Raw genomic sequence first — 143,136 nt, forward strand, 5'->3', positions numbered from 1 at the left:
TATTCAGATGTTTTTCAAATGGTGCAAGAAATCAACTTTCAACCGTCCAGATAATGACATAGGGGGACAATAGCAAAAAATAAAAATATTCACACATATGCAAATGCATATCCCTACATATACAATGTATCCAAGATAAGGATGGCAAGTATATTCAATGTTGTTTTGAATTTCACCGATTGTCAGTGAAATTGTCGCCAAAAGGTTGATTCACACCATTATGGTTTTCAGGAGACGAAACGTCGGATTGAAAATCTGAGAACGTCATCTTATTGAGTTTGAAAATCGTTTTACAAGTATTTTTTTCAATATATTCTCGAACAATACCAGAAAAATGAAACAGAATTGGTGAATTTCATTATTTTCGAATATCTTCGGAACATAATTATAAATGTGAAAGTTTGTGAGATTGGATGTATGTATGTATTTTTGTGGCTCTCTCACGCCTAAACGACTGAACAGACTTAGATAAAACTCCACATTGATACAGCTTATACATCAGAATAACATATAGGTTGCAATTCACAGAGGTTTTGTGTAATTTTTGTCATAATATAACTATGAGTATTAAGTAAGTCGGAAAAAGTTTTGTTCCCTGTTGTTTTGTTCTTATCGTGCGCTGCCTATATCGTTGGAGTTACATGCAGATAATGTACAGTAATATTGTTAATATTCAATAGTTTTGAATGAAAGTCCTCGATAGCATATATCTACCTCTGTGGTAGCCACTAAATGAAAAATACCGAGCCATGAATACAATTAAATTGGATTTTTTTTACAGTACACATTTTAGAATATCTGTCAAATTATTATGAAAATTGATACAATTGTCGTTTTGAGTATTCAATATAGATAACATTTGTTTTCTGCACTAAGTAACTCGGACGAATCGTTTAAAAGTTATCACGATAAAATTAACTTGACGCAACTCAGTAAGCAATCACGCATCGAGTCTACTGTGGGACGACGGGAGACGATGCGCGGGATTAGAGGGGCGGCCTGGGCAATGAAGTTCCATCACCGAGAATGCGACCCGAACGCGAGCAGACGCGTGTGGGCAGACATAGTTGACGGTTCTGTTAGTTTTGAGGATTTCTTTATAGGTAACAAATTCGATTCTCGAAGCTATTCATTACTTAGTGCAGTTGGCAAAATTACTAGCTGTTGCCCAATCTTATATTAACGTACAGCCATTTGACTGATCCCATATCCCTCTTATACTCGTTAAAATATAAGAAGTAAACAATTCTTCATCGAGAATGTGACTGATGATATATATTCATCAATTCTGATATTTATTCAAAATTAAAAACAGTATTTTTGAACGTTTTATCACCTCAGTTAAGATAATTAAGGGCGGAAGCACGTGTTCCTAATTAAAAAGAAAAACCTTATCTTATTTTCTAGAAATAATCTTTATTTCGTATAATGTTATATATGTACATAGATAAAAAAGTCATTACCTCTAAATTGGAGAAGTAATTACAAAGTTCACTTATAAATTATACAAGTGCGCGTGCAAAATATTCATAATATGTCACTAATAAAGTAAGAAGCATTCTGCAGGTGGAAAAAGGATGATGGTTTCATTTGATGCAATTGACTCTCACGTATCGACTTCAATCAGTCGACGAGAGAACAGATTGAGTTAGATATTCGAAACCATCGGTGACGTGGTAGCAGGTTCAAATCTTGCCCGATTCTGAAGAATCCGGCTTGACTTGGGAACTTGACTGATGATTTCATTTCCAAATTTTTTTGTACTAAAATATTGAAGGCGCCACCAAAAGTCACACTTGGTAGATAATTTGTATTTTTTGTCCATCGCTTGATTAAGGCAGTGACAAAACTATTATTCTGTTACCGAAGCTTTGAAATTTATAATTTAGTCATTAAAAATTTCAAATAAATCAACTTGAGAAAAATAATTGTTTTTTTGAAAGAATGGTTTGTGTATTTTATTACATTGAAAGGTAAAAACAGTCATGATGGTGGTGAAAAATACAAAGCGAGAGGCGGCCTACATTCATAGAGAGTGGGTTCTAGTTTCGTGTGTCTTGTCCGATAAACTGGTATCTTTTCAAAGTTCGAAAGAAAAAGATCCATTATTTTACCCAAGACTCCTATAATAAGAACATCCATTTAAGCAGAATGATCTGAATATAGTCTGCAGAGTTGGAATAATAAATCTATTTATTCCTCTCGCTTTCTATTTTGAACGATATTCGCTTCACCCCCAGCAAAAAATTCTACGACGAATATCATTTCCCTTGGATGATCGACGGAAACTACATCTGGCTTATCAAATTGTATTTGCCTGGAGATGGGTGATGAGTATTTGTGGTGAAATTTTTTCCCTACGATTTCAATGTAGTTAGAAAAAAGTCAGGTTCCCAAATGAGTCAATATGTAAAATATCATTAAAGAAGTCCCATACATTGAACATACGTAATCGCAGGAGTTCATTGATTTTCATGTGGGCTTTTTACTGAATGGATCGTCTTGGTGACAGATTTCTGGTCACCGAACTACCTTATACATAAACGCTTCAGTCTCTTATAGGAATGTAGGCTTTCACGGCTGGCGTCAATGAACCAGATCTTTGGTGATAATGTTCACTCTCTTTTCTGTTGAAGTTCTCTTGGTGTTCGTGTATTTCTATGGATTCTGAATACACTCTTGTTGAATAATGATTCGACGTTGCTAGCCTCTCGGTATTTTCAAGGATCTTGTGTTTCTCGTCAAACATTGCATATTCAGCGACTGCAAAGTTCTCGTTCGGTCCCAATCGGCAACTCCGCTTGGGCTCCACTAGGCGGGTATCAATGCTTCGTTTCGTTTGACCGAACTCTGTAGAAATACATGAACCCCAAGAGAACTTCAACAGAGAGGAAGAGAGACTATATCTATCGAAGACCTGGCACATAGCTTTGAAAGGCGCCAAAACGTGCGGGAAGTACGTGCGACCCACCATTACAGAAAGTGCGTGGAAAAACAGCACTATAAATGACATGGCAGACATAAGAGCAGTTGATACGTCAAGAAGAGTACTTTGACCACACCACTGAAGATGACTGCCGCAGTTGCAGTTGAAATGTTTGGAGATTATTACTCAAGAAGGTGCCTCGACAAAACCGAGGCACCAACAAAAACAGTCTCTGCTCTTTTAGAGCAAGGGTGGTCAACCTTTTCGACACTTGGGCCAAAATTCGGAAGTAGAATTTTACCCTGGGCCGCACTACCAAATTTTATGTATAGTGCGCGCCAAATAAGTCTGGGCACAGTCAAAATCGGATACTAATAATTATTGTGCATGCCGCACGCCGGCAGCCGCATCCTCCCCGCAAAAAGTTGGTAAGTTTGCGCGGCTAGCGGGCGATCAGAACGTTATTTTAAAGTCAGCTCCATTTTATGTAGATAACGCATGTGTTGATTTTAAACGTGAAAGAGAAGAAGTGTTTGTTTGCTTCTTATAGGTAAGGTAATTTTAGTAATAATTTTTCTACTTTAAAAAAATGTGTTCGGCTCCGCGGGCCACATGGTAACAGACGGCGGGCCGTGGGTTGGCCACCCTTGATGTAGAGAATGAAATACGAACTCCTACTGACTTCACAGCCTCCAGTTAGAATCATTCTGTTATGTAGATACTTCAAATCCAAAAGTTAACAGCCTACCAGTTATAGGAGAATGTAAAATCGTGGGACTGAAAGTTTAGGATGTAAATTTCTATAATATATTTGTTCAACTTTTTTCGTATCCATTCAACTTCTCCAAAGCAGTGGAACACTTTCGTAGCACAAGAATATTTGAAGCAGTAATTTTGTTTTCCTTCGACAATTTTAATAAGCAGGTATATAGGAGTTTGTGCTGATACTTGCCGTGAAGAGAGTTCTCTACTCTTTACCTCTTTGGAATAACATTGATCCACCTGAAGTTAAGTATACGTCTCTCCGGCATCCAGATGGTGTAGGATGCTTCCCTCCTTTTTTGAGATGGACCGTTGCACATTTTTCTATTTCAAATTTTATACTGATAGCATGCGTTAGGCACTCTTTCATCACCCTAAGGATTATTTTTCAAAGATATGAAGTTCAAGATCATCGATATAAAGTGAATGGGTGACCTTATGTCTCTGCTCTCCGGAGAAACTACAGCTGTATCCATGAATATTTTCAAGTGCAAAGGATAATGGCAATAGTGATATGCTGGAAAGGAGAGCGTTGAAAGTATCACACTGAAACACACTTCATCTGAAAGCAACTTGCTCTGTTTATACTTTAGTTTGGCTAGATGTGATGGTGAAGTAAGTTATTCTTCCGGAATGATAAAATCAATATGTTTACAAACTTTGGCAAGAGAATAATAGTTTTAGGACGATGAAACCAAGCATTCTACATGAAATAAATTGCATCAATTAAGCAGTTGTATTACTATTTTACCTTATTTTTATTGTATTATGTTGAAGATTTTGAACACGAAAGCATCTTATGTCATAGTTTGATCATTTCAGTTCAACGGCAGTGAAGAAATATTGCAATTTGTCGAAAACGACTAGAAATGAATAAAGTAATTGAATATATAAGTATTGATAATAATTATAAGAAAAGTCATTAATGAAATTATCAAATCTTCATATGAAATATCACTTTACACAATGAATCTCAATGTTTTCAACCGATAATATTCCTGAATGGAGTTTTATTTGGATCGCCCTAAGTGAAATTAAATATCCAGATCGATATTAACTACAACATACCTATGGTTGCATGTTGGAAAAAATTTAAAATGAATAAGTGCTATAATAATATACAGGAACTTCGTGGAAATATGTTGTAACGGTATATATTTTCGTGAATTTTCAATACATCTACTTTTACTTTCAACTGTCATTAGGAGAAACTTTCATTACCTTATCAAACAAAAACAGTTGTATGATGGGGATCTGATAACCTACTATGTGATCAGTTTTGAAAAGATTCATTCAAACGGTTTCAATTTTTATTTTCTGGTTCAATTTTTATTTGTATTCACATTTTCACACATTTCTCAATAAAAATAATTTAGGTTTCGTCAAACAAAATTTATCCAAAAGATAAAAATGAATCAGAAAAAAGTGACGATATAGAAGACATTTTCTAATGCAGACTTGAACGCGATTTTTGGTTTTGAATATATGAAAAAATCGCCCTATTTTGTCGATAGTCATCCCTAATTTTTTTATTACGTTGAATCATTGAAAGGACTTAACTTGAGTATTTCAATAAATCAATAAATAAAAACTTTCTTTTGTAATTTTCAGAAATGATTATCATCATTCTCTTTTCGATAGGTCCTATTTATGCATCATAAAAATGGTATATTTTTATTATATATGGAATATGGTCTTTTCAAATAATTTTCAAAAATATGTTTTGGAAAATCGAATATATCTTTTTTAGTAATTTTAGGAAAACAAATGAACTTCCTATTGATTATACGGATAAAAAATGAAATGAGATTTCAAAGGAAATGATAGTGGCGTAAAGCATTTTTTTTTCTTCAAGAACTAAATCCACTCAAATTCACCATTTTGTTGATGAAGAACTCGATTCTCTATTAGGATATTTCATCATATCAATATCCAATTTGAAATTTCGAGAGTGGGTACCTACATTCGCCGCTGAAAATAAATGTTGAATATTCAGTTGCATTGATTCTATGGTGACATAAGTGCAATATTTCAACTCAAAAAGTTCATAGGTACTAAGAGTTCATTAATATCGATTTTGGTAACCTGATCACTGTTTGTGGTCACAATTTGCGGAACAATTCAATTAACCACCCTTTTATACATAAATATGGATGAAAAACAACTTTTAACCTATTTTTTCACAACGGTTTATTATTGAGAAACTGCATGTGTGTATCACATCGAGTTTTGACTAAAATTTCGAGGTGGAGAAGCGAATTTATCAAAAAACGTTTCATATAAAAATTGTACTTATAATTGTATTGGGCTGTATCAAATCATTTATCAATGTACAAGGTACAAATAAGGAACTTGGCTCATCAAAGTTGGGTTTTTCTCAAATAAAATGCCATACAATGCTTTCCATAAACGGATTACGTAGGTCCATTCAACTTCAAAAATATCAATTCAATCATCTTCATTTCCAATAGAAAGTAAGTTGGAATGTCATCAAATGAAAATTAGTTCGAAATCTTTTGTATAATTATGAGTGAGTCAAAATCAAACCATTTTTTTTTCTTAAATTTCTGCAAACATAAAACTGTATGAGTATATACCTAACAGTTATTCAATACTGAAAAAATACTTTTTTATTATCAAATAATAACTCGACAGAGGCAGAGAGTTTGCAATTTTTCGGAACTATTGATGCCGAACGAACCTCATAAGATGGACTCACCCGAATAAATTGTCATCAAGAAAATGTATTCTTTTCATATTCACAGGATAAAACAGGATAGGTCAAATTATCACTCAATATTGGAAAAGCTACATTTTTGAACTACTAACTATTTTTTAATAATTTCACTTCTTTGCCTCTAATCGATATATTCGATGTGTCACACGCTTCAGGTAACACAATGAACCAGAAAGGTCATACTTTTTTCTGAAAAAATTGAGTATATTTTCATTTCCAATATCGGCACTTCTCTCATCTCTTTCAACGTAAACAACGGGGCGATCCAAAATTGAAATGAACTACCTTTGCCTAAATTTAGGAAGTACCTAATCATGCGCGACCGATTTCCTTCTCTTCGGCGATACAGCTATGCTCCTCAAACTCCTAGACCTTTCGAATAGCGATGGATCCGTATAAATCGGTTCGCTGGGATCCTCGAATGGTCCTCCAGGAGCCGACAACGGGCAATCCAAGTCGGTTTTGGGAAAGCTCGCAATATTCGGAGTCCTTCCGAAACCTGCAAACTGTTTCTGAAGGCCCGCTCCGAAAGTAGAGATGCTGGAAATCCCACTACTGCGTGTGTTCGGGTACGACGTAGATAGGTGCGAACTCGACCGATCCGCTACCAAGTTTTTTCTCATGACCAGCCAGTACTTGCGATAGGCCAGTCCGGCTAACAGAGAGCCTGTGAGGAGGAGGGCGATGAGGATCATGACAGCGCTTACCAGGCCGTGGTATTCGCCAGGACTGAGGCAGACTGTTTCTGGCAAATATTCGGCATGTCTGGCTTCTTGTTGTAGTTCCTCTCTCGAATCGAACACCTGGAACAATAAAAGAGTTCATTAGAGTAATGGAAAACGTGAAGCGTTTTCTGTTTAGGAAGTGGTTATCATTCACTGTTCAAGAACTCTTTCATTTGGAGAACTGTGAAATCAACATTCTGAGAACGTTTTCCCAAATGGATTATATCTCCGCCCCCGCACTTAGAGCGCCTTAAGGATTTTCCTGTGATGCTCGTGTTTTGTCCTTGAAAAAATGACTGAGCAGTTCTTCAGTGAGGAATAGGGGTCAAGTTGAACCTTGTTCGAAAGATTTTTAATTGCAACAATTCAGTTGCAAAAAGTTTCGTTTCAACAAATTTTTATTTTACACAAAAAATGTGTAGGTACCCTTTTATTGTCACAGATCAGCTTCATGTGAAATTGTATCACAAAATAATATTTCTTATTGATCTGAAGAAATTTGAGTTCTATATGCTCAATTTGAAAATACTCTGATGAAATAACTTCATTTTTACACACTAATTAATAAGCCCAATAACCCAGCTTATTTTTGCCGTTATTCAATCTTCCAAGTATTATACTTATGTTTGTGAGTTTTATTTGGTAGATCTTGTTTCTGAGATGACCCAATAAAAAATGTAAAAGGGCAAGGTCAAATCGTTTCGCGGGTTATTTCAACGACCTTTTCGAATTATTCATCTATTTGGGAATACGAGTACTGAATTCAAATATTATCTTACACTCAAGTGCTCAAATTCGTTTCTGTACATGGGGATCTCGTAAACGATAAGAGATAGAGTATCGGTTAAATTATGGCAAAGTTGCGTATTTCAGAGACCTATTCAATGATGTAAAGAAATCGAATATAGCTCTATAGATATATAGGAAAAACAAAAAAATACCAAATTATTTTTTTGACTATATCTTCTTTATTCGCAGACATATTGAAAATCTATCCACATTTTGCTATTGACACTTGATGTGGGCTCTCAGGATATATCCATGAATCTTTTATACAGGGTGTCATCTGACTAGGGCCACCTCCATCTTCGAATTTTTAAATACGGACCTGTATTTTTTGTTGTAGTTTTTTGATCGTAGACGGCCACTTCATGATGAGAAATCAAATTCAATTTTATATTTCGGGATTTTTCAGTAATATTCGATTATAAATGTTTGAATTATTCTGTTTTAAATTACGGCCCTGGAAATTGGTTGACTGAGTTGATTAAAGACACAATAACAATTTTCACGTCTCCCTATGTACCGTAGAGTTTTTCGAGAGTTTTTTTCATTTTTAGGTATCTATTCATATTTTTTCCATTGCTCTGAGCGTTTTCTACAATGAACTTCGAATATGAAAACCTTTTATGATTATCTGAAACATATCTACAACAAATAGTGTATTACCTAAGGTGAGAAGTGAGCTATTATTTATATTTATATAATGTGCGAGGTAAATAATAGCTTCCTCAGCCGAGGTATATATAGAATTTTTTTCACTACTAACATTGATATATTGACAATTTTAATTTTGGTATTAGTAATTTTCTAACAATTTGTTGAATATATCGGAATATCAAGTGGAGTGGAGCGTGTTTCTAATCAGACTGGCTTTATTTATGTAGATATGAATCTAGGAAATATCTCATTGTATTTTTGACATATTTCAATGTTCCACTTCTTTCATCGCTTCTGTATGTTCAGAACTTAGAATTTCTCAATTCTGCATTATAGTGAGAAAAAAATTTCCTTGGTTATATGATAATCCAAGGCAGCTATGAATTGTTGCACGTCAAATTGAAACGGTACAGTTTCCATGTTGAATACGCGATGTCGATGATAAGGGCGCATTATCTACTTAGGCCATGAAAACGTTTGCCGGCGTTTCCATGACAACCAAACACTGTACAATGATTATTATTAGTGTCAGTTTGCCAAATGCGGGTTTAATTCAAATTTAGGTGTCATTTTGAAGAAGTTAGAAGATGTATATAAGTAAAACGTCAATATAATTAATTGAAAAATGGGTGAAAATTCAAGTGACGATGATTTAGAGATGATGTGTACCCCGCCTGAAGTTAGAGTGGTGGCAGCTAGTACAAGTAGTGATTTTTTGCCAGAAAAATCAAAGAGACTGTACATGAATGCATATAACCAACTGAAAACATGGTGTGAAGAAAGTAAAGTTGCTAAAGTAACAGTAAATGTTTTATTAGCGTATTTCAAAGAGAAATCTGAAGGCAAAAAGGTATTGACATTGTGGGCAAATTATTCCATGCTAAAATCGACACTTGCAATAAAAGAAAAAATTGACATTTCAAAGTTTTTCAAGCTTGTAGCATTTTTGAATCGAAAAAACAGTAATTATAAACCTAAGAAATCAAAAGTATTTACAAAGGAAGAAATTGACAAATTTATAGTTGAAGCTACTGATGACGAATATTTATCAAAAAATGTATACTTTTTTATTATTAGATTGTGTTTAATTTTTTAATGGAATGATATTTAGGCTGTTATGGTAATTGGTGTTGCCGGTGCCTGCAGAACAGATGAATTATGCAATATGCTCCTAGACGATTTAGATGTTTGCGATGATATTATCGTAATAAATATTCTTAATTCAAAGAACAGAACATCAAAAAATTTTGTTGTTGTTGAGCTATAATGGGTTAATGTTATTAAAAAATACTTAGCTAGTGGACAACAACTGACATTACAAAACTATTTATTTTATACCGTAAAGGTAAACATATTGAACAAAATATTGGGCACAATACTATTAGAAAAGTACCATATGTCGTGGCTAATTATCTCAAATTAGAAAATTCTGAGTGTTATTCTGGTCATTCTCTAAGACGTAGCTCGGCAACACTTCTCGCAGAAAACGGAGGAGACTTACTAAGCCTGAAACGGCACGGTGGGTGAAAATCGGCTGCAGTGGCTGAAGGATATATTGAGGAATCAATAGCTGATAAGAAGAGAATCGCCAAATTAGTGCAAAATGTAATTTACCTAATGAAGCTTCAAATATAACTTCTTCTGCAAGTCAAGATGCTGTCTTAGAAAACGTCCATGTTGAAGATAATTCGGTGGAAAGAGGTAATGAATGCGTTCAAAATACGAGGATTGTTTGTAACACAGAAGTGAATTTACCTGGTCCAAATGTTAGTTCCATTAATACAGGAAATGCTGGAATACACATGATTTCTCACAATTGTACAATTCATTATAATTTCAAATAATTTTCAAGCGTATTTCCAATGTTCAATTTCTTACTTCTAGTTGATAATTAAGTTAACAAACGTTTCTGTGAATATCTTTAAAATTATAGAATTGTTGTCATTATTTACCTATAAAGTTTTTTTATTATCATTATTTACCAAGGGTGAGAAATATTAATTCTAGTTGGAGGAATGGAGTAAATAATAGCAATTTCTCAGGTTAGTAGTAAAAAAAATATATTATATGTGTTTTGATGAGCAGAAAAAAATGGTAGCAGTAATAACATCCGAAACGAACATTATAATTATAATGAAAATTGAAATGAAGTAAGTAATTTATATACACAAAAAAATTAATTGTGCAATAAATGTTCGAATTGGAGTCCTTCGAGATAAATAATGGGAAAATAAGATGGTCTGCAAGATCACCAGATCTTACTATTTTGGACTATTTTCTATGGGAGACATTGAAAAATAGGATTTACGCTGGCAGAGAAATAGAAAATGTGGAAGACTCGAGATTGAGGATTTTGAATGATTTCGCAACAATGCAGCAAATAAGTGTATTGAGGGCAATAAATAATATGAAAAACCGAGTTTAAAAATGTCTCGAAATGGAAGGACTCCAATTCTAACATTTATTGTGCCAATAATTTTTTTGGGTACCTATATAAATTACTTCATTTCAATTTTCATTACAATTATAGTGTTCGTTTCGGATGTTATTATTGCTATCATTTCTTTTTCTGCTTATTAAAACACATATAATATATTTTCGATGTAGATATGTTTGAAATAATCATTAAAGATTTCCTTATTCGAAGTTCATTGTAGAAAACGCTCAGTGCAATGGAAAAAATATGAATAGGTACCTTAAAATGAAAAAAAAACTCTCGAAAAACTCTACTATACATAGGGACACGTGAAAGTTGCTATTATGTTTTTATTCAAATCAGTCAACCAATTTCCCACATCAAGTGTCAATACCAAAATGTGAACAGATTTTCAATATGTCTGCGAATAAAGAAGATATAAGCAAAAAATAATTTGGGATTTTTTGGTTTTTCCTGTATATCTCTTATCATTCACGAGATCCCCATGTACAGAAACGAATTTGTATAGCCCTATATATATATATATATATATATATATATATATATATATATATATATATATATATATATATATGGTATTGAAGAATGTTGCTCAATAGATGTGAATTTCAAAAATGGCCGAAATGACACTTATTTTTTTCTAGTCTCTGAGTATGTATCTTTTGATTTCATTGAGTATTTACTCGAGGTCAGTATATACAATTCTGACTAATTATATGTCGATAAAGGTAAAGATGAATTTATCAGAAAACAATGCACCAAAATATTTCATAAATAATTTCACTAATTATTCCTTTTTTCAATATACATTCCAGATACCGCATTCAAGTTTTCAGGCAAAAATGGATAATTTTATCATATGGTTTCCTTAACGACGGCTCCAATCACCACTAGACGCTCATTTATTATGATTTTTATAAGATACGGTGCACCCTATACATATTTATAGACAAATTTGCAATTATTTGAAAGTATTGTAAAACCAGTGTTATAAGTATTCGTATTCCAATGATCTTATATAATTATTTATGGAAAGTAATAATGTGAAATGATGCGATTCTTGAAATTGGATGTTCAAAAGAGGACTTTTATGTTTCAATATGTTATCAGTGAAAACTGATAACAAGTGAAGGAATAATTTGGCACGCTATTTGAACACGTTCTCATTTATATTTATAATCAGTGAAGTTGAATTATTTGATCCAATTCGAAGATATTCTCATAAAAAAATCAGAAATTTCTCCATTGAAAATGATATTTTTTATTGTTTCAAATAATAAGTAACTCAGTGATATCTCCATTTAAGTTTCATAATAAATCATTTGGTACCAATGAAATCCGAATGAAAACGATTTCCTTTCGATACGACCTTTCGTTATGCTTCAAATAATAGAAGTGAAGAAAATATTATATCATGTTCATTATTTCGAAATCAGTCACTCATCTAGCTCAATTCATTTCAAATTTCATAAGAACATTTTATTTGATGAGCATGATCCTCCTGGAACGAACATCCCAACACCGTTTTTTTCTGTTTTTTGATTAGCGAAAGGCGCGTCGAGAGACGTGTCAATAGAAAAACAAAAAGACACAACCGAACTTATGGGTGCGGCTAACAAAGTGCTCAAACAATATTTAAGGATTTCGTTATTATCTGCCATATATAAACCACCACCATATAAAATAATCGGCTTCGTTAAGAACCTGGGTTTGTTTGGCCAAGTGAGAATAGGTGAGAGCCACAATAAACCCTTACGGGTTGCGGTGGAGAGTCGAATAGACCCACTCACTTTGGACCTAAGCTAACCTATCTGCCACAGCTGGTATAGGCAGGTTTATGATACTTTATCAGGTTTATCAAATTTTTGTACCGCAAACACTCCCAAACAAAAATGTTTATGAGCTTTCGGGTGGTTTTATACCTGCAGTGGCTATTTAATAAATAAAAATAATGATTGTTTTTATTGGTAGCTAATACAAAATATTCTTCAAACACATCGACGTTAATGTCTTCATGGTATATTCGCCAGAATAGTTCGACTCAAACACCAATAAATTACCCTCAATAAAACCATCAACACTTCCAACATAAGTTGAAATCAGTCGCGTTCCTTTTGCAGAAGGCGACTTTAATACGGTAGACCAGCCTTCTACACATGTTTGTGAACTTGTGATATTTTTGTCTTCTCACATATTTAGAACGGTATTTTCTTCGTTAAGTTGATTTTCGCCAAGATGATAAATTCTTCTATTCTCACGTCAAAACTATCTTATCTGCCTTGGGTAATGTCTATTTCAGCAGATGATTTCATCATTTCCGATGAAGCACAATTTTATGTTCTGTTTTCCAACTGAAATGCATTCCTTCAAAGTTTTTCACGATTTCTTTCTCCCTACCATCGAAGACATACTTTGGTTCTTTTTCACGGCTGCCATTATTTTATCGTGGGTCGGTATTTCTTTCCTAAAATGAATTGAATGTACTGTTCTTCCAATTTCAAGTTCGTAATTTTCACCAACAGATAGTCCTAGGGATTTCACAGCATCATTTTCTTTCTCATTTTTGAATTTACACATCGATGATTTCGAAAGTTCCGCTATTTGCGAACATATTTTCATATTAACGATATTCTAAGGATTTTGGTGCTTATAAAGCATGTTTGCTCATTCATTTTACTGGATAGGAAATATTGTAATGCACACACTAAGTATAATTTACTGATAACAATACTGATTAAGACGCAAGGGCTTCATCATTAATTAATATTCTACATGTAATAAAGTAACTGATTATCTACTATTAGATCTAATAAAATCATGATGTCTTCTTTTTTATACATACAACTATGAAGAGTCTTTTACTTTCTAGCCAACTCCACTATGTACGCCTATGGAACAGCTACCTGAAAATGATTCATTTATTCGCTGCTTGAGGAAATAGACTAAAACCGTTTTCTTTTTCTGTAACTATTTCAAAACATATCCTCCGTACACCAAGCTCAATGGATTTTATTATACGTACATTATACACTCGGGATGTAATTCTTCAATGAAATATGGATTTATTATTTATGCTCAAACTATTTTCATTTGTTTTGCCTTTTTATTTATACCTTTGTTTTCAGTTGTAAAATTGAAATTTTTACTTTATTTGGATACGTTTTCAACTACCTGACAAAACACAGAAATTCAATTGGAATCGAAGAACAAATCTGTGTTTGTCTTTTTACAATCAACCTTTACCTGGAAGAACAGAAAATTTTCAGTTCAATGTGAAAGGCATATATTTTTCACAATATATATATTCCATAATACTGCTGGTCGGTGGGTTCTATGAATGAATGGCTTACTTACTGAATCAAAGACTTCATTCAATAACACAAAAATACAACTTTCACTTGATAACATTTCGAGAATTCAAATAGTGAAATAACTTCATCTAGACCGCTTTTTTTTGTCCGACTCCAAATTCCTGATCAGCGTGATCTTTATTCGCAGAGGATTTGGAAATCTGCTTTGCAACAGAAACTTTTAATGAGCTATCAGAATATTATTCTCATGAAGTGAAAGGGAAATATCTTCAGAAGAGATTAGTTTTTTCAGAAAAAAAAAACTTTTTGACTTCATACTTCTCATTAAACTGCTGTGCATTTAGTATATAGCTATAATATTTCTTGGAAGTTGGTCTCTTTATTATTTTTATGGAAGTTTCCCATATTTTGTTTATTGATGGAGATGAAGAGAGCCAGTAGCATTGAGGCTCTATAATTTTTGTACAGAATGTCGTGGTTTCAAATTATGGTGGCAGAATGGAAGAGTTTCAATAATAGAAACAGATTTTGAAAATGCAATAGTTATCAATAATGAACCAGATATCCATTGTTGAGATCATTTTATATAGTTTATTTTCATAAAATATTCTTGTTCTTATGGATTCTTATATTGAAGAATTGGAAACGAATATGAATAATACATAGTTACCAGTAAAGAGGAATATAAATATATGTTTCAAGAATCCAGATACATTCACTATTTTACATAAAAATCTAAGGTAATTTAAACTTTTGATCTGATTATGTTTTCGGAAACTTGGAATAATTCCTAATTTGAATCAATTCAAAATCAAAGAATATAAAATAATATTTGATGATATTGATATCGACCTAAATGATGGAATTGTTTTATATGTGGAATTTTTTTACAATAATTATTGGAGAATTAAATTATTCATGTAAAAATATTTCGGGATATGTCCAAATCATTCAATATAATTGCAGTACATAAACCTCCATCCTAGTCTGCCAAAATCTTCATAATTTTACACTTAATACTTTTCTCTTTATTTTTACCCAAAAAATTTTCATTATTCGTTATATGAATCTCAACATCCCCTTCAATGCTTCTCCCAGTCGTGGTACTGCAATTTTGTGAACGAGAAAAGTATCATATCGATCAAAATAAACTAACACGAATATTTGCCAATGACAAATATTTCTCAGATTATATTTTTTCAGGAAGCCCAAGAAATGATCATTTTGAGCTCTGTAACTATGAAATCACAGGACATTCGCCAATAAATCAGTGAGTTACTTAAAATAAAGTAAAAATAACAATGAAGTGAATTATGAAACATTTCTATATTGTAGATATAGTGATTCTTCGACAGTTAATGAGTTTATTCATTTTTCATGAAAGGGATATTAGTAAAAGGTCATATATTGTAAGAGTTTAAATTTATAAACGCAAAAGACAAGATTGAATACCTGAACTAATAATTTCTACTAGAAAGAAACATAATCTGTATAGAAGAACAAAAAAATTTGTTTACTGTTGACGGAAATTATCATTGAGATTAATGAACAAAAAATTTCATTGTCGACAAAAATGGAATCACACTCCGCCACTGGGTGGATGAGTGCGGGGCGGGAAGATGATAATTATACATAAATTGAAATTGCTTAAATTTTTTCTATCAAATATTGAGAGCTTACCATTATTACCATAAGTAACATTGACAACAAACTGTAAGAAATACGCTGGAATTTTGAAAAACTAGTAAAGCTGTTTTCGGATACATTTTCACTTGAAAAGGTTTACAGTAGCACGTGAATTTTTTATGAATAAACGATCAGGCATATGTTGAATTATTCATAGATAGAACTTTATTTATTTCAAGATACCCCCTTCTAATTTGAGAGATAAAGTTGACAGCGCCACAACATTGTTTTTTTGCATGAAAAATGGTTTTTTTGTAAATTTTGTATGACTTTGACATCTAGTCCTGTTGAAAAATCTTCGAAGGGGGCTCTTTATGCCAGCACTGTATACAAAAGGTGTATTTACCTCTATCATTTCCCTGACAAATTCTTTCTCTTCTTCATCCTTCTCCGCACTAGATCCATCACTGCTGATCACTTTGATCGTTGTGTCCTCAGATTTTACTGGAGAGAACGATACCGATGTTTCGTTTGAATCGTTAGAAGTGTCTTCTATATCAGTAACCGTATCATTCGATTCCAGTTCCAATTCTGGAGTGGCGTTGACATCTCTTCTACGCCTTCCGAAAGATGGTTCTGAACGGCCAGGACCCATTGGACAGTAAGCTGGTTGACATCCATCTCTGCAAGTTCTTACGGTTGCTTCGAAAACAAGGAAGTTGGACTCCGGTATTTTGAAAGCATTAAATCTGGCCTCTAAGCTGTCACCATTTCTTCCTTTGTCCAGCTCCGGAAAAACGAAACTGTCCACAGGACATCTGGAATAGAAAAAATTGCATTGAAATTTTGAACAGATATAATTCCAATTGAAATTATATTGAAAACAAACGAACCGTCCCGGCCTCGCACTGATGATAACTGCAGTAGCGTGTCAAAGTTATTTTCCGAGTTTGTTGTCCATGGTCTACAGGTTTTTGTACCTAATATTTTTTTTGCTGAAGTAGACGTTATCAAAGGCAATCAGCCAACGGATGAAAATTTCGGGCTGTTAAAGATATGTTGGAACATCCCAAGCACTTCGTTTGTTACTACATTGCCACCAATGTTTACAGCAGTAGTAGAAGGAACTTCAGGCATGAAAACCTTCAGGTGATGACCGTCAAACCCGGAAAATATCTTTGATAGAGTTAGCTCCAGCTGTGAAAGTTTTCACTTTTTGATCAAGTGCAGCAATGTTGATATTTTCTGATTGTGACAACTAAGAATACGTAAATTCATAAAATCTGTGAGTCATTGACTTGAACTGTTTCACGATTATTGTATCCATCGAAATTGCATCCGTGCGAGGCCTGAGTAAGTCTCTAGTAAAAATATTGAAATTGCAATGGTTACTATTTTACATATAAAACGTGTATTGTCAGGATTTTTATATTTAAGAAAAATAAATGTTACGAAATGAAATCTAGAAATATTCAGCTCCTCGGAAGTAGCTACACCGAAGGTTCTAGTGAATGTCTGCTGAAAAACACCTACTTCCTTGGCTAATACCACGCTGTATATTGAATTATATCTGACAGACAGATATACCTCACAGAAATGACTCTTGCAGATATATTCTCATTCATTCAGCAGCAGGACAATGCTGAAATCACCCACAGATCAGTTTCGAAATATTATCTCCTATCAGTGCAGGAAAGATCTGACTCAAACTGTAGTGTGTTTGGAACTCAATCAATTCAACAGGGCTCTACACCCCGCCTCAAGCGGGAAAGAAAAATCCTATGTTTCAATCCCATGCCAGAAATCAAAAATAAGTTTTAAGTCTGTATCGAAAAGTCTGTATTTCGAAACATTCATCTCTCCCAAAGTACCTACACCGTAGGCGTTGGTAAATACCTGCCACAAAACAACTATTTCCCAGTTAAAACCACGCTGGACATTGTTCTTTGTTCACGAGGTGTAGCTTTTACTACTTTCTTTCTCCAAGACGAAGATTACATACATGGGGTTTTTCATTTTGTTCGAATATTTCAAGAACTGAATTTGTTTCAAATTTGTGATACGCTTGTGATATTATGCTGTTAGGTATGCTATACCAGGTGTCCCAAATGTGCCAATGTGCTCAATGTGTCCCAATGTGCCATAGCTAAGTGATACATTTTTTTCTGTAACTGAATTGTTTCGTCGAAGATCTCTCGTGACGTAGAGAATATCAAAATAGCAGGTAATGCTCTGCTTCATTTCTATTCAGTCTGCTCCAAAAGTTACTTTTATTTCAGCGACTTCGATTAGAGTATGATATTTTTTCAAACGAACAGCCTGTATATTGGTTAATTGCATTTTATTTGAAATCACCTATCAGGCCACCATCATGTTAAATGTTGTTCCTAATATTTCATCATTTTACAACTGTCTACCTACCCATGTCTATCGATGAGCTGAACAGATCTACCAGAATACGGATCTCTCGCAACGACGTTTGTAGCAAATATGTCGGTAGCATAGTTGTAACCATCCTGCGCCTCCAGTCTGAAAGTAAGAGGATCTCCTACCGCTATCGTGGTTGTTGGTCGTCCTTGATAGAGGATCATCAATCGGACCTTTGAACTCAATGTGTTCTCTGCAGGAAGGTACTCTATGGGAATCGGACTGCCAGAACTGAAAAATATAGAAATAACTCACTCAGTCAATCATTATTTAGGTATTTGGTGAGACTGGTATGATGAAATAATTGATTAAATTAGATTTTCTTCTAGAAGTAAACATCAATCATATGATATGTTCAGCGACATCTTTGTTTAATATTGTTTGATTATTGTTCGGTTCAGAAATGAGAAAAAACTAATTATTCGAAAGTTTCAATGTTCATTGTATCAGAAATTTGAATCTGTTTTGAAATGTTTTTTTATTTATAATGCTTTGCTGGAAATTGAATTGAAAACTCAAGAAAATGAAAAACTGAATTATAGGAAAGTCGGTACTGTTTCTTCTATTTCGCCTTGAATCGTAAATATTTTTCATGTTATTTACTTGGTGTTAATTGCTTATGAAAACATGAGGTAAAACTAATTCTAAGATTACATGAAGTTTAAAAATCTGCTGAAATACAAATGTTTCCTTTTACAATAGCTTCGTCAGTGAATTTCATACTGGAGGATGAAAACGCTTGATGAGGATATTGTATAGCAAAATACATGTTGCTGTTTCGTGAACTGGTTAGTGGAAATCTTACTAGGAATATTTACTGAATAAGTTATAGATTTTCACCAAGTATCATCACATGAATAAATGCGTATGTAGAGCTGAAACATAGATCTGAAACTCAACGCACCCAATCAGTAAAGGAACTTGCAAATAACTACTGATAACTATCATAATAATGATCCTGAAAATAATAAGTTATCTATTTCCAAGTAACTATAATCGTTCACATAAATATTAATATAACTTCAAACCTTTTTGGGAATTGGTCTCACAACAAATTTTTCAATGGCAATTTTTCTTTGTCGGAAAAACGTACAATTTCATTGTGTTGGTCATTATAGGCGTTAGGAATCACACGTTAAAAGGTGGGACCTCGTTAGTCCTTAGCTCGCACAAGTTTCTCAACTTCTGAGAGTTGTCGTTCGTATGGGGGCGACAGCTAATTAACGAAAAAACATATTTTTTAAATTATTCCTTTCAAAATATATACTTTCTGGAAACAGTATATTCGGGATTCCTTGTCAAGAGAATATTGAGCTACCTTATTTGATGTTCTATAAATTTGTAGAGAAATGTCTTTCATTTCTTACAATACTTCATTATTTTATAAAGTATATTGATGTCGAGTAATTGCTTTATTTGTATGTATGTATGTTTGAATAGATTTGTAGTTGATTTTAAGAGAAATAGATATTTATTTCATGATCTCATTTTTAATGGTTTCGGAGTTGTATTTGAAGCAGTATCCCATGTAATTGAATAAGGAATAAGTTAATCACTTTGATGATTAAAAAAATGTCCCATTATAGTGTCCCGATGTTTGTTATCAAGACAAGTACCAAAAAACTTTCAATTTATAACAGTTTCGATATTTTAGTTGAACTTTTAATTCACTTGTGGTGTCCTAACACGAATAGTTTGCAAGATCATGATTCAGTTTTGGAATTCAAAGTTGATAGTTCATACCGGAACCTCTGGAGTGAAAAATTTCTTCTGAGAACACTTTCCCAACGCCAGAACAAAAAATTACGGTCTCTCAACGCGCGTTTCGCTAACCAAGTTAGCGTCCTCAGGAGACGCTATGTAATATAGTTTTAATATGGATCTTCATCAAGTATTGGCCAGTTCTATTCAATTAAAACTATAATGAGTAAATATTTGTGTTTGACCAGTTTTATAAACTTCAATCTAGAAGATTTATTACGAAAATTTGTAATATGAATTTTTTCAATTCTTTTTTGAACAATGATTAATGATATATATTTCTTATCGCTTCCGGTATTGTATTCCCGCCTCGTCCAGATATTTTTCTCGAGATAATTTATCTGGTTGAAGCTGGGATGATTCTGCAACCGTGTTAGGAATCACACGTTAAAAAGGTAAGACCTCGTTAGTTCTTAGCTCGCACAGGTTTCTCAACTTCTGAGAGTTGTTGTTCGTATGAGGGCGTCAATCGATTAACGGAAAAACAGATTTCAAACAGATTATCTAATACAATACAATATGGTATTATATTATCTGATACAATACCATATAAATTAGTTCTCATTGAATCATCAGTATTGTGAATGTGAAATGAATCGTTGCTTTGGGACGATGAGTGTTCACTGGGTATTGCCTAATCCTTGTTAGACATAGTACGTTGAAAGGTTACACCTCGATATTCTTCAGCTCACACTTCGACTTTCGAGACCTGTTCAACGAAAATACAATTTTTTAACAATTTTCCAACAAATCTCAAAGATATTGCAGATCTTTAATATCACAATAAAAAAAATCTCAAAGCATTGTTTTTTTTAATATTTTTTCAATTTTGTGAATTTAGGAACTCAGAAACAAAAAATTCTTTGGTACCACAATTGTTAACTATTTTTGAATGGTTTTCACAATGCAGAGTAGTAAACTGTTTCCATCTACCCAGCATTTTTCGTATGTATAATCAGTAATCTATTTTTCTAAACTTTGGGATATTTACTTTATATATTCTACAGATTTTTCAACTCAAAAACACAAACAATTTATTCTTGTCTTCAAAAAATTATTGAAAAAATAACTTCAATTACTGTATCAAGGAGAGACTGAATGTTTTGTACTGATTTCCAAAATTCACCTCTCTCAAAGTTCCTACAAAGTAGGATCTCGTAAATGTTTCTCGGAAAGTCACTACTTCCTTGGCTGATACTACGAAGGACATTGCATTATATACGACAAACAATAATGCAAGTTACCTTAAAGTCAGTGTAAGGAGGATCTTACCCATACAGCAGTATGCTGGGAGTCGAATGACTTCGAACGTGGATCGAATTTTTTCCTTTGTTCACGAAATGGAGCTGTTACTAGTTAACAAATCTATTTTACAGATGACTATCCTTTCACAAATGTCTGTCGAATATAATTCAATGTGCATCATAGTATCAGCCCAGGAAGTAGTTGTTTTCCGGCTAGCATTCACCAGATCTTTTTGTGTAAGAACGTTGGAATAATAAAGAATGTCAACGTATCGCTTAGTTCAGATTTCGTTCAAATTAACTTTCCAAAGTAGATGTAGGTAAGTATTGAAAATGATCTCTCCAAAACTATCGATAGTACAATAAAATTCGTTAACTTTGTCTAACTCATTTTAAAATTATGTACAATGAACGCAATGAATAATCAGCATTCGAATGATAATAATGATACGTTGAGAAATTGAAATATTTCGCCGAACTACTATCACGAAATAACCTATTGCCTTCATTATTTATTATGAAACTCTCTAGAAAATTGTTTCGAATTTATTTATGTAGTCATTATTTAAAAAAAAATCGTCACTCGATGCATATCTAAGACGTATTCGTCTGTAACTTGATCATTGTAAATTCATGACAGTGGCCAAGATGCAGAACAGGTTGAGGAACTAGTCTGTAATCCAGAAAAATACGTGGAAATCACTCTAAAACAAGTATTTTCTTTTGGAATCATCTGAGTTGGGACTAGGTATTAGATAAAACACATGAGAACGCTCTCAGTACCAAATTCACCGTTTCATGAAATTTTTTTGATTTTATATACCCAGATTTGCTAATAGATTATAAGGACAAAAGTATCTCAGTCATGGAATAGTACCATTGCTTTCGATTTATTTGTGATGATTTATTCGACTTTCGTAATTGTCAATTTTTACTCAAACCTTTCAAATGATATGTTTTTATGACTTTTATCAATGTACCTACACCAAAATTGATGAAGGTTGCTTATCGAATTCAAAAACTTTGAATCAATTTTCTTCAACAGGTACACTTGAATTACTTTTTCCATTAAGTAGATGGTTTCATCTAGAATTTAGTCTTGATAATGGAAGGTTTTCCGAAGTTTGAAAGAATAAATTTTTCCTTGATAAATATACGTTGAAAAACTGAAGGAAAAGAAACATTATTACTAATAATATTTTTGAAATAGAAAAAAATTTGTTTTCTATTATCAATAGAAAAATGTGGGAAACTTCCGAGATGGAAATAAATTTCAAAATGAATCGATGTCGTAGGAACGCTTCACAAAGTAATACAACATGGGCTGAGAAATATCGGCCCTAACACATAGATGACGCTAGTCTATTTGCATTCACCGCTTTTTCAGTTAATACTAACTTTCAAAAGAAAGCTGTTAAAATTTTTCTACATTTGTTATTTTTGAGATAATGGATTGAAAACAATTTCGTGTTTTAATTTGACACTGTCTCTTGATGGAAAAAAATACCGTTCAAGCAAAGCAATGGCTTGTAAAGTAATAGTGTAAAGGATAGTGTTCCATGTAGGTGAAATTTTATGTCAGTAATCTTTTGCTTCATAGGCTGAAAAGTCCCGGGTCTAAAAAAGAAAACGCGTTTTTTTGTTCAACGTTGTCATCATCAAGTACCACACCAACATTCTAGCGCCACTCTAACATTTCAATACCACTTTTGTAGAAGGATCTATCTTTTGCCTCATAAATATCATCAGTTTCAGCAATAACCTATTCAGTCGAGCGAAATTTCTTGAGGTTCTTTCGTGTAATTCAATGTTCATGCGAAAGTAGTTTCTAAAAGGCTTTTTCTTCCAGTTTGTATTCGAAAAAAATGTGTGTGCATCTATGCATGTTTACGTAGAGTTCATTTTAAAGTTAATTTTTTTCTTTTTTCAGATTCCTACAATGGATATTTATAACGCCAAAATGATTCTTTTCTTCTCAATTTAATATGAGAGTTGGTGAGCTACTTCGACTGATACAGGCATTAATCTCGTGTTCTGCGTAAGTCTGATAACTCCCTGAGCCACTTGTGGAGTATCATGTCTATTCGCAAATATTTCGATGAAATGTTCTAAAAAACAAATTATGCATTTAATTTCCAACTCAATTACTCAACAATGCAAGTATTTTCTCAATTAGAAATATACAGTCTTTTATTTTTAGGCAATATTTGGTACGAAATAAAAAGGTAACAATAAACAAAGTTACCATTGCTATGAGCGGTTAAACAAACATCCAACAATGGACTGATCCTCACCAGTACAGGGAACAAGATTGTTGTTCAGATGTAAAGGACTTGAGGAATCGAATAATTCACTGTTGCAATGTCATGAGGAATACTTTAGATCTTTTTGAACATTTAGGAAAATCAATGACAAATCGAAAGTGGACTTCTTGCTCGTCTATATCATGAATGAAATTATTTATTTTTCATTTGATGTTATCCATGGATAGTGTTTAGAATGAGTTGAAGAGACTTTTTGTCCCAAAACCCATGCTAGACATTAGGAAAACAAAAGAAACCAAAAAGTTGTATTACCAGTCGCCTGATCTATGTAAAATGAAAAACTATGAAGAGCAAGGCAACATATGTTCATAAACGGTTTGTTCTACTTTACGGTAAAAAAATATTCTGTACATAAATTATCAATATTGATTTTTTTCATTGTGTACACTATATCCATTCAATCACAGCTCAATTCATTTCACGGCCAGTCAGTCGAATATTACGGTCCCTGATAATACAATGTACCTAACAATGAAGTTTCAGTTTCGATTTCAGACCAGTTTTTACTCAAAAATGATAATTAAAAATTTTACTAAAATATGTACAAAATGTACGAGCTATATACACCATTTCTGTCATAATGACGATAACTGAGAGCATAATAAAGATCATATACAATTATTACGAAAGTAGGTACTGTGCGCACTCTCTAATATTCATTAGGAAAAAATATCCACTGCTATAAATATATTCAACTACTCTTCAACCAATCCTAATAAACAAATAATGTCATGTTAATATGAAACAGTCTACAAATTACGTTTTTTATACTATTTAGACTTACTGAAACTAGTAATTTTTATTTCATTTGAATCTATATCTATTAACACCGTTCAGGCACTCATGAAATACATTTTTCTATCAAATTTATTGAATGAAAAATATCTTATCCAACCTTATATCTATTGATACCTATTGATAATCCTCAGGTTTATCAATTTGTGAAACTGAAATTAGTACTATCATTTGATTTATTCATAATTTTGAAAAAGACAGAATGAAATGAAATATACAATACATGTCTGCTATAGGTGTTACTATAGTACTCCTTTGTATTCAGACAACTCGTACTGTAATAAATCAGTTACCGGATTTATAAGATAAAATACTATTTCGAGATTCAGGCCTCGTCTGTAATGTTTTATTTTCAATTAATTTCTGAATTTCTTTATCTAACAATTGAGAGCATTTGCTTACCCGGCGCCAATGAAACCTGAGGATACTACAGCTTCTCCTGGTCCTCGGAATAGGCAAGTGAGATTGAAACGTTTATCTTTTCCTGTTTGAACGTAATCGCTGAACTGGACTACAACAATATTAGTCATAGTGTCGGCATATCTTTGCGTGCCACATTCGGGATATCCTTGAGCTCCGCTGATGCGAAGGACATTTATGGTGCCACCATTTCCGCGGAAGAAACATCTATCATAGAACCCGTAGGTGTAAATTCTTCCATAAAATCCTTCTGGAGTTCGTAGGGTGAATTCCATTCCATCTTCGTTACAAATTTGGCTCACTGGGAAAAGTAATGACACACGTTTTAGTAATGACAACGGATTTATTCAAAACGTAATAACAAATTGAATCAGTAACATGTATTACCATCCAAGCAGTCTCCATCTATACCCTGTCGACTGAGAGATCGTTCGTAAAAATCATAGTTTCCGGTACTATCAAAGTACTGTGGATTGTTCATTTCCAGGTCCCTGGAGTCTCTGTCCGCTAATTCACAATTTTCTCTTTCTCCCTCGTATCCTCCTGGTTGAGGGTCTCTGTAATATATGAATGAATAAAAATACTCACCACTACAAGTGGTAAATCATACGGTGGTAGGTATTTTGAAATGTATACTTTTTCTAGTACTCGTAAGACTTACCTATAATTGAAAGCTCTGCATATAAAATCTCTTGACTCTACGCATTCCTTTTCGCATGCTCTCAATGACGGAGCGTAAAGAGTTCGTTTAACAAATTCCTTGCGCATTCTCATATGCAATCCCAATTGTTTAAAATTGTCTCCTTCATCACATCTTGAACTATAAGGTCGATTTGGTCCTATTCCGCCAAAACTATCATATATTGGTCCATCGGGTCCAGGTGATATTGGTCTATATGGACCTCCTACTGGCCTCCTTCCAGGTACTCGATCATTGTATGGGCGGTCAACGTATGGTCTGTCATTATATGGTGGTCGATCATAGTGTGGTCTTTCAGGTCTAGGGTCAACAGGACGACCAGAGGGTCTTCGATCGGGTTTGAAGAACCATTTGCTTCCCCCATTCTTATCATCACCATAGTAATCGTAGCGATTGCCATTATATTTATCACCATATCTGTCACCGTATCTGTCACCATATTTATCGCCATATCTATCTCCATATCTATCTTCATACCTTCCTCCATAACCATCTCCATATCTGTTTCCATATCTGTTTCCATATCGAATTCCATAAAGTTCATCACTATCACCATATCTCCCTCCATATCCTCCATATTTTTCACCATTTCTGTCCCCATATCTATCATTGTTTCCTCCATATCGTCCACCGAACCTGTCTCCGTACCTATCTCCATATCTATCCCCATACCTATCCCCATACCTATCCCCATATCGGTTCCCGTATCTATCTCCAAATCTGTTTCCGTATCGATCGCTATTTCTATCTGCCGGCGGATACTTCTCCGGTTTTGCATTAGATGAAGGCGGATAATAAGGATATCTGTCGTAGGGTTTGCCGATTGGTTTGCTACCAGAAGATGGGGGATATGACGGTGGAATGGGATATTTCCCGCCACCACTAGATGAAGGGGGATAGGCTGGTCCAATTGGATATTTCCCACCACCACTAGAAGACGGTGGATACGCTGGACCAACTGGATATCTACCGTTTCCCCTGTCAGGAAATTTGTTATCAGGATATCTCTCTGGATATCTGTCTGGAAATCTGTCATCATATTCTGGATATCTATCGAATGGGGGTCGACCACCAGGGGGATGTCTATCGTCATAGCCGCCGATGCTGGGAGGGAATTTTTCAGGATATTTGGGAGGATATCTTTCGCCGGTACTACCTCCACTTCCTGGTGGATATCTACTTCCTGGTCTGTATCGATCACCTCCTGGATATCTGTCTTCTCCTGGTCGATAGCCGGGGCTGCTATTATCTTCAGGTCTCTGTCCTGAACCTTCTCCTTCACCACCAACTGAAAACGTAAATTATGGAGAATGTGATTCTATCCTGATGTTTAAAGTTTTATTTTCTAAAGAATTATATTGAGCACTAATTCAAGAACATGTTATTTTATTATCGAGTAAATTACGTAATGAATTATCTTCAGAATTGGCTGATTCTCATTTTTTTGAACTGAAATTTATTGAATTCCTGGTTATGGGTACATTTTTTCTGATATTTTGGAGCGGTACCTAATCAGCTAGTTGAACTTTTTCGAAAAATTTATATTAGTTCATGTCATCATAATGCAATTCACAAATGAGCAACGTTATTTATTCATCGAACAATTGAATTAGTTAAGAATCGCTAAGGGCACTTGGAAGGTAACCTTCCAAATACTTTTGAGTGAACAAGATTGGAATATTCAGTTTTAAGTCATCTCTTGATAATGTTAAATTGGTTAGCAAAATGCCCGCCGAGAGACAGTATTCTTGTTCTAGCAAGAAGAAAGTTTTCTCAATAGTAAATTGGGATATGTTTAGGCTGAATTGCTCATTGAAATGGATTCTAGTCGGGGATAAAATATGGAACTCGTTTATAATTCAGTGTCACTATTTTTCGGGTCGAAGGTCGTGGATTTTTTAAAATTTTTTCCTGACGTTTCGCTGACCTGAGTGGCTAGCTTCTTCAGAGAATATCAATACATCTTGTATTGATATAAACTTCTGAAGAAGCTAGCCACTCGTGCCAGCGAAACGTCAGGAAGAAATTACAAAGATTCACGGCCTTCGAACTCGAAAAATAGTTACACTGAAAACCTCAGCCGGAAAAGACTTAACCATTTCATTTATATTCAACATTGAAGTAAGGATATGTTTGTGATTGGTTTTCTATTGGGGAAGTTTTTGGTTTTCGTATAGCACATTTTATATTTTTATGAATTTTGCTGAGAAATTTAGTGATATCTAAGTGTATTTAATCACTGAAGAATACGTATACGAATATAGAAAGAATATGAGTACATTCAGGTATATTCCTGACAGCTTCTATCATTCTCACAACGAAAAATGTAAGGTATGAGATTGAGAAAAAAATTGATAGGGAGGTGGCTGAAAGCAACGGGTATCCATCAAACATAGTGAATGAATTGATAAGAAAACAAAAATTTAGGGAGTATCTTCGTAATGCCTCGACTTTTCGAGAAGAAAAAGATTCAAAATTTATAGTGCTTTCACATGAACCCAAATACACCTATTGCTTAGTCCTGAAATTTAAAAAAATGGAATATAACAGTGGCTTTCAAAACTACACGTACACTTCAAGAAGTGTTGGGCAATCCCAAAGACAAGACAGTGGAAAAGAAAAGTCTAGGATTTACGAAATAAGCTTCGAGGATTGTGATAAAAAATATGTTGGCCAAACCAAACGGACTATATTATCTCGCTACAAGTAACATGTTTCTCATATTCGGTTTCATTGACCGGAGAAATCTAGTGTCGCTCAACATGCCATAAATAACGACCACATAAAAGCGAGAAATGTTCAAAATTGTTGAGACCGGTACATGACAACAGGTTTCTAGATGCTTTCGAAAGCTTGGAAATCGAAAAGGGTTCTATGAATACCGACAACGGTCCTATTTCGAACAGCCCTTATCTTATACGTAATAATTCCTAGTAAAAAAACAAAAAATATTAGAGAAAACGTGTAGGGGAAAGTCACTAATATAGAGGAAATTCATAACAAATTTAAGATATTATAAAAATAGGTAGTTTATAGAAACTATAACAGGTAGAGGTGAAACTGACAGAGAGTAGTTAGGCCACTAGTATATAAAAACACTAACATGGTAGTGAATTTTCGATTTTGAAACGGTTTTATTTAGCTTGCCCTGTTTGTTTTTTGTTTGGACTAGTTGAATAGTAGTACATTTTGAGAAAGACGCACATTCAAGATAGGGGCAGCTACAGAATGGCGGATTACATATTACCTTGTAATAATGAGGCACTAAATGAACTGACCAGAAAAATTGAGTTAAAAAATCAGAAACTAAAAACTTGAAAATGAAATAAGTAAAGGAAATATGTTGATATATGTTGAAAAAAAGAAAATAATGATGTTGATAATGTACTATAAACTGAAAAATAATTCGGAAGGTCCTAGACAGCAGTCATTACACCACTCACCTCAGCAATCTACGGTATTGATCAGATTTAGTCAGGTTTCGCTACGTCCATCGATTTTATTATTTTTTATCTGTGCAATACCGTGGATTGCTGAGGCGAGTGGTGTGATGACTGTTACTTAGGACCTTGTAAATTATTTTTCAGTTCTTAGTACTTTATCTACATCATTACATATTTTCTTTTTTTCAATAAAACCGTTTGACATACATTTTTTTACTTATTTTTCATTACTGTAGATGGGCCAAAAGTGAATATGGTAAAAATGGGACAAGGACATTACTTTGAGAAACCTCAGAGGATGCCTTATTTTGATCCAGAGTAATAAGAATTGTGCAATGTGATTTTTCCCAGGCCGAGGCTTTGTCATTCGCTACTGTCAATAGGGCACTGTTTGGTACTATATTTCTACCTAAATCTTGATTGAATTTTATAGCACTTTATTTACATCCATATATTCAATCACATGTGATTGAATGACTTATGGAAAGTTGTTTAATGAATTAGATATTTCAGGTAATGGTAATGCATCTGTTGATTTTCAGACTTTAACAGATACCTTTTTCCAGAGTTTGAGATTCTCTAACTTATTTATGCCACTGTATTGTGAAAAGTAGATAAATGAAAAAAAAAACAGCACCAGCAACTACAGATGATGTATATTAAGGCGAATAAGAAAAAATAATTTGTGAGAGTTACAATGACAAATTGAATTTTTGAAAATATTGTTGTGAACTAGCATGATATTTTATTATCCAGAAAAATTTTTACTATAAATATTTCTCATGATTTTAATGTTTCTAGATGGTGGATTTCGAGTTATTGGAAATATTGGCAACAGTGATATTACGCAAATCAAGTCGTGCATTCCCGGAACAGGATATTTCGACCCCAGCGGTTCAACTTCGGCGATTCGACCTCAGTTATTAAACTACGGGACCATTTGTACCACAGCTATTAGAGCTGGGATATTTCTAGTACAAAGTTCGATTAATATACTGTGGAAAAATACACATATTTTCATTATTTGGTTAGGGGCCGTCCACTAATCACGTGATGTTTTTTTTGCATTTATTAACCCCCCTTCCTCTTGGTGATACGTGGTGAGGTTTAGGAGTAACCCCTGTGTCACACCCAAAATCACGTGTATTTTTGAGTACCTACAAAGAATTTTAAAATGTTTCCTTTCTTTTACTCTGCAAATAGGTCTTTTATACAGATTACCTAGTTTGGACATTGTTTTAATGAAAAACGTACGAGGTAACAGTGTTTGCATGTATTCGGCGCCGAAATAACAAAATATAACTGGCAAGCCGATCCGGGCGGTCATCGTGGTGCGCGGTGATTTCATTCATTGCCTGGCAACGTCGAGTCAATGTCACAATACCGCTTTTTGAATCAGAAATCGCGCGTTTCATGAAAAAATGAATGTATGTGATATCTTACTACACCCCCCCATTGTGATATGTCGTGATTTTTGCTAAAACCCCTCCCCCCGCTTTCAAAACTCACGTGATTAATGGGCGGCCCCTCCTGACATAATTATTTGATTATTGAGAAAGATTTATGTCCAAAAATTCAGTCTGAAAAAAAAACACATATTTGGTATTTGGAATATTGTTAACAAAAGGTATAAAATCCAGGATTGAAACGGCCAGAGAATATGTTACTTTGTGTCGAAATAGTTAAGTTCAAAACGGCGAGGTCGAATTAGTTTAGTCAAAACATGTACCCATGTATCCATATACATATATCCATTGATTGAATCAGATACTCACGCATTAAATTCTCGTAGTAGTCATAATCAGCATCATAGATTATTCTCATACCATCTCTTTGATTATATCTAGTTAGTCTGCAAGTTCGGTATCTTTCACTATACTCTGCTGATCGACATTGGAAACTGGGTTGTCTCAAACACTCGTCGAGACATTCGCTCAAAGATCTGCCAGATATTTCGGAATGATGCTCTCCTCCCAGTCTGCTATTTCTGTACCTCTGGAACGCCGTATCCGGTTTTTTCCCGCTGAACAAGTGAGAGGTGACGGAGTTATCGGGATATTCGGAGCCTCTTGCTGAAAATAATATGTTTCCTGATTTGGTGAAGATGCTGATTTGAACTTCAACGATGGATTCTTGGAGTCCAGAACACTGAGAATCAATTGTGCAACAACGTTTAAACCACAAAATACCTTTTATGGATTCTGAGGTGATGAGGAACTACTTCAAGAAACCATAAAAATTGAAATCTGAACGACAATTGAGTTTTCTGTTGGTCAGCCAGTGGACACTGAACGGGGTAGACATTATCAGGGATTCAACAAGCTCACAAGAAAACTTAAAGTATATGATGATTGATGGATGTAACTAGATATCTTCCATCACCCCAACTGGGTTACGCATTGTCGTTTCTGAATTTCAAAAAATAATAACAAGAGAGAATAAATCTTTTTCCTCACTATCATCTATGAGTATTTACACGATAAATGAATGCAGTATGTTACAAGGAATATTTTCATAACTTCCTCGTTTTGATCCAATCATTGGAGCGGACCGATCCATGTCATAGAGAAGCATGGGTGTAATAACTGAACTCTATACTTGGTACATCTGTGTAGTAGACTGGAAACTCTCGGAGAAGATCCTGTTGATATACACGATCAAATGCTTTGAATATATTCAAAGCTACTGCCGGGATTGTCCCTGTCTGTTGATCTGTGCCATGTTTGTATGACATAAACTAAAAGATCTTTTTTTATTTATTGGCTCTTAATGCTATGACGTTAAACAACCTCAGTGTTGATAGCTTTTTCCATCCCTTTTGGAAAATGAAATGATCAGTCCATTATTTTCGAAAAGTGGTTTTACAAGTGGAAGAGGCCAAAGGAAGCTACCAATCACTTCAAGAAAACGACAGCTTTGGGATAGACAGAAAACCCAAAACACGTTTATACAAGGTGAACTAAGGTCTCATCGGCGGTATGTTGAAAAGATCAGCTCACATATTGATCGTCGAATGAGAAATCACTTTCAGTCTTTTTGTAAATAGGAAACTAGATGATACCAGAGTCATGAAACGTTATAATACCAAACAGAGTTGTTTTTTTTTCTGATTGTATCGGCCGTTACTTGATGAAGATCCATAGTAATTTCAAAAGAAGTAGTAGTAGTTTTGGATCCAGACAGAGCTGTTCGGATTTGCCATCTATCATAATAGTGATACTGAATCGGGTTTTGAAAACAACGAGAAGTAGAAAGGGGACATGACAATTTGTCTAACGAAAAAACATATGTATGGTCGAAAGGAAACTCAAAGACAAACGACCTTGAGAGGGATTCGTTGAACTTCTTTCGTGCGGGTTTTCATTTCTGGATTGAGTTATGAATGGGTATGTATTCATTCAATTAGATCAATAACATGTATAATCTATGTCGTTATAATAATAATTTGATAATTCAATTTTCAGATGTGAAATACAATATATCTTGGGAAAAGAAAGTTTTTGGCTTTCTACTACTTCATCTTGATGAAGAAAAAAAATTAGTCACTCCTAAAAATATAACCCTTTCAATTTAAACGATATATAATATTTTGAACTTATCGTTATATTTGACTTGTTCGATTGATGACCTATTTATTTGTAGAAATTCATATTGAATATAGAATAAAGAAAATAACTTTTCTAAACAAATGAACTTTAAACGTTCAAGGCAGTCCCGAATATACCTACAAAGTAGGTTGAATGGACTGACACCTATCAGAAAACAACTACTCCCCTGGCTAATACCACGAAGGGCGTTGGATTATATCCGACAGGCATCAGTGCAGGAATCTTCACAGAAAATTTCCTGCATATTATGCAATTGGCAATGCAACTGAAAGTGTCGACCTTCAATTTTGGAACGGACACACTTGCATTCAACCTACTCTGTAGGTATATTCGAAACTGGCTTGAACATTTAAAGTTCATTTCTTTAGATTTGTTTACTGCCAGTATTCAAGCATAGCCCACTGACTAATAATAAAATAACTTCTGCCTAATTTCTACTAAATTAATAAACTCAGTAAAAATTAGACAAAAGTAATTTTCTTTATTCTATATTATCATTATATAATCTTACTACCCCAGTTGATGAAATTGTATTGAATTTTATCCATTTGTCTGTATGCTCAGAAGAGGATTGATATAGACGACAAATGATTGAAGCAACACCCAGACAAACGTACTTATGGAAAGACATGGTGGCCTCAACCAGATATTATGTAGTGGTTATACTCAGCGGTGGTTGAATTCCTCAAAATATATATGTTTCTATGGTATTCAAACATGAAACAATCTATTGTTATTAATAATAATGGAAGGAACCCAAATATGTGGAGGAACCCAATAATGATCACGGACCACAAGTCACCAGGCACCGGTGTGCCTGGTGACTTGTGGTGTTTATGCAATCTTACAATGCAGAGGTAATTATGATTCAATGCCTTAAAGAGATGAGCGAATCAATATTTTTACAGGGAGCCAAGCTGTACTTAGGGCATTGATGATCCCAAGAATGACAATGAGGTTGACATGTAAATACTGTTTAAAACTATGCGGACCGGATTAAATTGATACTGCACTGGATGTAATGGACACAATGAAAAATTTCATTAGTATCTCAGACACTGATCAACACTTCATTTATTGGAGATGTGATCAGCGTGCTAGTATCATAATCTGTGGTACGGGATAGGATCAGAGAAAATACACCTGAATATGAAAACGAGAACCTATCATGAAGGAATAATCAGAAAAAAATGCAGCAAGCAATGCAATACAAACTAGTATAAGATTGATGGAATTTCATGTAAAGATGGTGGAAAAACACAAATATCAAATAACAAATAGTACAAAATACTATTTGATAATACTCCCTATCAGACTGGTTTCGACGAGCTACTAGATTGAAAAAATGAAAATTGTATTTAAGTATTTTATTTTATTACCGCATGTTCCCGTACATTTATATTCCAGAACCCGGAGCAACATATTTTCAATGGGTTCTGAACTGTTCTTATACACATCTTACATTTATCGAAAACCTTTTTGAAATCTTCATAAATGGACGTGAGTCTGAGAGTCCATTCCAATATATTTTTAGGAGCGAACCCAACACTCCTTTCTCTTTTGATGACTTATCTAATGGTTACCGTAGTGAAATTGATTCTCACAAGGTATGCTCTGGACTGTTCATAGATCCCTTGATACTCACGACTATCCAGACAAGCAAAATCATAAAAATGGTGACTGGGGCTGCTCGCCACGCCAATGTCATCTTTTTGCGATATTGAATCTTCCTCCGACAATGTGCACTGTTTCGTCATCTCGTCATATTCGATGGACCTACAGAAATATTTTTCAGCTCGTACGCACATTGCTTGGCAGTCATCTAAAGTAAGGTTAGTGAACATGTCCACTTCGAAAGGACCACCTAGTCTTTTGTTTTCTTCTTTTATGAATACTGCTAAACCGTCGCACCTTCTTTCAGCTGAAAAATTTCAAAATTTTCTTCTGTTATGTCCTAACAACCATAGTGAAATTGATACTCGAAACTATGATCCGACTAGTGATGTATTAAAAATATTCCTTTATTCAAATTAATTCACAAATGATTATGAATAAACAAAAGATTGAACTTCTGTTCTATGTGTAATTGCAAACAAATATGTATATGTGAACAAGGTAAGAAACAAAAATGTACCAAATGGTATCAACTACGCAAAGTTGCTGGCACGTAATGCAGGCTTCTGATGGGATAATGATAATGCACTAATAACTTGAATAATATAGAGGATATCGAAATAAAGGACAGTTCATTGTTGTCACTGACTATTCTGGCAATATCTTGAACTTATTGGAGCCTCTGGAGACATCCTACATTTTTTCCTATAAAAGAGAGGACATTGACACATTAAGATCTTCAGATTATTTGGTACTGCAGGTTTTTCCGGGTTTTCCCGCAGCTGAAAAAGCAAATGCGCCACTGGAACCAATCAAGTCGCCCCCGAGTGCCAAATAATTTCAGTTGATTAATATTTTCATAATTTGTATTACTTAATTTTTTTATATATTGTTGAAAATATACATTTTCTCACATGTTATACCCTTTTTTTCGAAACAATTGTTAAGTAGATTATTTGAGAGTTCACAATCTTCATTAGCATAATTTTGTCTGACTTGGATTAAATGTTTATGAAATTTCAAAACATTCATTTGTCCCAAAGTTCCTACATTGTAGAACCTGGCAGATGAGTGCCGGAAAACAGATATTCATCCAAGTTACCACACAGAGTATTCTTGCAGATGTTTATTGTTCGATCACGCTGAAATCAATTGAGTAGATCACCTACATACTGGATTTGGGGAATTGCTCCCCGCTTGCAGAACGCTTTCGAATCAGCCTCCTCTTCCTGGAGATCCGTTTGGGAAGCTATTCTACCTCCGGTTAATTTTGGGCAGAAGTTTCTTTTTTCAATACTGATTCTGGCCACGACACGTTTTGTTAAGTTTTTGCAACAAATTTTGTGAATTGTAGTTATGCAATTTGTATATTTATTCAGTACTCAATATTGTGTGGAGTCCTTTTGAAAGAAGTTCCATTGAAGATCATCATTCATTGCATAGATTGAGAATAATGTTCATAAGAATTTGAAAAATGAATGAGTATTGCAAGAAAATTTCAACTGTCAGGACAAGATGATTCATTCAACCCATCACTTGAAAAATGAAACAAAAAAAATTTGGGTACGTTGAAGTGATTAAGAATATTTGATGGTATAGTTTCTTGATAGAATGGATGGAATTCAGAAACGTGAATGGGTCCTTTTCCACCCTTTTCATTTTTTTTTATTTGTACTCAGTATGTGTGTATTTTTATAAACACTCAAGTAAAATAATTTTCACACGTTCATGTATTTTACCTATTGTGAACATTCGAAGATGAATATCATAGGAAACTATCTATATTACAAGAAAGTAAAAACTTTTTTTATGAAAATTATTACATTTTTGTAAATTATTGTTTCCAGAATATTCAGAATCAACACTATGACCTTACCATTGAGACAAGTGTTTTCCAAGTAATCAGAATCAGGATTGTCAACGAGAAGCTCCGGATGTGTCCTTCGAGTGAACCTGCTCAAAGTGCAAGTCCGCATGTTAGAGTCAAAAGTGGCAGACCGGCAAACAAAGCTGAATTCATTGAGACATTTATCTTCACACTCCGTTCTATTGGATGCAGTCATTTCTTTTATGTCGGGTGCGGGCAGTTTCAGTTTCTTGCGGGGATGTCTTTCAAAAATGTATCTCCTGTTTGGGCATTCCCTTTCGGGTCTATTCGCTAAAGAAAATATTGTTTTTCAGTTAGGTTAAATTATCAAATGTAAATGAAATTCAGTATGAATACGAAATATACTCAAGGGCGAAAACTAGACGAAATCATATTTAAAAAATGATTTAATGTCAGTGTTGGCAAGTTGACTTGGGTGTCACACCAATAGGTGGTTCCACTTATGTTTCGCTTGCGTTTACGCAGCTATATATATATATATATATATATATATATATATATATATATATATATATATATATATATATATATATATAAATGTATATAAAAGTCATGTATAAGTCACAATACACGGTTTGGAATGTCTATTAGACACAATCCATATGTGATGGAATTGGCCGATACTCGATGAAAATCTATAACCTCACTAGACAGTTTACAAAATTGCAATACATATTTCGTTATACAACAAACAGCTTTATCGAACGTTTATGTACGTTAGTATAAAATCTCACACTAAAGTGTAAGTTGAAAGAACAAATAGACCCAATCCCTTCGAATCTAGCCAGTTACCCACCAATTTTCCTTCAATGTTCTAAACAATCTAAACTATCTATCGATGTCAATGGAATCTAGCAATCTCAGGGTTATGGTTAGGAAAAGCTTAGAGTTAGTTGTTGGTGCTCAAAATAATGTTGAAGGCACCCATCTTACAACAATGGACTGAATAAACTGAGGAAACTGACCAGCGATGACTGAAGAATGAATAATGAATTATTAGTGGAAAAACATTTTTGAGTACAGACTTTTATTAACAAACACTGAAAAGAAGGAATTGAACTTTAGATTAAATCAAACCATCAATATACAAAATTCATTAGGAAAGGCGTAGGAACAATAATATATTAAGTAACTTGAATATTTCTTGAAATAATTATGTTTTTATGAAGTAGAAAAATCACGCTGTGAGTTTCTTTATTATATAAAATATGTAATATAATAAGTTGATTTGATTTAATTTGAAGTTTATTATCTTCTTTTCAGTGTTCGACATTGGAAACTCCAAAATGTTATTGTTATTGCAGAGCTTACGTGTGCTGAATGGAACATTATATTTTTGAATCAATAACAACATAATGTACTTGTGATGTACTGTTTGAAATCTTTGGTGTAGTAATGAATATTAGGTACTGGAGTTTTATCCCAACACCAAACCGTTATTTTAACACTTCGATAACCAAGTGATCATCTTCAAGAGGAAGATCAAACTGAATAAACATACAACGTTATCCTTATTTATACCATAGACACCTCTGCTAGGTTCCTGCATCTCAATTGTCTTAAAATAATTTAATAATGTGGCCCTATGTAATAGTCAGGTGAATCTGATAATTAAAATATTATTTCAACAAGCCATGTTGTTAGGTTAGGTTAGGTCTAAAGTGAGTGGGTCTATATCGTATAGGTATTGGTTCACCATCGTTATTCATAATATTATTATGTTTACTTATGTATACACTCTCTGTTGTTGTTAAATTCTCTAACTAATCATAATGAACTAAAGTCTATGGACTGGTTTTGTTGCAAATTTGATGGATTACTGCTGATTTTTCTGGTCTTTCATAATTTGGGTGTGCTAAGTGTTCCTAATGTCTCATTTTGAAAAATCTTTTAGTCTGTCCATAATATGCATCGGAGTCCTTACATGTAATTTCCTTAATTCCGGGTTATTCCAAATTCTTGACTGTCCTTTGGATTTCTAGAAGCTCTGTAGATTTTGATTAAGAAAGAGTAACAACCAAACACTGTGGGTTAAATGGGTAGGATGAAAACAATATTTCACAATTTACACAACGCTAACATTTAATACTAACAGTTTATTGGTAAATTTGATTGTTTTAGTTTATTGATTTCTAGGGATTTTAGCAAGGATCTCTGCTGAGGAAGAAATTCAGAATCAAGAATTATTCTTCTTCAACTACTTATTGAATACATTTTGCTTACAATTAATATTTTATGGTATTTACTTCGTGTTAAAATATATCTTTTAACTAAGAATTACCAATATTGTTCAATTATGTTTTGTAGCTACTGTTATTATAAAATAAATTGTGAAATAGTTTGATACACCAGTTCGACTGAAGAAGCTACTGTGTAGCGATACGCATGTTCAGTGAAGTTATGAGTGGAAAAATTGTTTTGGTTACCATGTTGATAATTTTCATCAAGTAACGGGTCAGTTAATAATATTGTATTCTTGTTTATCTACTTGGGTTGATCTATTATTGTGGTTACAGCAAAGTTTGATAATGCAAAATATGAGTTCAATGAAAATCACACTTCGGAGAGAGATATGAGAAATCGAGCCAATGGATAACTGGTACCGACCTAACTTGATGAATGAGCTTATCGTCACTTCGCTCAATTTACTCATTCATTTATATTCAATGGCACTGTAAACTCTGTTAAAATGTACCATTCCATAACGATACTTTCATCATATTTTGAGTCATTCACTTTGCAAGTTATTTATTTTATCATGTTTCATGTTATCAATCATATTAAAGAATTGGTTCCGGTTACGATTTTTTTCATATCATCACGTATCACTTCTACTTTTTCGAATTGAATCTTTTCCCAAAATTGAAAATTGGAGTAATTTATTTTTATTATTTTCTGTATGTAATTCGAAACAATTCAAACGAATCATAACTTCATGAATTGCTCATTATTTCACGTTTTCGAATTAAATTGTGATAGTATTGACTGATTCATAAACAATAATAATAATTGATGTTATTATTTTCTTTTACTATATCAATATATCTCACAATGGAGGTAATGAAAGAATAGTGGTATTACTATTATCTAAACTTCTTCTGATTTACTGAGTGGGATCTTTTTAGATAAGAATATACTTGATAACAAGCAATACAAAATTGTTGAAATATTTCAAGGTTTCGACCTAAGACTAAATTTCATTTCATAAAATAGAATACAATGACTTCAATATTTCCATATAAAGAAGTTCATATCAAGTAATTTTCTGAGACTCGTTTCAGTGTTGACTTAGAAAATTGCTTGGAAAATTCGGAGACGGCTGGTAAAGGCTTTTTTCCTATCAAACAAAAAGTCTCCCCAAGTGATATTGAATACGATTTACTGAAGAAAACGTAACCAATACCGAACATACTATGTGAATCAAACATGGAATATCATAAAACTGACTACTGAAACTCGAAAGAAGTTAAAACAAAAACAAATTTCTCAGCTCCAGTAGGCAATATTATTTTTGAGTGAGATAATACAACTTTCAATAAAGTGTACGATAGAGATTTTTTTTGAATGCCCGAATAACCATTAGTTAGCTTTTTTATAGTGAGTCCCATTTGATATGGAAGAAGCCATATAAGACATATATTTTTTAACCGATTGATTTTTCTGGTCATCAGCTAGAACACGAGTTTTCGTTTACAAAGTCAACTTCTATTGATTTTCAATATCGAAAATCGAAAAACAAAGCTCTGTTACGCCAGCGACGCAAAGTATGGAAATCGCATTTACAAAATGCCAAAATTAGGTACTTTTAGGTGCTTTCTAGGTACCGAAATCAAAAATTGGGTGCTCTGTAACTTACACCGCAACTCAATACTCAAAGTTGCGTTACTAGCATTATTTAATGCTGATTAATAAACAAAAGCTTCAATTTCGCTAAACAACAGATCTAAGAATCAGGTCTCTCGAAAACCAGGACGAATGCTCAATCAGGTATAAACTAAGCGTGGTAATAAAGTGCTAATTAGGTGCTTGCAAGAAATTAAGATGAAAACAACCGTGAATAAGCGAAAAAAAATCTGGAAAAAAGCTAACAATATGCAATAAAGTCTTGAAATCCTCGTAAACTTATACATAGACGATTAAAATAAAGTGCTAATAAAGTGCTCACTAGATATTCATAGTAAACCTAAATTCTATAATGCCTATGGGGCTCAAGGACCTGAAAACCACCATGACAGATGTACTGAGTTCTTATAGTACGTTCCTCAATGAATGAGATCAAGAAAAAAACTTATTAATACAGCATGGTTTTCACTATGAAGGGTTTTACAAAAACCGCGACACGTGTTTCGTTATACAATAGATTCCTCAAGCAGTTAGTTTGTGCTCCTCAATTTTAATAATTTAATATGATGTGAAGAATCCTACGTCATCATATATGTCAGAGAAGTTGGTGAAACTTTTTTATCAGTGGTAGTTCATTTTGTGTACGAACGAACATTTGAAGTTGAATAAAATGCTACAATAGTCCAGTTGATTAATCCAATATAAATTTGTACCCAAGATTTAAAATTATTTGATAACAAGCAATTGAATTTTCGAAAATAATAAGTCGTCGAGAAAGTATTAAATAATTAACGAATAATTAACGAATTATTTCCTACGAAAGTACGAAATAATTAACAATACAGAAATTACTTGAATTATTTATCATATTGTACTATTGTACATCGCGTTTCTAAAGTCATAAGGGCGTATCTCAAACTATACCCCCATTTGGCCTTGCAGTACCAATTTTCATCAATTATAATCTAAAAATAGTTCTATCACACTAATTGATTGGAAAAAATTGAATTAAAATTTTTGTGCACCATATGCACCATATGCAGAAAATCAATGAGTTTGTTCCTAAATACCTATTTTATTTTGATGTTTTGTTATTTGATGTTGAAGAATACTGAGTTTTTGTTACAATACAGTATAATTCTGAGTAATTCTCGGTGTTAACATAAAATAAAAATAACTTAGCACCAAAAACTTCGAAATTTATTTTACTCTTCAAAAAAAATTATCGTTTTAGCAATATTTCTTTCGTAGTCCCCATTTAAAAAAAATGGGTAAAAAAATAAAACTTCGCTTGGATGGCCATGACTTCAAATCTAGACGTATTTTTCAATGCTGAACAACTTTTTGAAAAACATATCCCAACATATCCCAAAACATATCAAAAGAAGCGTACTTTACTCCAGTATCAAAATCAAATTTTTGAAGGCTCCCCTATATTACGTGTGTTTTACTGTATTTTGTTGGTACGTGTTTAGTTTTAGGGGATGCACAAACTTTTATCAGGAATAACATTTTATCGGAAAACTCTTAATAAATAAGTTTCCCATAAGGTGCATACTTTGGGAATGACTCTGTATATTAAAACTGAAGTATCAATTTTTTTCAATTTTTTCAATTCCTTTTGCAAAACTCAAAATTCAATTACATTTTTCTCAATCAATTTGTGCAATAGAACTTTTTTAAAATTATAATTAGTGAAAAAAACTTAAAAATACCGATCCCTTGCAGCAGTAATGAGATGTTCATTTTGACATATTGTTGATTCAGTTATTGCAACTTGCTCAACTGACAATATTTTCTCATTTTTCTCAATTTATGAAATTGATAATTTTGTATTGAATTTATCTAAAGTAAATTCGAATCAGTCATGGTAGTTTTCAGGTCCATGAGCCCCATATTGTAAACCTAGATTATGAAATCTAGGTTTACAATAAATATCTAGTAAGCACTTGATTATCACTTTATTTTGATTGTATATGTATGAGTTTACGAACATTTCAAGACTTCATTGTATATTGTTAAATTTTTTTCTCAAATCAGGTATCCCGAATTTTTTCCGCTTATCCACGGTCGTTTTCATCTCAATTTCTTGCAAGCCCTAATTAGCACTTTATTACCACGCTTAGTTTATACCTGATTGAGCATTCGCCCTGGTTTTCGAGACACCTGATTCTTAGATCTGTTGGAAGCTTTTGTTTATTAATTAGCATTACATAATGCTAGCAACGCATCTTTGAGTATTGAGTTGTGGTGTAAGTTACAGAGCACCTAATTTTTGACTTCGGTACCTAAAAAGCACCTACAAAGTACCTAATTTTGGCAGTTTGTAAATGCGATTTTCGTACTTTGCGTCGCTGGCGTAACAGAGCTGGAAAAATAGCGTTTTTTTCAATATGGCCGTACTGGCTTCACATGGTTTTCAAATGGCCTCTGTCATAATTACGTCAAAAATAATTTTGCGGAAATGACTCTCAAAACATATGCCTTATGAGTTCTTGTGCATAGTCCCACTCGATTCATTTTGTTTGAGACAGTGTCATGAAAAATCGAGTGGAATTAGGTCAGGTGATTTAGGTGGCCTTCCCATTGATCTACTACTCCATCCTATCCTAAACTCTGCAAGGCAGATCAAGGTACTTTCGATTTTTTGTACTTTGCAAGGTCTATTTCATGTACTCAACAATCATTCAACTGCAAATATTAATTTTTTGTTCCTGCACGGAATAGTTCATCGATAGAGTCCGATAATGCATTCATTCAAAATTGTGGGAAATTTGCGGACATGATGTTGCCGCCAAAAAGTAAAGGTTCTTTTATTGTCTCATTCAGAATTGCACTGAGTTGAAATTTTCAGTGGCCCAATACTGATTATTTTTTATGAAACCACTCTAGTTATTATGAAACTAGCTTCATCTCCAAAAAAAATCTTCAAAAAGTATCCGTAATTGAGTCTTTGTGTCTATAAACTAAATATCAAAGGTTTTTTCCAGAGAATGAATAAATTCTGGTTTGAATGGCTTCATATTGTTTTCTTTAGACATCGCCTAATATTCTGTCTAGGTGAGTTCAAATATGAGCAACCTACTATTATTTGGATTATTTATATAGTTATCTAATATAGTATGATGTTTTTGAATCCATGCATATCTTTGAATGTCAAATTAGGTTTTGTGTACTTCTTTTTCAAAACATTTCCTTAGTATCGAACAGTTAGAATACATACAGTCAGGCCCACATGTTTCAAATAGTTGTAGAGAATTTCCTTATAGTACCTTGAAGACAAATCGAATATATTTCGAAACGTGTTAAATAAATTAATAGTAATTCTTCCCAAACCAAAATGATAATGTCAAATACTCTTACATGTAATGCAAACTTCAGTGAAATGAACGCTATTTGGCACAAGCATAAGGCTGCCGATACCCTCCGGTCTTGCGGATTCCGCTGTGAGATAACAAGTGCTTTCTTCGTAATCCGTTCCTCCACCGTACGTGGCTATTCGACTTCCTGGTTGAAAATCGAAAGAAGAGCAAGCTCTGACTATATTGTTTGAAGATCTATCACGCAAACACAAATCTTGACATTTTTCCAAAACCATAAACGGTGGAGCACTGTCTCTCACGATATCGTCATCAAAACCTTGCAGTTGGATGTTTGGTAGCCTTTCGTACATTACTTTTCCATTCATTGATCCAGAGCCGCATGATGTTTGGGCTGAAACATTAAATGGAATCATTTCAAATAACTTGCTATTCCAATTCTCTTCTGATTCATATAACTATTTAGGGAGATTTTTTTTTATTTAAATGATAATATATTGTAATTTCTCCAATAAGAATCATGAAATACAAATCAATCAACAGAATTTAAACTAAATGAATGGAAAGAGAAAAAGGAAGAAAACACCTCGAAAGTGCTGCTTCGTTCCCGCCTGTTCATAAAAGTGGACATATGCCTCCCCACTCAAACCGATTTTGGTGAAATTGTGGACACGTGTGAATCGTTGTATTCATGCCACGTGTCACTATAAGGGTGTCTGCAATATGCTGTATAATGCCCGTTGTAAGTAGTCCCACTGTAATTTGAAAGAGCATATAGATTATAACGACAAGGAGCCACATTGTCTGCTGCATAATTGCTCATATGTAATCCTTCTAAAGAAAAGTCAATGGCAACATTCACTTTCCATTGGAGATAATCTTTTTAAATGAATTACTAAAATACAGTTGATAGGGTCTTTGTGCATTTTCTTCTTTTCTTGCACCTCAAACACGTTGGTTTTTCATCTTCATCCAGAGTTTTCTCTCTTGTGAAGAACTCCAAGCATTGTGACAAACTCAATTGGCCAGTTTTTTGTGTTATGGGGAGAGACAAATCCCAGAAAGGATCGAAGGTTACTGATGAGTGTCCACAATGTGTGCACATCATAGTGGATTTTAATTGACCAATAATGTCTACAATCTTAAAGTTGTTCATGGTCAAATATCTCAGCCAGGACTCTTGCGTTTTTTCGCTGTCGCTTAATTTTTCGTCAATCTCCGTTAAGATCGATTTAGGTTTCTCAGTAATTCTATTGAGGTCATGACGTAAACCTTTTGGAAGATGTATAAAAAAATTAAGGAGAAATATATATTTCAGTGATGAATAATTGCCCCCAAATCTTCATTTACAAAATTGAAAGATTTAATCAAGGCTTTTTCCTGAAATCTCAACTTTTCGCAATTTCTATAAAAATGATTTCTATAAAATATGATTTTCTGTTTAGTTTCAGAAGACGCTTCAGTTGATACGGCACATGATATTGTCAAAAGAATCGCATAAAAAATTTACAGGCAGAACCACAATAGGCGGATACCGTATCAAATTCCCCCTAAGTGAAGTTGTATTCCCACTCATGTGAGAAAGTAACTTGGAACAACCGTCTCTAAAAAACTTCCAAATGCCACACACTGGGGCCAAATATTCCAATTGTTGGCAGGAACTCCATGAAGGAAAAGAAGCAATCGAAGTCAAATAACACACGATTGTAAAGTTGAATGTCTGCAGGCAATACGTGTTGGAGCTCAGATCTAGCAGGCGTTCTGTTCAACTTGATTTGACGATAGCTATTTTTGCAGCTGTGTAAGTTGTCAAACCATTGCATCGTAAATTTGTGTTGTTAGAACTCTGAGCATTAATAAAAATTTGATTTTGACATAGAGTGTTTATACACAGGTTAGTCTATTGACTCATAATTATAATTTGTTTGATATGCAAGCAATTTTGAAAATATTACCAAAATCACTAGGAGGATCAATTTTTTCCAATAATTCAAAGTTCAATTATGATTTTAGTTGTAATTAGAGCAAATCATGTTTCCAATTATCATTCTCGAATGATCTTTGTAGCATGTAATCACATAATAACAAAAAAAATGTTGCACTTATTTGCTCTGGTTGAAGACAATATAATTTGAAATTAACAATACCAATTGTCAGTTTGAGAAATATCGTTTTTTGTTGTTTCTAGGAGCGGGTTCTTCAGAAATATGTATAACTAGAAGGGAATTATTCAATAAAATGAATGGTTCTGGTTATTCAAAATCAGAAGAGCGAGTGAACGCCTTGAAAAATTTCGTCGAAATGCGTACAAAGTGTCCAAAACAAGGTTTACCGGCACTTCATAAAAAATTTCGTTCTTTGCCCTGGATTTCAAGAAAAGATGGTAGAGATCTAATCGAATTCATGACAGATTTGTTATGAAAAACGAAAACTGGCTGAATACTCCAATAAGTTTTCCAAATTTTATCATTTCATCTAAGAAAGCAGGTAGACCTCAAATTACTTTCAGCGCATCTTCAGAGAAAACAAAATGCCAAAAAACCGAGTGCCTGAGAAAAACCTTTCTCGCCTGAAGAATTATCTTTCGCCTCTCATATGAGTTTGCGATGTTCTGGTCAAGTTGCAGCAGCAAGTGTGGTGAAGGATGTCACTCAAACAACTCCGACGCGGGGAAAGAAGATTAAAACGGCTTTCAAGTCTAATAGTGTACCCAAAAAGCTACAACTCACAGAAGCAGAGGCCCTGGCTATGTATGTTGAAGCTCAACTGACAAGACACCATATAATATAATAAGAGAGCAAGATAAGGAGAGATTTCCATCCTATAAGAAGATCCAAGCGGCGAAAAAGGAATGTTATCCTAATAAGGACAGCATTATGGTAACAGAGACTTCTGCTGAAGTACAACTGCAAGCTCTTCTCAATCATACCGCTTCACGCCTCCTTGATGCTCAGCACGCAGTTTTGAGTAGCAAGACACCCAAGACCTTTCACAAATTGATTTTGATTTGTAAGTAGGGTTTTGATGGGTCAGGACAAGCAGAATATAAACAAAATTTCGACAGTGATCTAAATACCAGAGATGCAAATATTTTCATTTCCTCTCTTGTACGTATTAGACTGATATCGAAAAACCTCAGAACAACAGGACATTATTGTTTGGCAGAACACAAGAAGTTCCTCTACACGGTATTGTAAACCAATAAGATTTTAGTTCCAACAACCCAAGAATTATCCAGACGGGAAAGAGAATATTGTTGAGTCTCATCTCAATTATTATATTGATAGTACAATTTTTATTAAATTCACATTTTATTATTTTTATCATATTGCGCCTTTTAACGGGATTGAGTTATAAAATACCAAGCCGTAAGATTAGTACTTCGAAATTCTTAAGCATTTGAATTTTAATTAGATTTTATACCTAAGATTGTATCCCTCAAAATCCTTAAAAGCTTATAAATGGCCAGCTTATCTATTGCTCCGTAATCCATCACAAATCTAGAGAAATATTTGAAATTAGTAGAATTATGAAAGGACCCTATTGTATTTGCTCTCTTGGGTTTTTCTAATATTACACAAAGGATTAAGTCTGGTTCTGTAATATTTCTTTCATGAATATTTCCATCTAGCTGTAGCAACTGAAAAGGTTGGCATCTGTGAATCTTTTCATCTGTGGGGTGGGCCTTTTCAAATGTCTACCCAATGAGGTGCCTTCACCCCTGAATTATTCTCCTACCATAGTAAGTTGCTCAAATCTCAGTTCGATATTGTAAATTTAAAATTAAGTTAGTATAAGTTGAACCTTTGTAGAGAACAGTTGAAATAAACACTTGTCTGTGCTATCTTCGCATTCCTTTTATTTGACACAAGACTTAGTGCAAGCCTTGTGTGTAACTTAAATACGGACGATACGTCAAAACATTGGTCCTTCGAGCCGGATAGTGTAAAAATAATCAGTGTTGTTTCTATAATCTGGAAAGCAGTAAGCTTTAGTCATCGCAACTTCGCTGTAATTGCACAGTGATCATCCATATTCATTTGTGAGTCATTCATCGAAAGCCGCAGGTTCGCGCAACATATCAGAGTCGAAAAAACCATCCAGTGTTCATCGACAACTTGAAGAAAATTATTGCAATTTTCATCAATCATCATTCATTTGCTGACACTCCGACGAGTTCCGACCAGTTCCCGGTTCCAATAGTCAATCATAATCTTGCCGAGTCAAGTTCAATTACAATTGGACAACAACAGTATCAGGAGATACATATTCAGCGTGCAGGTAAGTCAGTTGGTACCACCTGAAATATACTTTTTCCATAACTCCTTTTTACTTTATCGCATCTACTTCGTACCGTATTGTTATATACCATAATAAGATTCCAGTAATTGTATTAAAATGGCAGCGGAACAAATCAAAGCCTTGAAAAACAAACGCGCAGGTGCTAAACGATCGTTAACCAGGTATTCAAATTTTCTTAAAGCATTTGATCCATCTAGGGATTTTCCCGCTCTGGAAAAGAGATACAAGGAAATTGAAACAACTCGCGAAAAATTTGAAAGCGCTCAATCAGAGCTCGAATCGCTCTGTGAGCTTAGCGATGAGCATCACGAGTATGGAGATGAATTCGAAGATCTATATTTTGAAACCTATTCAATTGCTACGAACCTTTTATCTAACCGATTGCTTGAAACTACTGTCACAGCAACTCCTATAGATAGTCAAACTAACAATATTGCCAACCCTGACACTCAGGTTAATGTCGATTCAGCACTCACTAGTACCGTTTCATTACCATCCAATGTCAACCCTGCGTCAGTAAGCGCAGATCAGCCTCAGCAATCAATTACACAGCAACAACAGTTTGCTTCTGTTATTCCAAGCTCGCAACTTAGCGCAAACCTACCAACCATTGGTCTTCCTACATTTGATGGATCCATTAATACATGGTTGGATTTCCGTAACTTGTTTACTTCTTTAATCCATGAAGAGCCTAGTATCCCGCCTGTTCATAAGTTATTTTATCTTAAAGGCTGTTTACGCAAAGATGCCGCGCGAGCGATATCATCTATGGACTTGTCGGCTCAAAACTATCTCATAGCTTGGAATTTACTTAAAGAGCAATACGATGATCCAAAATTCATTCGCGATAGCCATATAAGTACACTACTAGACTTACCTAGTATATCGAAAGAATTTTCAATGCGAGAATTCGTAGATGGCATCCAAACAAATATTCGGGTTCTTCAGACGTTGGGAGAACCCATCGATCAGTGGAATTCAATTTTAGTTTTAGTATTTCGAAGAAAGCTTGGCGAGCGTCTCCAAGAGCGTTGGCAAGATTACAGCATTGACATTCCTAACCCAACACTTTCGCAGATGCTCACATTTCTCAACCGGCACGCTCGTCTGGAGGGTACTAAATCTCATAATCAAGCACCGTTAGTCAAACCGCATATATCTCGAGAAAGGGGTAAGATTGCTTACCAAAAGGCGGACTCACGCCCTCAGAAGGTCTACATGGCTGCTACTTCGCCAAATAGATGCCTTCATTGTGAAGGTGATCATTGGATATACTATTGCCCTGAATTCCTTACACTTACGCCAAAACAGCGTCATGAAATTGCCAAAACGAGTAATTGGTGCAATAACTGTCTTCGCAAAGGTCATCGATCAACTCAATGTTCCTCTAGTAATTGCCGCACTTGCAATCGGAAACATCACACTCTATTGCATTTCGACAGCAACAAGCCAGCAGCTCCTGAAACTTCACCGTCGACAGCGGCTGCATCTTCCACTTTAACTTTACACACTCGCGTTGCTTCGGAAGCTGTTCTAGCCACAGCGCTTATTGATATAGTTAACATGCATGGTAAAACTAAAACATGCAGAGTCTTTCTTGACGCAGGCTCTCAGGCTCACTTCATTACTGAGAGCGTCGCAATGTTCTTGAATTTAGATTGCAAACCAGTAACAATCGCAGTCTCAGGTCTTGATAATACATTAACTACCGTGAACCAGGCTACTACAGCAATTATAAAATCTCGTCACAACAAATTTCAAAAGACAATCGAATTTCTTATTGTGCCTCAAATCAGCGCTGCTATGCCATCTATCACTATTGATCCTTCTTCCATAGAAATTCCAAAAAACATTCATCTGGCAGATCCCGAGTTCTACAAGGTGTCGCCAGTAGACGCTTTGATCGGAGTGAAGCTTTTCTATAAGCTTCTGAGCATAGGTCAGATATCTCTGAAAAATCACCCAAACGCTGTGCTACAAAAAACACAGCTGGGGTGGATTATAGCAGGGGAATTGAGAAATCAACCCTCATCTCGAAGCATCGTTTGCCATCTCGGCCATCATTCACCATCGTCTCAGCAAAAACTTACTCGGTTCTGGGAAATTGAAGAACTGCCCTCGTCTAAGGCCCTTTCTCCAGAAGAAGAAGCTTGCGAGGAGCATTACAAACTTCACACTTCGCGGAATGATTCCGGAAGATATGTAGTAAAATTACCTTTCAACGACCAAATTAAAAATTTGGGTACATCTTATTCAGCGGCCCTCAGGCGTCTCCATATATTAGAAAACAAGTTTTCTAGGAACCCTGAGCTGCAGCGTGACTATTCAGCGTTTTTAGCTGAATACAAGGATCTCAATCATATGTCGATAATCCCGGAGCACGAGAACAATAGTGTCGGTTTTTACCTTCCCCATCACGCCGTGTTTAAGCAAGATAATGTCACCACCAAGATTCGTGTCGTGTTCGATGGATCAGCAAAGTCTTCAACCGGTATCTCACTAAATGATACCTTAATGGTTGGTCCCAAGCTGCAGGATGACTTGTTTGTTATCTTGACTCGGTTTCGGTCTCACATATATGCATTTACCGCTGACATCGAAAAGATGTATAGGCAAATTCTCGTCGACCCAATTGACGCTCGTTATCAAAAAATTGTCCATCGGGACCATCCACGGGCTGTCATTAACACCTTTGTCCTCAATACTCTTACTTACGGTACAGCTTGTGCATCTCATTTGGCTGTTCGATCCTTGTACCAGCTAGCACAGGACGAAGGTCATCTATACCCTTTAGCGGCTGTAGTTCTGACTAGGGACTTCTATGTTGATGACGTCCTCACTGGTGCCAACACCCATGAGGAGGCGTCCTGCTTGCGAGATCAGCTCGTCGAGCTTTTGGGGAAGGGAGGTTTTAACTTGCGCAAATGGGCCTCAAATGAACCCTCTCTTATTGTCAATGGTGCCGAGCATCCCACTTCTACGCATATGTCTCTAGACCCCGAAGCTTCCATCAAAACTCTCGGTATACGGTGGAATGCTCGGAAAGATACGCTATTTTACAGCGTAAACATAGTAGCGCAAGGATCACACACCAAGCGAAGTATCCTTTCCCAAATTGCTAAATTATTTGATCCACTGGGTTTGCTAGGCCCAGTGATAGTATATGCCAAAATAATTATCCAACTTTGCTGGAAGTCTGGGGTTACCTGGGATGAATCAGTCCCTCAAAACATACATGATATGTGGATCGCATATCAGAAACAACTTCCACTCCTGGAAAAATTACTCTTTCCTCGTTGCCTCGTTAGCCCGAACGTTGTAAGTATTCAAATGCATGGATTCTGTGACGCGAGTGAAAAGGCCTACGGGGCTTGTATTTATTTGCGCACCACAAACAGCGAAGGTATTGTGCGAATTACTCTCGTATGTTCTAAATCTCGCGTAGCGCCCGTCAGCACGGTAAGTCTACCTCGCTTAGAGCTGTGCGCTGCAGCTTTGTTGGCAAATCTTTATTGTACTGTGCAAGAGTCACTTTTGATGCCTATTAACGAGGTTCATCTGTGGTCAGATTCCACAATTACCCTACATTGGCTGCAAACAGCCCCTCATCGACTCAAAACTTTCGTAGCCAACCGCGTGGCAGACGTTCAGCGGAAAACTTCAAGCTGTCGTTGGCGCCACCTTTTTTCTCATGACAATCCCACCGATTACATATCTCGTGGCCAGCTGCCTAGCGAATTCATTCGAAATGGTTTATGGTCACAAGGCCCTTCTTGGCTGCCTCTAGAGTCAAGTGCGTGGCCCGAAGGAGCTTTACAATTAGTCGAGATTCCCGAGTTAAAAACAAGCTCTGAAAAAATAACTGCTTATATCGCTTTAAATTCAACGGGGGCAAGCATTCTGGAACGATATAGCTCATTCGGTAAATTACAGCGCGTAGTGGCATATATTCTACGATTTATCTTCAACACGCGTAATAAAAACCAGCCTCGTCGCGAAAACTTATCATTGAAGGATATTTCGGAGGCTCATACGCTAATTATTAAGCTTATTCAGTGCTCGACATTCTCAAAAGAAATTAATTGCCTCAAGAGAAACGAAAGTATTTCCACGAATAGCCGGCTAATCCCGCTCAACCCCTATCTCGATGATGTCGGCTTACTCAGGGTTGGTGGGCGACTTCAACTCTCGGAGCTACCAGAAAAAACTCGGCACCCTATATTGCTGCCCAGCTCTCATCACGTAACAGATATACTTATACGCGAAGAACATCAACGTCTCGAGCACGCAGGTACCCAAGCTACCCTCTATTCTCTCCGTCAAACCTATTGGATTGTTAACGGTCGTAATACCGTGCGCAAGGTACTTCATCGTTGTATACGATGCTTTCGTGCTAAACCCCGCTTGGCTGATCACGGCTCCGGCATTCTTCCTCAAGCTCGGGTATTAGCTTCACGACCGTTCCTGAAAACAGGAATTGATTACTGTGGCCCTCTATTTATAAAAGAGAAGCGATACCGCAATCGAAACAAGATAAAGGTTTATGTAGCTATATATGTATGCATGGTCACCAAGGCCGTACATTTAGAATTGGTGTGCGACCTCACCACCGAGGCTTTTTTAGCTAGCCTTAGGCGTCTTTTTGCCCGACGGGGAAAATCCATAGAGATTCACTCTGATAACGCGGCTAATTTCGTAGGAGCTAATCGTGAGCTTCAAGAGTTATTCGAATCCACAGATCATAAAACTGATATGCAAAAAATTATTGAGCATGAACGTATAGTTTGGCATTTTATACCACCCAGAGCACCTCATTTCGGAGGGCTTTGGGAGGCCGCCGTGAAATCTTTCAAGTTACATTTGATTCGATCTGTTGGCGACACACTATTAACTTACGATCAATTGGAGACATACGTTGTCGAAATAGAAGCGATATTAAATTCCCGACCACTTTCCGCCATGTCTTCCGACCCTAACGATCTCCTTCCTTTGACCGCTGGTCATTTCCTCATTGGTGGTCCACTGACTTCCTTTCCACAGGAAAATTTGGCGGACCTTCCTGCAAACCGCCTCTCAGCTTGGCAGCACGCTCAGAAGCTGAAACAGCACTTCTGGAATCGATGGCATCATGAATATCTCAACAATATCATCAGTCTTCACCGTCAAACCAAAGGACCTAAACTTCAAGTTGGCGATCTAGTTATCATGCATGAAGACAATCTGCCACCATTGGCCTGGGCCGTTGGCCGCATCATAGCTGCACATCCGGGTCCGGATGGCGTCATACGAGTTGCAACCGTGAGGACCAAGAACGGCGAATATAAGCGGTGTAGCAAGAAACTATGCCCACTGCCGATAGACTAGCGGTTCCCTAATGCTCTCATTTCTTTGAACTCAGTAGTTCAAGGGGGGCGGCAATGTTGAGTCTCATCTCAATTATTATATTGATAGTACAATTTTTATTAAATTCACATTTTATTATTTTTATCATATTGCGCCTTTTAACGGGATTGAGTTATAAAATACCAAGCCGTAAGATTAGTACTTCGAAATTCTTAAGCATTTGAATTTTAATTAGATTTTATACCTAAGATTGTATCCCTCAAAATCCTTAAAAGCTTATAAATGGCCAGCTTATCTATTGCTCCGTAATCCATCACAAATCTAGAGAAATATTTGAAATTAGTAGAATTATGAAAGGACGCTATTGTATTTGCTCTCTTGGGTTTTTCTAATATTACACAAAGGATTAAGTCTGGTTCTGTAATATTTCTTTCATGAATATTTCCATCTAGCTGTAGCAACTGAAAAGGTTGGCATCTGTGAATCTTTTCATCTGTGGGGTGGGCCTTTTCAAATGTCTACCCAATGAGGTGCCTTCACCCCTGAATTATTCTCCTACCATAGTAAGTTGCTCAAATCTCAGTTCGATATTGTAAATTTAAAATTAAGTTAGTATAAGTTGAACCTTTGTAGAGAACAGTTGAAATAAACACTTGTCTGTGCTATCTTCGCATTCCTTTTATTTGACACAAGACTTAGTGCAAGCCTTGTGTGTAACTTAAATACGGACGATAAAACAATCGTACGTCAAAATAAATATATAGATGCACAAATACAGCAATTGCGGCCACTAACATATGAATTCAATAACACACATATTGAGGTGAATTTCAAATTGCTACTCACAATGGTTGACGGCAAGGTGTGTAATGCGCTTACGGAAACTACATCAACACAAAGATGTTTTATCTGTGGTCTCACATGCAAAGATTTCAATAATATTGAAAAAATCTCCTTTGCAACCGAACTGGACACAACTAGATTGGAATTTGGCCTATCTGTGCTTCATGCATGGATACGGTTTTTTGAATGTCTACTACACCTTGCATATAAACATATAAACTGAAGATATGGCAAGCCCGTGGAGAGAACAAGCAAATTGTAGCGACTACAAAAAAAATACTGCAAGACGCTTTTTCAATAATCCAGATATATCAGCAAAAATAACTGGGGTTAATATTGATATTATAAAACGCTTCAAAATAATTCTACAAACCATATCAAGTGAATATGAAATAAATGTGGAGAGCTATCAAATGTATACTCTAGAAATGACAAAACAGTTTATTGAAGAGTATCCATGGTACCCGATGCCACCAAGTGTACATAAAGTCTTAATACACGGCTCCAGTATTATAGAACATGCTATACTTCCAATAGGCCAACTGAGCGAAGAAGCCCAAGGAGTCCGCAACAAAGATTTCAAGAGGTATCGCGGGTATTAACGAACGAAGATGTCCTTCACTTGCTCCTCATAACATCTGATCCTTTCATCACCAGCATGAGAAAAATACCCAAGAAGGAAGCAATATCGCTCGAAAAAGATGTATTGTCTTCAGTGAAGGAACTAGACGTGATTATCTCACAAGATAATGACAGCAGCGAATCATTGATGAGTAATAATTTCGAGGAATCGCTATGAAAATGAATATTTGTGTGAAATGAATAATTTGACCCTTCACTGACAACATGCAAATAACAAATACCAATCTAGCACCACTTTTCAATGTGACATTCTTCCCGAAAAACATGAAAAAACAATAGATAATTTCTGTCAACAATTCGTATATTTGGCCCCACTGTGTGCCGTGAAGTCTTTGAAAAGAAAAAGGTGTTAATAAGAAAATCATCTATTGGTTCTGATAATGATGACAGCGGGTCATCAGGTTATATTACTACGAACAAAAATCTCATGATTATTAACTAGAACATACAAGGTGGTCTTGCAGAACAAGCGGATAATCTCAACATGTCATGCAAACCTATGAAGCAAAGGTTTTAAGCATCAGCGAGTATTGGCTCAAAAGTGAGGAATTGAAAGTGACACCAATGAAAAATATGAAGCTTATATCATATTTCACCAGGAAGATTATGCAACGGGGAAGTGTGTGCCTATTTGCAGACAATATGGAACTTGTTGTTTGCAGACCCCTAAATCATAAAAATTTCAATATCTTCCAATGTCAAACACCGACATTGAACAAATAATTGTGAATAGTAATGGAACTTTCAGTTAGCTTTATAAATATTGTACTCTGCAATTAAATGTGACCAAAACAAATTTTATGCGGCTTCAACCAAGAAATGTTACACCTGACCAAAAACTTTACCTGCATATCAATAGAACACTTGAAGCTACAGAAACAATAAACTTTCTGGGCGTTCAAAAATCAACATAGAAGGCCCATATAAAAACTGTATGTTTCAGACTAAGCACATGTTGTTACATGACAAGGCAGCTCAGAGACTCTGAACCTTTTAATGTACTTAAATAATTATATTACAAACTTGTTCAGTTAGTTCTATAATATGGATTGTATTCTGGGGTTCCTCGCCACATGCTGATAAGGCATTCACAGAAAAAAATATTAAGATCTATGTTCAATGTCCATCCACTGCTAACATGAAAAACAACAGAAAATGAAAACATGTTCAAGAAAAATGAGGACTAGCACTCGCATGACACACGAATGAAAGGAAGTCTGAATAAAATGAATGAAAGTAACCAGGGTTACTGACAATTACAAATCCGCCAGAACTCGTCTGACTACATAGGAGTTAGGTTACTTAATAAATTTAAATGTATTTGTGAGCTTGAATTAAGCATTTAACTCAAACGTTTTCTGACAGAACGAATATTTTATAGTATTGAAGAGTTTCTCAACTTTTAAAACGTGTTTAATTTTTCAATATTAATCCTTAAAATTTTGACTTACTACTATAAAATCTTAAAATTTTGACACACTAATTTTATTCATAACTTTGATTTCACTTGTATTTCAACCGTATGTTAATTATCTGAATTGCAGATTTACATTCCATTTTTCTGACTAGTACGATAAAGCTGCATCTGCCTTTGATATTTGTCCTACAAGTGACTTTTGCTCTTGCAAAATTCACTTGTAGTACATTTCCACTGGCAAGAATCTTTATTATGATGTGACTTTTCTTGCAGAATTAGTGTAGCTACTTGGACCTGGTTGAATTTTTCCCGTAACCACATTTGAACCGAATACTACATTTGTCATATCTATAAATCTCAAGGGTGAAACTCCTTTGTTGATCCTCTCACTTCATCCGACATTTTCGATGTATGATGATTCATCTGCTTCATTATATTGTTCCTTAGCGGTTCAATAATAATTACTCGAAGGACCAATGTAAAATACTCAAGCATATTGAACACGCATTAAAATTGGTTGGATGGAAGAGCATTTTGATTGGATGGAAGAGCAAGGTCTGCTCATGTTGCGATTTCTCTGTAGCATGGTCGGACATTGAATCCTGTCATTTGATTGAAGGTTATATTTTTGTTCATATTTATATATTTCTCTTTGTATTTTGTTTCCTATCAATAAAAGCAATTATTATTATCATCATTAAATAATTTGGAATTTTATCTAGATGAATCATTTCCTTCTTTAGCGATATTGTTTCATGAATGCAGAAGATCCTGATGCACCCGGTTGAATAATTTGATTGCAGGAAGACATTTTATAGCCGGTGGATTGGCAATAAAGGACCTACTGAACAGCCAGCAAGATCACTGGATTTGATAACGTTTGACTTTTTTCCATGGGTTATTTGAAGAGGTGAATTTATTTCAATAAATCTGCGTTTTGCAATAATGGACAGCTATTCGAACATTTAATTCAATCTAAGGGTGGGAGATACGAACAAATGGCAATTTTTGTCACCGATTTCATATGATTCGATCATCATTTCTGAGAAGCAATGCGACAGCGAAAGCTATCGGTAGAAAGGAAGTATATCATCCGCAATATATATGTTTATATATCAGTTTTTCAGTGATGACAGCTCCAATAAATATATTGGCATAAGATTGACTTAGAAATATGAAAATTATTCCAAACTGAAGTTTGAATATTTCAAATATTTTCAATGAGCTTCAACATTTATTTAGTTGTTTTTCAAAAATTGAAAAAGAAGCTGATCTACCGGGAATAATTATTCACTCAACTGTAGAGAATAAGCCCAACATAAATAACTGAATACCACGCATACGTGTTGTTCATGATTACTTTCTTGAGAAGGTGTATAGAACTGTGGAACGAGACATTCTACGAAAAGTTTCTTACCCTTGGTCATCATCTTCAGTACCGTGAGAACAGTGATAGCTTGCACCATGCTGGGGATGTAAGGATAACTTCTCATTTTGGTCTCGTCAAATTTCTTCCTGTATTATCTGGACATACTTTCACCTCTGCAGAAAAACAACAAATGACAGTTATTCACAGTTTATGCATGATTGGAGTAAATATTGTGGACAATACAAATTTATCGCTAGGAAATCAATCGATACAATGTCGATACAATAACGTCGTCGAACTGTAAATTCGACAAAACAAAAATTTTGGGAATTTGCTTCCGGCTTCCCACGCACGGAGGAAACTGGGTCATGTGAGATCGATTATATTTTATAACAATAGGTAAGTTAATGTTCATCAAACACATTTTTGTTCCGGTAAATATTACAGGGAGTACCTTGAAATATGTGAATCTCAAAATATTGGCTTATCTCACTAAAAAAAAACAAATCAAAAATATGTGAAAATATTGTTGAAAACTTTTTGTTGAAATAAATCCCTTGTCTTTTTTTATACACCAAATATTGAAACAGATGTCATTTATAGGAAATATTATGTGACTTCAAGATGTATTTCATTTTTTTGTGATATTGCTTGTCTTTTCAAATAAAGTGTCACTCGAGTATCATTACTTGTATTTGTTATTGTGAGGAGAATATCTCAAAGAATATATCAATTACTTACATATTTTTCCGAGAATTTATTTGAAATTTTCTGGTTCTGCTTGTTCAAAACATCACATAAATTTGCCATATTTTTCAGTTTCCTATAATCGGTAACAAACAGAAGTTTAATTCGAATTCGAAAAAATTGAAGACTTTCTTTTTTTGCATGAAAAAAATGTGCTAGGAGTCGTACTTTGATGAGTGAAACCTCGTTAATCTTCAGCTCGAACAAGTTTCGATAGATTCGATAAAGTGATCATATACTCATACTTCATCTATCGAGGAGAATTCGAAACCAAACCTTTGCTTTTTCAATTGTGCTGGTAACTTTTTCAGGACTTTTTGTTTGGTCCTGGAATTGATATGCAGAAAAACGAAAGAACTCAAACTTTTTTTTGTATCCGGCCAGCTTCCGAAACAGCAACAAAAGCTAAGAGAAGTCGAGGCCAACCTTAAGGAAAACGCAAAGGTTTTTCTCGAGGAATACAATGTATTTTTCCAAGGCGTTGTCAGCCTCTATTTTTGAGTTAGAGGCGACATTTCTGTAATGTGTTATAAAATAATAAGTTGGAATTGAATGTTTATTGTTTATCATGAATCCAGTGAAAATAGTCCACTGACACGGAATTTCAATTTTTGACATTTATCAATCTTATTTATTTTTGGCGGGTTACAGTTTCTCTAAAGTATTTTGAGGAAAGACAAAATGTCAATAGTAATTTGTTTTTCACAAATAACTAACTTCCCTTAATTAATTTCCCAGTGGTTTCGAAACCTATTTTCAACGAATAATGGCCTGATAAGTACTACTTTTTTGTGTTATTATGGAATCTTGGGGTTTTTCAAATTTTTTGAAATAATCAAGAACCTATAACATATCATTTGAGACTACTCAAGTTGAAAATTGACCTCTGCCTAGCTCGAACGTGAATTTTTCACTTCTGAACTAAGTTTTTGCAACTGGCAGTAATATTAAAAAGCTGCTTTTTTTACGTGGAAGTACAATTCATATGAATTATGTTTTAAATGAAAATTCTTGAAAAATCTACCAAAACAATTAGGAAAAAAATTTAACCTGATCAGATCAAAAACTTTCAACGAGAACATAAAAAATCAGAACTAAAAAATTATAAATAGAATAACATAAATAAGGTATATTTGTCTATCCTTTGATGGAAGGAATCTAATTTGTATTTTTCGACGGCATGATTTGGACCATACTGTTATAGCAATGATATCCGAAGCAGTAGTAGGAATCATAACTATAGTATGAAATAAAAAAGTTTATATATAAATATCAAAATACTTGCAGAATAAAAACAACGGGTCATTTAGGACTTGAATTCTGGAATGAGTTTTATATGAATTTTGGAAATGCTCTAAAAAACTGATTCATTTTGATTTTCAATATTAGTTCGTAAATGTCACCTCCAAAGTGGTTTATCTATTTATTCCACGCATATATTAAAAAATATCATAATTCATTGTTTAAATTCAACATATTTTAGCATACTTTGAAATATTTAATGGTTCATTTAACTGGTTAATGAATTTATCTTCATGCCTTATTTGGATCGAATTTTCAATATGAATTGGGTGTGGTTTTATTAGATAAGAGTTTTTGAATGGTGTAAACCATGTATATTTTTTATAGGTACTTGGAAGAAACGTTCAATTTAGAAGGACAATATCATAATGATGTGAATACGCTGCAGTTGAGGTGATAGGTTGTTTAAACGTTAAGTAACCTGGATTATACGATACTGAATGTAATTAGATCACATAATCTCACTCATTTATGAAATATTATCCATAAAATTGCAACGTAAAATGAATAAATAGCAAAAAATAAATCCCATTGACATTGGAACTTGGGACGACCGTGATGGGAAAGGAAGCCCAACACTGTATCATTGAGCATGAGACCCGGCAAATGTGTAGTTTTTTGAATATAAAAAAATATCGAGTATCCTCAGTCAAAACCAAGAAATAATCCTTCATAAGAGCCTAGTCGATTCCAATCTGAACTATGGATGATGTAGTTTGCAAAACTCACCAATACGTCATAAAAAATATCAACATACCACAAATGCATGTCGACCAAATTACTATCATTTAGGTCCAAAGGTATATAGTTCTCCACCCGAAGATCTGGGAAATGATATAATTCCATAAAAAATACTAACATTGTATTTCAAAAGTATACTTCGAATAGAAATACGTGAGTAATAAAAATTCAATTACCACAACGGCTTACCACTTACCACTGGTTTGCGGTTAAATTTCTCATTTAATGATTTAATATCATATACTTCGTTTCCTGATGTTTTTATGACATATTTTATTTATATCATTCAAACTATTGATAAGTCTTTAACTCAATTCACTCTGACGCCCCAGAACGTTTAACTCAAAATTATGTCGCTGTACCCACTCCATTTAGGGGTAATTAATACGTTGGTTGAGAAAGTACCACGTATGTGTGAACCTGAGAGTCTTCCTGAGAAACTAAATCACCTAAAAAAATGCCTCTTAAAGGGAATGGGTATAGTGAACGAGAATTCGAGTAGCCAAATAAGCCAGGAAATAGAACGCCAAAGTAATCATAGCTAGGCTCGTCAAGGGAAAAGCTTTCTTTCCCTTTGTTAAAAATGTTAAAGATCGGATTGGGAGAATCTTAGAGAAACACTAACCAATGTTTAGGCTGTGTCCAGACTTTCGAAAGCATCCAAAAGTATAATGGCATGTACTGACCTCAACAATTCAAGGCAGTGTTCATTTATTTTATGGCTGTGTTGCGTCTTTTTTGAAATGAGTTTTATTAGCTGGCTTAGTCTGGCCCATATTTTTTGTCACAGTTTATTTCATATACCTAACATTTGTTGAAGTGAGCAAGCAGTTTCGAATGAAACTATAATATAATTCCAAAATAGTAGGCATTGAATTCTCAGAAATTACTGTGGCGTTTTTGCCTCAATATATTTCTTGCAGTGGCGTACGAAATTGTACTGAACAGATTTCTAGTGTATTGCTAATATTTGAAAACTATATTTACAAATAAAATTCAAATTATATCGATTATATAAAAAACTATACACTTTGTCCATAGATGGAGTTGCTAAGAGGAGAACAATCTTTATTATTGATTTCATAAAAAAAAGTCATTCCAATAAAAAATTTGCATCTTTTGGGAAAAAAATTGACAAAAAAATCTAAGATCAGAGCGTAGAGGGTGTTAGTAAAGTAATAAAACCTGAAAATGTTTCATGTGGAAAGTATGTACTATTATTATTTTACACAAAGTTTTGTTAAATGATGAATAATATTTATAATTTGAAATAAGGCATCAATTCAAATTTTTAGATCAAAATTCCAATTTTACATTTAGATCAATCAAATGGTTTTCACGATTATTTGCAGCATTTCATAAAAAATCAAGAAAATCGTTTCAGCATGAGTTTGCATCTAATTTATGTAAAATTCTCTCTCGAATATTATGGAATTTTTTGGCTGATTGCATCAACTGTTTGCTACATAAACCCCAGAAAGCGATACCAAACCTCATATGAGACCCGACTAATGAAAAGTAAGATGTTTTTCCTGCTACTAATCCCAACTCCTTGGTGATGCCCCTGATAGCGTAGCAGCCAGATGCAAGTTTTTTGTTGAGATGTTTTACGTGTTCATCAAACTTCAGGTTATTATCAATCCATAATCCCAAGAATTTGGTGCACGTCTTATTTTTGATGACATGCTTCTGGAGGCTTAAGTTTCCCGAAACAAACTTAAACGAAATTATGTTAGTTTTATTCACATTGAAACATAAAGAATTGGAATCACACCAAGATTTGACTTTCTCTAAATCAGTTTCAATTATATTCCTCAGAGAGTTCCATGTCATATTAAAGTTGTATCGTCTGCAAACATTGTGAACTCTCCTTGTATCTCGATATTAGGTCATTCACATAGATAAGGAACAAAAGGGGCCCGAGCACTGATCCTTGGGGGACTCCACAGGTGATTTTTGGAATACTAGAATTTTTGTTCTGCAATTTTACCATTTAAATTATACCTGAAAGATAAGATCGGAACCAATTAAGGGTTGTTTCTTTGATCCCATGAAGGAACAATTTTTCCAACAGCACTCTGTGATCAACGCAATCACCTTTATTGAGCCCTACATATAACTCTTCTATGAAGACAAAGATAGCATCATTTGTACTTTGGATCTTTGAAAACCAAACTATGAGCTACTCAGTATATTGTGCGTCTCCAGAAATTTTGGCAACCTTTTTTTTACAATCTTCTCTATCACTTTTGACAAAGTAGATATTAGTGAACAAGAACGAAAATTGGATGGCTCATTCAGTCCACCACCCTTGTGAATTGGAATCACTAGAGCAGTTTTCAGTACATCCGGAAATACACCAATTGAAAATGATACATTAATTGATTCTGCCAGGGCAAAAAGGGCATGATCTGGCAGTTTTTCTAATAAATTGATTGATACTTCATCGATTCGATTCGAGCGTTGTGGAATTGGCCGCGGTGGTAGTGCGCCCGACTCACGATCGGAAGACCGTGGGTTCGATTCCCGCCTCGACCAGATATTTTTCTCGAGATAATTTATCTGGTTGAAGTTGGAATGATTCTGCAACCGTGTTAGGAAACACACGTTAAAAGGTAAGACCTCGTTAGTCCTTAGCTCGCACAAGTTTCTCAACTTCTGAGAGTTGTCGTTCGTATGGGGGCGACAGCTGATTAACGGAAAAACAGATTTTTAAAACAGACAGATTCCATACTTTTTCTTTATTTTTCAATTCCCTAAATGTTTCCCCAAGTTCTTCAATATTTGTATGATATAAAATTAATTCTTCTGAAATTATTACGTTACTCAGGTAGTCTAAAGGGTTTTTTGTATAGATATGTTGAGTTTAAGTTTTTCTGCAGTGTACAGTAATACACATTGAGGCTATCAGGGTTGATGTCAATTTGAACTGGAAGCTTGTTTGTTTTGCCTCTCAGCTCATTGAAAATAGCCCAGTTCTCTTTAGGTTAATTGGACGTTTTGGAAAGTCTCTCATTATAATATTCCTCTTTTGCACATCTTATAATTCTTCTATAGATCTTTCGGCACTCATTGAAAAAGCTGTGGAAGAAATCACTTGTAGTGTATTTCCTAATCATGTGTAGGGCCCTCATATTACTTGAAGAGGTTCTGACTCCTTTGGTTATTCGAAGTTTTTTTAATTTACTTTTGATGTTTTGCATAGGAAAACACTTTACGACGACCTCAGTCAAAATATCATGAATTTCACTTAGGGGTTCAACAGAGTTCAAAACACCAAGCCGGTTAACTCCATTGGCATTAAGTTGGAACTTGGAGAAGTTTTTTGTATAAAGCCTGCCATACCTCTGCCTCTCACCATTCCCCCTTTTTTATATCCTAGTGAAACATGTATGACAACAGCTTCATGATCCGAGAGTGACACAGGGATAACGTTAGATTGAATACCCTCTTCATTAAAATAAAGGCAAACAAAATCTATAGTAGTAGCAGAGGATTTTGATATTCGAGTCGATTGTCTTACCTGCATTGTCAGATTGGAAGAACTCAATAAGAGTTTCAAAGATTGAGTGGTTGTATCTTCCTCTGTAAAGTTTATATCAAAGTCGCCCGCTACTACTATTTTAGAATTTACAGATAAATTTATGAGAATAATCTCCAGATTTCTGAGGAAAATATTGAAGTTAGAATTTGGAGATCTGTATAAGCAAAGGATGTAAAAATTACATTCTTTATTGTGTACCAAAGAGAATTCAAATTCTTGCTCTGTAAGAAGAGTATCATATTTCGAAACACCTTCTATAAAAAACGCATCTGCAAAATTTTTATTTATTATGATCATAGTGCCTCCATAATTTGATTTGCTTCTGTAGAATTTTGCAGCTATAATGTAATCATCCAAATTACAGTTTTCTTGATAGTTGAGCCAATGCTCTGTAAATAAAATAAAATTGAGATATTTCACACTTTCTGCCAATAACAATAACTCATCAGTCTTATTTCTGAGTGATTTGATATTCAATAAAATCATAGATAGCTTGTTTTCATCATGAATTAGTTCAATATGCTTTGTGTTAAGTTGCTCTCCAAAAAGATCGCTCTTTTTCAGAATAAACATTTTTTTTGGAGCCAGTTTCTCTGCCAAGCAATTTGCTTGTTAGTCAATGTCAATATTAGTGATGGTCTTAAGAACGATAATGTCTTTTGTGTTTTGACATAAAGTTATTCACCATTTCCAATATGCTGAATTTACTACCCTTTTTTCTTCCATCTATTAAAAATTCAAGAGACCTATTGTAGTTGATTTTTTTGAAGAATTTTATTTTATTTTTCAATTCAATAATCAGTTTTTGATCCAGGAGTTGGTTCTTTTCAGATATGATTAGAAGATTTGTTAATTTGCTCACTGGTAATATTTGGTGCAGTGCATTTTTCAAGTATTTATCATTACTAATCCTGCATTCCATATTGCAAGGTGTCTGAGAAAATATTTTCTGTCAAATCAGATAGCTCTAAGTCTGCTTCCATAATTTCATTTATCTGATCGTTGTTGTTAGCAATTGTTTTATTCAATGTATTTGAAAATTCCTTTGCGTAATAATAATAATAATATGATAATAAATAATATTTATTTTCCATTAGACACAGATACCATGTATTGGAATCGTCAAAGTACACATAAAACAATGTCACAAAATTCACAGTGTGAGCGACACCGTTGTTATTAAAACAACAACAAAATTGAAATAAAATAAAATACAGCACAGATACACTTACATATTACGAATTGTAAAATTCTTGCAAATAATTCTTCAACGAGTTACTAAATTTATTAAGGTTTGTTAAATCTTTTTTTCACTACTAACCTGAGAAATTGCTATTATTTACTCCATTCCCCTAATGAGAAATGATATTTCTCACCCTTGGTAAATAATGAGAACAATTCTATAAGTTTAAAGATATTCACAGAAACTTTTGTTAACTCAATTATCAACTAGAAGTGGGAAATTGAACATTGGGAATCCGCTTGGAAATTATTTGAAATTATAATTAATTGTACAATTGTGACAAATCAGGCGGGGTACACATCATCTCTAAATCATCGTTATTTGAATTTTCACCCATTTTTCAATTATATTGACGTTTTACTTATATAGATCTTTTAACTTCTTCAAAATGACATCTAAATTTGAATTAAAACCGCATTTGGCAAACTGACAGCAATAATAATCGCCGGCAAACGTTTTCATGGCCTAAGTAGATGTTGCGCGCTTATCATCGACATCGCGTATTCAACATGGAAACTGTACCGTTTCAATTTGACATGCAACAATTCATAGCTGCCTTGGGTTATCATATAACCAAGAAAATTTTTTTCTCACTATAATGCAGAATTGGGAAATTCTAAGTTCTGAACATAGGTACAGAAGCGATGAGAGAAGTGGAACATTGAAATATATCAAAAATGCAATGAGATATTTCCTAGATTCATATCAAAATTTGACACATGTCAAATTTTAACATGAATAAAGCCAGTCTGATTAGAAACACGCTCCACTCTACTTGATATTTCGAAATATTCAACAAATTGTGTTAGAAAATTACTAATGCCAAAATTAAAATTGTTAATATATCAATGTTAGTGGTGAAAAAAATTCTATATATACCTCGGCTGAGAAAGCTATTTTTTACCTCGCACATTATTATAAAAATGCTCGGTAAATAATAGCTCACTTCTCACCCTAGGTATATAATATACTATTAAACACCTAGGGAGTTTATTGAAAATAGTAAGATCTACCACTGATGGACAATTTAGCGTTGTTTTATACTGTCGAAACGGAACATGGAGATCATTTTTTTGTCTAGTATTCACATTATGAATACTTCCGTTTGTAGGGAATCTATTCTTGTTTTCAAAAACATAGATTGACTGTTCAAAAATGTACACATAGGTTAGGATTAAGATTCTAAATTTTCGAAATATATCCCTACAAGATAATGTACTGGAAACTCCTGCTACTATATGAATATTCCTTTTCTGTAAAATAAACACATCTGAAGCTAGTGTAGAGTTACCCCATATACATATGCCATATCGCAACATTGACGCAACTTGCGCGAGATATAATGTTAATAGTTGTTGTTCTGTTAAAATACTTCTGACGTTTCTGAAAAGATAACATAATGAATTCAATTTGTTCATCACGAGGGTGCAATGTTTTTTCAAAGTCATACATGCATTCATGACATGAACTGTCGATCATTTATTCGTCCCCTAGACTAAGAACCTTTTCCAACTCAACTTTTGAAGGTGGAGATGCATCAGTTGATTGTTCTATTTCATTTCCTTCAGAATATACATTACTGTGTTCTGTTTCTTGTTCAGGCTGTAGAAGGAGATCGTGGTTGGTTTCTTTACAGAAAGTGGCTATGGGTTGTAGCTAGATAAATTATCAATCTGACTAAAAATTTAAATTTTACAACCTATGTCTGCTTTCAAGTAGAAAACATTTTTCTCCTTCAATCTTTTGATATTATTTCTTTAGGTAACCCTAAGAAAAAATTGTTGTAAAAAGTATACGAAATAAGCTATGATAAAAAATATATCGGTCAGACTTAGCGAGCTTTCAAAACTCGTTTCAAAGAATAGATTAATGATCATTGTCCAAAGTTATTTAGATCGATACACAACACTAGACTTTTGCATGCTTTCGTTTGGGCTCACACGAATGGTGTGAGCCAATTGTTTATCTTCATGGTGTCTGGAAGTTTAAATTAAAGTTTACTCATTAGATATAAATAGGTCGGACTTTTCTTTCCGAAGACGCCTATCGGTCAGACTTAGCGAGCTTTCGAAACTCGTTTCAAAGAATAGATTAACGATCATTGTCCAAAGTTATTTAGATCGGTACACAACACTAGACTTTCGCATGCTTTCGTTTGGGCTCACACGTATGGTGTGAGCCAATTGTTTGTCTTCATGGTGTCTGGAAGTTTAAATGAAAGTTTACCTTATTAGATATAAATAGGTCGGGCTTTTCCTTTCGAAAACGCCAACTTATTTGGTGGAAAGCTTGTTGAAGAAAGTGTTCCATTCCATTTTGACATTTTTCTGGAATAGTAAAAGTGAAATTTTGGTGTATCGAGCACAGCTTTCTAGGGGTTGATGCCTCAAATCGACGTTACTTTTGAACGTTTATTAAATATACAAGTTTTCACACTAGCCCATGAGGCAGCAAAGGCGGCAACATTATTTCATCAGCGAGATAGTCGGATACCAAGAACACATCAGAAAACACCTATTGAATTGTTGTAAAATGTTCAACCCTTTATATTTTTGTATATGAATACAGTGTTACGAAACAAATTATGATTTTTATTGAAATTATGTATTACATATAATACATACAGACACCTGTAACAGCTTCGTTGGCAACATTGCGATCGATAATTTCAGTGGTATCTCTGTCAAGAAACATTCGTTACAGAGCTTCTTGATATCAATGATTACCTAAGAATTCTTCGATACATTAATCCTACATTTTTTATTATCAAATTCTTGTGTCTATCGATTATCACCTGTATGCTTCATAGAATCCACCATGTATGTTCAGTAATAACTTTACACACACTCGAACAAAACACGGAATGTGTCATTGGAAGTTCCGCATGGTTCCACCCGTAACCGATGGGCAGATAGACCGTGCATTATTAGCGTGATGTATACACCCCGCATCAGGATGGGAATATCCGGTTTTTTGTTTTTTATTGATTATAGTTTTCCATCTCTTGTATATACGTGTTACATGAGATTTAGAAATATACCATATTGAAAATGGAATAGTGCCTATTCTCAGACTATCGAAAAAGTACCGCAAGACAGTAATAAATTATCGAAAAAATCCAAAAGCGCGTCATTTCAAAATATTTTTTCAAGCATCAAGCATCAAGCTCCTTTTCGATACTTCTACTTTTTGAGAAATTTCAAATTCTACGAAAAAAAAAATGAAAGCTTTGAGCAAATACGTGTTCCATGTTTAGTTTTTAGTGAATATTTCGAGAAGTATTGCAAATATCCGAAATATGAAAAAACCTCAAAGTGGAAAAAATTTCTTACAAAAAATCCAAATTCGGAAATTATATCAACAATATTTATTAGTTCAATTCATGAGTGGAAATAATCTTAAAATATATATTGACGCACCTGAGTGCGCTGCTGGATTCGCTTCCTTTTTCAAAAAACACCAAAATATAACTATTCAGGAATGGAAAAAAACAGTTAGGTATCAGTTAGATGCATGAATGAACAATAATACTATGTTGAGAAAATCCTGCAAATTGTTTATCAGTTATAATTTTAAAAAACTAATTGATACAGTTTATTGAATGATTTTTTATATAAAGGGTTTTACAAAAACCACGACAAGTGTTTCGCTATACAATAGCTTCTTCAAGCATAAACTGTTTAAGGAAGCTGTTGTATAGCGGACCACGTGTTGTATAGTGAAAATCATACAATTAACTGTATTAATTAGTTTTTTTAATATTCATTTTCAAAAAGTATCGGCCAGTTCTATTCAATTAGTTATAATTTTGTTGAATACAGAATTTTTACAATTAGAAAATTCACATAAAGACCGTGATATTTTTCAAACTGAAGACTTATGGAAGTATTTCAACAGATCATCGTTTGAAAAATCAGAATACTTATATTTTGACCTTTTATAATTTGAGGTACGAAAAAATAAAGAAATCAATTTCAGTTATCAAGGAAATATTCCATTTTATTTCTGAGAACTAAGTCACTGATGTTGTTATTGCGTATTTGTTAATGCATGGTATTGCATAACAATTTTTCCAAAAATCTCAGTAATAATAAGGGAGTTTTGCATTCTATAAAAATATTTTTCCGTGTATTTTTTTGTTCATTAAATGAAATGTTTATGAATTTTAAAATAAATTTTCTCTCACTATGTTTTATTATTGAGAAAAATATTGGGCAATAATTCATTTGTATACAATGATTTCATCATTTGATGAAAAAATTTAAAATTGGCAATTTTTTTAAGAATATGAAAGAACAATACTGTTTCTCAATACATCAATATTTACTATTGATTAAATAGTACGAATGCGTTTCGAGAAATGGAAATGTTTTCGGAAAACAATTTTTTCCTTAAAAACTCATTATGAATTCTCAGAGAAAACATTTGAATTACTTATTAACGTTACAATTGTTCCTCAATTTTAATGAAACAATCAGATTGAAAAAATTTAAAATATATTCTAAGGGTGGTTCATGATTATAAAATTGAAAATTCACAATATTCGAACAAAAAATCATATCTAATTTAAATTTTTCATTTTTTATACTCCGAATCATTCATAGAAAAGTGAGAAAATTATGCCGCACAACCGTACCGTAGCTTTTTTCTGATTATTAAGATGATATGGTTCCTTTCGAAATATACGAAATATTTTCAATTAGAGCTTGTAGTTATTATATCGTCTTGGATTGCTTCTAATAAGAGAGTAATGCTGTATTCTGAAATAGTATTCTCCTATAATTGTTCCCTTCTTTTTCGAGGATTTAACAGTCCCCTTTTGGGAAATCTGGCGATATTATTGAAAGAAACGGGGTAATTCAGTCTCAGTTTCTTCAGAATTTTTTCAATGTCTGTCAATAAAAATAACAAAAGTTTATTCAAATTGTATAGAAGATACACCCTAAATTTTCTATTTTTAATTAATTTATTCACTATGATGAATACCCGTTGCTTTAGCCACCTCCCTAACAACTCTTTTCTCAATCTCATATCTTTATTCGCTCGAGGGAAATGTGGGCAGTCTATGGACAAAAAATTGTAGTCACGCCATTTTTTTTGTGTGCAATTGGGAGCTGTCAGGATTATACCTGAAAGTGCTCGTATTCTTTCTATGTACATATTGTTCTGGTGATGGGAACGTGTTTTATTAGATTCATTTCACGCCAGCGATTCCAGTACGAACTATCTAGTTTCACAATATAACAAAATTCTGAGGTGATGATGTAAACTAAATTGACCTCAGGAAGTAAACTTGTAGTTAGGGTTCCATTCAAATATTCGAAGACGAAAGATTCCACATAACAATTGATAAATAGGTGCACATAACAAACAAAAAGTTATAAACGTTAGCAAGTGATGAATGAATTAACATTGATAACAACATTTTGGTTGATTTCCGGGTTATAACCGTGGTTATAACCAAAGAAGACCACGACAAAACCCGGAAACCAACCAAAACATTGACGCCAGCCGTGAAAGCCTACATTCCTATATTATTAACAACATATTGATATTCAAATATTAATTAGTTCGATCAGAAGAACGGAGCAACAATTATTAATGTTTCTCAAGTATCCATCTTTTAATGAAAAGCTCTTTGGTCTTTCGGCAACTTATCATTAAAATACGATGCTTTTTATCAGTAATTTCTAAGACTTCTTCACTCATTAGCATTCATACGTTACGTCAGGTTTATTTCTTGTATAATACATAGAATTGAAACACTGTTCCGAACTAGAAAACTGTACACACCTTAGCAACTTCTGATGCTTATGTATAAAGTTCAGATTAGACCTTCTGTGGAGTATTGTTCTCATGTAAGGAGCTCCGCCCCCAAACATAAACTGAAACTGCTGGTATCCATCCAGAAAAGAGCCATCCGCCTGATTGGAAACGCAAACATCACTTGCAATCTTGATAGTCCGGAAAATCGAAGAAAAATTGGAGATTTGTCTCTCTTCTATTGATACTTTCACGGGGAGTGTTCAAGTGACTTGACACATTTGATTCCACCAAGAGCGGTACATATCAGAAATAGGCGACGGACTGTGGCTGCTCATCGGTTCCATGTTCGACTCAGTATACTTAGAACTCTACTGTTTAAGAACTCTTCCATGCAATTTTGAGAACGGCGTTTATGTGGAATAAACTTCCTAAGAATGTTTTTCCAAATGGATTTAGTCTTCAGCAATTCAAATCCAATATGAATCATTACTTTCGCACAGGCACCGCTCTTAAAGCGCCTTGAGGATTTTCCTGTAATGCTTGTGTTTGTTCTGGGATAAGGGGGCACTTATTCGATTTCTCAACTGAATATTGGATACTTCATGAGTAAATGATTGATGAAGATCCTGGAATAGAGGTAATGGGAAAAGAGAAATGTTTTCCATAAATCATTTTCAAGATACGTTTCTCAATTACGCTTAGATTAGGAAGATGAATTTGTTCAACTCCCTTCTTCAGTAGAATTCCGTATCAACGAAAAATACAGTATATTCAACTAATGTTGAGAAATTGTTTCCATCATTTCTGTAACATTCTATATAACTACTACCTGTACTTTCAACAACATTGGAATAATTACCTATATTTGGGAGAAACTTTCCAATTGCATAAAACGGCAATGTTAAAATTGAATAATTTCATATTAACGATGATTTTTGCGTTTCTACCATTTTCAACAAAATTTATGTTTTCATCGAAGTCTTCATCATTAGTAATTTCTAAAAAACTCATGTTACGGAATAATACAGAAAAAATTGTACATTTAAACATAAAAAGAAAACGTCATAAATTTCACTTGTATATTTCAGTGTAGCTATATTGAATTGAGCTTGATTCACCAAATCAGAACGGATTCACAAGGAATAAGGATAGTGCAATTGCACTTTGTTAGTTCAGTGAACACATCATAAATGCCTATGAATAAATTTTGTATATTAAGATTGAATTCGAAACGTTAGACACGAAAATACAATTGACAAAGGCTAACCATTTACAATTTCTACAGCTACAATAACTGAACTGTTATACAGAGCGATGAACGAATCGTCACAATCTTCCTCACTAATCTGGAACTAAAATCAACTATATCTCATAATCCGGGAAACGAACGGATAGTTGTTTCGATATCTAATGCCAATATAATGCCAGTAATCATAACGATGGGCAAGCTGTGTCATTTTGGTGATTTCAAGATGAGTTTTGTGAAACTCTTCAAATATTCTAAAACGTAAGCTCACTAGAATGACAACTCGATCATTTCGGAAAAAAATTTCGTTGAATAAAGTGAATTCAGAGTCATTCGGCTTTTCATTCAAGTTCTTAGTATCTAATAATATTCGAATCTTTTTCAGCATTTCTTATGGTTGAAGCTGATATATCGTTATTGGAAATCAGCATAAATTTAATTGACCTCACCTCTAATAATTCCACTCAAAGTAAGATTGGATTGTTGAAGTGGAGACCTTGAAAGGCAGTTAACACTTTCGTTATCCTTTTAAGGTTTATCGAACCTTCGAATACGGAAAGGTAGGAAGCGTTTCGGAAAAGACGTCTTGAAGTCATTTGATGAAATGCCTCATTAGACTGAAAAATCCTTGGAGCTGGTTCATTATCTGTGACCGGTGTGATATGTGAAATGTGAAGTTAGCGTCCTCAGGATATTATGACTGATCAAAATGATCTGAGGACGCTAACTTGGTTAGCGAAACACACGTCGAGAGACCGTAATTTTGTTCTGACGTTAGGAAAGTGGTTTCAATACATTCATTTTAAGTCAGAGATTCCAGTATGAACTATCAAGACGATATTTGTTGTGGAGCTTTTAGGATAAGATATAGAAATTTTCTCTTCGAACTCCACTCCCTGAAGAACTGAATGTACTATTTCAAAGAATTGATTAAACAAATTGACCAATAATTTAGTATATACATTTAAACAAATGATAATTTTCAACATAAATGATGCTCAAATTAACTAAAAAAACTATTTGTTCAGGCCAGTCTCGACTTACCTACACTGTAGGTTAATGGATTGACACCTATCAGGTAACAGCTATTCCCCTAGTTGATACCACGAAGGGGGTTGGATTATATTCAGAAGGTGTCAGTGCAGGAGTATTTCCTGCATATGCTGTTGGCGATACTGCAATCGATTTTCTGTTATAGGAACGGGTACACTTGCAGACCGGTTTCAAGCTATTTGACGTTTCGTCAGTGCAAGGTAGTAGCCATCATCAACTTTAGGTTGATGATGATGGTTTGAGATCTATCAACACCTACAAATAACCCATCGCAATAACCAAATTTTCCCTTTTCTCAAGTGGTGGAAATTTATAAAAAAAATTTCTGTAAATTTTCACTTGAGAAGTAGATGACTATAAGTAAAAGAGGAAGTTATAGTTTATCTTGTTATATATAAATAGGTCGAGTTGTTGTTTGAGAGTTTGTGTAGATCGTTTCTTTGATGACGGACGACAAGTTGGTTGGTGAATCGAGCGTACAGAAAAAAGTTACAGTTCCAACATACAAAAAAATTGATTTTGTTAAGTTCATTTTACGTCACAGGCTTCAATTCTAGCTTTGAGAATCTTCAATTTGTTACCTTCAGAGAAAAAAACTTGGTGAAATTTAATGCATTGGCCCTGTAAAAATGAATACAATGAACCAAACGCCAATGAAACTCAAAAATTTGTGAATAATCAAATCACTCATTTTCTCAATTAAAAATCAACGTGAATTGTTTCAATGTTTGATGGAGGACGACTCATTCTACGTAATCAGTAACCTGAATAGATGAATGCTATGATTGGAACTATGGTCATCCGAGCAAGGTAGTCGTGGTCTAATGGAGAGGTTGGGTTCGAACGTTTCGCTAAGTACTGCGGCGGGTATCTTCAGCGGCAGATGTCCTCTTAAAAAAATCTGTTTTTTCGTTAACCAGCTGTCGCATCCCTACGAATGACAACCCTCAGAAGTCGAAACTTGTGCGAGTTAAGGATTAACGATGTCTTACTTTTTAATGTGTGAATAAATGAGGCCATGTGATGTGTTCCAGTGGTATATTAAAATAGTGAAATGGTGTGGAGGACTTTTCTGGTTAGTGTAAGCTTTTTTGGAGCATCGGCGGCGATCTGGATACCATGTAATTTACTCCTTCCGATAGAAGTTGTATTGATATTTGTAAATATCTATGGCTTCTTGATTTATATGCGTGTAATTGTGGCGTATGGTGTAAATCACGTCAACAAATTCAACTAAGAAGACGCATCACATTGCTGCCAACTACCAATGAAGATGTCCGACGCAATTATAGGCAAAACGTTCAGAGCCAATATTCTATTGTCTTTTCGGCTCGAGTATTTACCAATTTACTCCTCAAACTCACTCTTTACTAGATGGATACAGAATGAAGAACAAAATTGTTTTTTCACAAACTACACTTAAACGATTTGATCTCCACTAACTTTATTGAAAATAATCATAACATGTTTCGCTAAAACATTAGCTTTTTCAAATGATTGAATCATTTGAAAAAGCTAATGTTTTAGCGAAACATGTTATGATTATTTTCAATAAAGTTAGTGGAGATCAAATCGTTTAAGTGTAGTTTGTGAAATTACTATGGATCTTCATCAAGTAACGGCCGAATCAATCAGAAAAAAAAAAAAAAAAAAAAAAAAATTGTTTTTTTCTAACTTGATTTCAGGCAATACATAACCCTATCAATGAAACTTCTAAACCATTCGAGGCAGATATGTTGTTGCTTTGTACATGAGTTTCAAAATCCGTGTTTAGACATCCGTATTATTTCAACATGTTTAATATTTATTTCGAAATGCAGCATAGGTTTATGTGGAGGACAAATGGAAAGATAATTGCTTGCGTTCTAGTATGAATTCCGGATATATCTAATTTTGATGATGGCCAAATCTTGCGTTCGTTTTTAGTTCTAATGCCAAACCTATCCATATGTACGTTTTCAGAGCTAGTCGCGAAAAGTGACCTAAAAGTTATTAATTCAACAAACTATAAATGTAATCAGTCGAAGCTTCAAAATCTTTCTTAACAAAATTTCGTAATGATTCCTTGATTGACATGACTTTTTCAGTTATGAACCGATTGTAATACATAAATCAATCATAAATGTTCAGTGAAACTCACCAGAACATACTAATGAAACTGTTCCCAAATCGGGTAAGCCGTTTTTGAAATCAGTGCGTACAAATGAACAGTTAAACAGACAAACAAATCTAAAAATATTTGTTTTGGATTCTATTGCTTAAAAAAAACAACAATGATAGTTTTTCTCAAAGTTTCATATGAAATTGAAAAAATTCAAACTCATTAAAAAATACCTACAAACCTAAAAATATTATAATGCCTTATATTAGTACCATTTCTAAAGAGTTGTGAAATCGCTGTCACACGTGAATGTTACTTAACAGGTGCTTAACAAGTATCTACAGTATATCGTGTAATGCCCATTGTAAGTCGTCCCACTGTGATTCAACACTGGATACAGATTATAACGACACATTGTTTGATGCATAATCATTCATGTCTACATCTTTCAGAAGTCAATGGTAACATTCAATTTACCTGTGAATCTATCTGTTGAAGGAAATGTTTGTAATGAAAGAATAAATATTGTAACAAAGTAAATTCTAATGGGTTCAGGGGGGAAGCAAAAAGGTTCGGCTGGGACGTAGTCGGCAACAAAAACCATCGGAGGAAACGTTATCACAATTTATTTTAGAGTGTACATCAACAAGAGACAACCCTGGAAGGAGATATATAAATTTAGCATACCTAGCAGTACCCAACCACCAAGCAAGCAGTCAAACTAATAATGATTGTCTATAACATACCTGCAGGTAAAGAGTAGCAAATATCTGCGTTCGTTATCACCAGAAAGCACGGGTGTCACATTAAGTTCTCCGTCAACTCCAAATCTGTTTCTGTCTGTTTAAAATCTGTTTTTCCGTTAATCAGCTGTCGCCTCCATACGAACGACAACTTTCAGAAGTTGAGAAACTTGTGCGAGCTAAGGACTAACGAGGTCTTACCTTAAAACGTGTGATTCCTGACATGAGAAATGTCTTCCAAATAACCACGAATACTTCTCTCTCGAAGCTGCGCTATGCATGACCACTTCGATAAGGCCAGCAGTGCTGCGCCTCAACCAAAGGTACTGGTACTCAAGGATATTGTCACATCTGCCCCCCTTTCAAAGGTCCAAGACTGTCGTTTTTGGAAACAGTGCTCGAAAACATAGGAAGAATTTTTTTTTTGACAAATATGAAATGTGTCTTTCCATCTCAGAGTCGCAATGGGCTAGTACGTATGTCTTAGAACTCAAAACTTTCTTGATTTTGTAGGGTCACTCGAATATCAAAATGAGTTTTTTGGTCTCGTGAAGGACCGCGGACGAAGTTGGGTTAGCCTTAAGAAGCACTAATTCACCTTGGGTGAACGGCTGGTAAGGTCTCGGAAGAAAACGAGGTGCACGTCTCTCTACCCGTTTCTGCAAATTTTCCTTGGCGAAGAATCATTTAACATGAGAGTTACAAGGTATACAAACATACATCCATACAAACTGGCTACAGCGTGTTTTCAAACCAGCTTGTTTCAAACCAAACAAGGCAAAACTTTGAAAATACAGCTTTTCGTGTCAAAACGGAAACCCGTATAACGGCGTTGCTCTGGTTTAGTAGTAGTATTCATAACAACAAATATCCTCACAAAAGGAACGTAAATATTAAAATAAACATATATCTGTACATAAATATTTGCTTACACAAACCACTTGTAAACATTCAGTGCTCGAAAAATTCTTACATAGTATAGAAGCAGTTTTCTAAAAGATATTTCTTTGTTTTGTTCTTGAAATTGTCATAGCTGCTAATGTCTTTAAGAAACTTTGGCAGCTTGTTGTAGATTGATATACAGTTATAGAGAGTTGATTTTTTGAAGATTGCTGTCCTATGCTTTGGTATATCAAGAATAAATTTTCTTGAAGAGTTATTATTATTTCTTCCCAATATGTTGAATATGTTATTTTTCACAAATGTTACGCATTTTAGGATAAATATGGAAAGGAATGGTAGAATACGGTGCTCTTCAAAAGTGGATCTACAGGATTCCCTATGTTCCAAATTGAATATTAGTCTAATAAGTCTTTTTTGAGATATAAAAACCATTGTACTCAATTGATAGTCCCCATGTTGCAATATTATTTGATGAGTGGCTATATATACAAATGCATAGTATAGGTTCAGCAACCCATTCCTGTCTAAAATTGGTTTCATTTGAACAATTGTATATTATGCTTTATTGAGCTGTTTACAAAGTCTGTATGAGAAGAGAAGCTGAGGTCAGAGTCTAGGCAAGTACCGAGTAGTTTGACACTATGACTTAAGATTCATATTGGTATAAAGATTTTCAGGAATTTTTTTCTTTATATAAAAATTTATATAAACCGTTTTATTCTTGTTCAGAATAAGGCGATTTTTCTGACAACATACTTCCATTTCAAGAAGAGTAATTTTAATATTCCTCTGGAGTTCCTCAAGAGTATCTCTACAGACAGTAACTGTGGTATCGTCCGCAAACATTGTAACTTTTCCAATAGTTATGTGGTTGGAAAGGTCGTTAACAAACAGAAGAAAAATTAAGGGTCCCAGTACTGATCCTTGAGGTACGCCTAAAGAAACAGCACACCTCTCTGATAATCGATGTTCCATTTTAACAATTATACTTCTGTTCGTCAAATAAGATTCAAACCATTTCAAAACAGTGCTTCTGATACCCAGAAAACTGAGTTTTTTCAAGATGAAAGCAATGTTTAGGCAGTCAAAAACCTTTGAGAATCAAATATAGGTGATATTACATATTGTCCCTTGTCTAAAGAAGTATAAACAAAATTCATTAAATGATACGTGGCTGATTCTATAGATTTACTCTTTCTGAAACCATGTTGAGATTGCGTTAACAGATTATTGTGCTCTACAAAATTTACTACTATATTGTACACACAGCGTTCAATGACTTTAGAAAATTCTGTTAGAAGTGATATTTGGCGATAATTATCTATTACTTGTTTATCGTCTTTTTTGTGAAGGGAAAACACAAGAGAAACTTTCAATAAATTTGGGAATTCACCTTCAGCTAGTAATAAGTTGATTAAGCTTGTTAAAGGCGTCATAATATAAGCAAGCATAGTTTTCAATAGTTTTGGTGATATCTTATCAATTCCTGAACAGGTTTTATTTTTCAGTGATTTAATAATATCAGATAGGTACATCGGTTTCAGTTGATATGGGACAAAAATACTATTTAGAGAATTACTGGAAGCAGTACAATTGAAAGTAGGATTTTTTCCGAAATAGTCATCTGTTTTGTTTTTGCAGATTTTCGAAAATTGTATTGCAAAAGCATCGGCCACCTCCTTTTTATCTGTTATCAAGCGATCTTCACATTTTAGACTGATTTCCTTCTCGCTATTGCATTTTCTGATCAAATTTTCATTTTTAATTTTCCATGTTTCCTTGATTTTATTTGGAGCTGAATTTATTTTATTATTGACATACCGAGATTTTGCTTTGGTTATTAATTATCCGTATTCGCTTTTTTTCAGCAAGTATTCTTTTTTTATAGCATTGCAGTTTGACACTGACATACACCAGTACAGAACTTGTAAGTAATTTTTAATTTCTGCTAATTCTGGAGTATACCATTCAATGTGTGTACACGAGTAGGTTTATCTGTTGTTACCAGTAGTTGAAAAGATTTCAAGATATTATTCAAAGTCTTCAACTCGTGGGTATTTATTTTATTGTAATGAATATTGAAATCTCCAGTTAAGATGATGTAATTGAATTTTTTACTTACTGAATTTAATGCTGAGAAAAAATGTTCTTCAAATATCCTTTATTCCTCTGATCCTGGTCTATAAACGTTTATTATTGCAATATGACAATCCCCGATTATGTAATCAACCCCACACAGTTCTATATGAGTTTCTGGAGATAGCTTTTTGATATAGGGTGTCTCGCTAGCTTTTGCACTGTTTCTTGCATATATGGCAGATCCACCATGAATATGGAATGATCTGTAGAAGTGAGAGATTAAGTTGTAATTCGAAAGAGATGCATTCGATATCATTGTTTTGATACCAATGCTCGCAAATGCAGACTATTTCAATATTACGGCTATGGATAATAATTTCCACTTCTAGTAATTTGTTATCCAAACACTGAATGTTTACATGGAAAATATTAATATGAAAGATGTTATCACAATGATAGGGAATTGTATGATCTAGTCTAAAAAAGAAGAATCTGCTCTATCCTCGTCACAATTCTTGTCTTCACTCAAAAATCGTCGCCCTCTCTAGAAGTCAAAACGTTCAAAAACAGTTTTCCTTGGCCAGAAAGCCGCGTCATAGATTTTTTCTTGCAGATGGGGTCAAACATCCACCATAAATGATTGTTTATCGTTTCTTGGGTTCATAACATTTAATTTTTTTATATGGATATCTTCATCGCCGGTTTTATAGGTACCTGCCAATATGCGCAGGTTAAATCTATACTAGACAATAATTGGACGTTATTGATGTTTTTCATAGTCTTCGTTTTCCATCACACTGTTCAAGTGACGCGCATCTAAACACAAACGCACCGTGCAGTCTTTTTTGACAGTTGTCATCAACGGGCTCTCGTAGGAGATAGAACACTTCTCAATTATTCCCCACTACATCATTTTCTCTATTTCCATTTGTACGGCCGCTCAAAAAACTTGAGCATGTCATTCACAAAGGTACTGTGTACAACTCAAGTGAGAAGTTGACACTTCAATTCTCAATGTTGTTTACATTTGGGATAAAATTTCGAATCTTGCACCATCTATCAACATTTATACAAAAGTGGTCATTCTCATTTCTCGCGTCAGTAGTTTTCGACAAAATAAATGCGAATCGGTTGAAACACCAGATTTTCTACGCATTTGTTGAAACGCTCCAACAATCAATCAAATGTTGACAGTTATCTGTCACAAATTGTCACAAAAACTTTCAGTTCCGAATTGAGCTTGATTCATCGCAAATTTTTTCTAATTTGCAATGTCTTTCATAGCAAAAACAGCACGAAGACTGTTTGTGAATGCGTCCCGGATTTTGGTGAATAATACTGTTCGCAGCATAAGTCATCTGGTTGTACAAAATGAAAACACAGAAGATATGATAGCTCGGTAAGTTATTGATATTTTATTATAATCATCGCTATACTTAGCGAAATCACAAAAGAGAAAAAAACAACATGTTTTTTCATTAATTTACAGTATACAGAGTATGCTAAGAATACTCTGAGTACGGTTTAGAGTACGATCATCAGTATATGATTAATTATATGAACGCAACCAGAGCAAATTATCTTATATCGACCTAGTGCTAGAGTCACCGTAAAAAAATCAATCAAATGGTGAATGCGCTCAGTCTAATTTTTACTTACGTCCGAATTGTTTAATATCAAATAGTGATTTGCGAATGATTGGTTTTCCCAAACTTATGGAACATTGGATTTGAACGATTACGAGTAGTCCCTCAAATACTTGATGCAACATTTTGTACTATATCTAAAGAACTATTTTTTTGATATTGAAAATTAAAATCTAATTAGAACGATGATTATTTTTGTTCAAAACCATTTACAATTCTGAAAATTTTCAGTATATATTTTGGTAAATTTATAGGAAATTTTGAATTCATTTCCCGACCTTTAATTAATCGAATGCAATATAGAGGTTAGAGAACTTGAAGTGAAAAGCAAATATTCAACGAATATTATCGAATAAAAATTATTCAGAGAGGGGGTAGATTATTCCCTAAAAATCGATATATTTTTTCATACATTTTCAAAACAATGAAGGTTATTTCAAAACAAACATTGCTCCGCAAAACATCATAACTACAACAGTCTCCTTGGCGCGAGTTTCACCAACCGAGTTGCAATCTTCAGGAGATTAGGTAGACTGTTTTGGATTTATTCAACGCCAGATATTTCAGTTACCTTTCTGTGCTTGGTCTTTTGAGATTCTTGAAATATCCCAAACGTATTACCTTCAATACACTACTTTGCAGATGTATAACTTAACACGCCTGAAGACGCTATTGTATATCGAAACACCTGTTGCTCTTTTGTAAAACTGTTTAGTGTTCCACGATCTGTGAAAAAGAAATATGAGAAAGAAATCGCTAACACAATTTCGTACTTAACTGAGATGTTTTTCGAACGGGTTTGCATATTATTTCTACAAGTTTCATAACCATTGTTAGGAAACTGAAGAGTCTCAAAGTTTCGAAACGAGTTCTTGGCAAGTTAGCAAATAGTTGGCTGGTACTCCTAAAACCAGGAGTGCCAGAAGATGACAGTACTACCAACTGTCGAAAGCGCTCGCAGATAATTAATAGAAGATATAAAGCTTCAAATCCTTTTTGTAGAATTTAATATTGAAATACTTAAAATAAAGGAAAATTAGTTGCATCAATCAAAATATATATATATATATATATATATATATATATATATATATATATATATATATATATATATATATATATATATATAGATACGTACTTCCTGATAATTCCCATATTGATTTCAATTTAAGAGCCACTGGTAAACAGCTGTTTCTGCCTATTGGGCATCATCAGTACCGGGCAGGCAGTCCTCGATTGAAGACAAAATGTAAAAACCAGAAAAGTACTTGATAAAAATAGCTGCGTAAACACAAGCGAAACATAAGTGGAACTACCTATTGGTGTGACACCCAAGTCAACTTGACTGGTTTGACCAATCGACCGACAACTGCGGTAGCAGAAATTTGGGAAGCTAACCTGAAATGCCATCGGAAAACAAATCCACATGTTTCTAGAAATGATATTAAATCGAGAAAGGTTAATGCAGTCGAGCTGCCGGAAAATGATTCTATAAAAATCAAAATATGAATAGATAAGTACTTTTTGATAATTCCCATGTTGATTTCAATGTAAGAGCCACCGGTAGACAGCTGTTTCAGCCTATTGGGCATCGTCAGTACCGGACAGGCGGTCCTCGATTGAAGACAAAATGGGGAAAACCAAGAGAGTACTTGATAAAAATAGCTGCGTAAACGCAAGTAGAACAACCTATTGGTGTGACACCCAAGTCAACTTGACAAGTTTTCCGTTTGATTAAACGGTTTTCATTGTTGCGTATCTCTACGCTAGCTCAGTTGAATGCGTCATTAGACTACATATATGCATCTTCTTTGAACTTCCACTTAAGCCAGTGTTTCTGGAGATAATCTCAGCTTGGGGCCATTTGATGCTATGTTGATGAGTCCGAACATGCTCTGCTATTCCAGATTTGCTGATTTCTCCTCGCTGTGTGTTTTTCTTATGCTCGGCAAAGCAACGGCCTCTTAGTTTCGCAGATATGAGATTTGCCACAGTCACAGGGTATCCGGTAATTACGATTCGTTGAATGGTAGTCCGTGTTTGGTGGAGTGGTTTTGGTGAAGTAGCTACGGATGGTGTTTCCGGATCTGAAGTAGATTCTTATGTTGTACTTGGACCCAATTTTTTTATCTTTTCTAACAATTCTATGATGAAGGGAAGGACAAGCACTTGTTGTGACGGCTTCTCTTGCGAGGCTCTTGCTGTCTTCTAGCCAAAGTGTTGCTCCACTTCCACTTTGAAGTAACTATTCGTTTGAAGATATTTTTTGATGTTCCTTTTCGAGACCTTCCTTCGTATTAAAGAGCTCGAAAGCACGATCCACTAAAGTCTTGACGATTTCTCTTCTAGTAGATTGATGGTAGTTGGATCCATGATTTGGATACTGCCAATAGAATCATATTAGACAATGGAAGTCCGAACGTGAAACTAATTTGAGGATTCATTCTGTAAGTACAGCTTATTAGGAGGAATTCCAACAAATGTTCTTATATTGTGACAACACTGTTCACAATTTCTTCTTCATTTCAACATCGACAGCCTTTACGTCGGATACTGAGAATGGAAAGGTATGCCTAACTTCACAGTAATTATTGGCTATACTCACGATCAGGATTTCATTCCTTTGTGGGTTATATAAATAGTTATTATATTGTATAGTTCTCATTTTTCACTTCATTTTTACATACTCATTTGGACATTTTGAGTATTATGGAAATTATATTGATTATTATTATCATTATTGTTATTATCTGAATACCAATTTTTTCCCATACACCCACAGAATCAGAACACCTTTTCGAGGTTCATTTTGCTAACCAAATTAACATCATCAAGAGACAACAAAAGTGCTCAGTCCGGGAGTATGAGAAATGTTTTTCAATTCTATTTGAATCACCTCAGATATTCTAATTCTACCTATCAAGGCAAATATTTGTTTACTTGATTTTTATCGACAATACGATCATATAATGTACCTTCATTTGAGAAAAATTATTTGCTACCTCATTCTATAACTATTTTGATGATAGTGCTTATCACTTACCTAGCTTGTTTATATTAGTCGATAACAAATATTATACAACTTCTGATGGAAATATTTCTCAATAGATATCTTAATGAACAAATCATAAATGAATTTCATGTACCTATGATGCGCAATGCATGTTTGATAATTATAGAGTTTGAATCACGGTTTATAATACCAGAGGAAGTTATTATTCAAAATAGTTAATGCATGATGTTATTATACCATTAATAATGTTATTCGAAGTATTTTTTTATTTAATTTTGAGCTTATATATTCACTTCATGAATCAAAATAGCACATTTCATGAGTTTTATATGAACCCATTATAAAAATCAAAGTTGAGTTGACGAACTCGCACAGTTTTTCGCGAATAATTCAAAAAGTAAGTATTTCATCGAAAAAACTCATTCTCAGAGAAAATGTAGCTTATGAAAAAAAAAGAGTAGTGGTTTCATTCTATCCCTATATCCAATACGAATGTAATATTTGTTTGTTGAATATTGGTTCTCATTCGTTAAATGCCGGAATCAAAAGTTCCAACGTAAAGTAATCGGGAAGCAATACTTCATTTTGTGAAATTTGTTTGAAGTGCTTGAAACGAATCTTCATTTCAATTTTTTATATGTACCGCCATTATTTTTATCATAATCGCTTAGTTTTTATCAAAATCATACATAATGTGTATTGATTAAAGCTGAAATCAACAGTTCTTGAATCAATTTGAAGAAAAGTCATTTTCTCGCTGATTTCGGCAAAGGCTTGCTGGAATTTCGTCTCTGTATGGCAAATATTTAATAAACCTTTCCTGCCTTTCTTGAAAAAAAAGTTCAACCACTGATCTGGTCATCGGAACTATCGAGGAATAATAAAGTTTCTGCTACGAATATGCTTGCCGTTTCGATATTACTCTAGTTTTTTGGAGTACAGTAAAGTGGACAATAGTTTAGTCTGGTTGGGTTGTGTGAGGGCACACTACTCAAACAAAACTGAAAAGTCTGAAGAGTTGTTGATGTATATAATATTTTGACGCGTTGTATTGAAAGTACATCGAGGAAAGCTATTATATTAACATCGGAATATTCTTTTAATGCTTCATTATATAATGCAGGTCGCTTTTCAACTTCCGCAATTAAATTTTCTACTGAACATTCGGCAATATTCGACATAATTGTGAAAAAATAATATGTAATGAAAACGCAAATATATTCAAAGATAAAGTAGGTACTAAATAATATTTTATATCAGATATCAATAATGGAATGTAGAGTGGCGAGTCTGCAGGCACCGACTGTTTAGTTGGTGAGTCTGCGCACTCTCATAAATACACAGTCTGATCAGAACTCGGCCGATAGTTGTCCAACTTTGTGATTGAATCAGAATTGTGAAGCCTATCCAACTTGTTTCTGATTATTCAGTCGGCCGACTGGAATCGCTTAGATTTGCGGACCCACATTACGATTCTATACTAATAAGCATCCAACTAAACTATCGGCCGATTAAAAGTCTGTAGTGTGCACTTGCCCTAAGAGTTCACATCCCAAATCATCTGTTTCACTATTACACTTCTCCCGACAACAGGTTTGTCGTGGAATTTTGAGAATGACATGACAGAATGGTACTCTGAAGTCATCACGAGGTCGAATCCTCTTCTCCGCATGGTACGCGTCTACGGGAGAGCTGAAATTGGTGCAAAATAGGGAACCAGAGTGGCTGATGAACTCTGTTCAGTTTTCGACAATGAACGAAGTGATCACAACTTTGTCACCGAGTTGGAACTCGTAGGGGCTGAAGTCGGAAACTGAGAAATTCACCAGGTGCAGGGTCTGCTGGAAGGCACTTGAAATCCCAATTCATTTGCTGTCGGTATTGCTCTACACACCGGAGAATATTGAATTCGCTGTGGGGAAGCTTATATCCTACCATAGTTCGTCCCAACCATCAGAACAAGACGATTTTCGTCGTTCCGAGTGAGACAAATATCGTCTGAAAAAAGAAAGGAAAAAAGATGGAATACTGAGATTTTTTTCCAAAACTCTGTAGGCTCTATCCAGACTACTCTGTTGAGGTGGTTGTTCTGATTGTCAAAGTAGTTGTCGCACTGAGGTAGAACTCATGGCCAGTCAAATATAGAAGGGTGTCATTCTAGGCTCATTGCATGTACACATGGCACATGATTTGATGCACCTAATGATCACTTACCTTTCGGATGTAATACCTAGCGAAAGCTATGTATGGTAATATACATTCCAACTTCAGGAAGAGCCATATTTCTTTAATTAAGAATTTTTTTAATAGCCGCATCTGTCTCATACAATGTAAAATTATAGCCGAGGGATCGAGAGTGTTTATATAAACACTATTCCTCGGCAGATATATTTGTCACGGAGCTCAGGATGAAAATATGGGCAAATTAATACCCCAGCATTGAAATCGTGAGTTTTGTCAATTCATCGAAATAAGTTTTTCTGGTGACCTCCGTCGCACGTGGGCGACTGTTACAAAGACAGTTTGAGGAAAGGGGGAACGAAGCACCCGTGATTTCTTTCTGGCTTGTTGGATGGCAGGGAAGACAGAAGGTTCGGAGGAGTCTTGCGAGAGCCACGAAGGGGGTCGGACACAAGAGCCCGTGAAGGCGGGTTCTGGGGTGTCATCCCTTAATGACATCCTTGAAAGCTGAGGATAGTGGCCTGAATAGGTGAATTGTTTTGTTATATTTCGCTCTTGTACGAAATCAAACTGCTTTTGCACAATGCTGCAGTCATCTGAACTGTTTATAAATGTGTATAGTTTAAAATCATCAGCAAAAATTGATCTATTGTGAGTCAATGAGTTGCACGGATCGTTAATTAATATCAAAAATAATAAAGGTTAAACATTGCATACTTATAGGACTCCTCCGTCAGTGGTAAAATACATATCTATAATAATACATATAAATACTGCTTGCGACTGCTAAAATGTGATTCCAAAAGTTGGCAATAAATTTCATTGAAACCTATGCAGAAAAGTTTACTTTCAGAGAAGTCTCCATACACCACGTCGACTTACTCTCTAAGTAGTCTGAGTTCTAATAATTCACATAAATATCCATGAAAAACGGCGAAATTACGAAAATATATCGAGATAATCGATAGATAAGACAACACAAATTGTTTCCAGGAGCTTGGTGAAGTTGTAAAGGATTCAGATAGTTCTGTAATTACTGATTATATTCAATCTTGTGCTTTATGTATTGGACAAACTTCAACAGTCTTCCAAACTTCAGAAAAAATGGACGTTCTCAAAATGATGTTAGGAATTTGTAGAAGTTGAACAAATACAGACAGTCTTTCAATATTAATGAAGAAATTTTGTATGGAACTGAGGTCATCTGGTTTCTCCATCAGTTTGAAGTTATAAATAAGCATTTTTAGAAAATTCACCAAAAGCATTCGAAATCAATTCTAGGTTGATATATCACTCTATACCAAACTGGATAAACAAGTTCAGAAATTTCTCTAAGTATAACGGGAGAATTTGAAATTTTATAAAACTTATTATAAAAACAAAGCTTTTCTGCTAATCTTTCCCAAAAAGATTCCTTTCACAATTATTATAGACTCTTTCTAAAGCAATGATCACCTCATATTTTTTCTGAAAAGTTCCAATCCATGTTCAAAGAGTAATCAATAATTTTGAAATTAATTGATCTATTATTTATGTTTGTACTGAATTTATTACATTTTGTAGTGAGGCCGCAAAGTTCGATTGAAGCGAATGGGTGTTGCCAACATAGTCAATATTACTTATTCCCAAGTTTGACTGTTGATCATATTCATTCAAAATTCGGTTACATTGTTTTCCTATGCATGTACAATTTGAATCTTCCAAAACTGAGAATATCAAATTCCATGCTTCTACAGCTTCAATAAAATTTTTAAAATTCATCTGGGGTTGAATATGAAGTAATATAAACAATAACTACCTGAAATGAACAGATTGACACAGTACACTTAGAAACCAAGTTGTTTCTATAAAATAAATTCTTCTAAAATGGAGAAATCAACAATTCCAAAATCGATATTATTGTAGTTGTTTGTTTTTTATCGACCTTTTTTTGGGTAATGGTTACCTTCCACAATCTGAAAAAATATAAAAATTATAATGGAGAACTTTATACAAGTGTAGAAGGGCAAACTTTTTAGTTTACCCCGATAAGTTACTGCGTAAAAATCAAAGTATTTTTCACAAAGAAAAATCTTCTATTTATCAGTAATTTGTCGTATTTCACAATTTTGCCTATCAAAAAAATATTAAGAAATTATACTTATCTTTTACGTTTCGGAGGCCAAAATCTGCCTCCGTCTTCAGAAATGGATAAAAATTCGAATTAATATGCAGTTATTCCTTTTTTGAGAGCTTATTTCTTTACTTCTTCGACAGATGTCAAAGAAGTTTTGAAATATGAAATTATGTCAATGTTGTTGATTGACAACTGAAATATTTGATGTAATACAAGGTACTCTCCGATATCAGTTTGTTGCCATTTCGCCACTATCCAAAGTTTTCTTCAAGATGGGTAGCCAAGTACGATCTATTTCTAAGGAGCTATTCGAGATACAATTCTCTCCAGACATGAGAATATACGCTGATTCTTTTAGCTTACGTCTCTTAGAATGAGGCTCATTGGTAATATTTCTTGTCCTATTCCATTCCACCCGATGTTCACCGTCTGATTTTAAAATGTGTTCTGATAATTTTGATCCTGTCAATTGTCTATTTTTTATATAATCTCGATGTTCATTCTCACGCACTTTCAATGGTCTTGAGGTTTCACCAATGTAACTTTTACCACAAGAACAGGGTATTTTATAAATACAATTTTTTGTTTTTTCTTCAGTGTTGTTGGGTTTTGTATGTGTGAGTATAGATCTCAGTGTATTTTTTGTTCTGAAAGTAGTTCTAACATCATATCTATTTCCAATTCGTCTTATTTTTTCAGATAGTCTTGGAATGTAAGGTATAACGTTAGTTGTAAAAGGTGTCGTTGGATGTTGAGTCGGTAATTGTTGAGTTGGATGTTGTTGAATTTGTGAAGCTGTTTGTATGTTCGTTTGGTTTTTAATTGACTCTTTATTTTCTATTGAATTTATTGTTGAATTTATGAAAGAATCTGGATAAGCGTTATCTTTCAAAACAGATTTAATTAATGATATTTCTTTATTGAGATTTTCAGTTCAGTTCCTCCACAAAAAATGACTTTCGTTGAATATTGTAGTTGTATTATTGATATTATTTGCGGTCACTGTGCTGAATTTCATAATTATGAGGAGAGAGTTCACTACTATAAATGATATTATTTCAAACGAATTTCACACTATGTTGAGACTCTAGTTATTTTTTCATTCAGGAATCACCAATAAAACTGTAATTCAGTCTAACAGAATTTTAATGACTTCCAAAATAACTTCTGACAGTCTCTCTTTTAATATAACAACTATAAATTGAGCAAAATAATATAAAAACAAGCGACTAATTCAATAACTAGAAAATCTGAATAATAAGTTTTAACACACTTAAAAGACTATTTTCACAACTAGTGCAATTCAAACTATATATCTCGACAGTACCATACATAGTTCTTGTGTTACGAATGTGATATACAGTTTCCGAGTTTTCAAATTTGTAGGAACAATAACAATAAAACTTATTTTCAATGAGAGATACCATTTAATTCAAAAACTGAAGTAATAAACAAATTTTCAAAAAACATTGTGCCAATATTTCTACAACTACGAGCTCTTACTGACTCCCTGCGTCCATTAACGACGCAGCCTGACCACTTTCTTCCAGTTTTACATGGAATCAAGTTTAGCACCAATTTCGAACCATTAAAAAATCTTGTAGTGCATGTGCTGATTGTATATACTTCAAAGTGTGCCTCCATCAGGTGAACCGTTACCTATCCTTGCGAATGGGTGCTGACTCACGTATGCCCTTAATAACACAACATACTGAAAAACTTGCCTTCGAAAAATTCTTGCAGAATTGAGTCGTCAGCATTCGGACTATAGTAACAACTCTGTCATAATTTAGGGTGTTCTTACTATTGTTACCCGAAATTGAACTGAGTTTGTGGTTGGTTCAGTTTTAGTTGTTGAGTAAAGATTCCCCTCCAGGATGAATTATTTTCAAATTGAATATTGAATACTCTGATGATATTTTAGAGTTGCCAATTCATTTAAATGTATATTGAGTTTGTAAAATAAATATTATACTGCTAATGGTGCTAATTCCATGGGGATTTATGTGGGTTGAAATAAACGAATGAAGAGGTTATCACAAAAACCTTACTGAACTTCTGTCGTGTTGGAGTTTTTTTCCACGTATGATCAATATTAACTGGAAATGGAACTCAGGACGTGTTATAGAATATTATTAATAGCTTTACCCTTAGTGGATAGTTCGTACAGTGGTAGTGGGCTCGACTCAGAATTCAAAGATTATAGCTTTGATTATGATGCTTCCACATAGCTCGTGTAGTTTTCAACGTTAACTGCCTAGAAAATGCTGATGACTTCAGTTGTCAATGCCTTCAACACCGAAAAAATCAAGATTGCACAAAATAGCTACCAATACTGTTCCTAGTAACACTATTTGAGTTTTTTTAACCAGTGAACTGACCTTTCCATTTGTATTTCCAGATACGAATGCCTTTTTGGACGAGACGATGCCGACGGATGGGACGTCAGACAAGCCATGAACGACCTAACTGGGTACGACTCTGTTCCGGAACCCCGAATAATCATAGCAGCTTTGCATGCTTGCAGACGTCTCAATGATTACGCGTTGTCTGTTAGATTTTTGGAAATGGTAAAGGATAAATGCGGACAAGACGTAGACAAGATATATCCGTATATAGTTCAGGAAGTTGGAGTCACCGTCGCAGAACTCGGATGCGATTTTCCGGAGAGTTTGGGATACGACAAGCCAGAGTTGTACATGCAATCTGTTTTCGATATGTAGTTTTCTAATGAGAATTTGATGATACCGATGATTATTATATCATTAGAAATTATGCACGGTTTGATGTTGTAAGCGATAGTCGTTGTGATTATTAAGATGGTTTTCAATGTTACTGTTTTTTATTCATTTTGCTGGTTCGCTACTTCATTGTGAGATTTTCACAACACAGTTTTAGAAAAATGCAACACATGTTTCACTATACAATAGCTTTTTCAGACATCTAGTATATATAGACACGCCTGAAGAAGCTATCGAATAGCGAAACAAGTGTTGCGTTTTTGTAATATTATGTAGTTGAAATGTCACAATGAAGTGTTATTTGAATACGTTATGGAGTTTCATCAAGTGTCGGCCGATTCCATCACTTATCCTACTTTGTTTCTATTTTTACCATGTTTGCGAATACTAAAACTCAATGTTGAATAGTTTTCCTCAGTAGTGACCTGCGGCGCTCTTTTTGATGTCAAGTATTTAGTTCAAATTGTGAATAATTTGGCTTTCGGAAGAAATGTCCACGATAAATTCCTTCAACTACTGACAGCACGCATACAGTCCTGAGAATAATAACAAATTGAAGAAACATTAGTTCATCCAAATCATGGAGATGAAGATCTGAGAGCTTAAACCACACATGGCGTATTGGTTACACTCAATAATGGTGAATCTCAACAAATACTAATTTGGGTTGCAATTGTTGATAAAACTGAACTATGATTCACGGGATAAATAAAATCAAAATTAATGTGGATAAATTACTTGAGATATCATTTAGAACATTGGTAAGGAAAGATCAAAGTGTGAATTATCAATTATTTACCTATTAACTCACTATAGTTTTGAAGAAATTGCTCACCAATATGATCTTGGAAAACAATATTTTGTGAATATTGGTCGTAATACTTTCCGTGCCAAGCCAGAGGCGTTGCTACCCGTGCCAAGCCGGCACAGGTCACTAGTCATAAAAAAAGGTCAATCATACATCTGTTTGTAAAAGAAATTTGAGATTTATATAGATCGTATCGAAGGTGTTACTATCTCCGTCGTAGTTTGAAACTACAGTTCCAGGATGTAGTTCCAAACTACGACGGCCTTCAAACCCGAATGGAGTTAGTAACATTGAAAATCTTGGCGCGAAAGCCTTAACCGACCGTATCGTTCAAAATTAGTACAATAGTCTTCTGGATACTCAAGAAAGGAGAAAATTTGACTCAGATATATAAAAATAAATAGTATTACATCACATTTATCTTTAACCTAGACGGCATGCTGACTTGTATGGAATAATAAAATGTTCATTCTTTCATGTTGATTACAGATATGAAGCAGAACAGAACAACCGAAATTCGTGAAATTTTTTCACATGTTTAAATAAAATTGAATATGTACCAAAACCAAATTATGTTGGCTTGTCAGAAAGTTTTGTAAATAACAATTAATAGGTTAATAACAATCAATATGTTAATAACGAATTGTAAATTATATGGATAAGTTTTGAAGTGAAGGAGCAAAGTTCATCAACAATCTGGTTGAAGATAAAGCAACCAAAATCGTCCCACATTCTTTGTTGTCGAAGATGTTCCTCGAAAGGGATACTCTGAAGTCATGTTTATTCATGTGAGTACGTCACTTTATCATATTGATTGGAAATTATCAGTAAAAGAAAAGAGTCAGTATATCCAAGAGCAAAGAATGGATAAATTCGAAGATACAATTCACCATCATAAATATTAGTTCATTGATTTTTCCGAAAACCCACCAAATTTCAAATTATTTTGAAAAAAACATAATTTGCAAAATTGGTGGAAAATTGGGTTTGAACGGAAGTCTGGTATACGTGAATGAATTGAAGATCACCAGAACTGAGAGTTAGTTTTGAAAAACAAATCATATTCAAAGTCGAATCGAATCAAGTAACTAAAAAAAAACGCCAAAGCCTTACACTTCGGGAATAGTTACCCTATTTATCTAAAAATATTTTTTGTCACTTACAGTATAGCCCTGATTCAATTTTGCTGTTATCACTCACACCTGCACTCACAAACTGATGCTTAAAGTTCGCGGGACCATCGTTGAATCTGCCGAGGCCTTGATGACCGCGCCATCCGGATGTTCTTTTGTCCAATTTCCGGGAAAGCATCGAATCGTTCGGGTCACTGGATGGTCATTGCTCACCGTGTGTATAGTACTATTTTGCAACTTCATAGTTTATTAGATTTTCATGTTCTATGTAGGGATTCTAAAGTGTGTTGTATGATTTTCAGGTTTGGACTCGATTCACTTGAGCCGACCTTGTAGCACTGAGGGTGGGAGCAAATGGAGCATTTATGATATACTAGTTGTTGCCCGTGGCTTTTCCCGCATAGAATTTGGTTTGTCACATTAAGTTTCGTCACAGACCATTTTAAACAAATAATTTCCATATTTTTTACTAACCCAAAACTTCAGGTTTACAAATTCAAAACTGAAGAAATACAATGTAATCTTCAAACCCCTATTTTTTCTGTTGGGAGTGGACATTCCTGAGTTCCCTTTCTTGATGATCATTTACGCTATACAAGGAACCTACCTTCATATTTCAGATTCTAGGTTCAGAAGCTTCGGTTGTACATTAATATAAGAGTGTCAGTCAATCAATAGGTACCCACTTATACAATACTGAATAGCATCAGCAAAAAAAACGGAAAGGATTAGAATGAAATACATTGGTAATCCTACTCCTACAAATATCATAAAAGCGCACTCCTCTACCCCCGCGCATGGCCCCCCGTCGTCTTACAGTAGACGCGCCGCGTAATAGCTCACTGCGTTAATCCTTAGCTCGCACAAGTTTCGACTTCTGGGGGTTGTCGTTGGTAAGGGTGCGACAGCTGGTTAACGGAAAAACAGAACAGAAACAGATTTCATCTAAATTTGTTCAGTGCTTTAGGCGTGAAAGAGCCACAAACATACCTACATACATAAGTAGTTGTTTACAGCTGATTCTCGGCCTCCCCCCACCACTATGACGTATTAATTGCTTTTTTTATTGGTTGTTGTTTGGTGAAGTCAAGGTGATGTGACCTTGAAGGGTGTGGTGTATGGATCGTTCAGAATTTTTTTCCCGGTTCTAATCCTCCCCCCACCAATATGACGTGTTATTTGCTTTTTTTGTTGTGCAGTGAAGTCAAGGCGTTGTGACCTTGAAGTGTCTGGTGCATGGATCGTTCAGATTTTTTTTTCATATGAGATTTTGTGTGTTTATGTGTGTGTGTGTGTGTAGGAGAATGCACGGTACAGGGTTTCATCATGTGCTTGTTTGTCTATGTACAAACATACGTCTGCATACTTCGAAGATCCTCCAAGTAATAAATGCTCCATCGGTGTTAGGGCACCAAGTTAGTAGTGGAGTGACGTCACAGCAATAACCGTTCAACGGCTAGAGAGCGACATGTTCACTCCACGACGTGTGGCAGAGTAATGCGTATTCATCGGTCTGCCCTCACCTCTCCCGAAGCGATGAAGGTTCGCTCTAGCCCCGCTATCCATGGTGACACCACGGCAGCCGAGGACCGTCTGCCTAACGTCTACCCTCTCCGAGACCGCAACGACCACTGCTTGCTCGTATATCGACATCTGTTATCGCATTCAGTTGGGAGGTAATCTTGGCGCATGTAGTTGAGAAGTGGGGTTGGCTATGACGTCTTGACGGGTCCTATCAGAGTGTATTTAAGAAGCGTACGAGTGTTGGCTATGTCAGTTTACATCAAGTGAGTTAGTGAGAACTATTATATAAAATCTATTCCTGTGACTGTGGTAAATCTTTCACTCGTAGTGATAATCTTCGTCGGCATCAGCTCCAGAGTTGCCAAGGAGGGCCTGCCGTGAAACGGGTGAGAGTGGATAATGCAACACCTATGTATACGTGCAATTGTTGTAATGTGACAATTCCTATGACCCAAGTGAATTCTCACCGAAGAACCATGAGTCATAAAAATAATGCATGTGTTCAATTGTCTGACGGTGTTCAAATTATAACGAATGCATTCAATTGCCGCATTGCTACATACAGGGTGGAGAGTTCGATTGTAACCAGTGACTACATGTCATTTTTCAATGAGATTAGGCAGAAGGTCATTGAATTACTGGAATCAGCCATCAGGATCCATAAAAGCATCAAGGTGAATATGGAAGTTTTTGGGAATTATATTCTTCAGACTGATGATTCGAGGGACACGAAGTCATTTAATTCCCAAAATAAAATAGTGGACCAATCTTCAGATTTGAATGCTGTTTTTGATGGATTCCGTGATGTAATTGTGGCTCAAACGACTGAGTTCCAGGATCGTGACTCAGGTATTTATTTTTTAAAAATTTCAATAAGATTGAATAGTAATTTTTTTTTTAATAATTCAGGTTGGACTTGTGAAAAAATATTGTTTCTCGAGGTCAACATTAATAAATACAGTCCACTGGAAGGACGTTCATATGTGAAGCTGCCTCAATGTATTCAATGGAAGAAAGCTGTTGTGAATGTTCGTAATGAAGATCAATATTGTTTTGCTTGGGCTATAACATCAGCATTATATCCTGCAGATAGTCGAGTGTCCGAACTTACGTCATATCCACATTTTTCCACTGTTTTAGATGTCACAGGTATGGATTTTCCGGTTAAAGTTAATAATAAGAGTATCGAAATATTCGAAGATAGGAATGATATTTCAATTAATGTTTACGGTTTAGAGAATACATTTGAGAAGGGTAAAATGAAGTATGAAGTGATTGGTCCATTGCGATACTCACAGAGAAGACTCCGGAGACATGTCAATTTGTTGTTTATAACTGATGACTCCGGTAATGGTCACTATTGTTGGATCAAAGATCTTTCAAGATTAGTTTCTAATCAACTATCAGCTCATAGACAGAAAAAATATTTTTGTGACGGATGTTTGATATATTTTTCTGATGAGAGATTGCTTTTACGTCATAATATGTATGATTGTAATCACATTAGTACCACAACACCAACTACTAATTTAAAGATCAATAAATATGGTAGAATGGTTGCGGAAAATAAACTAATGTTTGAAAACTTTGAGAGGCAAATGAGGGTGCCATTTGTAGTGTATGCTGATTTTGAATCAGTGCTTAAACCGATTCATGTGAATGAGCCAAATCCTGAAAGTTCATACACGATTAAAACATTCAAACATGCCCCATATTCATTTGCTTATTTGATAAAGTGTTCATATAATGATGATTTGTCAAAATTTGTTACATATAGGGGTGTAGATGCAGCTCAGAAATTTGTGAGTAGCATTGAAGATGATTTGAAAGAGATACATGAAAATCATCTCAGAAACCCTAAACCGATGGATACACAAACTGACGAAGAAGAAGAACAGTTTGCTGCAGCCAGAACTTGTGGTATATGTAATAAAGCATTTACTGATGGTGAAGTCAAAGTAAGAGATCATTGTCATGTCACAGGAAAGAAAAGATCACATGCCGCTCACTCGAAATGTAATTTAAATTTCAAAATACCAAACTTCATACCTATCATTTTTCATAATTTAAGTGGTTATGATTGTCATTTATTCATAAAAGAATTGTATAGGAATAAAGAGAAAGTTGATGTTATCCCGCAAACTGAAGAGAAATATATATCTTTCACGAAGCATCTCTTCACACACAGCTATACCGATAAAGATGGTGTGGTTAGGAAGAATTATCTCAAAATGAGATTTATCGATAGTTATAAATTTATGACTAATTCGTTGGAGAAGTTGGGTGCAAACTTGACCTCCGATCAATGTTTGGAGATGCACAAACATTTCCCACAAATTGAGAAATTCAATTTGATGAGACAGAAAGGTGTATTTCCATATAGTTTTGTTGATGACATTGACAAATTGAATTATCCATTACTTCCGACAAAAAATCAGTTTTATGACACACTCAATTGTGAACATATATCGGAAACTGATTATGATAGGGCTAGAAATGTTTGGAATTTATTCGAGTGTCAGAATTTGGGGGAATACTCTGATTTGTATTTGAAGTCGGATGTATTGCTACTATGTGATATTTTTGAAAACTTCCGCACCACAAGTTTAGAGATATATAACTTAGATCCGGCACAATATTATACTGCACCTGGATTATCATGGGATGCCATGTTGAAGTTCACTAATGTTGAATTGGAATTACTAACTGACATTGATATGATTCACTTTTTTCAAAAAGGTATACGAGGTGGAATTAGTCAATGTAGCGAGAGGAAACATATAGCAAATAATAGATTTTTACCCAATTATAATCCCAATGAACCTTCCACATTCATTACATATTTAGATGCAACAAATCTATACGGTCACAGTATGTCACAACCTCTACCAACAAGTGAATTTACATGGTTGACACCAAATGAAATTCTTAATCTTGATGTGATGGATGTGAGTACTGATAGTCCGTATGGGTATGTATTTGAAGTGGACATTCATTATCCACAAGAGTTGCATGATAAACATTCTGACCTTCCATTTTTAGTCGAAAAAATAATACCACCTCGTACACAATCGAAAATTCCCAAATTAATTCCAAATTTGAATGATAAAAGAAAATATATTGTTCATTATAGGAATCTACAGCAAGCTGTCAAAAATGGATTGATTGTAATGAATACACATAGAGTATTGAAATTCAAACAATCATGCTGGATGAAACCCTATATAGATCTTAATACTGAAATGCGTAATAGGTCTAACAACAAATCTGTTAAAGATTTCTATAAACTAATGAATAATGCGGTGTATGGAAAGACAATGGAGAATGTAGATAATCGAATTGATGTTAGACTCGTTACACATTGGGAAAATATAAAGAAAAATATAGGTGCCAGCACTCTCATAGCCAAACCAAATTTCAAAAATTGTTCAATTTTCACTGATGATTTCGTTGCCATTCAATTGGGTAGAGTGAAGGTTCATTACGATAAACCATTATATTTGGGATTTTCCATATTAGAATTATCTAAAACAGTCATGTATGACTTTTTCTATGGATGCATCAAACAACACTTTGATGAAAATGTCTCTTTACTTTACACAGATACCGACTCGCTCATTCTTAAAGTAAACACAGAAAATTTTTATGAATTCATAAAAACTAACGTAAGTAGATTTGATACATCCAATTACAGTATAGTTAACCAATTCAATATTCCAGTAACAAGTTCAGTCTTGGGTAACTTCAAAGATGAATTTCCAAATGATCCAATCATGAGTTTTTATGGTACAGGTGCTAAAGCATATTATGTGAAATCTGTTGATGGTGAATTTAAGAAAGCCAAAGGGGTTAAGCGATCGGTAATAAAGAATGAATTGACATGCGAAGATTATCAAAAAATCGTCGAACAAGGTGGTATGATATTCAGAAAGATGAATTCATTTAGAAGCGTGTTGCATGATATGTATACTGAATTGAAAAATAAAGTTGCATTATCATACCACGACGATAAACGATTTATCATTCCGAATACTACCCACACTCTTCCTTGGGGTCATAATGATATTGAATTTTATGAAAACGATCCAAATGAGAACATTCGTTGGATAAGTAATATTATTTAACAATCACAATCTCAGGAGACTCCATTGGATCAATTGATTAATTTATTATCTGCCGAGATCAATGATTGAAGTATCATTCAATATCTTCAAAACCGGAAAATTCAATATGACAGAAGTATTGTGATATTAATGTATTATGTATGTATGTATATGTATTACTGTAATGAATATAAAATGATTGAAATTTTATTTGTATTATTTCTATTTCCCTAATCGATTACTGCAATATATAGTATAATGTAAATGAAAGGAATATCAGTTTGAAAAGAATCATCGTGGGTGCACAATGTCTAAAACAATCGATAAATTTGGCAGAAAAAAAAATGGGGTGGTAATGTCATCCGAGGTCCACCCGGCAATGGATTTAAATTAACAAAAGATGGTCATTATGACATGCAAAGAAAAATATTGAAAAATACAAGCGAACCAATTGACAAGAGTGATTGTGTAACTGTATCATACCTTGAGGGGGAAATTAACGGAACAAAGGAGGTTATACTTCTAGCCCTACAAGCTGCAATACAATCCACAATAGGCAATATTGCTCGCGATGCCCGTCAAGCATTTGACGATAAAATTGCAGAGGCTCGGATAACTTTCACTCGTAAATTTGACAAACTCACAAATGATGTAGACATAAAAATGTCTGACATAACAGCGTCTACAAATAAAAAATTTGATGCTATGTCAAACATAACAGCGACTACAATGAAAAAGTATGATGTACTGGAAGAGAGAGTTGAAGTTTTGGAGAAAAGCCATAAAGTCAGGCCATCAGGTAAAGTGGGATATCCAGGACTGAACATTGATCCAAATATTAGAATAATAGAACCAAAACCAAAAGCAACAGATGACGTATTAATTCAACCAACATGGTGAATAGTGAAGTGGAATAGCCTGCCTGGGCAGGGCCTGATTAAGTTAGGTTAGGAAAAAAAATGTGTATTTGAAAAATTAATAATGAAAGTTATCAACAAGTATTATTATATATATTTCAATGTCCCTGAAGTGGCATTATTGATGTACTCGAATTCTGACTTGACATGTTCCCAACTGTTAAAATTTGAAAAAAAAAATTTAATTTGAAAAAAAAAAGCAAATTTGAAAAAAATTTTTTGAAATTTGAAAATAAATTTTAAAATTAAAAAAATAATATTTTTTCACAAACCTATACCCTCTTGCCCCCTCCCCCCAAAGACCAAATTTGTTGGAAATTGAATTCTCTACAACTTTTGTCATTACCATTTTTCGTGTAAAATTGAAAATAAGTGTAATAAATTTAATATTACATAATGAGATTACAACCCGTTCTTTTCTCGAAAAATATCAATCCTGCGAAAAAATTAATAGAGACCAAATTTGTTGGAAATTAAATTCTCTACAACTTTTGTCATTACTATTTTTCGTGTTAAATTGAAAATAAGTGTAATAAATTCAATATTACATAATGAGATTACAACCCGTTCTTTTCTCGAAAAATATCAATCCTGCGAAAAAAATAATAGAGACCAAATTTGTTGGAAATTAAATTCTCTACAACTTTTGTCATTACTATTTTTCGTGTAAAATTGAAAATAAGTGTAATAAATTCAATATTATAATAATCAGATTCCACCACTCATTTCTCAAAAAATATCGATTCTACATACACATTGAACATTAAATACCCCCATTATTGATTTTAATAATATAGATTTACAAAAAATAGAGATTTTTTTCTCCAGTCACAATTCAAGTAGATGATCAATGCCGGTTCTATGACTGAGGATGACCAATGCCGGTTCTATGACTAAAAATTTTTAATTTTATGTTCCATTAAAAAAAAAATTAACAACACACTGTAGTCCCCGCCCACTCTCCTCCACTTTTAGCCCCACCCCCTTCCCACCATTGCTCGCCTCACCCCACAATTGCGCATGCGCGCCCCCACCTCACTCCCACCACTCCCACTTCTGCCTACACCCTGAGGAGCACACTTCTCGGCATTCAGTACGACAAGTCTTCTCATCGAGTGCAGTCCAGCTACAGCAATCTACTACAACACCAGTCTAATACAGCAGTCTTCTACAGTCTACAACAAGCGAATTTTGAGTAAGTTATCAATGTTACTTTTTCATAAAAACTAACTTTGTATTACATTTTCAGAATGGAAAACTACACGCAGGAAATCGACAACGCTGTGGCATCGATCATACCTGTGGATGTTGAGGTGGAGCGACCAGGCAGCTCTGACATGTTCGAGGGAGACGAGGTGGCGATGGTCCAAGAGGTGAAGGCTTCAACTTCGGGTGGTGTGCAGCGGCCACGCAGCCCTGTCTCATTTCAGGAAGACAGGGTTGTTAACAAAGCCAAGCGGCAATCTGCAGCTAAGGTTGGTCCTATTCAAAGGTAAAGGAGTAAATGCAATAGGACTAACCCTTATGCAGGTAGTTGGTCGACCGCCAAAAGGAATCCTCCGAGACTTCCCACACCGCTCGCATTGACAGTGGAAAGACGGAGGGCATATAAGCCGGTGCCGAGGGTGCCATCTCCAGGTGAAATCCTCACCCAATTTGCATTATTAGCGATGTTGACACCCATGGAACTCACACCGGTGCCTGATCCTGCCATGGAGGTCGTGCCACCAGTGTCGAAGCCTGCCGGGGAGATCGCGCCACAAGTGCCACCAGTGCCGGAGCCTGTCGGAGAGGTTAAGCCCCAGGAGATGGAAACTTTCCTACAGAGGTGTAGGGATGTTGCACTTGCTTCACGAAATAGTGAGGCCGCGTTGGCTAGCATTTCCCGGGAGGAGAATGAAATTGCTAGCCAACGGCGCGAGTTGTTAATGAGGATGGCCGAGCTAGATCGAAGGACTGCAGCTCTGAAGGAAAGGCGGAAGGCAGAGACCTCTTCGATAGAGCTCAATAATGAACTAAAAATATTTATAAAGAAATTTTTGAATGAAGGGAAATAGTTTTTAGGTCAACTAGGATAGTTTTAGGATAATTAGGTAGCATGGTAGTTTTAGGTTTGTAATTATAATTTTAGGAATAAAAAACAAAAAAAAAAACAAATGAAAAAAGAAGTGAAATAAAGGGTGTACATTGTTTTGGTTTGGTACACATTGAACAATGCGATGGTTGGAGCATTTTTCTTCACTTCGTCTTTTCATTATTTTTCTTTTTTTCCATTTTCAATTCCAAGTTCTTTCATCCCCACTCCTCCCCACTCCCTTTCAAAAGTATAAAAGTAGGAATTATCTGTTGGAATATTCAGTTGATCAGCCACCTCCAACATGGAACCTGATTCAACTACTGAGCCCTATAGTGTCCCGGAGCCTCAGATGCCTTACTATGCATATATACAGGAAGGATTCGTGGACTCCACAACGGCACCTCATGACATTCCCTTCGAATTCATGAATAATGACTACAGGGTGCAGGTTCAGCATGTCACTGGGAGTGATGAAGCTGACTTATCGGACGGGGATTATCCGGATCCCTACCAATGGGATGACGAATGGGGTGACCCACCGCCTGTAGACATCACAGATGAGGATGACGACGACGACGACGATGACGCTGGCGACATCAGACTTCCACCATCCCCAATCCTTATCGAGGACAGTCCTCCGCCATCTCCTATCCTAATTGATGACGATGATGTCCTAAATTCCGACGACGATATGTAATCGTTTCCCTGTTTCTCCCACCCTTTCCTTTCCTTTCCTTTCCTTCCACGGAGTACACACTTTTTTGGTTGGTGTACACGAGGCACTGCGAGGCTGGGGCAGTGTCTTCCTCCCTCTCTCTTATTAGTTTTTCATAATAATCACTTAGAATTTCTCATAATAATCGCTCAGAGTTTCATGAAGATCGTCATTTTTAATGTTTTCGAATCTCAAACACTGTTCTACATTTACACTTCACCCCCTCCGTTTTATTTCTTCCAATATAAATATAGTATCAATCCCAGTTCTACATCATTCTTCCACAATGTCGATTGCTGATTCCACCACCGAACCGATGAGTGTACCAGAGTCTTCTATGATGAGTACAGGACCCATCCAGGTACATGAAATAGATTCTACGTTTGATCATTTCAGTACAACCTTCGCAGAAATGCTGCAACGCATCTACGATCTTCCTGATGATTTCCCGGAACGTATGCAAGAGGAAGTAGATGAGTTAGACGATCTACAGGATAACGAGCTAGATGATCATGCGGACGACATAATTAGTATATCATCTGATTCAGATGAATCTGATGAATATGAGGACGACATCATCAGTATATCATCAGATACAGATGATTCAGATGATGACACCATCATGATTGTTTCTGATGATGAAGAGCGTTAGTCCATACCATTGTATGGATTAATAGGAAAAACAGCCCTTTTAAGGGCTACAATTAAAGACAATAAACAACTATTTTCAGAGCTATCATTATACTTTCAATCAGAAATAGGTTAACACTATAGTCAAAACTTATGTGAAAGTATCATCATCCAACTCTGTAGTACTCATCATTATATTCAATGATTGAGAAAATATCAACTTCGACTTTTCAGTCAAAGTAGTACTCATCATATACACAGATATTCGATGATAAACCAAATCCTAACTTCGACTTTTTAGTCAAAGTAGTCATTTATCACATAATCTGTGAATTCTACTACTACCGTTTGTGTGAATAATGTAGCCCTGAAAAGGGCTGTTGTTTTTTTTTTGACCAGTAGGTCCACGGTTATTGTGCCACAGGTTGGACATTATTACATATAATACATGTAGATACTCGGGTGAAGTTTGTTAGTGGCCTCTCGCAAGCTTCACACCAATTTTATCCCATTTCCATAATTGAGACAGTGTTGTGGGTGTTGACATGGGCATACCACCCTCCATTATTGTTTCTATGCGAATAAAACCGAAAGCAGCACCAGCATAGTTTTTTGTTCTCTCCATCTATTGTGCTGATCAATACGTATGCATCCATTGCACAATACAAATCCAAGGGATCTTCCAATGTCTCACTGACATTGAGCGTTCGCATACCGATCCTCAAAGCACCATCGCCTTCAGTTATGTCAGCTTCTATCCCTTCATCATCTCCTTCTTCATCCATGACCCTCTCAAACTCCATCACGTCATCATCTTCGTCGCTTTGGTTGGCCTCGTTTTCAACTTCGTCTATCTCATCTTCATCGACTCCAACATCTTCTGCTTCAACTATCACTTCCTCTAGCGGAACATTGACATCATCATCATCTGATTCGTCTATCCAATTGTTTTCATCAACAGCAGATATTCTATTTAATGCAGCATTTATTTTTGCAGAATTCATCTTGTTGTTGTTTGCTCACAGTTGTAGAGAGTGAATGAATGAACTTCAGGATCGCAAGTCGACTTATACGATTGAATAGGAAACGGAAGTGGTACGACTCCCACCTATCACTTGATTCGTTTTAAGTGGGAGAGAAGGATATGGCATCTCTAGTCGATGAAAGAGTGGGCTAGTTGACGAAAGAGCGCATGCGCTAGTTTATTTTCTTCTATAAAAGGTGAAGTATCAGTAACATCATCACCTTTCCTATCCACATTCTATTGCTATCACATATCATTCCTCCAAACCTAAATAATCATTATCATGAGCTCCATGCCACTATTGATTGCTGAAGATGGTTCACCACTTGTTGATATCGATCACACTAATTTTGAAAATATTCCAGTATTACATTTACAGTCTCAAGACTCGATAAGTGATTTTGATATTAGCGACTTCGTTAACTTCGCAGATGTGCCGGAACCAATTCAACAAATTATCGTTGAAACTCCAATCATTTCACAATCATCATCATCCAAACACCCTTCATCTACCCCCCCTCTTGGTGTTGATAAAAAATCCAGAACTATCAAAAGGAAGGTTAATAATGCATCTTCATCGATTGTCACTGAGTTGAAAGAAAAAAAACAATCGAAAAGTGGTTTGCAGGAGAAAAAGCCCACAACGAAAAGTGACAGATCGAAGAGGAAGACAAAATGTGAACCCAAAGAAATGAAGGGTGATTTGATGACTGAATCGCTATCTTCTTTCACTCCATTACTTCGGTTTGGAGATATGAAAAAGAAAGCGAAATGCCGTCTTGTGAAGGCGCAAAAGGCTATTGCTGAACATGAAAAGAGTGAGCAAGCTATTAGTGTCAATAAGGACACTCTTCAAGCATTAGATGCTAAGATTGCATTAGCGAAAATTGAATTGGCTAACATGAGCAAAGAAGCAGATGAACTATGTTCAAAAATCATGAAAGATGACAAATTCAATCAACGTTCGAGAATGCAAGCACAGGCAGAGCTTGAGGAGTCGACTCGACTTTATGAGACGGCATTATCAGTGAGAGATAATTGGCGACAAGAGTTGGAGAAAGCATTTCAAAGTGACAGCGATTAGTTTTGGGAATGGTATTGTGTTCTCAATATTGTGAGTTGAAAAAAATTTTAAGCGGGAATGGAGTATACAATTAATTTGGTTTGGTATACACAGAACATTGCGAATGGTTGGGGCAATGTTTACCGCTGCAATATTTTTTCAATTCACTTACATATAATTGAAATGAAAACAATAATGAACTTTAACATTACTTTATTCATAAATACATTATTAGATACATTTGAAGCATATTTGATTCATCAATCCAAGAATTCTGTTCACTAGGAAGTCCTAACCACTTTACATATACTTTATTTTTCCTTTTCTTCAGCACTTTCTCGATCAGATATACATCAGGATTTTCGGTTCGCAATAACTCTTCTTCGTAAAAACATCCTCTAATAGGTTGTTCATTCATATCTTCAAGATTATAGGTTGTGGGAAAAGTTTTATTGATTTTAACAATCTTGAAGAGTTCCGTGGTAAAGTTCGCAGTGTAAGACTTTTCAAAAATATTTTTGTATTTGCTTATTCGTACAATATCATTCAATCGGAATTTGGGTTTACTTTGTTTTTTTCCAACTCCATTGATACCTTTGAATATCAATCTTGTTGATGGATCAACATTAATGGGTGCCATACCTATTGTACGATGAACTTTATTGTTATATCTACTAGTTATAGTTGGAAGAATATCAAGCCATTTGTGGTGACCTCTCATCGAAAATTCCTTATAGAGCCACCCCTTTATTGTACGAATCACTCTTTCTGCTATAGCTGCCTTCTTTGTGCTAAATGTTGAATAATGATTGATATTATATTCTCGCATGAGAGATGAGAAGCTTTTATTGAAAAATTCTTTCCCTTGATCGCTTTGTATGTGTTTGGGGGAGTATTTGGCTTCTTTCAGTACATGTTTCATTGCATTAGTTACTGTACTACCTGTTTTATCTTTAACTGCTACAGTCCACAGATATTTGGAGTAACAATCTATCACTACAAGTATATATCAGTATCCTTCATTACTTTTTGCATAAGGTTGCAGTTCAGCTAAATCTATTTGCCATAGATCTGCAAAACCTTTGATGGTGGTTATTCTTCTACGAAAATTACGTCTTGCAGGTTTATGTAATTCATTAACAACTTGTCGTTTGACATCACTTATTTCATTAGTCATTCTATTTCAATATGATTAAAGAGAAAATGTGATAATGTTACTGCATTGAATGATGATGTGACAGTGATCATTACATGTGAATATGTTAATATATTATACCTTCTTCACGTAATTCTTCAATTATTGAAATTATTTCATTGTCATGTCCTGTATGACCAGCTGACTTTGAAGCTACCAATAATCGTAGGCGAGCAACTAACTCTTTCGGTGAATTCCAGTACACATAATTCACAGGTTTAGAATTATATATTTTCTCCATTTTCACTCGTTTGAGTGCTCCACCAATTTTACTTCTACTTCTTATTGGATATTGTCGTGAGTCTAATAGAGGTTTGATAACTTCACGAAATTTTTTAGAATTTGTATTTTTAAAACCATTCTTCTGATGATATTGTTTATATGGAGCATTCGTTATTTTCAATATTTTGGAATATACTTGACGAGTTTCTTTATTATCAACATCTCGTGGATTCTTCAAAAAGATCATATCATACAATTCTGGACTACCTGCGCATTCATATTTTTTCACTTTATTAGCATCCCAAAATGAAATGTTTCCATCTTTGAAATACACCACTAGACTTCCCATTTTCAGCTTTTGTGTAATAGGATCCATACGTACGCCAAATGTTCCATCATATGCTGGATTTCTAGATTTTACATTATTCAAATGTTTCATCAAAACATCTTCACCACTTTCATTCATATCAGGTGAGGTGTCAGGATCCGAGGAATCGATGTGGGACGATGATGGTGTTTCGAATAGAGTTGTTCTCATATCGTCTTGAAGTGTGCTCGTGTCACTATTCACAGATGATACACTAGCAAAAGATTGTTTTCTTCCTATTGGAGTACTCATGGGATAATTTGAAGTAGATTGAACAGTTCCATGATTTGGTGATAACACTGGTGATTTAGAAGTAGCGTTTGATGATAAAACATTCAATGGTTTCATTATGGGCTCATACAATCTTTCAAGTGTCGTACGATTTTCAATATTATCATTCTTGATAGAGTTGAATTTCTGCCTGACAGCTTCTGTTGTCTCTACTAGTTGACGTTTCAAATTCATTTCATTGTTTTTATTTTCAGAATCTTTTTTTGTATTCATAATGCCCTTTTTTAAATTATAGCCTAATTCGCTGATGAAGTGACCTCTACAATATTCAGTGATCGAATAAGTGTAAAAAACAAGATCATGGGTATATAAAACTATCGAATCCTTTGCGATATCTACCTTCATCTATTTTTCTATCCTTATCAATGACTAGAAATCCATATTGGTCCTCCCAGCATTTAACACACATCAATTGGAATTGTTTGAATGTTACATCGGGTGAAACATGATCTGAATAAATGTGATGTAAATTCGTCTCATCTTGTTTGAACATTAAAATGAAATTGGTATTGTCACGCACTAACTGTTTGGGTACCCGTGAATATGTCTGTGCTAGATAAAAACAATCAACATCCTTATGACGTCCCATACAGAAATATGATCTAATAATATCTTGCTTTTCACATATCACATCATCGAAAATGAAAACAGAATTAGGCTTAGCGTCGGAGGGTTCCACTATTTCTGCATTATTGCTGAATGTATAGAAACCTAATCCTTTCATAGGTTCCAAAACACTTCGCAAGTACTGATATTTAGGTTGATTGAGTGATTTCGAATAGAGATACACATTTCTAAATCTCAGTCCTTGTGGATGTGTTAATAGTGATATCATTGCATTCGTCTTTCCACAATTTGAAGGTCCTATAATGAGTCCTTGAACTGATGATGGAAGTAGTGGACCATGTCTGAATACCTTTTGTCCATTCAATCCACACCCAAATTTCTCATCTAGATTATCTACAGCAAACTTTTCTTTCTGTTTTACAATGCGCATCGTGCCGTGGTTGGAGACTATATAAATGTTATTAGCTTATTCATTTCAATGTGTACCATCAAACGATACGGACGTATTGAAAGTGATCGTAAAATTAAAAGAGGTTGTGGTTTTGTTAATGATTTAATAAACAAACTTCCTTTCGAATTACATCTACCCGGAGGTTATCAATACTGTGGACCAGGTACAAAATTGAAACAACGTTTAGCTCGTAACGATCCTGGAATCAATAAATTAGATATTGAATGCAAAAAACACGATATTCAATATTCTAAGCATCCATCCGATCTTGCAGCAAGACATTTAGCCGACAAAGAACTTGAATACAGCGCTTGGGATAGGGTTAAATCGAAGGACGCGAGTATTGGGGAAAGAGCAGCTGCATTACTTGTCACCAACATTATGAAAGCGAAAAGACATATGGGCATGGGTAGTAGTACCAATAAGAAAAAATGTAAGAGGAAACAAACGAAGAAAAATAAAATTAAAAAAGCTGCATTTGGTGCTGGGATAGTCCATAAAGTGCGAAATGTATTGAAGAAAGCTGGTGGGAATCAATTTGTGACGAATAATAGCAAAAAAGCTATTACTGTGGCATTGCAGGCGGCACGTAAATACCTTAAAGCTGCCGGTGGAAAGAAGAAAATCCGCACACCACGCATAATTCCTGTTCCCAAGATCGGTGGACTTTTACCATTGATACCAATTTTTGCTGGACTATCCGCACTAGGAAGTTTGGCGGGAGCCGCTGCTGGTATTACCAAGGCCGTGAATTCGGCAAAAGCCAACAGAGCGGCTTTAATGGAAGCCAATCGTCACAATAAAACCATGGAGGCTGTAGCATTAGGCAAACGCGGAAGTGGAATATATCTCAAACCATACCGTAAAGGTTTAGGACTATATTTAAAACCATACAAAGCCACAAACAAAACAAAAAACTAATTGAACCCCTACCTCAGAGGCCTCTTACTGATCACGATCTCAGTTATTATGCACAAAAAATGAAAATTCCACATTTTCGTGGTGTTTTTATGCGTGATAGATTACCATCTTCAGGTCCAAAACAAAACGAGACAGCTATTGTTAATTTAGATGGAATAAGTGGACCAGGAACACATTGGGTGGCATATAAAAAATGTGGGAAAGAAGTCACATATTTCGATAGTTTTGGAGATCTACCCCCACCATTGGAATTGACTCGATTCTTTCGAAAATGTTCGAATGTAAAAATCAAATATAACTATGATCGACAACAGAAATTTAATACAGTTCTCTGTGGTCACTTGTGCTTGCAGTTTCTCTCTAAATAATTTTCCAAATAAAATGGATTCAACACCAAAACTGGATCGGGAGGCTATCAAGGGAATGGGGTTTTCACTTAGAATGTTTTCAAAATATGGTACCTTGAAAAAAATAGATAAAGTGATGCTTGCAAATATGCCTAAGGAAGTGATACTTGCATGTATTGCACATGAGATTGCATATGTTTGGGAAAAGTTGCCTAAGCATCTGCAAGATGACATCGATATAATGAAACATAGATATTGTTATGAGCACCACCACGATCAAAATTCAAATTCGGATGGTAATGATGGTCCTATACCTCGAAAATCTATGTGTTGTATTTGTAATATAGAGGATGTGAATATTGGTATCAATAAAAATGATACTTATTACAATACAACACCTTCCAAAAAGTGTAAATTGTCTCAAATGTGCTGTTGCTGTGTACAATAATAAATTGAAATGTGTTTCAAAATATTCATCAGTCATGTCACGAAAGTTCGAGCTACAAGCTGTCGGGACAAGTGTCTTGAGTGCGGATTTTTTCCACCAATTGAATTGGATAGGAACAGTCGTTATGGATTAGGACTTTTGGGATTCTATGGATGCAATACAATCAATAATATAACTGAAGCTAATAACTTAGTTAGTTTTAGAATCAGTAATGACAACTCATCGATACCCCAAAAGTTGACAATTGAAATTCCATGTGGTGCTTATGAAATAGAAGAGATCAATGCCGTCATACAGAAACATATCATGTTCAGATTGTTTCATGATAAAAAACCAAATGATGTCGTTGCAGATGATATTTTCTATCTACACGCCAATAATAATACATTCAAATGTGAAATGCGATCCAAATATGAAATTGATCTGACACATCCAAATTCAATAGCAGAAATGATGGGGTTCGCTCATGAAATATTTCCACCAAATCAGATACATGAATCATCATTACCAATAAACATTACAACTGTGAGACTTATCCGCTTAGATTGCAATATAATATCTGGTTCATATATAAATGGTGAAGAATCCCACATTCTTTTCTCATTCGATATTGATGTTGAACCTGGCTACAATCTTACTAAAGAACCACACAGTATTATATATATGCCTGTCAGTCCAGAAGGTCGTCAATTGATTCACAACATTACAGTGCGTATTTTGGATGAAAAAAATAACCTTATCGATTTTGGAAGTGAAGAAGAGATTTTCATTATTTTGGAATTGAAGAAAATCGAATAACTGTTGTTATGGGTTTCATTTATAATAGACAAAATCGCATTGAACAATCCCAAACGAGTTGCACTATCAAAAAGAAAGGTGTGCATAAAAAGAAGCTCATTCCACAAGTGTATGCTAAACAGTTAGCACATAACGCTCTGTCTGTGAGCGATCTTAAATTTTTGAAATCGATTGGATTGAAAGTGAGAAAATAACAATGGTGCTCGAAACAAACAATGAAAAGTTGAATATATTCAATGAACCAGTGCTCGATCATTCTCTCATAAGTTTACATGAGCAAACATATAAGCCCTATGGATCACCGCTATTCAGGAATTCGGATGAAATCAGAATTGCAATCAATAATCAAGATGTTATACTAGATATTGCCGAGAGCTTCATTTACATAGAAGGTAAATTCACCCCCAAAGATGTAGCGAAAACATGCTATCTCTCGAATAATGCAATTGCATTTCTCTTTGACGAAATTCGTTATGAAATGGGTGGTGAACAAGTGGCTGTTGTTAGAAAACCTGGGATAACATCTACAATGAAAACCATGATATCATTTGGACAATCTCATGCTAACACATTATTGACATCTGGTTGGGGACTTTCACAATTGAAGCAAGATATCTTGGATACAAACAGTCATGTTTTTAATGGAAAACTACCACTGAAATATTTGATGGGTTTTGCTGAAGATTACAACAAAAGTATCTTGAATGCCAAACAGGAATTGATTTTGATTATCGCTCGATCATTCAAAAACTCATATATAGGTGAGGTTGATGCTGATTTGGAAATAAATAAAATCGAATGGAAAATAAGACATATTGTACCAGATGATAAACACAAGCTCAAACTTTTGAGTAGAATAAACAAAAGCGGTCTGAATGCCAAAATCAAGTTGGCGTATCGTATGTGGGACCTCTATGAACTACCATCATTACGTGGGACTTCTTCAGACATATGGGCCATCAAAACAACTAACGCATTGGAAACTCCTCGTTTTGTCATCATCGCATTCCAAAGTACTACCACATCTGAAGATAGAACACAGGATATTACAAAATTCACAACTGCTGATATCAATAGTATTCGAGTATACTTGAATTCTGAAGTTTATCCATATGAGCGTTGGAATTTGAATTTCGATAAAAAACTTGATGCTCCTGCTTATTATGCTTTTGAGAGTTTCCAGCGAAGTTATTATGATAAAGATATGAGTGAACCTCTGATGGACATTGGACAATTTAGAGAGAATCCACTATTCGTCATCGATTGTTCTCATCAACCGAATGCAACAAAATCATCAACTATTGATATAAATATTGAGTTTGAGACGAGGAAGACCAAGTTTCCAGACAACACTAAAGTATATGCATTAATTTTGCATGATACAGTTTTAACATACAATGCATTGGATGGTTCAGTTCATAGCAGATATTGACACTTTTTTTTTCACTCTATCATGTACTGTTTCATGATCTTTTTTTTTTATTTGTAACTGACTTATATCATGTATTGTATTTTATATCATATTTATTGTTTTGTAATCATTTTCTATTGTATTTCATGAGATTTAAATAAATAAAACATGAAAATAATACAAAGTTTTTTATTTGACATTATTTATGATTTACAGGAACATACAGACTATCTAAAATAACTTCTTCCTCATAATCATCATTTTCGCGACCATCTTCAATTTCCTCTCGATTTTCATCATTCAATTCAAAGTGATGAATAATCCATTCTGGCAAGTATGGTTGGAGGCTATACAGGAATCTTCTTAGGTTCAGTTCAATCATAACATCACAAAGTTGCCACAATTCCAATTCATTATCCAAAAATTTGTTACAAACGTCTGCACCACTCCAATAGTTCTCAGCATCACGAAGGCATAATTCGATTTGTTTTTCATCATAGCATACACTCATATCATAATTGCTTGCATGTTCGGCTCCATCACCCAACACCTTCAATTTAGACGACAAATGTTGAACCGATGATTTGAGATCTACAACATCGACCCAATCTTGACTTGCGTACTGCATCCACATCTTTAAATGGTGGAACTGAAATTGAATAAAAAAAAAATAAGCAACCTCCAATTTTTCAGTGATATAATACTCACATTCCCATTTTACTTGTAGTTACAAAGTGAGTGTATTCAACTAAGTTAGTAATGTTTATATTTCCATATAATTATTATCATCTAATATATGAATATTATAAAACAATAAGAAATTCATTATAATTACTATTATTATTCAATCATATTGAATTTGACTAGAGTTAGCGTTTTCACACCAAAAAAACTTCGTAAGCTATGACCTAAAGAAATTCACTATAAATTATTACTATTATTATTCAATTATATTGAATTTGACTAGAGATCGCGTTTTCATGCCAGCAAAACTTTGTTGGCTCTGTCCTAAATACATCATCGTATATTTACCACCTGATGAGTTGATACAAGATATATCGTCATCACTGAATTGCAACGAAATACGTTTTGGTAGCCATGTTTTAAATAATTTATCATTGCTCACATCTTGCAAAGTTAATAAAATTGATTTACCAAATCGTGTAGAATAAGTTGACATATTTTTAATTATGAACACTTCATCAATTGGCAATGATGATAAGGCCTTTTGCTCTACTATTTCAACCTCCTGTACAATCAAATTATTAATTTTATTCAAGTCTACTTTTGAAACGGACATGATGAAAATATATATGAAAATATAAACAATTTCCAACAGACAAATACACTCACCGTCTTCCTTCTATTACGAACTGAATAACACTCTACCAATTGCTAACTGCTGCAGATATATTCGTCTACTGATTTCATAGTGTGCCAGGCATTTCTTTTATATTAAACAGTGCGAGTCACCCCCACCATGAAACCGTGAAAGGTTCACATTGCTAGTTGCTATCCACTAGAGATGCCTGACGTCACAGCCAAGCCCATCTCCCAACTTGATGCGATAACAGTTGCCGGTACGAGCAAGCAGTGGTCGTTGCAGTCTCGGAGAGGGTAGACGTTAGGCAGACGGTCCTCGGCTGCCGTGGCGTCACTCCACTACTAACTTGGTGCCCTCACACCGATGGAGCATTTATTACTTGGAGGATCTTCGAAGTATGCAGACGTATGTTTGTACATAGACAAACAAGCACATGATGAAACCCTGTACCGTGCATTCTCCTACACACACACACATAAACACACAAAATCTCATATGAAAAAAAAATCTGAACGATCCATGCACCAGACACTTCAAGGTCACAACGCCTTGACTTCACTGCACAACAAAAAAAGCAAATAACACGTCATATTGGTGGGGGGAGGATTAGAACCGGGAAAAAAATTCTGAACGATCCATACACCACACCCTTCAAGGTCACATCACCTTGACTTCACCAAACAACAACCAATAAAAAAAGCAATTAATACGTCATAGTGGTGGGGGGAGGCCGAGAATCAGCTGTAAACAACTACTTACATACATCCACCGTCACAAACATTCACATTTATAATATTAGTATACATTGAAAGGGCATATTAGGAGAGATTAATTTTTGGAAAAGAAAGTTTTTGGCCTTCTGCTTTTCCATCTTGATACAAAAAAATGCGGAAATCTTCCAAAGTAGATGCATGTACTGTTACTCCATTTAGAATTTAAATAAAAAGGTAGCAGTCCATAATTGTTCAGTGACTAGAAAAACATAAAGAATAGAGATTTTGATTCTGATGAATTTTTGAAAGAGACTTCAAAAAGCATAAAATGATCTATTACTTAATCTAGAAAATGAATTAATACAGAACAATATAGAATGGAAGGCTGATCTATAAATTTTCAAAAAAGTGGAAAACTTTTGGATCCCGGATTCATTTAGTTCATAGATGTTCACAACCAAATCTTTCAAAGTCACATAAAATGAGAGACTTTTATATCTACATAATAATAACAGAATGAAGACAATCCCTTATAACATCAGCCTTTTTTGTATCAAATTTAGAAATTAACATATGAGTATAGTAATATAAAACTTCAACTAGGTTAATATGAATTATGTTATCGACAAACATAACGAACTGAAAGGATTGAGAAATAATTTCAGATTTTTTACTCAACAATAAGAGTCGATTGGTATTCCCCTCTTGAAATTCTCATTAATGGATAAGAATAATAAATACTTCATGAATGTTACAATGTCAGGGCATAGGTCACAAGTATAAGAATTATTTTCATCGTGTAAATGGGAAAATCCAATATTGTTTTCAATATTTGGTAGACAAAATGGAAATAACTTAAATTTCGTTAACTAGTGAATACGATGTATTCTGTTAATAAATCTGTCTGTTAAAATCTGTTTTTACGTTAACCAGCTGTCGCCCCCCTACGAAAGACAACTCTCAAAAGGCAAAACTTGGGCAAGCTAAAGACTAACGAGGTCTTACCTTTTAACGTGTGATTCCTAACGCAGGTTGGACGATAAGAAGTGAAAATCGATCGTCCGGACGTGCGGTTCGAACCACCGTTTCACACAGCGGTTGATTGAGTGAACTGAGCAAATCACTCACGTCATCCCACCAGGCTAACGTCCTATTTTCTCCCTAAATAACCATTTATAGGATTAACAGAAAACTCCTATTCAAGATAAACGGTGATTTCGCTGAGAGTTCATTGCTCTGGTTATGATACGCACCTGCTTTCATCTCCAACCAATGACCGTTCTCCACACCGTAGAATAAGTGATCATTGTGTCCGAGAATCATGTGCACTTAAGCAGACGCAATGAGCCAAAGGCTGTCGCCTTTTCCATTTGTCCGGCCAAAAGTTCTACCTTAGTGGGATAACTCGGTATGATCTTAAGATCCGAGAGTAGAGACAACGACATTATTCCACCAAGGACTCTAATAGTCAGAACAATAATCTAATCAATAGTTTATATAGGAAGCCCTTTGAAAAATTTCAAAACAAGATTTTCCGAACATAAAAGAAGTTTTGAACTGAAGAAAACTATATATGCTTGTCATCACAATTTCAACACAGACTAGGACATATTATATACAGAAAATAAAGGACAAAAATTAAACCCGCTGGACTCTCAGGAAATCAAATTTCCTTTCAAACGACAAAAATGTATTCAATCACCATCGTAAAACTTGATTTCATAAAATATATTCAAGCATAACATACAGAATTGTGTTATAAACGGATAGATTGTGCTTATAACTGATGGAACTGTGAAGGGTTGATAATTTTCCACATTTTGAGATCATCTTTCACATCAATGAGAATGCGTTCTCCTATTGTTGACAGATTCAGAATCTCAACATGCGATATTGACAAAGTGATTATGGAATCTATGAAATATGTTTAATGAATGTGAGATAGTGTACTTACTATAAATACAACTGAAAAATTAATTTGACGCACTGTACGTCGATCTGCCTAGGATAAATGAGTGCTTACGTACAAATGACATATTATATTCATTCGTTAACTTGGACAAAAACTAGAATTTCGTTTTTGGCTCTACCACCTCCATTTTAAATAGTATAAAAAACAGAGGAACTTTCAATACTGTTTCAAACTTGTTATAATGTGATATAAATCAATTTGCTATTTGCAATTTGCATTTCTGCAGACTCTACCCAGACCACTATGTTTGAACAGTTGTTCTGGTTATAGGAGTCCTAGTTGGAATAATGCATAAACTACTCTTCAATCTCAAGATCATCCCAGCTTGTCTCAAAACGGCAAATGCGGAAGGTTTGGTTCACACGCTGCTCTGGATCCACGATTTTCACACCCAGTGACATTCAAGGAATGGGGCCCCCACAATCGACCCGCTTGATGAGGTCAGAGGCAAGGTGGTGTGGCCCATAACGAATGCTTTGAGTGGACGCATGAGCTAAGGGATAACCGTATGCATTACTACGAGAGTAATGAGCCCGCGCGAAAAGGGTACATGACAGAAATGCATGGTCTGTGATATCGATCACATCCAGAGCATGCCACTTTTTCCGCCCAGAACCATAGGGATTGCGTATCTCATTTTCACCGGCAGAGCTTATAGCTTTATAGCCGAAACTGCTGAGGAATTGGCGGAAGTGGCAGTTCTACCACAAGAACTGTCTTGTTTGAATGCAGAGGTTCGTAGCCACTCAACTTTGAAGAGCCCTTGTGGGTTCCAACAACTTTGCTGCTGCTCCAGGCCCAGATGGGCTAAACCCTTATTAGTGAAAAAAACTACCAAACATCCACCGCCATCTGGCCAGAGATTTCAACTTGCTGCATGGAGAGCAGCCGACTCAGGATTGGTTTGTCGGGGTGGACCTTTTTCATCCCCAAAAGCAAAGATTTGTCAATTCCCAGGAATGACAGACCGATAACATGCTTAATTTCAGGTAATAAGTTGTTTAGAGCATTTTATACACACGAATACTCACCGCAGTTGGCCGAGTACTCGAACGGATATATGAGCAGAGAGGAGTCGCTGGATGTGAAGAGAACCTGCTCATGAATATATGTGTAACACAGGGATCGATACAGTATAAGCGTAACCTCTCTATGGCCTGAAGCGATTAAAGCAAATCATTCAATATAACATCGCATGAGCCATAACATCTGGTCAGGAGAGAGTCCAAACATGGTGGGTCATTTTCAGAAAGAGTGTATTACAGGGTGAATTCCTCAATCTTTTTCTTTTTTGCATCTCACTATTGTCATTATTCATTGCGCGCAAAAATACTCGAGGGTATAACTGTGACACCACCACCGCAGCCGATGTCTTGGAATTCAAATGGAATGACGAGACAAGTGTGCTGTCGTCAGCAAAGCAATATATTTTATTCTTTTTTTTTCAATAAGTCGTTGATATACAAAAGAAGAGGGTTGAAGATAATGTGAATTCCTGGGGAACACCAGCGTTGGTGGTAAAAGTATTCGAGAGATATCTATGGCAGGAAGCTGTAGAACCATGCACAAAAATTATCCAACAAGTTATAGCATCGAAGTGTGTAATCATATGTTTATATGAAAGTAGCTGTTATATATATATGTTTCTGAAAGTTACTTCTGCATATCTTTGAATAGAGTAAATTTTTTGAAATTGATTACTTCCTTCCTTTCTTAGAAAGATTCGCACCTTGTTTTGTATAAAAATCAAGAAGTAGAAAGCCAAAACCTTTCTTTACCAAAAGAAACTGTAATGTCATAGTAAATACTGTAGAAAAGTATTGAGTGAGTGATTCCCTGTCATCTTCCTTGTGGAGCTATGATCATTACCACGGAATAAACTATCAACAAAAAAATAATATTGCATTATATTGTCAATGAAACGCCAGAATGCACGAGGATCATTGATAATAATAAAAATAATTATAATAATATTAATGAACAGACTTCCATTGCAATCCACGATGATTTATTGTGGCACAACTTCATAAAAGCTAAACAATGTAGGTCGTTTGTGATACTGTGATCAAGAGTTCGAGTTCCACAAAGTTCAATCCTAGGTCCAATACCAGCCAGCTCGTTAACTCTCTTGCACATTGTTCTTCTCATATATACGCAGACGTCAGCCAGATCTATATCTTTTTCCAACCTAAAGACGCTGATAAGGCTTGTGGACAAGTTAATGAAGATATCAATAATTTTGTTGAAACTGCAACTGATCATTGTCTAGTTAACAACCCAAAGAAGTCGAATGTTTTATTCTTTGGGCCCAAAAATTCAATTATCTCCCTGATAATTGTCTTCAATTATCAGGGAGATAATTGAAGACAAAATAAAAATGAAAATACTTGTCAAAGACCTGTCTATTGTAGATCAAGCGAAAAGTTTGGGGCTTATTTTCGAAAGTAATTTAAGATTCGAAACCCACGTACGCGAAGAACTACTACTACTATAACCACTACTACTATAAGAATTGTTTGAGGAAGCAATAACCCAAATAATATATTTAAGAACTTTGAGCTGTTAAGAGTTCCTGTTATCGTTTTTTCGAACTGTATTCTACGAATATTCCATAATGTTATACTTGTGTGAGGTTAAATGGTGTAACGAATCAGTAATCTTGAATTACTGATTATACTCTGTCTTTGACGTCAGTTCTTGGATTAGAATGAATTTTCCAAATGTTAAAAAACTGTAGCTGCTTTGGAAGAGAAAATTATGATTCAAGTGACATCGACTCCAAAGTTACAGCAGCAATATGGATATCCTACAAAATAGGATTTGAAATCTGAAATGATCTCCTGGTCAGATGAAACGGTCATTCAACCTTAGGTTACCTGTGCCTCTTAGATGTAATGGTGCTAAAAATGAAACTGAAACTGTTTATCTGGAACATAGGACATTCCCACAACTCCCTTAAAGGTAGTTTCTTCGGGGTTTGCCAAAGAGATTTCAAATTAGTAACGGTACTTCTTACAGGCTACTCGTCACCAAGGTATCATCTGCGTGAAAATAACAAATCAGACTTTGAAAGTTACTGTTACTGCGGTTGTGCCCTCGAAACTGCAGAACGCGTTATTTGTGAATGCCAATCCATGGTGCTCAAGAAGCTTTAGTTTTTTGAAGAAATAACCCTGACATTGTGGTATCATAAAACTACCCCCTAGTTATTTACAAAATACCACAATTTAATTCGAAAAGGGTTCAATTCTAGATTTACGAAGCATTTAAAGTTCGTGAGTAATGTACAACTTTTCTGGTTCGAAATAATGTTCTGATTTTCTGGATAACATCATCAGGGGTCTTAGTCATCTAACTTGTTCGATTGATGACCCATGCATTTTGTAGAAATGCATATCGAATATAGAATCGAGAAATTACCTTTTTTCTAATTTCTACTGAGATTTTTATTTGTTACGACCAGTTTCAGTTTATTTGTAAATGTTTCAATAAATCAAAACAAGTCGTAACAAAAAAAATCTAAGTAGAAATTAAACAAGAATTATTTTCTTTATCCTATAGTCCAGTCATCTTTTGATGATGCTAACTTGGTTAGAGAAACGCGTGCCGAAAGAAAGTTAATTTGTTTTTGTTTTAGAAAACTTGGGTTGATGACCTAATCATTTTGTAGAAATTAATATTGAATATAGGATGAAGTTAACTGATCACTTTACTTGAGAATGGTTTAATAAACCGAAACCGGTCGTATCAAATAAAAAAGCAATCAGAGAAAAGTTGATTTATTTATCCTATATTTTAGAAAAGTGTTTTCAATAATCGGATACAACAACACTCCTGCAGTTTGGTCGAAACTTTGGTTAAATATATTTATAGTCGCAGACAAGAGATAGTACAAAATTAAATAAAGAAATATCTCGTTTTCGAAATCTTGCCTCAGGCTTAAAATTACAATTTGAATCATACTAACTATTCAAGTTTTCACAATATATAGGAAAGCATTACAATAAAGATGTTTTGCAGGAGAGTAGCCGTTTGGTTAGCGTAACTGGTTCTTTCCACTCATTCAGTCGACCAATATGTGGAGCGATGGTTCAAATTCGACGGCTGAACGATCAATTCTCACTGCGAATTGTCCAACTCCTGCTGGAAATCGCACGTCAAAGGTGAGACCTCTTTAACCCTTAGCTAGCACAGGCTCTGACTTTTGAGGGTTGTTGTTCGTGAGGGGACGACAACTAATTGACGGAAAAAACGTTTTGGGTTATTCAGTGCATTCTTCCATCTTGGATGACGCCTTCTATGAACATTAAATAATACAATGATTTTAAAGAAATATAATTGAATAGCACTGGCTGATACTTAATGAAAATCCATATTAAAACCAATTAATACAGTTTATTGTAGGGTTTTACAAAAACCACGACACATGTTTCCCTATAAAACAGCTTTCTCAAGCGTAAAATAATGAGTTACTTCTGAATTATAATTATTATTTACCTAACATATTACCTTCTAATGAATGAATCTACCTGAAAAGGTCAGGTATGCATTCATTAACTATATGAATACATTTTTCGAAAGAACCGTAAATATACTTAACTATTTTACCTGGAAATACACAGATTCAATAATGACGAATTATTCAATTCAGTTTGATCATTCATAAGATATTGGGAGTGTTTGATTTTTTTTATATCCATACTCTTCAACAGGTTAAGTTTCAAACCTTTTTTCTGAAAATGGAGGGGCTTGAATTCATGGTTGAACTTATATATAATCCCTCTGTGATTAAATGTGTTTTTTATGCGAGCTTTGAACCAGTTTGACCTAAATAAAACGTTATAATTTATACACTTCTGATTTTTCTGAAATGGAGTATGAAAAGTTAGTTAGAATATCACATTCTATCACCAACTTTACAAGATGAACGATTGACTTTGAATTAATACAAAAATACACTTATACTGCTTCCTTATACAATCGCAAACGACAGATCCTATTTCGGGCATTGTTCATTATTGTGGTAGAATTGGGGTCGAATAAACAAAACGAATAACAACTCAACTTATCTTTGAGACGTTCTGAAACTTAATACGAATCCTGATGATTCGTGATTTACTAAGTATTTACCGTAGCAAATATATTTCCAGAAAGCTATTTCCCTTATTATCTTGTACTTCTACCCCTAATGAAAACTACAGAGGAGTACCAGCCAAAAAACAATTTTTTCATTATCAAGAATTGATTACGTTGAAGATAACTTGCATTTGGTTACTTCATATGAACGTGACTTATTCATCTGAAGTTTCATTAGTAAACGTCAATAACCCATCGGTTTTTTTAATATCAAAAATTATGGATTGGTGAAATATTTTTGAGAAATTAATCACTAACGCATTGCTTTGTTGACAACGTTGAGTTGTTGTTATAGAATATATGTGTGTTATATATTCCAGCTATGATACAACATGTGTTACTGTTTGAGTAATTGAATCGTAAGGAATACCGTGTTATCTGCTCATCATATATTTAGGGATGATTATATTGTATTCAAAGAATTATGTTGAATACAAAAAAATGCTGCTAATGATTTACAAGGCATACTTTGATAAATGCGTTATTTCACATTAAAAAGACGTTTCACTCATCGTGGATGTATAACTTTACCCTTTTCGAAAGCCCTATTGTATTGATGGAAATACGGAAAAATTCCCGAAACAATTTTCGACTTTCGCTATGTATTCCTTTTTTGTCAGTTGTACTAGTGTGTATGTAATATTTGCCATATTAGCAGTATTTAACCGACTTGTCAAATATTCATGACCTTTGATTAAACAAACGAATAAACACATAAGTTCACCACTACTTCACCAAAAACTGAGCCGATTTCGATATTATCGTCATCAAAGGCATCACAGTCTAGTGAACATTCGAGGAATCTCGATAGTTTTCCAAACATTCCAAAAATTTGCATAGCTCTAATTTGAAATGGAACAAAGCCTATTAAAATTGATGTCATCGTTGCGATTTAGTTCAATAACACGAGATGAAACAACAATTTCGCCGCCAAATCAAGGACAAATGTTCATTTAAAGCGTGGAAAATATTCATTTTCCGTTAGCGATCAGTGCTGAAGGAAAAAATGGAGTTGACTGAGATAATAAAATAAAAAAGCATCGGCACTGGTTGATTAAATTTCCTTTTTTTCAGAAAATGATAAAATTATCAAATTTTGAAAGGGGGAGATCCATTTTTTATATGTTCATGATTTGGTGATTTGTTTCTCCTTTGAGTTTGGTTTTGAGAGAAATTTGTAGCATTTTGAGAATAGCTGCTGTGATAAGTTATCTTTTAGAATTATAAATATTTTTTTGACCACATTGATTTCTTTATCGTTCTTTTTTGATTTGTTTACGGTTCCTACTATACAAATAAGATTACTTTTGAAGTGGACATATGACATGTAAACTTCGGATAGAATAATAGACTAATTTGAATGAAGGAATCAACTTATCACACAAAATAGTGTCCTATGGTAACTAATGAAAACTAATATGATTGTTTTGTAACACTAATAAAGATATGCGGCTGTTGTTTTTTTTGTAGTCAATCAACTGATGGTATTTAGTTTCAGTAATCCTAGTGAAATATCGTATAATGTGCAAGGAATCCATTTATCCATCCAAACAAGCCTTACAGACTCAATAACATGTATCGACTAAAAAACACAACTAACTAATTCAAATAAACGTAACAAATACTGCACTGGGATCCAATAAAGCCGCAATAAGTGAAGATGTAAAAAGTATAATAAGTGGAGAGGAGAGATTTTCTGCTCATTGTTTATTATATGGTTCAAAATCGACTGGTTGAAATTTGTCAGCTTATTGAAATATAACTGCAAGATGTGCTCTAGAAGTCAGGGAGTTCAAAGGGATATTGAAAAGTAAAGTCCGCCTTCTGTCACGTACTGGCACTTGGAATGGAATTAATGAAAGCCTTTCTGGAACATCAATTATTTATTGATAATTCTGAAGAGAAACAACATGGGTGAAAGTAACCCGGTTCAATTCAATGGCACAAGAACTCAGGCATCGGTTTCCTCCAAGAAGATAAATGTCTCCGAACCGGATACAATAATGTCAGGTCATCAGACAATTCCACTTTCTGCTTCGATAAGTTTGTTGGGGGTACTTCTCAAAAGCTTCGAACACTGTTCCGAACCAGAAAACTGTACACACCTCAGTAACTTTTGATGCTCTAAAAAGCTCATATCAGTATTTTTTTTGGAGAATTGTTCTCATAAATGGAGCTCTGCCCCTCAAAATACCCTGAAGTTACTGGATTCCATCCAGAAAAGAACCATCTGCCTGATTGGAGACGGGAACATCATGTGCAATCTCGATAGCCTGGAACATGGAAGAAAGATTGTAGATTTGACTTTCTTCTATAGATACTTCCACGGAAAGTGTTCAAGTGACCTGGCACATTTGATACTACCAAGAGCGGTACATATCAGAAATACGCGACGGACTGTAGCTGCTCATCGTTTTGAGGTTCAACTCAGCCTTCGAACTTCACCGTTTAAGAACTCTTTCATTTGAAGAACTGCGTTTATGTGGAATAAACTTCCTGAAAACGTTTTTCCAAATGGATGTAATCTCCAGCGATTCAAATCCAATGTGAATTATTAAAAAAAATGGCGATCAACTTTCTCGTTTGTTTCAAGACTTGTATCCTAAATTCATTTCCTAATGAACTTGTTCGTATTACGGTACAATCCGGCCATTAAAGATATTTTTTCAAATATAAAAATCTCAGAAAGTCATTCTGTACTTTTTCATTCCATTTGAAACTGTGGAATGTTCTTCCAACCAAATTACTGAAGCAAATTCAAGGTTGAGTTTCACTAACTGTGGTATATTTTTATAACGTTTATATCGTTGAAAGAATGCATTCGTCTCATAAGAAAGCCCAACGTTCTGAATTCATCATATTTCTGATATGTGTTGTGAAAGAAAAAGTTTCATTGCATGTAACTTCCAAGTCTGTTACGCTTTTTTCCTTTTTAAAATATACTCAAAATATACTTGTATGAATATCTTTCTGTAAAATAACACAGTCTCGTATTGTATCGATATATTTGAAAATTTTCAGATCATCAGCAAAAACAAGCATTCCGAATATTCTAAAACAGAGGAAAGATCATTTATGGATAGTACAAAAAGCAGTGACCCAGATTAGAACCCTCAAGAACTTCGAGAAGCCTGAGGAATAATAATAATAATTCTTTATTCTCCAGAAGGACAATACAAGTATTGTATAGGAGTAGTCGTTCAAAATTAACAGAACATGATAACATTCAGTTAAATTGTATATGTATAACAAAACAGTAAATTTGCATATATTATAGTCGTTCATCTATAGTATAAAATAATTGTGTAACACATATATACATATACAGGCATATATACATATATTCACCCAAATACACAAATAAAAGACAAATCATAAAGGATTTACAAATACTTATTATAGTGCCTGATCGACTTTATAATAGCATCTTTCAATTAAAAAATGTTTAAGACTTTTTTTAAAACATGTTAAGGTTCGACTCTCTCTTACATAGTCTGGTAATTTATTAAATAATAAAGGACGTAGTGAGTTTGGAGAGTTTTTAGATGATTGGACCCTAGAAAAGGGTATATTCAGCTGATTTTTTTTATTCTTGTGTCATGTTTATGAATGCTAGATGTGGTTGAAAAACTGTTATAGTTACTAAATATATACACACAAACTTCAAAGATGAAGAGTGATGGTAGCGTCATGATTTTACATGTTTTGAATACATCAACACAGCTTTGTCGAGAGGATAGACTAAACATTACTCGGAGTATTCTCTTTTGTGCAACAAATACATCATTAGCTCTCGAAGACCTTCCCCAGAGGGAGATGGCATATCGAAATCTGGAGTCCACTTGGGCATAGTAGAGCATCAGCAACTGATCATTAGACAGAACTGATCTCAAATTACGTAATGTATAGGAAATAGAATTCAATTTTTTGATTAACATTTTACAGTGATTAGTATATTTGTTTTCAAGAATTGTTTTAATTTATAAACGTGTTGTAATTTGTGTTTTATCGAAAATAAACATTATTATTATAATTATTATTATTATTATATATAATCCAAGAAATCGGACGGTCTTATCAACTGACTGTAAGTCTCCGAAATCAACTACACTAGCTTCTTTTTGTCTATTGTGAAAGCGTATACATTTTGTTTTACTTGTATTTAGATGAAGTGAGTTGGCTCTGAACCACTGAGCCATATCATAGGATTTTTTTTTACATTTCTGACGTATACAATATTCATCCCTATCTGATACAATAACTGATGTATCATCAGCGTAAACAATGATTGAGCTATCACATATCCTCACAATATCGTTGATATAAAGTATAAATAAGGTAGGTCCTAGGACCGAACCCTGAGGAACACCTACTTCAGAATAATCATCGCATGATGACATATGGTTACCAATAGTGACACGATTGTTACGTTTACTCAAAAAACTTTTTATCCATTCATAAGTGACACCTCAGATACCGTATCGAGATAGTTTATTCAATAAGATTGTATGACTGATGCAATCGAACGCCCTGCTTAGGTCGCAAAATACCCCAATAGGGCACTCACCCGCATCAATGCATTTAATGGCTTCAAGAACATATGAGTGAATTGCAGTGGTAGTCGATTTATTTTGCACAAAATCATGTTGATCCGCAGTTATGATATTGAAATGCTTGAGATAAGATAACAATTTCTCCAAGAATGATAATTCAAATATTTTGGAAAAGATGGAGGGTACCGTAATTGGTCGATAGTTACTTATTAGAGAGGAATCACCTTTTTTATATACAGGTGTAATTTTACCAGTTTTCAAAGCTTGCGGGAATGTTCCATTTGCAAATGATAAATTTATGAGATAGACTAGTGGTGTCATAATATGTTTAAGAACACGTTTAACGATCACATGGGTTATTTCATCCGATCCAGAGGAAAATTTATTTTTCAGTTTTCTGTTGAGCATGACAAATAGTTCATGATCATTAAACGGAAGTAGGAGAAAAGAACTAGACGGTATTTCAATATTTTTCAAATATTGATTAGCTATATCTTCATCAAGAGATTCAATTTGTGAAATTAATTTCAGTGGTTCTTCTTTGAAAAAATTGCTGAATATCTCAGAGATTTCGTCAGGAGACTCAAATATTTCATTTTCATATTTTATGGAGGAGATTGATTGCTTGCGCGATTTATTAGTTAATTCATTCACTACACTCCATGCTGCCTTAGTAGGGTTGTCTGAATTATTTATTTTATGCTGAAAGTAGTTTTTTTTTGAGTTATGTACTAAGATTTGGTGCTTTTCCTTTTCTGCTTTGTAGAAATCATTCAATAGAGGATGTTGGCTTTTAAGCACAAACATGTCTTTTAATCATATGCTGGACCTCTTAATATTGTCAATAATCCATTTGCAGTTGGGCTGCTTCATACGGTGATGTTTATATTGTTTAACTTTAGGGAAATGTTTATCAAAATAGTACCGGAAAATTTCTAAAAAATATTGAAAGGCACCTTCCATATTTTCCATGGTGAAAAGAGACTCCCAATTTTCATTACAGATATCAAATTCAAATGAAGTTATTGTATTCACGGAAAAATTTCGCTTAAATGTGCTGATTGATCTTGGCTGGTCAACCGGAAGTCCGGGATCAAATAGGATGGAACGATGGTCAGAAAAATTATTATCGAAAACAGGGCATACCCCATTATCATAATTGTTGCTGAATATATGATCAGTTGATGAGGCTCTACCTCCAGATGATATTCTGGTTGGCCACTCAACAAGTGACTTCATGTTGAAGCAGTTCATCATACTGCTCTTAAGACGGTAAAATATCGTTAATCCTTGGCATGTTTCCTATTTCATAGGTTGTCAATAATATGAAAACAATAGCAGTTTGAGGAATAAACTCCAATTTCTCAACACACTCCACCAATCAGAAACGTTACAGTTTCGAAGGTTTCTAATTAATCAAATTGAGAAAATCCGGGTTAGGAGGCCGTGGTTGAATAGAACCTGAAGTACTGAATGTTTCGTATACTACTGTGGCAGACATCATCAGTAGTATGTGCGTTGACCTCGAGATATATATCGCGTTTCCCGAAACGATTTGCACTTTAAGTTATATTCGACCACGGCACATCAGCCCAGATTTCATTCATTTTAATTATGATTACAGCTGTGAAAGCCTTTGCTGTTATATTGAGGAGTTATGTAATTAGGAGTATGGAAATAACGTACATAGATATTTTTAAAATTCTACGATTAGACGGGAGAACTATTGGAAGCCATTTGACTGAAATCTAATTCGAAAATTTCGTCCACTTATACGTGTTTTGGCGAATGCGCAGACTCAAGTGTGTAGTTGTTATTACTGTGATAGGCTCGTTTTGTTTGGTGGAATATTAAATAACAAATCGTAGGTACCTGAAGAGCTTTGGAAGTTATTATTGAAGGAAGTCTTGTTCTTTTTACCTTCTGCAAAAAAAAATGGCTATAAGATCTGGAAGGAAAATTGTATATCGCGCCGCAATGTTTTCTGATATTTTGACGTTTTCTAAAATGGTTTTCGAGTTTTATTTTCACAAAAATATATGGTGTCGTGTTTTGTTCAATTTGAATAAAAAAATTCACTAGACAAGATAAAAGCACTTGTTATTAAGCAGTGAAATCAAAGCAGAACAGACCTGAGGTATTATTTCGTCATGAGTATAATCAAGAAGCCCTAGGTTTTTTTCTAGAGCTTCAAAATAGCATAATAGTGACTCTGAAGAATAAGCAGGATTAATATTAGTAAATGCATCATCAACAAATCAAATATTCATTGGAATATTTTTGAATATTGTAAAATTGTTTCTCAAAAAAAAAATAATAATATTTTTTTGTTTGACGTGTCAACCAGACAGAGTTTCAAGAGAAGAGATGGTGAAGTAAAAATTGAATTGAGTTGGCAAAAAAATAGACATTCACTATCGATAATATACGCGATAAAATACATTGGCATCCATTTCTTTCACTTCACTGTGAGAGAATTTGAGATCGTAATTACCTATGGAATTTAAACTCAAATTAGGGATGGTTGGCTCTGTCTACTGTTTAGTGTACTAAAATATTTGAGTTGAAAAATATGAAATATTTGTGTTGAAATGACTAATAAAGTGCTGACGAACTAATGAAATTAATTCTAATTCATAACATGAGCTTCCACTATTAGTGAATTTTAAAATAAAAGCAATTCTTTATTGAAAGATGGGTTATTCGAAGCTGAAGCGACTCATATCGGATGTACAAGTTGAATATACTTGTATATTCTCTTATCGACTCAGCCGACAAGATAATTTTGGTCCCGCTTCACAAAAATATCAAATAATACGTTTCTGAAGAACATTAATCTCGTGTTCTGCGTAAGTCTGATAACATTTAATTTTAATTATGTGTTTACTGCAGGATGATCACAACGAACTACTCCATATTTCACATGCGTGTAATTCATGGTAATACTGGACAATATTTTCCGTAGTTTTTTACCCAATATATTTGCTATACGATACTCATAAAGTAGTGATCCGAAAACGAGTGCGAACTAAAATTACTGAATTGTTGGATGTAGCCATTACTACGTGGTAGGAAATCATAATGAAGAAGAGAGAAGTGAAACTTTCTATGTTTTTTACCACTTTTATTTGTAACTAACGTTACTGCAGTTTCGTCCTATACGGACATTTTCAAACTTATACAATAAACTAAAAATGATTCATTACATTCGCCATTATATACCACCCCTGTAGGTACTAATAGAAATAGAGGTACTTAACTTGATTGAGTACCTGAATTACCAGTTCAAAAATATTACCAATTTGGTCCCACCTCACAGCATTAAAAATTCACTGGCTTTAGTAGAAAACATAAGGAACCAAACCACGCCACATAATTCAATTTTAGTTGCATTCGATGTGCATATCACTTCGTTTGAAGGTTCAACAGCTTTCGATATGTGCCTAAATCAGAGTTACCTATAGTTCAACAACAAATTTCATAAACAGGATGCAGGTTTACCAATGAGCTCACCCCTTAGTCCACTTTTAGCAGACATATTTATGAACAACATGGAGACCACTATAGTGAATTCCGACCTGGGTAAAAAACATATTCATTTTTGGTACAGATATGTAGACGATATTCTCGCCTGTTTCAGAGTTACTACACGACAGCTGAACCAATTTATGACATTCATGAACAATCTCAATAGCAACATTCAGTTCACACTCGAAACAGAGATAGAGTAACAGATAAATTTCTTAGACCTGGCCATTACACATAATCAGAATAAATTTGAGTTCAATGTTTTCAGAAAACCTAGCTATACAGACATCACCATCCTAAGCGATTCTTTCCATCCAGACAGTCATAAATTAGCAGCCTACAATTCAATGTTGCACAGAGCATTCTCAGTGCCTTTGTCTGCTAACAATCTAGCTAGGGAAATTGATATAATTACACAGATAGGTCATAATAATTGTTTCAACGCAGATACTATACAGAACTTGGTCAGGAAACAAAGCCGGAAATTCACTTACAGATTGATATACCCTCAGGTCAAACAACCAGAAATCAAGAAATGGGTAACGCTAACATATTTTGGAAAAAGAACAGAGATAATTGCGGGTTTTTTCAGAAAAAACAATGTGGAAGTGGCATTTAGACCACATGCCAGGTAATCTCATTTCCTTTTTAATGCCAAAGATAAGGTCGACAAGTTGGAGTTTATAAGCTTAAGTGCCCGGAGTGTAATAGTGTTTATGTGGGACAATGTGGCCGAAATTTCCAAAAACGGTATGCTGAACATGAAAGGTCCTTCAGACTAGGAACAAAAATTCGACGTTTTGAACCCATTCCTTGGCATGCAACCACAAGTTTCCAAATCTAAACGATACGGAAATTCTGCACTATGCCAGGATGGGTTACAAACTCAATTATTCAGAATCTTTGGAAATCCACAAGCATAAACATTGCGGGTGCAACCTGTTAAATGATCAAATCGATTTAGTTTACTGGCCGGTTTTTAAATTGGCACATCCGCATTGTGAACTGTAAATTCAGGTACTCAATCAAGTACCTGAATGGTATATATTGGCGAATGTAATGAATCATTGTTAGTTTATTGTATAAGTTTGAAAATGTCCGTATAGGACGAAACTGCAGTAACGTTAGTTACAAATAAAAGTGGTAAAAACATAGAAAGTTTCATTTCTCTTTTCTTCATTAAAATTACTGAAATTGAAACAATTATTCAGATTCATCGGAAGATATGTGTTAGAATAAAATATTGACATAATATCTGAGGAATATATTTGATACTAGCTGGGGCCTGCGACTTCATTCGTGTGGACTTCAGTTTTTCATGAAAAAAATATTCAAAATGTGAATAATTAACGTTCCAACTAAATCAACTGGAAAGTATTCATATAATATCTTTTTCTAACAAATATTTGATGTGATTCTTTAATTGACACAACTTTTTCATTTACTAACCAACAAAAATAAATGAAATATTACATGTTATGTGAAACTTGCCAATTATCATACACTAGTGGAAACCGCACGAAAAAATGTTTTTTGTCAAATATCTTTCATGTACCGGCCATCGATCGGTTAGTTATATGTATTGATTAAAAAATTGTTTTAATGGCATATCAAAATTACTCCGATTTCATTATACTATTTCTGAACTTTTGAGGTATCAATAGATACTTCATAATGGAGAATACTCGTTACTAGTTCTGAAGCATATGATATAGAATTGTATCATTCCTGAAAGTATTAAGTGTCTTTAGCCTTTAGTTACGAAAACGTATACCGCCAGATGGCAGTGCGATTTCGCCCGATGAAATAAATACAAACTCCTCCCTAATTCTAACTTAACCAGGCCGGTGCATTCCAGGGCCGAACTTTATTCGCCGACGTGTTCGTTCTTCCAAATTACAAAACCAAAAAACATGTTCGTTTTCGTGTTGATCTCAAAGTTTGCACGAAAATTGCAGATTATTTGGAAATTATGAATCTTTTATCAAAATTGATAAATTCAAGATGCGGACGAGATTTGTGATTTGGGCCCGATTTAACTTGCTATAAGGAAGTTTTCGGTGTCAGAGATTATGAATCTTTTGTCAAACTTAACGAATTCAAGATGACGGTTCCAAGATATCGAACGAGATATGTGATTATGGTACGAATCGATTTAAAATTAGTATGTGGATTTTTTTGGGTTCGTAGAGTATAAATGTATTGTCAAAATCAATGAATTCAAGATGACGAACAAGTTGTGTTATCCGATTCATATTTGGTACAATGGGGTTTTTTGGGGTCGCACATTATGAATCTTTAGTTAAAATTAATGAATTCAAGATGGCGGCTTCAAGATGTCTGACGAGTATTGTGATTATGGACCGATTCGATTTAAAAGTGGTATTTTGTAGTCTCTAGGCGTGATTTTTTTCTATTGAATTTCGGAAATTCAAGAGGGCGGACTAGTTTTGTGATATCTGGTCGGGCTTTAATGTTCGAAGATAGTTATTTTTCTGTTGGAATTCAGAAATTCGAGATGGCAAACGAGTTTTGTTATTAATTGTGAAATTATATGTAACAGTGGTATTTTGAGGTTGAAGATAATGAGTTTTTCATCTAATTTCAAGAATTAAAAATAGCAGCATAAAGATGGCTATGGGTTATTTTGTGATTTATAGTCGTGTTCTGTTCAAAATTTATTTTTTCGAAAACATGAGCAGGGTGTTCAGAAAATCAGATGATACTTATTAATAAAAAATTGAGAAATCAAGTATCAGAAAAGATTTTATGATTCATAGTCGGATCCTCAAAAATAATTCATCTAGGGCTCTCCGGGGTAAATTACTCATATTTTTCCTCAAAATTAATTCATACTGCCAGATATATTTTTAAAATTGAATGATTTTAAAATATAATATTTTGCAGGAAAGGTCCACAGTTTAAATAATATGTCTGATTCCATATAAAGGGTTAGACAATATAAGTCAATACCAATCGTGAATAATTCAATTCCGCTGATGTGTATGTAACTGTTGAAAATAAATGAAATCCAACAATGTTTTTGCTACCAATTTTGATTGTAATCAAATCAAAAATAACGAAATTCGTCCAACATTCTAGAGCCTCCATCTTAGAATTTCTTAATATGAAAATATCATGAAGTTTTGTCCCTAGTAATGAATACCTGTAAAATTTGAGGCCAATCGGAAGATATTAGACTTGCAAGATTTGATACAAACGTGTACACACGCAAACATACAGATAGGTAAGTTGAAAACTATCTGGTTATTGTAGAAATTTTAATATTTCAATCTTTCGTTCGGTCAGAATAACTTTTATCTTTTCCTATTCCCAATCCGACCCTGTGCTAAATTTTACAATGGCTCTATGATACTCTTCTCTCCCTCACCAGACGTGTGGGAGGAGCTACCTGACGGGCGTGTCATTTGAAAGAAATTCATTTACTATGCTGACTCCAGATTCGAAAGTAATAATTAGTTTTCACTAGTCGACGGCTGAAGCAAAACTTTATTAGTTGACTTTGATAAAATTTGATATTTCCGATTTCGAAAGGCATAATGCAAGGAAATCAAATTCGTATAAATAACACATTCTTATTAAATTAATAACGAAATAAAGGAAACATTAAAAAGAAAAATGAGAAAGTCGTTTAACTGAGAAAATGATAGGCTTCAATACCGAAATGGAATAACACCAAAATATTCGTTAGTTTTAATGGTGGAATTGAAGAAAAACGCCCAAAAATGAGAGAGAGAATACTTTTTATTCATCTAATATTCGAAAAATATTTTTTTAATATTTTTCCTTTATACACTCATACAATCTTTTCTCAATCAGAATAAGAAAAATCGTTTCCGACTCCTTGTTTTTCAGGGATGAAGACCCTTAAAATGGAATTACTATTGATGTTTATTGAGTTATAGGCGGAATACGTCAACGACAGATTGCTATAGGAGACTATAGATTCCGAAAATATCGGCATCGGTTGGCACAATCTAGGTTCTAGAAATTTTTGTAGAAGTATTCCTGAGTTATAGATACAGTTAAACGGCATCGACAAATCTTGAAGAATTATTGCACTAATATCCCTAGAGTTCGAGAAAGTAATGATAAAAATCCAAATTGATGATTGTTTTAAATGCCATGTTTGCCTTTAAACGACAATAATCAGTTTGCGATCAACTTTTCTATATTTTTTTTTCCAAAATGAAAATTAGTGATTATCGTTAGTGTTTGTGGTAGATGGCTTTCTAGTTTTTTAGTTCTTTGGTGGTATTAATGATCTTTAAAAAATTCGTTCAGCACTCTTCGGTCCAAAAATGTTATTTTCTCCACGAAACTCATTTGTCACGCCCTCTGATGCCTCCTGGATTTCAGTATTTTTCGATAGGTTGGGTTAGAGTTAGGTCAAAAATGAGTGAGGCTATTCGACCTCTATCGCAACCCGCAAGGGTTCATTGTGGCTCACACCTATTCAAACACGACCACATAAATCCAGCTTCTTGACGAGTGTATGGTGAGTGATCTTTCAGGTCAGATGGTAGGCGTGTGGTTCTAACAAACTCTGAAAACCTGATACGGTCCGCAGCGGGGCAGGCACAAAGTATATGCTCTGCTGTTTCATCCAAACAGAGGCGACATACACTATCTTTCGACAGTCTGAGGCTCTGCATATGATGATTCAGACGACAATGACCTATAAGGAGGCCTGTTTGACATCGTAGTTTATCCCTACTGTAGTCCAACAACTCATTGGTTCCAAGCTTCGGAGGGTGAAGGAACGCCTTGGAGTGAGTCGATCCTGGAAGATTTCGTCAGAAGTCTTCAAATCTTCTTGCCATCCAGGTGTTAATGTTTGTTTGGCAAACCTAAAGCAATGCCAATGACAGGTTCTGGTCCCATGAAGTTACTTGCAGTAACTTCCTTCACAAGGGGTCAGCAGCCTCATTGCCTTCCAGGCCAGGAATCCAGACCAAAGATAATTTGTTGAGTCTTTCCATTGAGGAAAGTCGTTTATCGCAATTTGCCACCAACTTAGACGTTGCTCGGTAGGAGAACAAGAACAAGTGGCCAATTTTTATTGACTTGTGTGTGAGGTCGGATTCTACCAATCTCTCCGCACACAATTCAATAGCATAGACTTCCGCTTGAAATACAGTCGCATATTTCTCCAGGCAGGTCGATATATCTGTCCTGAGTCTGCAACTGAAAACACCTGCACCAGAGCCTGAAGGTGTTTTTGATCCATCTGCGAACCAACAACTATCTGCTCTTAATACTTCCTCCTCCCGCAGGATCCAGTCTTCTCTACTCGAGAAAAGTACTGTATAAGGCAGTTCGTAGTAAACAGTTGGAGGCATAAAGTCAGAGGTCTTTCCCAGAATGCTGTGACTTCCAGTGTCAGCCAGCAGTCTAGTGTACTCTGCATTAGATTGATTTGTGCCATTGGCGATGTGCACAAGTCTAGGAGGACTTGTTGAGAGGAGGTAGTTCTAGAAGGATCTTGGTGGCCGCTGACGGTGTGGTACTGATGTCACCACAGATAGCCAGACAAGCCAGAGAGCTTCGCCTTAGCCGTTTTCTGTAAACTTTCAGCCACCAGGCAATGGCTCCATAAGTCATCATTGTTCTAATAATCATCACATATATCCAATTGATTCGTTTGGGACCTAAACCCCAAATTTTATCACAAACCCTTCGACATGTCTTTCTTTCACCTTCGTTCCAAATGGAATGACCCCACCATTTAGGGAAAGTAGCGTTAAATCTCCAATTTTCTCCTTCCGGTGAAAAGGGAGTTATCACAGTTTCGCTGGGGTTGACAGACATCTGCTCCCTATGGCACCAACTGTGAAGCACATCCATCATACTTTGGAAGATATTACTCACTAGCTTCCCCGACGTGGACCTAGCCAAGATGACAAGGTCATCTGCATAAGCTTGCAGATATAATCCTCTTCTAACGAGGGCATCAAGCAGACTATTCATCAGGAGCGACCAAAGAAGAGGAATTAGTACCCCACCTTAAGGGCAGCCCTTGGTTACCCTGAACCTAATGGATCCATCTTGAAGAGTCGTAGTTGCAGTTTGTTTTACCAGCATGGCATAGATCCATACAGTTATGGTTGATGCTATGCCTTTTCCAGCCAGGGCTGATTCTATAAATTTGGTTTGTGCTTGTCAAATGCTCCTTCAATATCGAGAAATACAGCAATCGCAATCTCCTTGTTGTCAAGAGACTGGGAAATTTTCTCTTCACGGTTGTTTAATGCTAAATCTGTCTATTTGTCGTTTTAATATGCATACTGGTGGTTATTCAGGGGTGCATAAGGCAACTTTCCCTACTGTGTCTGTCCCGTATCCTCGCAAATCCCTTCAACAGAAAGGATGTATGGCTGATTGGTCGTACCAATTTGAAGTGCGTGTCTTTCCAACCCACTTCAGGTATATGTACCACCGTTGTCGCCAACCAACTGGGTGGTATGTAGTTCCACGACATACTAGCTCAATACAATTATATGAGAATGGGTAAAATTATTTCCAGTGCGTTTTGAAGAAGAGCTGGAAGTAACCATCCTCTCCAGGAGATTCGAAGGTCTGAAACGATTTGATAGCCCATTCAACTGCCGTTGCTGTGATAACCTTCTTGACACCCGAAAAGGGTGAATGGGAGGTCGTTTGGGAGCTAAAACTCTCTATTCATGGAATAAATTGATGGATGTAGCCGTTACTACGTAGTAGGTGATCAATATGGAAAATGAGAAATAAGACTCCCTATGTTTTTTCACCACTTGTGTTTGTAACTAACGTTACTGTAGTTTTATCCTATAAAGATATTGTCAAGCGAATACAATGAACTGAAATAATTACCAACAATAATAATTAACAATTTGTAACTTTCACATATTTTGGTAAAAGAACAGAGAAAATTGCAGGATTTTTCAGAAAAAACAATATAGAAGTGGAATTCTGGTTATCTAATTTCCTTTTCAACGCCAAAGATAAAGTGGACAGAGAAATCTGGAGTTTATAAGCTTGAGTGAACAGAGTGTAATAGTGTTTATGTGAGACAATGTGGCCGATATTTCTCAAAACGATATGCTGAACATAAAAGGTACTTCAGACTAGGTAAAAATTATTCGATATTTTCAAATTATTGCCTGGAATGCAACCACAAGTTCCCGAATCTAAACGATACGGAAATTTTGCACTATGCAAGCAAGGGTTGGAAACTGCGGATGTAACCTACTAAACCTACATATTGTCACAGGTAAACAAAATTCAGGTATTCAATCAGGAACTGTATGTTTTTACTAATAGTGGTGTTGACATTGTAAATTATTTCAGTTTATTGTATTCGTTTGAAAATGTCCCTATTGGATGAAATTGTAATAACGATAGTTAATGCAGTTGGTAAAAACATAGGAAGTTAAATTTCTCATTTTTCATTCATGGAATAATTGATATGGTGGACTTTCAATGGTGAGGAATTGAGACTTTTCAGATTTAGGACCAGTTGTACAAGTTAAGCCCGTGAAGTTCATTCAACTGATTCATATAAATAGTGTATTCCGTTGGAAAATCGAATGGGGAAAACTAAAATGTGCACAGTAATGAGAAAGTTGAGCATTATTCATTAAGAAGAAAAATTATTCATAAAAGAACTCTGACAAAATACGAGATATTGACATTACAAAATAGAAAACTGGACACTTGAAAAAGATACTCCAGTTGTTAAACGAGATAGATGAAAACTGATGGCTGTGTCTGGCGGCCAAATTTTTTGACAAACTTAATAGTGAAAACCGCATACCGATATCTATCATCGTTTCTGAGTTACAGCATGTTTGTTGCTGTAACTTTTCTCACGTCAAAAATTTCTTGTTTCTATGAAAGTATTTTCTGCGCACTTTTTACGTAAAATTCAATGCTGTGATCAATTTATTTTTTCACAGGAGATATCAATAGTTATTGATGGAAAACTATTTTTTTGATGAGACATCTTGTATATTTCTGCATATTTCAATAGACCTTGAAATTAACTTTCCAAAAATAAAGCACTAGTGCTAGAGCCATCTTTGAAATATGGAGTTTTTAGGATATTTCATGTAGACTTTGAAACGCACATTTTGATCAAGTAGCTTTTGGACGACGCGGCGATAAAATAGAAAGAAATACTAGTAGCTATCGAATGTTGATAAAGATTTTCACAGCAGTGATTAAAACACATATTTTCAATAAAACAACTTGTACTATATTTACTACTAATAAATGAAATAAAGATAATGAACAAACAATGAAATATTTTTCTCCAGAGAAGATGTTCGAAATGTATACCAGCTTGTCCTACACATAGGTGACACTTTTTCTGGACGTTTTTTGATGAATTAATTAGTTCAATTGAAGTGAGAGAAGAAAAATTTTGCATACCTGCCGCTTCCAATTCGTATCTATAATTTGGCTAGAATTTGAAAATAAGATCTCTCAACCTTCCCCAGAGGTAAAAGTCCATAGGCGTTAGATCCGATGATCTGGCCGGCCAACGGTTGGGTCCTTGGTTTGCAATCCAATTATATTACCAAAATTTGCAGCCAAAAAATTGATGACAATTGCAGTATTGTAAGGCGAAGTCCCATCTTGTTGACAATAAAAAGGGTTCAATATTTTGCCTTAAAATGTATAAATCCCTCTGAGGTGTGAGAGTACCATCATAAATGAACAGGCCGATAATTAAACCCCTGAAAACACCTGCCCACACACTAAAACCAAATCTTCTTCGTCTTCTCTGCTCTATAATAGAATGAGTTTTTTTATGCCCAATTATAAGAATTGTAGCGGTTGAAAATGCTGACAATGTTAACATAAGCTTCGTCTATCCGAATACAATTTAACGAAAAATCACGCACTTGGTTACAACTTTTCAGGAACCACTGGCAAAAAGCCATGCGGCGTTCAAAATCTCCTGATCTGAGTTGTTGAACTCTTCTGTTCCTGTATGGCTTGAATTTGAGTTTTTTTAAAATCCTCCTAACGATACTAGGTAGGTAATTGGTACGCCTGTTGATATTTTTAAATTTCACGTTAACGTTTTGGGATTATTTTCAACAGCTCCTAAAACGACTATTTCTTCCAACTCCTTATCTCTATTTGATTCATATAATTTTGGCCTTCTCTTTTCAAATTGACCACCATCAATTAGGTTATGTTGCAATCTTGCGAAATTGTCTCCAAAATGTCTCTCTGGATACCTCTCGTGATACAAATTGCTTGCTGCTTCTGCATTTTCCCCCGTTTGTATAAAACAGACTATCATAAACTATTTTTGGCAATTCTCATAATTCATTGCAAATGTGTTCGAAAACACATGCCTAAATCAAAATTTGACAGATACCAGTAAAGATCTACATTCTGTTTTATCTCCGCATCTTCCACTTGATCAAAGTGTACATTTCAAAGTCTTCATGAAAAAACCTGGAAACTCTGTATTTCAATGATGACTCTCATTTGCTCGTTTTAAGCACTATTGAAATATGCGGGAATATACAGGATGTGTCATTAAAAAAAATAGTTTTCCATCAATAACTGTTGATATTTCATTCGAAGAAATAAGTTTTTTATTTCATTGAATTCTACGTAAAAAGTGCTTCGGTAGTGTTTTCATAGAAACAAGAAATTCCTGACAGAAAAAAAGCTACAACAACTTTTCGCAACTGTAATTCAGAAACGATGATAGATATCGAAATGTGGTGTTCACTATTCAGTTTTTCATAAAACTTGACCTCCATATTCAGCCATCAGTTTTAATATATCTATTATAGTTTGAAAACAGGAGTTGAAAGTGTCCAATTTGGTCTACTCTGTACAAATGGGGCGAAGCCGACATTTTTCATTGGGCATTCTTGTTTGGCTTTTTTTTTATTTTTATTTTTATTCTGTAGCTATGCTTTCTAACAATAATTTTCGAGTTGAAACTTCAAGAAAGGGAATGTACATTCGACAATTATTTCTTACTTTCAATTGGAACACCGAAAATTTTTGAAATTTTTGTTAATTATTAAAAGAAGACTCAAGGTATGATTCATGTGGCAACGTATTCTGAAATTATATTGATATTAGGGGCTGAAACCTGACACTTGATTCCTATCAATATTGTACTTTATTATCTAAAAACTGTTGCAGAGTTACGATTGATAAATTCCATTGATGGAATTAACTGATACTTGTTCAAAATCCCTGATAATATATTTGAGTTGTTGTTGTGACAAAAATGTTGATTTTTTTTCTCGATTATAGCGCATAGGGGTATGAAGATTGAAGTTTATTAATCCGAAATGAAAAATGTGTCAGCCAATAATAGTCTCATTCGTTTGGTATTTTCCACTAGCTACATGTGAGAAGTTACCAAATTTTGTTCAGTCTTCGATGTTTCAGTGTCAGTATCTTTGAGATTTATTATGAAATAACAATTTGAAGATTAAACAGTAATATTAGATGGTTATACTGATTTTGAGAGAGTTGTTGATGTAATCGACGCAATACCATCATGAAGATAAATTGTCTATATACAATTTGTTGCTCCTCAGAGCGGTGCCTACTATATTTTTCCAAATACTTGAATGCGCTGTCTCAAAATAACGATATAATACGAAAATACGGATATAATACGAATATCCATTTTTCATCACAGATGGATTTATATTGGAGTTCTATTAAATAAAAACAAAAATATATTTGACCTTATTGTGGAACCCGATTAAGCATTTGCAATAACATCGAAAGTCGTTAATTAAATATTTTTCTATATCCTTCACTGGATAAATTTTTGTATGATAGTTTTTCATTCGATTTTTATGATCGCATATTTTTCTATGCGATCTTTCAATAACATAGAAGTTTACCTTATGTATTCTTTATCACAACTCTAGCAGGGTATACTATAAACCATATCAGAATAATTTGTCAAAGGTGTTTTGCTTCTCAATTGTGAAAAAAGTGTATTATTATGAATAGTTTACCTCACCTGAGTTGTTCTAGATTATTGAAAGATCGCTTAGGATCATATGAGAGTAATAGTAGATTATGCTCTGAAAATTGTGCACTGACTAAGAATGAGAAGAGATATACATATTATTAAACGCATTCCGAAGGCTGCAAGGTTACTCTCTGCAATTACCCTCACAAAATTGATTAACGAATGTGTATCCAGGAATTCTTTCACTGCTTGGAAAAATTTGCTCATGTTTGCTTATAAAAGTTTCAGTATTCAGAGAACTAAAGATAATCGAAAAATTTCAATCACAACAATAGTGAAGAAAAATTTGAATAGTTTCAATAATAACATTACGAGATCGACTAATGCCAAAATTTCTGATAAACATACAAATTATAATGACATCCTCAAAAAACAAGTACATACTCTCGAAAGTCTCTGACGGTGATATAACAGCAGCTGTTAGATAACTCTGTTCTACTGATAGTCCTGCTGAATTTGATGCTGCAACATTGGAAGAATTACGAAGTAAACATCCTGCTTCTAAAAGTTTATACAATTCTGGACAATATACAACTTCTCATAGTCCTCTGGAAGTTACGAGCGTAGATGTTCTCAGAGCAGTGAGATCTTTTCGCACCGGTTCTTGTGGAGGTCTTGATTCATTGCGACCGTCCCATATTCAAGATATGCTAAGTTATAGTTCCGGTAGTTGTGGCGAACATCTTTTGAATTCTTTAAGGAACCTTTGCAATATGCTTCTTTCTGGAAAGGTCAATCAAGACATACGTCCTATTTTATATGGTGCTTCTTTATGTGCGTTAAAGAAAAAGACTGGCGGTCTACGTCCTATAGCTGTTGGAAATTTTTATCGACGTTTAGTAGCGAAACTTGCTTGTTTCGATTTACGTGAAAGTCTTGAAAATCTATTTCGTCCCCAACAATTTGGATTCGGAACAAATGGTGGTTGCGAGGCAGTAGCCCATGCTGCACGATGTTATATTAATCAAAATCCTAAACCAGTTGAAAAAGTTTTTCTGAAACTTGATTTTAAGAATGCATTCAATACTATAGACAGGAATTTCATGTTACATTTGGTGGCTAACGCCATACCAGACATATATCCTTTTATTGAACAATGTTACAGTGAACCTTCTTTCTTAATATTTGGTAACGAAATTATAATGTCCGAACAAGGAGTACAGCAGGGAGATCCACTTGGACCACTATTGTTCTGTCTTTCTATTCATCATATTATAACTAAAATATCCACTGAATTCAACGGCTGGTATCTGGATGATGGTTTAATTGGTGACAAAGCAAATGTGGTATTAGACAATTTTCGTTACACAATAAGTCATTCGAAAGACCTGGGACTTGAACTAAATTTCGAAAAATGTGAACTCATTTTTCTGGATAAACAGGACCCTAACATCATCGATCAATTTAACCTAATAGCTCCTGGTATACGAGTGATTGAAAAACCCAATTGGTTTCTTCTTGGTGCCCCATTATCTGATGATGCCTTAAAATTTTGTTTGGAAGAAAAATTACAATCACTTCGTGTCATGTCAGGACGTTTATCTATTTTACCAACACATGTCGCATTCCATTTATTGAAGAATTCATTAGCCATTCCAAAATTATCGTATATTTTGAGGTGCAGCCCTACTTGGCATGACGAACAGGGATTACAAAATATCGATGACGAATAAAGAAGGATGCTGGAACTCATTACTAATAACCGTATCGAAGACGAAACTTGGTTACAGGCATCACTTCCAGTTTCTAGAGGAGGATTAGGAATTCGTTCAGCCACTTCACTCGCTTTGCCATCATTTCTGTCCTCATTTTGCAGTGTTTCCGATCTGATAGAAATTATCTTACAATACCCAAAGCCAATATCTGATTGTGTTTTTGATCGGGGAAAATCTCTTTGGGAATCTAGAACTGGCCAAACAATAAAAATTGAAGACATGAAAAACCAGAGGGCATGGGATAAACCATTACTAGATCAAGCAACTAGTATTTTACTGAAGACAGCTTCTGACACTTCAAAAAATAAGGCTCGTCTTCTCGCAGTAACTGTGAAAGACTCTGGTGCTTGGTTGAATGCTGTTCCTATAGCATCACTTGGGACTCTATTGGATGACGACTCTTTCAGACTTGCCATCGGATTTCGACTTGGTACACCACTGTGTGTTCAACACTTTTGTAAATGTGGTGCATTTGTGGATGAAGCGGGTACTCATGAGTTGAGTTGCCGTTTTAGCGCTGGTCGTTTATCTCGCCACTATGCAATTAATGATCTAATCAAAAGGGCTTTAACTTCAGCAAAAATTCCTGCGATTTCAGAACCCATAGGCACAAGTCGAGACGACGGAAAACGGCCGGATGGTATGACACTTGTTCCATGGAAAAATGGTAAATCTATTGTTTGGGACTTTACTTGTGTAGATACATTAGCAACTTGCCATCTTCCTGCTACTTCTGCGAAAGCCGGTGCTGCTGCTTCTTTAGGAGAAAGTTCCAAACTACGGAAATATCAGAATTTGGGAAATAATTATATCTTTCGCCCAATAGCTATTGAAACGTTTGGTGTTTTTGGCCCTGAAGCCTTATCTTTCATCAATGAAATTGGAAAAAAGGTAACCGATGAAACCCACGAATCAAGAGCCACATCTTTTCTCATTCAGAAAATTAGTATTGCCATCCAAAGAGGAAATGCAGCTTCGTTTTTCGGTACTCTCCCTGATTCCAAAAAACTTGATGAAATTTACTTGTTTCCTGAAAACCAATTTTATAAAGAAAAGAGAGGTAATAAGAAACCGCTTAATGAAATTAAAATAAAAGCAAATGAAAAAAATACTTTATCTCAGCAAAATTCTCAAATGGGTTTCAAAGATATTTCGGATTGTTCAGTGATAAATTCTTCAGTCAAAACCTTTGGGTTAAATGGTTTAAAAAATATTGGTAACACCTGTTTCATGAACAGCGTAATTCAATGTTTATCAAATACGAGATGGTTATTGGAATATTTGAAAAAGGATGAATTCATGAAAGATATCAATACTAGTATTTCTAGTATGAAGCGTGCTTTAATAAAATCGTTTGCAGAAGTCATCAAGGAGTTGTGGTCAGAAGATTCATTTGATAAAGTAGTAAATACAGCCTCCTTAAAAAATCAGATTCAAAGTTTTGCTCCTCGATTTATGGGTAATTCCCATCAAGACGCCCAGGAGTTTCTCCGTTATCTTTCAGAAGGATTACATGAAGAGGTTAATATAATTAATGAGAAACCTAAACCAATCTTAACGGAGATTGACGAAAAATTGAGCGACAGCGGAAATGCACAAGAGTCATGGCTCACATATTTGAGGATACATAACTCTAAGATTGTAGATAATTTCGTTGGCCAATTGAAATCCACGATGAAATGCACACACTGTGGATACTCTTCAGTAACATTTGAT

General features: G+C 34.7%; 3 protein-coding genes across 5 annotated transcripts; 2 read left to right on the top strand and 1 right to left on the bottom strand.

Annotated features, from left to right (window-relative positions):
* Positions 1–1,409: 1,409 nt before the first annotated feature.
* Positions 1,410–92,559, bottom strand: nompA (no mechanoreceptor potential A). 3 transcript variants are annotated; one of them, XM_074178453.1, is made up of 12 exons: positions 92,404–92,559; positions 57,316–57,440; positions 43,395–43,745; positions 36,177–36,458; positions 34,332–34,607; positions 30,854–31,168; positions 25,597–26,923; positions 25,323–25,492; positions 24,918–25,236; positions 18,386–18,622; positions 16,371–16,782; positions 1,410–7,228 (listed from the first exon to the last, which is right to left on the bottom strand). In XM_074178453.1, the coding sequence occupies exons 2-12, from the start codon at positions 57,389–57,391 to the stop codon at positions 6,734–6,736; spliced, it is 4,260 nt and encodes a 1,419-aa protein (XP_074034554.1). In that variant the 5' UTR covers positions 57,392–57,440; positions 92,404–92,559; the 3' UTR covers positions 1,410–6,733. The 3 variants fall into 3 exon arrangements, with proteins under 3 accessions (XP_074034554.1, XP_074034555.1, XP_074034552.1); XM_074178454.1 differs by lacking the exon at positions 92,404–92,559 and adding an exon at positions 83,425–83,523 and having other exon boundaries at positions 30,854–31,150; XM_074178451.1 differs by lacking the exon at positions 92,404–92,559 and adding an exon at positions 83,425–83,523.
* Positions 79,908–90,526, top strand: LOC111508607 (cytochrome c oxidase subunit 5A, mitochondrial). The gene is made up of 2 exons (XM_023164171.2): positions 79,908–80,134; positions 90,093–90,526. The coding sequence occupies exons 1-2, from the start codon at positions 80,007–80,009 to the stop codon at positions 90,412–90,414; spliced, it is 450 nt and encodes a 149-aa protein (XP_023019939.1). The 5' UTR covers positions 79,908–80,006; the 3' UTR covers positions 90,415–90,526.
* Positions 92,560–99,788: 7,229 nt separating the features above from the next.
* Positions 99,789–100,436, top strand: LOC141483637 (uncharacterized). Its single transcript, XM_074178403.1, has 3 exons — positions 99,789–99,801; positions 99,866–100,112; positions 100,167–100,436. Exons 1-3 carry the CDS (start codon positions 99,789–99,791, stop codon positions 100,411–100,413), a joined length of 507 nt encoding a protein of 168 aa, XP_074034504.1. The 3' UTR covers positions 100,414–100,436.
* The last annotated feature ends 42,700 nt before the right edge of the window (positions 100,437–143,136 follow it).

This window comes from Leptinotarsa decemlineata, unplaced genomic scaffold (assembly GCF_025532065.1).
Source record: "Leptinotarsa decemlineata unplaced genomic scaffold, Ldec_3_MD MMD2_tig00003798_RagTag_RagTag, whole genome shotgun sequence".
NCBI lineage: Eukaryota > Metazoa > Arthropoda > Insecta > Coleoptera > Chrysomelidae > Leptinotarsa > Leptinotarsa decemlineata.

Bases quoted from the DNA above. Each gene is read 5' to 3' on its own strand.
- nompA (XM_074178453.1), bottom strand. From the start codon at position 57,391: ATGAGAAGTTATCCTTACATCCCCAGCATGGTGCAAGCTATCACTGTT. The intron at 25,237-25,322 runs GTAATACATGTT...TACTTTTCCCAG, and splicing joins AGATGGAGACTGCTTGGATG to TGAGCCAAATTTGTAACGAA. The intron at 16,783-18,385 runs GTAGGTAGACAG...TTTCTATTCCAG, and splicing joins CAGCTCATCGATAGACATGG to ATGTCCTGTGGACAGTTTCG.
- LOC141483637 (XM_074178403.1), top strand. The intron at 100,113-100,166 runs GTAAGTTATCAA...TTACATTTTCAG, and splicing joins CTACAACAAGCGAATTTTGA to AATGGAAAACTACACGCAGG.
- LOC111508607 (XM_023164171.2), top strand. From the start codon at position 80,007: ATGTCTTTCATAGCAAAAACAGCACGAAGACTGTTTGTGAATGCGTCC. The intron at 80,135-90,092 runs GTAAGTTATTGA...TTGTATTTCCAG, and splicing joins ACAGAAGATATGATAGCTCG to ATACGAATGCCTTTTTGGAC.